General features: G+C 37.6%; 1 protein-coding gene across 10 annotated transcripts; it reads right to left on the reverse strand.

The window, feature by feature from the left end:
* Positions 1-1597: 1597 nt before the first annotated feature.
* On the reverse strand, positions 1598-76237 carry LOC127129568 (uncharacterized). Of its 10 annotated transcripts, none has more exons than XM_051058725.1 (48): positions 75850-76237; positions 74720-74860; positions 74387-74464; positions 73697-73806; positions 73467-73560; positions 72912-72955; positions 72427-72495; positions 71838-71896; positions 67579-67789; positions 66999-67067; positions 66763-66842; positions 63601-63750; positions 62600-62663; positions 61816-61917; positions 61471-61662; positions 50946-51073; positions 40627-40777; positions 39217-39312; positions 38962-39063; positions 37694-37752; positions 37488-37590; positions 36962-37147; positions 36757-36873; positions 36116-36396; positions 32818-34370; positions 31501-32717; positions 28205-28333; positions 27928-28083; positions 26329-26895; positions 26170-26241; positions 25670-26074; positions 25367-25550; positions 24523-25288; positions 21869-21985; positions 21462-21735; positions 19737-19850; positions 19586-19669; positions 6630-6680; positions 6367-6546; positions 5957-6285; positions 5512-5868; positions 5354-5417; positions 3644-3790; positions 3198-3302; positions 3003-3113; positions 2816-2920; positions 2590-2659; positions 1598-2462 (listed from the first exon to the last, which is right to left on the reverse strand). In XM_051058725.1, the coding sequence occupies exons 2-48, from the start codon at positions 74808-74810 to the stop codon at positions 1759-1761; spliced, it is 10497 nt and encodes a 3498-aa protein (XP_050914682.1). In that variant the 5' UTR covers positions 74811-74860; positions 75850-76237; the 3' UTR covers positions 1598-1758. The 10 variants fall into 10 exon arrangements, with proteins under 10 accessions (XP_050914682.1, XP_050914689.1, XP_050914698.1 ...); XM_051058732.1 differs by having other exon boundaries at positions 63647-63750; positions 66995-67067; XM_051058741.1 differs by lacking the exon at positions 75850-76237 and having other exon boundaries at positions 73697-74274; positions 74720-74832.
* Between the last annotated feature and the right edge of the window lie 67942 nt (positions 76238-144179).

Below are 144179 nucleotides of genomic sequence, written 5' to 3' on the forward strand. Positions count from 1 at the left end.
CACACATAAACACATCACATACATCACACACACACACATATCACATATCTCATACACACACACACACACATCACACATACGCACACACAAAGACACACACACACATATCACACACATATATCACACACATATATCACACACACACACACACACATCCCACACACATCACACACACACACACACATCCCACACACATCGCACACATACACATCACACATACATCACACACATATCACACACACACACACACATATCACACACATCACTCATACATCACATACACACACACACACATCACACATACATCACACACACACAGACAAACTCACACAAACACATATCACACACACACACACACACACAGACACATAAACACACACACACATACACACACATCACACACGCATCACACACACATCACACACACACACACATTCACACATCACACACACACGCACATCACACACACACACACACACATCACATCACACACACATTACACACATGCACACATCAGACATAAATCACACACACACACACACATCACACACACACATACATTTGTCTCCATATTTAAAATTATACATTGATGAAACCATATCATTCGAAATTGAGTGTTTATATTTTTTTCCTTTTCCTACTTTAGATCCATGAAGGTTAATGACAATACTATTTAAGATTGAGACCATGAAATAGATAATACAGACTTTTGAAAATTGCAGTTTGGAATGTTTTGCCTGTAGGGATTTCACAAAGATTGCATAATAGTCTAACAACAAGTACCAAATGCTTGGTAATGGAACTAGTGTGCTGAGATTATTATTCGAATGTAATCTAATGTATGGAGGGTTCAGATAAAATATTAAGTATGACAGTCAAACAAAACTAAATGAGATGAATAATGTTAAGATAAATGAAGCAAGGATATTTGAGCATACAAAAACATATGAATGGTCATCACACATGGTTGTTAGTTGCTAGCTTATTATATTATTGATTCATGTCTTTTTAGATTTTTATTAGTTGTTTACACATGGGGCTGTTCTTTGACCAATGTTATAAAAACATCATATCATAAAACAATAATAAATATTTTTTACGAATACATCCATCGCTAGCATTTACTATTTATTCGTTGTAAATATTTTTATTTGTTGTAGATATGTTTTACGAATACATCCATCTAGCATTTACTATTTATTCGCTATCTATTGTCATTTATTATTTATTGCCTCTACTTTTTTTTTATTATAAGTTATTTTAAATTTTTTATATTTATTAAGAGATATAATAATTATTGTCTGAAAAAAAATTAAGATATTTAAGATGATAATAAATATTTAAGAATATAATAAAAAACTAACATTAATAATTTATTAGTATTGTAAAACAATTTATATTGTGATACAAAATATTCAAATCGATTTATATAAGGGAGTATATTAATAGAATTACAATAAATAATTTAATGATGACACTACTTTGTCAATCTGTACTATAAAATGATACATTTTGGCCATTTTTTAGATAATATTAGAACTAGAACACAAATTATTATTGTCAATTCAAACAAAATTACTCTTGAAAAAAAAAACAATTGAATAACAATAATAGTCTATTAACAAACTTGTTTAACACCTGATATTTACAAAATCAAAATGGCAACAAGGAGGATATACATAAATGTACAAGGTACAAGGAAAAGAATACACAGTATGTTCTTTCCTAAAAAATGTCGAATTACTAACTAAAATTTCCCTACTTCATATTAGCTCGATGCAAGATCCGCCCACAGTCCCAAGCTCTGCCTTTCCCTTTTTCTATACCAGACAGCAAAATCTGTAATAAATTGGATGCATCATCCTCGCATGCTAGTTCTAAGTCTGTTTGAGGAAGGGGAAGATGAGTTGGATGTTGGTTCCAACGCACAGGTCTTGTTCTGCTGCTACTGCCTCTTTTTGAAGAATGCTGATTATGCATAAATGACGAGTCTGGTCTACTACCAACAATGTGAATAACCCCTTGAGCACAATCAGCATGTATTATACTCTCCAATCCAATCTCCCATTCAATCATCCACTCCAAATTAGCAGGAATGCCGCAAAATTCAGGCTTCCCCGAGTTTATCAAACTTGGACTGAAAACAGTCATTATACATCTCTCTGTTAAGACAACAAACTTACCCGCTTCTTTAAGGGCTTTGCAAGCCACTAACTTCTCGTCTTTGAACTTCAAGCCATCATCAGCCTCCATAAGGACTGATGTTCCAACTGCTTCATCCCATGAATAAGATCTCAAAGGAAGTTCATGGTAGACTGGCCGTGGAAGCCGTACCTTAAAGCAGTGTGATCTTAATTGATTGGGTTTGCTACGGTTTCTAATACTTTGCGCAGTTTTGCCAGTAACCTCTAGTATACTAGCTGCAGGTTTTGCCACAAGTCCTGTAATCCCTAAAGCAACTCCTATATTAAAGAAACATGAAAAAGAAAAGCACAATCAGTAAACAAGCAAAAACTAAGACCATCTCCGACAATAATTACCACCTCAAAATCATGAGGAGATCAAAACAATTCATTCACATTGATTCACCTGACAGGACACCTGGAAGACCATGCTTCTCAGCTCCTCTTATAGGAGACTGAAGAAGACCAGTGAGTCCCTGTAAATAACATAGGTGAGCAAAACAACTTAATATACATAGAAACAATTTGCATCATGCTGAAAAAATTGCAGGTGGTGAGGTGCACCGAGGGCGGCTACGTGAATCAATAAAAACACGTCTTTCGAAAGGTTTCACATGAAATCAATTACATACCTCCAAGACTTCATTAATTACGCCTTTACTATCAGAAGCTACGGATGTCTGTTGTTTTTCCATCCTTGAAGCTATTTGGTCATCATATGTAAACGCAACAATACCCTGGAAATAGAAAAGGCTAGCAAAGATTAAAAACAAAGTAAACTTATAGATCAAACTACAATTACATCAAAGCAAGAAACACCTTGCGTGCAACTTTACTGAATTGAGAAGCTGCATCACTGATAGCATAGAGAGTGTTACTGAAAAGACTGGTGGTGCCTTCAGCCATGCCCATAATAAGTCCAGTAGGGCTCTGCAAATTAAACGAATAACACTTAACTAAATTGTTCCATAAGTAGAGCAAAAATAATTGAAGGGCCAGCCTAAAGCTTTTTACCTGCATAATGTTATTGGCAGGCACAGACAAGAAATCTCTAATGCCGTGCCCCATGCTCCTTGCAAAACCCAAGGGATTACCAATGACACCAGCCGAACCAAACAACTACAGATTTAGATTTTAAAAAAACGTACATTGTGGTCATAGAGATGTTACACAGGGTTGTTTAAGGGCAATGCACTATGTGCAAAAATAATTAAAAAAGTAATGAAGATCAGTTTATTATGTTTGGTGCTATCCTGTTATACAGTATGTTGTGTATATAAAAGTGTGTCCATATAACCAATCAAATCTATCAAAATAAAATTTACATCAAAGATAACAAATTACTAAGAATCGAGATAGACAATGGATATAAGACAACTTCGGGTGTTGATATACTTAACATTTATAGCATGCCAAACGAGAAAACAGAAAAAAAATTGTGATGCAAATTAACTCGTTACCTTGTAAGTCTCATGAAGTAGTTGACGGTTGTAATGCCTAATTAGAATCTCTTGAATGGATTCCCAACTAGCCATGTGATGCGCAATAGTTAAATCCTTCAAATAAATATTTGCTCCCTCAACATCAGCAAGCGCCATGAGACCTCTCTGTAATTATATATAATCATTTGTTAAAAAAGAAACCACTTTTTTAGGGAGTTGGTTGTCCAATTATAAATCAGAAACTTTTAAAGCTTTAAACAATCACAATTAAATGGGTGTATAGAATTGACCTCTTCCACTGCACTCACGGAATTGGATAGAAAACGAACTCAGACAGATAAGCCCACTCCAATAGAGGGTGACACCGTGACACTTAAGTGGGCTTTAAGCATGATAAGCCCAAACATTGGAGAGTTTAAGAAAGAAAGAAAAAGAGATTCGTGGAGGGCAGTGTCATGTCGACAGTTGGTTATAAATTTTTCCTTAACAGTAGCTACGCAGAGCACTCAGGATGACTCCAAGCGACCGCTTTGCGATTACACTCATCTAGGCCATCCAAAATCATCTAAACTACTCTTCCAATACATTTTCGTATCATGAATAAAAATAAATCCCCCAAAACTCTCAATTCTTTCCAACTTACTCTTTTTCTTTTTTCAAATCTCTCCTCTTCATTCCCCTACAAACTCCCTAACACAACCTTATGAAACTGTAATCTCATTAGATCCGATGTGAAACTCTAAATAAACACCCTCAAGCCCAGCATTACTGAATTTGGTGCGTGGATATAAACGGTGGGTGGCCCGATAGATAGCAGGTGGCCCAACTGAATCAAGTTGTGATACCGTCTTAGAATTGTGGTTAGGCCTAACACAACCTTATAAAACCGCCTTGTAAGCCTTGTAAGGTGAGGATTCCCCCAGTTATAAACAAATGTTGAGGTCATATGTCATCCGATGTGGGACACTTGACACACCACTCGTTTAACATCTTACAATGATATTTTATATGCATTAATATGAAATTATACACATGTATACGAATTCTACGAAATTTGTAATATTTTATGATTAGTGTTACAATTCTAGGATTTACAATTTTACTTACCCTTCCCGATTTTGCATAAATTATTGATTTTAACTATCCTAATTGCGCTGAAATTTCTGCCGTGTTCATCTGCTTTTAGTTCAATACATGTGTCATTTAATGGGTTAGAAATAAAAATAATTGGGATGTAATTTTTCATGTTTATGTGTATATATGTAAATTAATACAACTCTTTGATTTGAAATTTGACTCTATAGTTAGTTCATCTGCTTTTAGTCCAATAGATGAGTCTTTTCATGGGTTTGAAATACAAATAATTGGGATGTAATCTTTCATGTTTAGATATGTTTATTTATAAATTAATACAACTCTTTGATTTAAAATTTGTCTCTGCGTGAATGTGACTCTATGGGAAGGGTTATTTCCTCACATGAAATAGTATCTCTAAAAAAAAATTGAAATATTTACAAGGACTTAAAACATATTGAAGTCATATTAATGTGCCAGGTGCCTAATGAAGTCATATTAATGTGCCAGGTGCCTAATGAAGTCATATTAATGTGCCAGGTGCGTAAAAGATTCTAGTTTGTATCCAACACACTACAATTCAACTTCAACTCTTGAATATTCATGAAATGTAACTAGAATCAACCATTCTAAGAAAAATGAAATACTGCTTACATGGATAAGGAATTCCTTTGATGTGAGTATTCTATTGCGAAGCATCCAAGGTGCACTGGAGAAACTGGAATTGTATAAATTATGTTAGTAAGTCTTTAAATACAATACATAATCAACCAAAACTGTAGTTAGAATAAACATAAGAATGAGCAGGTGACCTTAAAGTCAATTTGATTGGGGCCAACTCAAACATTTCAATATAAATTTTCTTCTGGGTTCTGGCTAACAGATAAATTTCCTGCCATGGGGCTCCAATTGGAATGATAGAAGGCAATGGTGCACCTTTCTTAGATTTTGTGTCAACTACGGGAGCAAATCCTAGAGGACTTTGGTCAGCATTCAATCTTAAATTTTCACTAGTTTGAACAAATGAGGATGAATCCTTTAGTAATGCCCCATAATATTGATTTGAAGATGGTCTGATTCCATACTGCAGCCCCGAAGAGATGTGTGTAAAGAACTCAAATAAGCTTAATATGACTTCTTGTTCAATCTCAAGACGGAAATCTGCCATCCTGCAAGCATAAGTACATAAACACCAAAAAACATCAGTAAACTATAAACACCAGTAAATAAAAAGATGTGGCCAACTTAGATAAAAACCTCAATTTTATGTACTCAAACGAAAGAAAGGATATGTCTTTCTTCTTCCACTTAGATATTTCTAGGGAGAAAACGGAGATAGAAGAGGTGCTGCAGGAATTCATTTGATTGGCTTTTTCGATTCTTGATCTTGTGACATCATCCCTAGATTTCATATAGTCAACTTGACAGGACCTATATCCACCATCAAAGGACAACAGAACTGGATATGGAGTAGAGCGCAACTGGTTATCAATCTGTATGAATGATATCTGCATGGAAAGCCTTTGGCGATCCAAATTTTGCATTAGGTTGATTTGTATATCTTGAATACAGGCAAAGAGCAACTCCTACAGAAATGAAAGTATTATTATTAATAAACATTAAGGAGACAGAAGAGTATCAAATCCGAAAGTTCACAGTTCAATTACTTGTGGGTATGAATTAATCAAGGAAATCCCAATATATGGAATAGAAATTGATATCTTCTCTTTATATTCTGCAGGTCTAACTTGACTATGATCATATAACCTTTTCTCTGTAGCATTTGGAGCACTTGATTTCTTCAGTTCACTAAAACTATGATAATTTGAATCAAGAACACTGAGGACCTGAAAGAAAGAAAAAGTTGTCAACGAAGGTAAGAGTTGTGATTTTTCAAGTCAGATATATGAACTGAAATTACTAGAGACACCTTCGTTGCTCCCTCTGCATGAACTGATACAAAGAAAGTCCTCTCTGGCTTCTGGAATCATCGTTTACACAAGCAGCATTAGATTAACATGGAATCCAGATTTGTACTCAAAACATAAACTCCTATTAATGTATTAAATAATAGACAGTAAATAGTAACATTTATAATTATTTTCCTTTTATATTGTATGACCCATTAAGCAAAACTCGTTAGGCTTAGAATTGTCTATACAAACAAATTAGTTATTGTATTGTAACATAACTTTGAAGTATATTTCTCCTTCCAGCATTCTATATACTATTGTTGCATATGGTTCTCTTACTCGTGTTGATGATTGTAGACACTTTGATCTTCATTCTTATTGGAAAAATAGATAAAAACTGTTATATTTTATTCGTCAGCCTTAGGCTGATTTATATAGTGAAGATACAATTATTACAATTGATTTTCTCCTTAATGGAGAATAAAGAAAAATAATGGTAATATTAAAGACAATAATAAAATCGGAAATAATATATTTTCCAACACCCCCCTCAAGTTGGTGCATAGATATCTATCGTGCCCAACTTGTCTATCAAATACTCAAAAATAGACCTTGTCAAACTTTTGATCAGGATATCCGCAGTTTGTTGACTTGAAGTCACGAAGGATAGACATATGATTCCTGCATCTAACTTCTCCTTTATGAAGTGTTGATCAATCTCGATATGCTTGGTTTGTCATGTTGAACTGGATTATGAGCTATGCTAATAGCAGCTTTACTATCAGAGTACAATTTCAATGGAAGTTCAATCTTAAGTTCTTCTATGACTCTAAGGATCCATAATCCTTCACAAATACCTTGAGACATAGCTCTAAACTCGGCCTCTGCACTACTCTTTGCTACAACTCCTTGTTTCTTGCTCCTCCATGTCACAAGATTACCCCAAACATAAGTACAATATCCAGAGGTTGATCTTCTATCTGTGACTGAACCTGCTCAATCGGCATCGATGAAAATAGACACATTTCTTTCATTAGTCTTCTTAAAAAATAATCCTTTTCCAGGATTTCCCTTCAAATATCTCAGTATCCTATAGACTGCCTCGAGATGTTCCTCGAAAGGAGAATGCATAAACTGACTCACTACACTAACTGAGAAAGCAATATCAGGTCGGATGTGTGACAAATAAATCAGTTTCCCAACCAATTTATGATATCTTCCACTATCAACAGAAACATTACCTTCTCCCCAAAGTTTAGCATTAGGATCCATAGGGGTATCTGCAGGACGACATCCACCCATTCTTGTTTCTTTCAACAAGTCTAGAATGTATTTCTGCTGTGAAACCACAATACCATTTTTTGACCGAGCAAGCTCTATACCAAGAAAATATCTCATGAATCCCAGGTCCTTGATTTCAAAGTCTAGTTTCAATTTCTCTTTTACTTTTGCAATTTCCACTGTATCGTTTCCAGTAAGGACAATATCATCAACATAAACAATCAGAACAACAACTTTCCCATCATGGGAGAACTTTGTGAACAAGGTGTGGTCAGCCTGTCCTTGGATGTACCCTTGTTTCTTCATGGACTGAGTGAATTTTTCAAACCAAACTCTAGGGGATTGCTTTAATCCATATAAAGACTTATTTAGTTTGCACACATTTGATCCAAGGATTCTCATTGTTTTCTACAAGAGAAAATGTAAGCTCGGATTCACAAGGTTCCTCTTACTCATAACAGGAGTAGGATCAGATAAAGAATCATGGTCATTTTCTGTTGGTGCAGGTGTAAAAATCTCATAATTTTGTGATACTGACAAAGATAAGTTATTTAAAAAACTCATGTCCTCAATTTGGATGGCATTCTGTTAATCAAATACGCAGTCGTTAAAACAGCTTCGCCCCACAAATAATTTGGTACTTTATTTGAAAAAAATAGAGCTCTAGCAACCTCTAGTAAATGTTTATTTTTCCTTTCGGCCACTCCATTTTGTTGAAGAGTATTAGGACATGAACTTTGATGTTCAATCCCATTTTTTAGAAAAAAATCATCCTGGATAGTGTTAAAATATTCTTTGCCATTATCACTTCTAAAGACTTGGATATTTGTTTCAAATTGGTTCTGCACTATTGAAAAAAAATTCTTTATAGTCTGACAAACATTTGATTTCCCATTTAACAAGTACACCCAACATACTCTTGTATGGTCATCTATAAATATGATAAACCATTTTTTAAGAGAGTGTGTACTTGTACGATTAGGACCCCAAACATCACTGTGAATAATAGAAAAAGGTTTTGATGATTTATAAGGTTGTATTGAAAATTGGGAACAATAATGCTTTGCAAACTCACATGTTTCACATTTAAACGAAGAAAAGTTCTTATTGTGAAATATCTTAGGAAACAAGTGTTTTAAATAACGAAAATTAGGATGACCTAATCTTAAATGCCATACCATAATGTTTTCATCTTTATTTCAACACAGAAAAAGACTCAAAGCAGGAACTTATTGTTTTTGAAGGTAATTGTGATGCAGATCCAATGTCAAAGTAGTAGAGTCCTCCACTCTCCTTAGCATTGTCAATCATCTTCCCCGAGTTCAAATCAAGAAAGACAGAGTGAGATCGAAAAAAATTAGTTTGACAATTTATATCTTGGGTTAATTTACTGACGGGCATTAAATTAAAAGATAAATTTGGAACATGAAGTACATTTTTAAGAGTTAACATTGGAGACAACACAACTGACCATTTACCTGCAATGGCTAAAAAAGAGTCATCTACGATTTTTATTTTTTGATTACCTGTACATGGACTATATGAAGAGAACAAAGTAGATTCACCTGTCATGTGATCGGAGGCACCTGAATCTACTATCCAAGTATGACTGGGACTGACACTAAGAAATGCAGAATTACCTTTTGTTGTTATAGAGCAAGAAGGGGTTGGAGACTCGAGGAGTTTGTATCGTCTGTCTAGTTGGTCCGTAGTGAGTGGAAACTGAGACGGAGGAGGTTGTTGCCCTTGATCAGAACTACTAGCCTGAAATGCACGACCACTTTTCCTCTTCCAATTAGGAGGTTTGCCATTGAGCTTCCAACAAATTTCACATGTATGTCATTCGCGCTTGCAGTGATCACATCAAAGAACTTTGTCTGACCTTCTTCCCTCGTCAAGGTTCCTAGTAGACAGAGCTGAGCCTTCAGATTCAGAGTTTCGTGGTGGCTTGCCCATCATAATTCTTTGTCGTGCATCTTCCCTTCTTATTTCTACAAAAATTTCACAAAGAGTTGGCAATTGTACTTTTCTTAAAACTAGGTCTTTATTGAATCCAACGAGAAACATGAATATCTGATCATTTTCTTGCCTCTTGAGAAACAAAACATTGTCTTTTGTACACCTCCAATTGTCATCATAACAGAGATCTAACTCTTGCCGCAGTGTCAACAGCTCATTGTAATAAGAGTATGTTTCCTTAACAGCTTCCCACACATCATTTGCGGAAGGTAAGCTTACTTATTCCAGTTTCTATAGAGCTTACCAGCCACGTAATAATCAAGGAGTTTTCCGACTTCCATTGTTTGTAACGAGAGTCTCCTGTTGCCGGTTCAACTACTGCTCTTGTTAAGAAATCAAGTTTTTCTTTGCTATCCAATACCAACCGAACAGTTTGAGCTCATTCGTTATAGTTATTCCCATTCATTTTAGGGATATTGACCTTGAGGGAGTATGCGAAATCCTCTTGATCATTACCGCTTATGTCAGCTGACAGATGTGTTAACTAATGATTTACCAACCAAACAGTTCAACCAACTTATTTGCAAGTTTGAAAAGATTGATATCTGTTGGAAAATAATTTATTTCCCTGTTTGATTGATTTTATTTATTTTCTTTTATTCTCCCCATTAAGGAGAGAATTAAGTGTATTGGTTGTATTCTCACTATATAAACCAGCATTTGACTGAGGAATAAAACATAACTGTATTTTAACTATTATCTCCAATATATCAAGAGCATTAGGTTACGGTTTAGTTTAAAGTTTTCCATAACTAGTGGGGTTTGGGGCGTAGCCCTGGAAAAAAATTATGTTTGACCCGCTTTCTTACCCGACCTACTTCACATACCCGTTTACCCTTCTATGGCAAATAACAACAACAGGTGGCATTCCCCAGCACAGGCCTTCACCGCATCCAACAATGGCGAACAAGCGCAACATGAGTCGAGCTTCAGTCGTGAAAACGGTGATGGCCGCGGAAATGACAGTGGCCGCGGAGATGGCATACAAAATGATCAAGGGGATTCCTCTTACTCCCTCAAGGTCAATTTTCCTAAAATGAATGGGAATAACTATAATGCATGGGATCAAACCATTCGTTGGTATTGGATATCAAAGGGAAGCTTGACTTCTTAACAGGAGCAGTAGTTGAATCGGCGATAGGAGACCCTCGTTAGAAACAATGGAAGTTTGAAAACTCATTGATTATTGCAGGCCGGTAAGCTCCATGAAAATTGGAATAGGTAAGCCTTACATGTTTTTACCTTCTGCAAAGGATGTCTGGGAAGCTGTAAGGAAAGATACTCTGATATTCAAAACTCCTCCCAAAGTTTTGATTTAAAATCAAAGCTATGGCATGTGAAACAAGGTGATAGGAATGTAACTGCTTATTACAATGAGTTGTTGCCTTTGTGGCAAGAGTTGGATCTTTGTTATGATGACAATTGGAGGTGTACAGAAGACAGTGTTTTATTTCTCAAGAGACAAGAAAATGATCGTGTATTCAGATTTCTCACTGGGCTCAATAAAGACCTTGATGAGGTAAGAGATAATTTTATTAAAAATACCATTACCAACTCTTCATGAAATTTTGCAGAAATAAGAAGGGAGGAGGCACGACAAGGAATTATGATTGGCAAGACACTGCAAAGCTTTGAATCTGAAGGCTCAGCTCTGACTACTAGGAACCTTGACAAGGGATAAAGAGGAAATCAGATGTTTGTCAGACTGTAAAGAATTTTTTTCCAATTGTGCAGAACCAATATCAAACAAATATCCAAGTCTTTAGATATGATAATGGCAAAGTATATTGTAACCCTATCCTAGATATTTTTTTCTAAAAAATGAAAATGTACATCAAAGTTCATGTCCTAATACTCCTCAACAAAATGGAGTGGCCGAAAGGAAAAATAGACATCTACTGGAGGATGCTAGAGCTCTATTTTTTTCGAATAAAATACTAAATTATTTGTGGGACGAAACTGTTTTAACAGCTACGTATTTAATTAACAAAATGCCCTGTAAAATTCTCAATTTTCAAACTTTAATTAATGTCCTCAAAGAATGTTTTCCTATGTTTCAAATAGAAGACAAGAGTTTTTTAAATAATTTATCTTTGCTTGTACCACAAAATTCTGAGACTTTTACATCTGCACCAACAAAAAATGATCATGATTCTTTATCTAATCCTACTCCTATTATGAGTAAGGAATCTTGTGAATCCGAAGCTACATTTTCCCTGTCGAAAACAATAAGAATCCTAAAAACGATGATATCTAATTAAAGTGCCACAAAATTATGAGTCACTTCAAGAAAAAAGATTTGAATTAGGAAACAGGACTTGGAAAAGAAAGGTTTCTATGAAAAAACAGTATAAAGGAAAGGACGAGTCCACATCTCAACACTGCCAAAATCTGAACCGGGAAATGATCAACCTCCTAACAAAAGGAAAGGTAAGTCTATCTCTATTTGTGAGAGTTGTATTTTATATCCTGATATAGATGATCCTGTTGTCATTAGAAAACCTGTTAGATCTTGCACCAAACACCCCATGTTCAATTTTATATCATATTCAAATTTGTCTTTCATCCATGTCTGTCTTCACCTTAAAATTGTCTAGTATGGGAATTTCAAAAAGTAGAAAGATTGCTCTAGAAATTCCAAAGTGGAGGAAAGTTGTACTTGAAGAGATGAAAGCTCTTGAAAAGAACAAAACTCGGAATGTTACGTCACTATCATATAGCAAGAAGACAGGTGAATGCAAATGAGTGTTTACTGTAAAGTATAATTCAGATGGGTCAATTGAAAGGTACAAGGCTCGTTTTGTGGCAAAAGACTTTACCCAGACCTATGGTTTAGACTACTCAGAGACATTGGCTCCTGATTCAAAATTGAACCCTGTAGGATTCTTTTACCTCTTGTTGCTAACTTGGATTGGCCCCTACATCAGTTAGATGTTAAGAATGTCTTTCTTAATGGCGATCTAGAAGAAGTATATATGGACATTCCTCTTGGCTTTGAAAACAAATTTGGATCAAATGTATGCATATTAAATAAATCTTTGTATGGATTAAAGCATCCCTCAGAGTTTGGTTTGAAAAATTCACTCAGTTCATGAAAAAACAATGGCACATCCAAGGACATGCTGACCACACCCTATTCACAAAGTTCTCCGACAATGAGAAAGTTCTGCCCTAATTGTTTATGTTGGTTGATGATATTGTCCTTACTAGAGACGATACAGTGGAAATGGCAAGGATAAAAGAGACTTTGAAATCAAAGACTTAGGATTTATGAGATATTTTTTAGGTATGGCCGGTCAAAGAATGATATTGTTGTTTCACAACAAAAATACATTCTAGACTTATTGAAAGAAACAGGAATGAGTGGATGTCGTCATACAAATACGCCTATGGATCCTAATGTCTATGGATCCTAATGTTAAATTTTGAGGATAAGGTAATGTTCATGTTGATACTAGAAGATATTTGAGATTGGTTGGAAAATAAATTTATTTGTCACACACCCGACCTGATATTGCTTTCTCAGTTAGTGTAGTGAGTCAATTTATGCATTCTCCTTTCAAGAAACATCTCGAGGAAGTATGTAGGATAATGAGATATTTGAAGGGAAATCCGAAAAAAAATGATTATTTTTTAAAAAAAACTAGTGAAAAAAATGTGTTTATCTTCACTGATGTTGATTGGACAGGTTCAACCACAAATAGAAGATCAACCTCTGGATATTGTACCTATGTTTGGGGTAATCTTGTGACATGGAGGAGCAAGAAACAAGGAGTTGTAGCATGGAGTAGTGCAAAAGTCGAGTTTAGAGCTATGTCTCGAGGTATTTGTGAAGGAATATGGATCCTTAGAGTCCTAGAAGAACTTTAGATGAAAATTGAGCTTTAAATTGTACTTTGATAGCTACTAAACATAGCTCATAATCCAGTTCAACATGACAGAACCAAACATATTGAGATTGATCGACACTTCATAAAGGAAAAGTTAGATGTTGCTATCATATATCTGCCTTTCATGACTTCAAGTCAGCAAACTGCAGATATCCTGACCAAAAATTTGACAAGACCTACTTTGAGCTTTTGATAGACAAGATGCACCAACTTTAGGGAGGTGTTGGAAAATAATTTACTGTCTTGTTTGATTGTTTCCATTTATTTTCTTTTATTGTCAATTAAAAAGAGAATTAAGTATATTGCATGTATTTTTACTATATAAACCAGTCTTTTGATGAGAAATAAAACATAACAGCATTAGGGAGAATGTTGTATCCGTAAATAGTAACATTTATAGTTATTTATAAAATGTGGTGCGTTAAACAAAACCCATTAGAATTAGAAACTTATCTATTTAAACAAATTAAATATTGTATTGTAATATAACGATGAAATATATTATAAACTTTTTTTCTCCTTCTACAATTAATTACGTGCCAAAAGAATCAGCTTCGCAAATCTTATCTATCATTTGTTAATTGCAATTAAATTCTGTTTTTACCCTTTCAAAACTAACAGAATTTATTTGTAGAGTCACTTTAGTTGTATTTTTGAGTTGTATCATTTTATTCTCTCAATGTATAAATACTCTTGTAATATTCCCAATTCTAATTAATGCAAAAATTACTATTCATCCAAAATTACTCTATTCTCTCTAATTCTCTCTCAACTTCATCTTCCCCAATTTTCTATCTTCCACCATTGTCAAACCTTCAATTTGAGTTTTATGTTCTATCATTTGGCATCAAGAGCCTTGGTTATCGATCCTAATCCGCTGCAACAATGACAACTGTTTCCAATGCTCGAATTCCTATCAATCTCCCGATTCTTGATTCGAAGAACTATGATAAATGGGCGAAACAAATGAGGGTCTTGTTTGGTTATCAAGAGGTGCTTGAGATCGTCGTCAATGGAGTTACACAATTAGGGGCAGAGGCTACCGACATTCAAAGAGCTACACACAAAGAAGAGAAGAAGAAGGATTACAAAGCCCTATTCTTGATTCATTCGTGTGTTGATAACGACAATTTCGAGAAGGTTAGCGATTGTGAATCGGCGAAGCAAGCGTGGGAAATCTTGAAGAAAGCATATGCCGGTGTCGTCAAAGCGAAGGTTGTAAGGTTACAAACTTACAAACGACAATTCGAGTTAACACAAATGGAAGACAAAGAAACGATCAACGACTACATTACGCGCATTACCCGATTAGTTAATCAAATCAAATCTTGTGGGGAAACGATTCTTGAGCAGAATGTTGTATCGAAAGTATTGCGTTCGTTAACGTCGCGTTTCGACAACATAGTTGTGGCTATTGAAGAATCAAAGGATCTAACAACTTTGAGCAAGGATGAATTGCAAAGTTCGTTAGAGGCACATGAACAAATGATGGATAAGAGAGGCGTCGACAAAGCCAAAGTGGAGATTGCTTTGCAAGCGCGTTTCAATGAAAAGAATAAGAGGTCGAAAGGAAAATTTGCGGCGAGAGGTAAATCAAATTTTCAGAATATTGGTTCAAACGATTCGCAAAATTCAAAGCATTCGACGAGTGAAAAGGGTGAAAGTAGCTCCAAGGATAGTGGTCATAGCAAAGGTTTTAAGAAGCGTGATGTGAGTAAGGTGCAATGCTACAAGTGTAGAAAGTTTGGACACTTTGCAAATTCGTGTCATGGTAAATCGAATGAGAATCACAATAATGAAGTCAAGGTTGCTAGGGAAGAGGTAGATGATGAGGACACACTTCTAGTAATGATCACGGAGGAGAGTTATGGCATTACGGATGTTCCGGACAGCAACTACAGTAGTAACAGTTTGCGGGACAGCAGTTGTACCGTTCCGAAAAATAGCGAGAAAGTGCATTCGGATCGAAGTGCATTGATTACCGTTCGTGATGGAGTCCAAGGGAGAGATGAGTGGTACTTGGATTCCGGTTGTTCAACACATATGACGGGTCGAAAAGATTGGTTTGTGCAAATCAATCAAGCGGCAAAAACTAAAGTCAAATTTATCGACGACACCACTTTAAGCGCCGAAGGGGTAGGAGATGTTTTGATCGGAAAAAGGAATGGTGGACATTCAAGGATCAAAGATGTCTTGTATATACCGGAAATTAAGTGTAATCTTTTAAGCATTGGCCAATTACTTGAAAGAGGATACAAAACTCGCTTGGAGGACAAGATTTTACGCGTTTTGGATTCAAATGATATGTTGATTCTAAAAGCGCCGATGGTTGTCAATAGAACCTTTAAGGTTGAGTTAAATGGAGCATCGTTGTCTAGCTACCGCGGCAAGTAGAGATGAGTGGTTATGGCATTACCGTCTTGGTCACCTTAATTTTAGGGATCTAAGAAAGTTGCAACAAAGTGAAATGGTAACGGGGCTGTCAGACATTAGTATTCCAACTGAATTGTGTGAGGAATGTGTGAAGGCTAAACAGCACAAGAATGTTTTTAGCAAAGATGCGGGTCAAAGAACCAAAGGCTTACTTGAGGTGGTATGTTCCGACGTTTGTGGACCGATGCAAGTAGAGACTTATGTTGGCAATCGATATTTTGTTACGTTCATTGACGATTTTAATAGGAAGCTTTGGACATATCTTATCAAGAGAAAAGATGAGGTATTTGGAGTTTTCAAGAATTTCAAATCCATGGTGGAGCGCCAAAGCGGTCGGAAGCTCAAAATTCTCAAAACGGATGGTGAAGGTGAGTATACCTCTAGTGAGTTTGGAAAGTTTTGTGACCTTGAGGGAATTGTACGTGAGGTGGTGCCTCCTATACACCTCAACAAAACAGGGCTGCCGAGAGGAAAAATCGTACAATAATGAACATGGTGCGTAGTATGCTTTGTGGGAAAAATTTGCCTAAGGAATTGTGGGTGAGGCCGTGTCTACAGCCACCTATTTGTTGAATAGGTGTCCCACTAAGAAGCTGGAGAAACTCACACTGGAAGAGGCTTGGAGTGGCTTCAAACCGAATTTGAATCATTTACACGTTTTTGGATCGATTGCATATCGTCATGTACCGGACCAACTTCGGAAGAAATTGGTTGATAAGGGTGAGAAGCTGATATTTGTAGGATATCACTCTACTGGAGGGTACAAGTTGTTCGATGGAAAAAATCGGAAGATCGTCATAACCCAGGATGTGACTTTCGATGAAGTCAAAAGTGCAGAAAATGCAGGAGTAACCGATTACCCTAATAGCAGTAATCGATTACTCACAGAAAAACAGCAGCAACAGTTTTTTGAAATCACTGATCCGGAGGCTTCCGACACCGCTGTACCAGCACCTACAGTAGCGCAAAATGATGTTGTTAATAATGATAGACCAGTGAGGCAAAGAGCCTTGCCTCATAGACTCCGAGATTACGAAAGGTTCCAAGATAACGAAGTGAATAACGATGGTGATTTTGTTCATTTCGCGCTTATGGCCGAATCCGAACCGGTAAATGAGGAAGAAGCCTTAAGTGATCCTAAGTGGATATGTGCAATGAAAGAGGAGCTGGAATCTATTGAGAAAAACGGTACTTGGGAGTTGGTCGATTTACCACTTGGAAAGAAACCGATAGGTGTGCGATGGGTCTATAAGGTTAAAGCAAATCCCAAAGGTGAAGTAATCAAGCACAAAGCTCGATTAGTGGCGAAGGGGTTCTTGCAACGAGAAGGTATAGACTATGAGGAGGTATTCGCACCGGTGGCTAGATTAGAGACTATTCGTTTGGTTGTTGGTATTGCGCATAGCAACAATTGGATGGTTTACCAAATGGATTTCAAATCTGCATTTTTGAATGGTCCTCTTGTTGAGGAAGTCTATGTGGGGCAGCCACCCGGTTTCGTGATAAAAAATCAAGAGATGAAGTATTACAAGCTACACAAGACGTTGTATGGTTTGGAACAAGCTCCAAGAGCTTGGAACAAACGTATTGACGGCTTTCTTATTGACATTGGTTTCAAACGATGTGTATCCAAACATGGAGTTTATGTGATATCGGATACAAATGATGGTATGATTATACTTTGCTTGTATGTTGATGATCTCTTGATTAAGGGCAGCCATGACAAGAGTGTTTCAAGGTTCAAAAGTGAGCTCATGAGAGAGTTTGAGATGACGGACCTTGGTGTCATGAATTACTTCCTTGGCATATAGTTTCACAAGTCAAAAGTGGGGCTGCTTATGCACCAAAGGAGGTATGCTCTAGATATTTTGAAAAAGTGTGATATGGAGCATTGTAATGCTTCTATTACACCTTGTGAGGTTAGAGTGCAGCTGTCCAAAAGTGATGAGGAGGATGATGCCGATCCAACGCTTTACCGGAGCTTGATTGGATCGTTACGGTATTTGTGCAATACGCGATCGGATTTGACTTTTAGTGTCGGTATTGCGAGTAGATTCATGGAGAGACCGAAAGTGTCTCACTTGACGGCAGTCAAGAGGATCCTTAGATATGTGAAAGGTACTCTTGGTTGCGGAATTCTCTTTCCCGCATCGGACACGGGGCATAAGTGCAATTTACTTGGCTACACCGATTCTAATTGGTGCGGAGATAAAGATGACCGAAAATCTACGGCGGGGTACATCTTTATGTTTGATAGTACACCAATCTCTTGGTATTCGAAAAAGGAACCGATTGTAGCACTCTCTTCTTGTGAGACAGAGTACATTGCGGCGTCGTTAGGTGCGTGCCAAGCTATGTGGCTTATGAATCTATTGAAGGAATTGGGATGTGGTGATGATGCTGCCACCACACTGTTTGTAGACAATGTTTCCGCAATAAATCTTGCGAAGAATCCGATTGCACACGGAAGGAGCAAGCATATTGAGATGCGGTTTCATTATTTGAGAGAATTGGTCGGTGATGGAAAGCTTAGATTGAGCTATTGCCGAAGCGAAGATCAAGTCGCGGATTTGTTGACAAAGGGTGTGACAAATGATGTGTTCAAGAGGCTAAAGAAGTGCTTGAGCATGGTGGACTTGGAGCAACTAAAGTGAGGTGGTGTGTTAATTGCAATTAAATTCTGTTTTTATCCTTTCAAAACTAACAAAATTTATTTTTAGAGTCACTTTAGTTGTATTTTTGAGTTGTATCATTTTATTCTCTCAATGTATAAATACTCTTGTAATATTCCCAATTCCAATTAATGCCAAAATTACTATTCATCCAAAATTACTCTATTCTCTCTAATTCTCTCTCAATTTCATCTTCCCCAATTTTCTATCTTCCACCATTATCAAACCTTTAATTTGAGTTTTATGTTCTAACATCATTACTCGAAGAATATTTCCTATTGCTTGTATTTATTTAATTTACTTTACATTTTAGTAAGACTGTAAGTTAGATGGGTGCTGTATTAGGGTCTTCATATTTAGTGTATAGGATTATGGTAAAATGCATATTGTATTGTATCGTATATCATAATGTAAATAGGAATATCTTCTATATTTATTTTGTATTTATTGCCTTGAGCCCGTTTAAAGTATGCAAATCTTATTGTGTATATCATCACTACATGCTGAGAGTATTCTACTCAAGTATTTTCATATTAATCCTTAAGTATTTTCATAACCTTTATCCATGCCTAGTACCCAGTATTTTCAAAAATATAAAAAACATGTAACATGTCAAGTATGTAATATGCAACACGTGTAAACAGTTTTTAATATCTTGGAAAATGAAAAATGTTGTACCTCAGAGGTTGATGGCAAGTAGACTGGCATATATTCTTTAGCATCATCAAGAGCATACGAGCCCAGAACTCGCTCTCCAGGTACCTTCCATGTTGACAAACAGTGTTAGCTCAAGTCATATGCGGGTTTTCATTGTAGTAAATTTTTTTACCTCCACAACAAGACGATGAGGACGGCAGGGTTCGTCCCAGGTGTAAGGGATAGAAGCGTAGGAGTGAATGACTGAGTCAAAAATTTCACACCTCTGCTGATATACTCGCAATATCTAGAAAGTAGCAAGAAAAACAAAATAAAATTCAATTACAAAATGATTAAGATTAGAAAGTGATGCCAGTGCTCTATTATTGTACAGCTTCCGCTCCCGTATAAGGTAAGCAAAGCAAGCACACTCATAACTCATCACTAAAGCAGAATAAAGTGACATCTGTCAAACAACAATAAATGTTCGATCAAGGAAATAGATGGAAAGATATTTCGATTGACTTTATAAATTACAAAAACAAAGTATAATAAATGTGTATTAACAGTTCAACTTTTACTAATGTATTAATTATTCATACGAACTTCTGTATTTAGCAGCGCATCAATTTTATAATGGTTTGGCCACTGGTTCACTTTGGTCTCCATCTATCAATAAGTATTGGATTATTCACCATCCAGTTTACTCTCATTACTATGCTTCTACAAGTCTTCTCTGTACAGCCTAAATCACCCTAGTCAATATTCTACCACCACCTCTAATCTCTACTGCTGGAATTCTGCATCGACTAGAAATATGGTCCGGGTAGTCTTATAAGGCCCTATTATTAGGATACATTAACTTAATCTTAAATAGATAGGAAGATCATGAATCAAATAGATTGAGTCAATCCTAAAAAGATTTTATAAGATATTCTAACAGTCGTGCAATTAGGGATGGCAATTTGATCCATCCCCAATGGGCACCTGCAAATTTACCCATAATGGATAGGATAAAAATCCGCAAAAATGGATACGGGCATGGACTCGGGTAATTACCCACAAAAATAAACGGGTATGGGTGCGGGTATGGGCACCTTGGTACCCATATCCGTACACTATATATTTATGTATTTTTATTTATATTATATATTTTAATTTATATTATTATATAAAAATGCATGTCTATCAATTATAAAACGTATATCAATGTTAAACCATTACATATTTAATATAAGTGTTCGTTTATTTCAACAATAAATTGTTTGAAAACTTTTTAATATTTTTAAAAACTTAAAATTATATGATATTTTATAATTGATCTATTTAATTTTAATAGGAATGCATGTCACGGGTATGGACACTTACATACCCATAGGGTACGGATACGGGTGCTAATTTTGACTCCCAAACGGGTATGGACTCGGACACGGGGATTTTTTCAAATTGCGGCTGCCCAAACCCTACCGGTTGCCATCCCTACGTGCAATGTTTTCCAATTTTTAACTTTACATTATATTTTGGATGTCATTTACTACTAAACTTGCATTCCATAATCCATATACTCATTTTATTTCTACTTGGGAAAAAACTATAAATTCCTAAGGCATGTTGCCAAATAAAATATAAAACAAAAAACAAAAGAAAAAACTGTAAATTTAAAATTAGAAACTGAAATTTATATTCTAATGTAAAATGCATTTTGATGAAAATATAGAGAAAGCTGGAAAAAAATTTATATTCTAAGTAAAATGCATTTTGATGAAAATATAGAGAAAGCTGGAAAATAATATGCTTTAAGATTAACACATAAATAAATAAATGAAACCATCCAAATAAAATCAGCAACCCTTCAAGGAGCAGAAGCCTTTAGAATCAAAATTAATGCAGTAATGCAACTGAGAAACTACAGACAGACCTCTTTTGAGAAATTGTCAATTCTGTATGGCATATATCCTGTATCATCATCAGACAAGAGAATCAAGTTGGTCCCTGAGTTTCCCTTGATGTTTCCAACTACCTTTTCATCTCCCATTGATATGTCAGCATTTTGCACTTCAACTCGTATCATGCTTGAAGTGCCAAAAACAAAATTTCTCATTTTCAGTTGTGTATCACACAGATGATCTGGCAAAAAGCTGCCAGACCACTGCCATCCCGTTTCGTTATAACAAATTGAAACAAGCAGCTCCCTGCATCACATATTTTAAAATAATTTAGTTCTATAAAAACAGGTGGAAAAATCTGAAAACAAGCCAGAGTGCAATCTTTTTGGTTAGTGGTGGCAACAGCAACTGTACTTGTCCGAGATAATGAAATGCATACCTGCTCGTATCAGTCCAATGAAGATGAGCATGTTCTCCTATTCCTAGATAAAATGTGACATCAGTGCCCTTCTGTTTATAAATTATTTCCTTGCTGCAGGCATTGCTGATCACATATCTGCAGCATATTTACCCATCATTCAGGAACTAGAAGAAATGAAAAAAGTACAAACACCCGTGTTTCTCTTAACAAACCCGTTATCCCAAAAGAAAGTAGGATGAGGCTAAATAATAGTTTTTAACTAGAGCCAATATCCTTATCCTTATATTAACACATTTTTATAAAGTGGGCTCAGACTATTTATGAAGGTTGACTTAAATATTAAATAGAGAATAGGGAAGCAAGCAAACTATTTTACTTGGTAACTGATTTGTTATCATAATTATTGTAATTGGGATTTTATTGTGCTTAGTTTTATTTCAGAATTTTTTCCACTTAACTCCTTACACGGGATAATTCGTTAGAGCCAATAGTTTGTAATGTATGTAATCTGAAACACAGGAAACACTTTCAAATTTATCTTTTTTATGTTATTGTTTGAAGTTGGTATCAGAGCTCTTATTTGAGAGGCCCCAATTCTGCATTAATACCCTAGCTGCCATAGAGCTATACTAGATCCTCAAGTAGACGAGTGTGCATCCTCAAGTAAACTAGATCTACTGCCGAATAATCAAGGAAAAGTTAGACACCGGTCTTTTAAGTTCTAACTTCTAATAACAACTTCCATTACATCTCTTCAAGGGGTCTCCACTGACAAATGTATAAACCAAAGAACTTCCCTCTAAGTGGCATCAAGATCTTATTTGCAAGTTGGGAATAATGTATATCCATTCCCCACCTTAAGGGTATTGTGCAATTAACAGACTTGTGGTTTCCTTTAAAGTTGGTTTGTTAAAGTAATTACTGCTATTAAGAGTCATACATTGTATGAAATAAAAGTCAAAAACAAAATAAGATAAAAAAGCATGAAGTCAGGGGGAAAGAAGGGAGAACCTAGGGAACGTAACCATTTCCCCGGACCGGGCAGGTTTTGGGTCCAACGGAGACCCTGGACGAGTCAAAAAAGAAAATCGTTCAATTTTCCTTTGCGTTCCAGTTTCTAGGGGTCGGAAGGCAGTGGGGAAAGGAGGAGGACGCAGGGCTAAAACGCAATGAAAAAAGGAAGTGAGTAAGAAAAGAAGGGAAGAAACTTGACAAAAAGAAACACTGACTTAGACTATGGGCGGAGCTCACTGGAAACCTACTTCCTCTTGGATCCTTTCCCACTGCCCTTTTCTTTCAAATAAAAAAAAATGAAAAAAGAGATTAAAAAAGAGAGATTGTGAGGGGGGTTGAAATAGGTGTATATATAATCTAATGTACTTGGCCTCCCTCCTCTCTTTCTCCGTGTCCCAGGAACTCCACCCTGTTTCTTCCCCTTTTTTTCTTCTCCTTGTATTCTCTTCCTTCTTTTTAGGTTAGTCCTAGAAGAGTTTTTGCAAGGAATGCAAAAGAAGAAAGACTAAAGATCTAGACACGAATCTCTATAAGTGGGGATGATCTTCACCATACAAGTCGGTTTTGCGATGGTTGAGTTAGGCCCAACCCAAATTATAAAATGGTAACAGAGTCTATCGATTTGGGTCAGACATCATTTATGATCCACATGGCAAGACCAATAGTGTTGGATGTGAGAGGATGTACCGGAAAAAAACAAGACCCACAGAATAAAGATATGGCCCAAGTAGAATTTAGAAAAAAAGGCACTCCTAACAATAAAGCCAGTTTTGTAACTATGGGATAGGCCTAATATGATATCAGAGCGTATCCAAGATCCATTTGACTGTCTGCTAAGAGGTTATCGTTATCGAGTCATGCTACAAATGTCTAGTCCCCAGGTTGGATGAGATAAGGCTTCAACGTAAAGCCGGTTTAGTAAGATTTGAATTAGGTCCAACCCATAATCTAAGAACTATAACTAGATAGATGTAGCGAAAGCCCATATATTTGTATCATTCTCCAATCTGAAATAGAGAAATAATTCAGATTTTTCTTCAATATCTTTCAAGTCATCTGATGTCAGGAAACACCCCAAAATTTTAACCTTTTAAAGAGAAGCTCATAAACATACATCAATGATAGGCATGGCAACGGGGCGGGGCATGGACGGTTTTTACCTCCCCCATACCCAAACCTAAATCCCAGAACAATCCCCGATCCCCGCTGGAGATGAAGAATCAAAACCCAAACCTGTCACAAACGACCCCCGAACAATCCTTGTTCCCCGCCCCGATCCCCGCCTGAGTTGAAGAATCCAAACCCAAACCCGTCCCTTACGGATTCGGGATGGATTCGGGTATCCCCGCCCCGTCACCATCCATGTAATAGAATCAACATAAGTTCATAAGCCAAGGCCATTTTAACTTTACAAGCCGGTTTAGTATGATTCGAATTAAGTCCAACCCAAAATCTAAGAACTATAATTAGATAGATGTAGCAAAAGCCCATATGTCTGTATCATTCTCCAATCTGAAATAGAGAATTAATTTTCAGATTTTTCTTCAATTTTTTTCAAGTCATCTGATGTCAAGGAAACATCCCGAAATTTTAACCTTTTAAAGAGAAACTCATAAACATACATCAATCATAACATAATCTATGAACGTCAATATTACCTAGGTTGGATGGAAATTGCATTTGTCCTCCCAACAAATGGTTCAGAAACTGAGATAGAGGTCACAGCCAGAATAAATGCAGAATTTGAAGTCAGTTGAGGGACACATATAGTACTTGAGCCACTTGGCTGTAGCAGAGAAAATGAGTTTGACCATAAAGAATATGGCATCTTCTCCCACACATCTTTTGGAAAACACCCACTTACTTTAACAGAAACATCATTTACTGGGGAACTAGGGCTTGGAGAATACATGCATGGCACAACCTTTTCATGCCCATTATTACAAGAACCTGAATATTTCCAGGTTGACTGGACCCTCGAGCTCGGTGTTCGCTTCAATATTCCAAAAGAACTACTTCGAACTGTGGAATTACTACTTCTTTGTTGCCTTCCCAAATTGCCACGGTAATTACCAAATAATGCAGAGTTACTTAAAAAACTAATAGAATCTGGAATACCATCATTTCTACATGAAATGGTATGACTATTCAGGTGACTCCTTGGCTCACAAGAAACGTCATTATGTAGGTCATGGCTGGAGGAAAGTAGAGAAAGTCCATCCTTTTTAGAAGAAATTTTTTCATTTACAGCAACATCGTAATATGAAGGAATGACAAATCCCCTTTCATCTGTTTCACTAGAGGCCTCTTTCACACACAATGGAAAACCCATGCAGTTATACAAGATAAAGGGAACAAAAATAATAAGTTCTCTGCTACCTGAATATGCATCCATCACCTTCTCCACCGTAACAGAAATATGTCCTACAAGTCAGAGCAAGAAAATACTTATAAGGGATGCACTCATAAGAAGACAAACAACCCACAAATGAAATTACTTGCCATTTGAATTATTTGGTTTGAATATCAGCGTTTCAGATATTGAAAACTTGGTTGCACTGAGCTTGGCCATTGTGCAGAAAGTTTCTAAACGAGGAAACTTAAAATCACAACATTTAAATCCATCAATGCAGATCTCTAGTCCTAGATCATGAGAAGGATCAATATGATAAATAGAAGTTTCCACCTGCAAAAGAAAACACCTAGTCTTTAGACCGTTACACCACCAGAGAGAACAGGAACATAAACTACCTAATCTGAAGTATATAATCATCCATATGGAATTTGAAAACAACCATCACAAACCTCTGAAACTCTCACAGTATGATTTAGCCCACCACTCTCACTAATCAATAAAATTTCCTTAGGAAGAAAGTTGTTAATTACTAATGGAGCACTAAGGATCAAGTGATGGATATAGTGCTTCTTTGCATCATTAACAGAGAGATTATTTTTCAGCCAGCCAGAAGAAGTCAAGCTGATACTCTTAACTGATAAACAGCACCGAAATGGACGACTACTTGGATGAGATGGATAGCAGATGAAAGATTTAAAATTTCCTACTTTGCTATTTACTGAGAGAAGATTTGAGAGTTTATGAGCTTCACTCCACAGATAAGAGTTCCCCATTGGCCGCCACCTTACACAACCAACTTCAGCCAAATGTAGTGGAAGTGGAAACTGTTGCCCAGGGTGTATAGGATCAAATATCTGAAGTAATAAAAGTATACATCATACAAGTATTATCACAAAAATAACAACGCTATATAGACTTGAACTGTGAAGTATTAGAAGGAACCATGTACCGTTGGTGACACACCAAATGGAATATCAAACCGCAGCTCAAGCGGTGCAGAAGTTGCATTCAGAAGAACAACCTATATGTCAAAGAGTTGGTTTATAAGAAAACAATGCGGGGTAAATGGAAACATCATCATAAAGGATAAAAGTCATTTTATACTTACAGTTGAGTATATTCGTATCAACTTGCTATAGCGTAACGCAGAAACATCTAAAACAACAGGAACAACAAAAGTTGGGGCAGTATTCATTCTACCATCATCACCATTTTCATTATATGACTTGGAGAAATTAGCATTAAAACACGTTAATCCAACTAAATCCATTGAAATTAGATCAGACAGCATAGATGTTCCTTCAAGCTGTACCGTAATATAACGATGAGCTAAGCCACTTGACCTTTGCTCATTTAGACTATCAGAAGAATGATAAGGTCTGTAATGCTGCTGTTCATCATTTTCATCCATGTATATTGTACTTGCAGAACCTGGTTGCACATATTTTGCATAACTCAAATCTGGGTGATAGATATCATTAGGATTGCTATACCCATTATATACATGATATAGAAGTGGTACAGAGGTTAAGTTTTGTATGACATAAGGAGCAGCACATTTTCTTGCACAAATGTATTCAGCACATGGTGGATGTAAGAATTTGTTTCCTTCATGATCTTTCAATCCCATCAGACCCAAGGCATCATCCAACATCTCTGCAGTCCGTGAAACACACTGAAAGAAACAAGGCAAATAAGTACAGTATAAATAGTGGGTGACTTTTCATGAGAGGCTCAATATGTACACAAAAGAAACCAAGGTTAAGGCTGAAAAAACTGGTACATAAAAAAACAAAGAAATGTCTGTTTTAGGGCACAAGATCAAGAGAAAGTTTTCAAATCTATGAATGGAAAAGATGATACTTAGAATGTGTCAACTAGATAGAAGGTAGGAGAGGTGGTTTGGGTGTGTTGTAAGGGGTTGGGAGGTTATACGAATGGGAGTTGGAACCCACCCCACTCCAACATACTAACATAACTATTGGAAAAAATAGGTAAAAGCTGTTGTGTTTTATTCCTCAGCCTTAAGTTGGTTTATATAGTGAAGATACAATTATTTCACTTGATTTTCTCCTTAATAGAGAATAAAGAAAAATAAAGGTAGTATTAAAGGCAATAATAAAACCGGAAATAATATATTTTCCAACAATAACTAACAAAAGAAATAAAGTTTTTTCCTAATATCATACACAAAACGGATTTTAAGGTGTGCGAAACTCTTGCTAAACTCGTTTCAGACTGATCTCTATTCAATTTGGGAGAGCTGGATTTTTTTCCCAATATACAACCTCACACAATACTATTGAGCCTGGTGTGTAAAATAATATGGTGGATGATTCAAATAGATAGCATCAGATACAATCTTAAAATTTGGGTGGTAACTCAACTCTACAAAACCGACTTGTTAAGAAAGGTATGCTACTCTTTATAAACTCTTTTCAAACCTTGTTTCTTTTCAATGTGGGGCTTGGGTTTTTCTTAGTATACAATTATAAGTGTTAAATTATAATGGAAAAGAAGTTATCCATTACATTGTAACGCACATCAAAATGATAGACCACAAAATACGACAACCAGACCTAGTCACTTCTACAGCTGTCCATATACTAGAAACAGATTATTTAGAAGCATCATATCAAAAAACATTTTTCTATAAACAAGACAAATTGACAAAGAAACTCTGTTCTGAAAACAAAAAATTACATACCTCTACCAATGACTCTGTAATATTAATGTTCAGCTGAGTTGTTGATTCGAGAATGATATCAGTTGAAAGGGACCTGTTCGGAAGAACACTGATTTCTTGATCCCTGGTCAAAGTGAAAAGAAACTGCCAAGGCTCAACAAATGGCTCCCAAGACACCTTCAATTTATTATCATACAAACACATAAGCAACAGTTAACTGTTAATGCAAAATGAATAAAACAACAATAATGGCTTGTATCACAGGTAAAACAACAAAAATAACATAATCTCAATACACCTTTTCAATGTTCTTGTAGTTTACTTGAAGATCGCATGTGAAAGAACATTCTAGGTGCTTTCCACTTGCAGATGCATGGAAGAGGATGCTTCTCACAACAACTTCCAACTGAGGCCCATTATAGCTCCACTACAAGACATAAAAAAGGCTTACAATGTGAGACAAGAAAAAACAAAATGTGAGGAATCAAAAAAATTATGTTCTTTATCAACGTCCCATCAGTGGCTAAACTAGTTTCCTATATTGATAAAGTTTATTCAGACAACAGCCTAAGAACCGATTCACACCATGGCTTTGCAATGTATTGGCCATTATGTAATCCTCCAAACTTTGGAAGAACTCATGCTAAGATTAGTTTCAATATTAATTAGTTATTATTATAATTTGTTTACTACTTTCCCTACTTGTTTAGGATTAGAAGTTTTGTATACAATAAATAAAGGTTAGTCTTTAGTCTTTTATATCAAGTTACTACCAATTATACATCATTAGACTAAAAGCATATCATTCTTATTTTATTTTAAATCCATTACTTCAAAATGGTACCAGAGCGGTACCATCGTCTCGTCTCAACGACTCAACTGCTGAGTTTCTGAAAGTTTTGCTAAAAGTTGTGTACTTGTGTTTAGAATCCTTTTGTTGGACCCTGTTTCCTTTTCTTTGTTTCAAAATTTTCCCTTGTTTTGGGGATTCAAGCGCAATCGCGTGTTGACCCAGTTCTTTAGCAGTGCTGTATGTCATCTTCCGCTGCTTGAAAATTGTCAAACAAGTTCATCGCCAATTACACAGGGTTCTACCACTGTTTAGCATAATTGGCCGGCGTATTTTAGACCGGCAACCTCTGTAGAAGGTGTGACTCCAAAAGGTCAAGTAAACCCTTGAACATCCGAGTCTTCCAGCTTGCCACCGGCAAAAAGCATTTTTAGCGTGTTCAGTGCTAGCAATAGCATCACCATCTGAAGCTCTGTTTGTGGTGCAGCATCTGTGGTTCAACTCGTCATGCTTCCTCAGTACATTATAGGGATCATCTGTATGATACAGTCATTCAATCCGTACTATGTACCCGCCTCTGAGTCATCTATACTATTTGAGTTACAATTTATGAGTTCTCTGTTTATGGTGCTTCAACGTTAGCTTGGCTTTTGACACCTCCGTTTGCTCCCTTTCGTGATCCTTTTGGGGCTAATGTTGTTTTGGCTACATACAATTATTTCAAGAACCAATATATCGTACCAATTAGGTTCGCCATTGTAATGCTATTGACACCATCATTGCCGTCTAGCATCACTTGTTGTTTGTTTTTCTCAGAATTTGGGTTGGACCTAATTCATCCCTACAAAATGACTTATAGGGAGAGGATTGCCCCCACTTAAAAACACAACACAAATCATATCTCTAAGTAATGTGGCACTAAATTCACCCCTTCAAACCCAACACAATGAAGGTGTTGGAGGCTGCAATGAAGGCAAGCCAAATGCCCATTTAAGACGACTAGGGACGGACCGCAATTAAGAGGGAAATTCCAACACACTCTCATGCTCGGGCCTCAATGAGCCCAGAGCTTAGACGATGCGGGAAGGCCAACAATGGATCTAGGATAGGCTCTAATACCATCTCAGAATGGGTTGGACCTAACTCATCCCTACAAAGCCGGCTTGTAGGGTAATAATTACCCCCACTTATAAACACAACACATGTCATATCTCTAAGTAATGTGGGACTAAATCCACCCCCTTCAAATCCAACACAATGAAGGTGTTGGAGGCTGCAATGAAGACAAGCCAAATGCTAAGGCGACTAGGGACGGACCACATTTAACGCGAAAATTCCAACAGTTTTGAATTTGTACCATTTGGTTTAGGCATCAGCTAGTGTTATAGTGCAGCCTATTTGGCTTAGCTAATCGTTATTCATGAGAATCTACTGTGAGTAGTTGCTCGAAAAAGAGTTCTGGGGCACAAAGTTAATTGGCTGTTATTTGTTTTTCCTGTTGGTTTATCCCAAAAATATCTTTTTAGGTCTGATAATGCCGTGTTATATTTTCTCTTTCTAATGGTATATTTGTAACAATTGCAAAGCATAGTAAGCTTTAGCTTTAGGAGAAGCGTAATAATGATATAAGAAACTATGGTCTTTTAATATCTTTAGATTATGTTAAGAGTATACATTTATCTCTATTTGTTAACATTGATATAGTTTCCTATAATGACAAAGAAATCTCCAGAACAGACAGTCAAACGTGTGACCCACACCCAGAAAGTTGTCCCAACAGAATCATCAGGAAGGAAAACAGAGTCGGATGAGACAAATTGCAGTAAGAATCGGCAACCATAGGGTGTCCTGTCGGCCCCGCGCGCCGGATCAAGTTTGCAATGACGGCGTGTGGCAGTGCGTGTCGGTGATTTTGGCGGCATAGTTTTTGCATATAGGTCGGCGGCCTCTGGCTTTTATGGTAGGACACATTTTATTATTGATGGCAGTAAATAATTCTACGACAGCAGCGGCAGAAGTCCGGTGACTGTTTTAGGGCCTGGCAATAGTGTCTCTTGGACACCCAATAATCGAACAGAAAAGTAAATTAGGGTTATCCTTGACGGCAGTAAAATCCAAAGATAAATTAGGATTTCTAACCTGCTCTGCATACAAAGTTGAAAGAATAATTACTTTGTATTTTACAATGAGGTTTTACCAATTTATATACGAGAGAATCTCTCAAGAAAGTACTCCCTTCGTCTCATTAAAAGTGTTTTATTTGTACTTTTTCTCTGTCTCAAAATAATTGTCCATTTACGATACCAATGCAACATTTTTTTCCACTATTATACCCTTATTTATTAACTTTCACTTTATTCAACTACTTTATTATCAACAATTAATAATGATATTTTAGTAAATGATACTAAATTTATCATTAACATCAACACATCTAATCATTTTCTTAAGAACCGCACATAGTTCAAATAAGACACTTTTTATGAGACGGAGGGAGTATCAAATTTATTACACCATATAACACTATAATCATATTTCTTCCTATTTAATTTAAAATACACAACTTCAATACTAACCAACTATTCCAACTTAACAATACAAACAAAACCTCTCTTAAACCAATGATATTAAACATCTTAGGATTCCTTGGACCCAATCGGAACATCTTGATACTTGATCATGTATAAGAAAAATATATTTGAAAATAATAAACCAAAAGAAAAAATAAATTCTAACGAATAAGAAAATGAGACAACAAGAAAGATAAAGTCATATAAGTTGAACATCAGATATTACCAACATACCTTTCCATCTGTTAGTAGAACAGAAACCTTCCTCATTTGAAATTTGAAAGAAATGCTTCCGGTTGAATATTGAGAAGATTCCGATTTGGGAACATCGAATTTTAAAGCACCCCATAAATAAAATGCAGGATGCGAAAGCCATACATCTGAATGGTCACATATAAGCTCGACTTTGACTGATGTGTTGCCTGTATGACTTTTACAGACGACAGCGTCCACATGAACCTGGATTATATCAAGAAGTGGCAAAGATGTGTGACTTCCATTCACAACAAATATTATTACACTGCTCAGTCTTTCCATATTAGACTTGAGTTGGATATCCCTGCTTCTTATAACTAATTCAAAACCATTCACGCTGACAGAAACGGTAAGAAACTCTGCATCCTTTTCTTCAACAAAATCAGAGGACACACTTAGAGTTGTCAGGTTTCGACTTTCAGCATGATGAAGTTCCACACTCGGTTCTTCACTAGTCCAGATGGGGATGTGAAATGTGATACAAACTTTTTCCGACCTAATAATCAATAAGACAGCATTCTCAGTCTCCTGGGTAGTAAAAGGTATTGAGGTGCTTCCGGAACCAAGGAAACTAGATTCATCTTTTACTTCTGATTCTTTAATAGAAGTACCAGTATCTACAGACAAATGCTCAGATACTGCATCCATAGGAGTTTTCTCCAGAGGTAAATAGAGATGGTTGAGGAAATTAACAATCTCAGTCCACTCAGACAAATGAAGCCATATATCAAGAGAGGAAAGACAAAGACTGAGCTCATTTATATTGTCAATAGACATGGAAAAACAGATGCAAAGTACAAACATGGAAGAAGAAGTTGAGGCACATTTTGCCAAGACAGAACCGTGTGAAGAGTAAATCACCAATCTAGAGAACCTCAAATCCAACGATACCAAAGAATCATCAACTAAGGACGCAGAACAAGTAAACTTAAAATCACCTTTGCTTATTGATTCCACAAAACCTTCGTGTCTATGACAGAAGCTTATCATCAATGATTGAGTGCAACATTTCACATCTGTCAGTATAATGGTTGATGGTATCAAAGTTGACGAAGTTGCTCCAGTTTCCTTTAAGCTTCCCTTGGAATGAAGAAATTGCAGAACATCAGTTTTGAAACATTTGGATTGATCGACAACTGAAGAGAATTCCTCAATAACATCCCATAGAGCCATACATCCATCAAAAAAGTAGCCATCTATTATGAACGGAAGTTTCATGAGTGTACAATTACAAAATCCAACAAGATAAAAGTAAATGAGCAAGAAATACACTATCAAAATATGTAGAAATCAAACCTTCAGCAATGATATGACAACTGCTGATGTATGTCATTAAACATATGGATGAAGAGCTTTTGTTATTAGATTCACTTCCACAGGGAATTCTGGCCCAAACATCAGCACTTATGGGCACAATTAAAGAATTTGTTGCAAATTCTGTATTCCACTCATTTGTTGCTAAGCCAGGGATATTATTTATGCAAAAAAGGAATGACACATTCAAATCTCGACCAAATATATTTAGACAATCATTTCTTTGGGAGAGCTTATGAATAGGAACCAAACATTCCTTTGGGATGTTCTTTAATACATCATCAAAACCAGAATTCTCAATGAAACAACAATAAAGCTGTGGCAATTCAACCTTCAGAAATTGATGTTCATTACTTTCCACTGGTAAAACAAGATCGCAATCCAAGATTTCAATCTTGTATGTAATGTCTATTTCATTTTTTAGAGCTATATCACCTTGCTCATCAAAGGAAAACTGATCACCAGAATAACGACCCCAATCAGAGAGTGAAAAGTAACCAATGATGATAGAGAGATATTCAAAGGGCAGCATGCAGTACACATGCTGAATGCCAATGCATACTTCTAAATTAACAGTTGAAGACAAGTCACGAGCTTTCCTGACCCTTACGTTTAAAATAGGGGATAAACTATCAGTGGAAGGACCCCATAGATAATCCTGAAAACTGTGAGGTCCCCAAGATGACCTAAGTACCAATCCCTCAGAAGAAGATAATATGTCCACACTGTCTTCACAAAATAAAAGGGAAGATATACATGTAGGCACCATGATTGATCCAATAATGCATGATGAGTCATGAAAATGTGCTCTTATTTCATACAGCTGCAACTCAATCGAAAAATTATTGGAGATTCTTGCAATCCCAGATTCAAGAAATTTTCTGAAATTTGACTTGCATTTTGAGGAAGAGGTGTGGAAATATTTGGGACTAATTATTTTTCTATCCCTCAGAGCAAAATGGTTTCTCCACTCGGGAATGGGATACATGAGCGAGCTCTCTAGATTATGAAGAGGACCAGAATTGTAAATTGTAACAAATGGAAAGCAATCAAATGGAATGCATGCAGAATCAGCAGAACCAACTTCAAAATAATTTGAGAATCCAAACTTTTGCAACCCAAGGCTTGAGAAAGATTTTGAGATATCCACAGTATTACTCGTGGAAGATTTCTCAGAACCAGTAGTACATGCAGACAATCTACGAAAGAACCCAACAAGCAGTCCAACAATATGCGGGTAGCAGTGGATATCAGCATTACTTAGATAGATAAAACACTTGTGGCATGCTAAATCAGTTCTGGGAGATTCATAATGCATTGAAAAACATGCATCGGCTAACATAGCTTCATCGGAATATTGATCAAATCCAATACTTGTTCGTGGAACAGAATGTGCTGGCACGGCAGCATTAGCAGATGATAAATTCCCTGTTAAAAGCACAGAGCAGACGTCTTTTTCTTCTTCAACTTCATTAGTACGGATCCCCAAAGACTTCATGCTGATAAACAACTCCTGAAATTCAGCGGAAGCGAACCTGCAAAAAGTAAACCAAAATGCAAAGACTTTATTCAGTGGACATTGTAAGAATATAAAATAATATATAATGATATCTTTAATTCGTCCTAACTCAACCCTACAAAACTAGTTTGTAAGGTGAGGGTGAGAGATGCCTCCCACATATAATTACATTTTCAGATAATTTCATCCAAAGTGGGACTCTCATCACACTACACTACGCCCAAACTGGACATCAGAGTGGACTGAGTGGGCCAATAGCTGGTGGCCCTTCAGAACTTGGACAGGCTCCGACACCATCTTAAGTTATTTTATATATTGGGTTTAACTCGTCCTTTTAAAATTGGCTTGTCAGGTGAGAGTTGTCAATCTTTATAAGCTGTTTTTAAACCTTATCTTTTTCAATGTTTGGGTTCCCCTTTATACCAGCCCCCTCACACAGGCAGCACTGTTGAACTTGGTGCATAAAAAATCTGGTGGGTGGCCCAAATGAATAACTTTTTCATGTCTTATTTCTTTTCAATTTGGGATTTAAGTTTTCCAAATAGACATCAATAAATTCCACTATCCCATGAGAAATCATAATTTATTTTTTAGGGGAGCGGCTAAGGGGCAAACCAATATTTATATGCATCCGAATTAGATAGTCATACCTAAACCAGTCCAAAGTCGCACTATTGTCAATTATGTTGTCAATATAAGCACGTTGTGGAACAAAAGCAATGTGGCACTCATGGTTGTTAAGATCTCGATCTAGATTTTAAAATCTTACGATTTTGCGATCTCACTCGCCCCCAACGATCCCGATCTTAAGTAGAATCACGTGTTGTAGCCAAATTGTGAAAAAATTGTAAAACCATTGATTTTGTGCGATCTTGGCAAGTTCCGGCCACGATCCATCGTTTTCCGGCCAGGCTTCCGCTTTCCGCCCACCACCATTACAAACCGAGAAGGTTGACAAGATGTCAAGGTGCAACAATTACGGTTTGGCGGATGCTGTTTTCCCATGAATACACTTGCCTACCAAAATATCATTTAAAAAAACTTCAAATATATAGTATAATTTTCGCTTTAGTAATATCTTACGATTTTTGTTACAATCTTATGTTTTACGAACTTGCTACCCTCTCTCGATCTTAGAAAATAATTGGGTAGGATCTTCTGATCTTAGTTACGATCTTATGTTTTACGATTTTACTATCCCCTCCCAATCTTATGCAAGATCCCGATCTTGACAACCTACTAGCTGTGCTCCACAAGCAGCGATGGAGTGCAGAATAGAGTTGCAGCAGCTTTTGCGGTTGAATTGAAGCATTTCAGCATTTTTTTTCTATATTTCCACTAAAGGAAAGACCTCTTCAAAATTATTCTCTAGCCATATACAGAGACGCAGATAAACCCTAGTCTCCAAAATCACTAAATAACGTCAATTTGCCAACAACTACTACATCAGGCTGCATAGTTAAGACTTGAAAAGAAATAAGTGCTAATCCTATAAATCACACAACAGTACAAAGGAAAAGCATGGAACTTAATATAGCTTTCAGCAGAAATGTATTACTTAAGCAAAAACCAACACCTCAATGGCATCTACTAGAACAGTCTAGCAAAATATAATATACACAGCAAACCAACTGCGACTTTATATAATTATTACAACATAAAATGTAAGGGGAATATGAAGGGTGATTGTTCAAAATACATATTTTCCATCATTATAGAAATAGTCCAACAGAGGCAGAAAAGGGGAAATTTTGAACATACCGTACATAAATTTCTTGCAAAGAAACTGTGAGCAATGAGCTGTTATCTCCTCCATTTTCAAGATCAACTTCTAGATCGACTGAACCCAGTCTTGAAATAATGGATATACCAAAAGTAGAACATGTTGGCACATCCGAAACAATATTTGAAGGATAAACACAGTTCAAAATTTCAGATTCATCCCTTACAAGTTGTGAGTTCAGATGAGTGATAAAGTCAATGAATGTGCCATATATTGAAGGAGAGAAGTGTACTTTCATTGATTCTATGAGCACATAAACCTGGAATCAAGAAGTATTGGGATTCAAAAGAGAGAAGACAGAAAAAGAAAATACCATGTGTAGGAGATGTGGGAGAGTGGCGGACTTTAAATCCAACCTCAATGTAACTGTTAAGAGTCCCACATCGAATAATATATGGTCTGAACATGAGTTTATAAGTGGGGGCAGCCCTCACTCTACCAACCGGTTTTGTAGGGTTGAGTTAGGCCCAACCACACTTCTTAACAATAACAAATGAAAATTTACAAGAACTTAGGGATTGAAAGATCACAACTAGGAATCTACTCATAAGAAACAAAATCATATCAAGGCAATAAAGAAAGAATAAATACAATAAAAAACATATAATCTGCTAATCACCTCTAACTGCTTCAAAATGGATTCATCAGGGATAACACATAAAGCCATGAAAAATGAAGCACTAAATTTCTCGAGAATAGAATGCTTTTGTGACCGGTCATTATTAAGAATGGCGATCTGTAATAACAAACAACCCCAAGGTTACAAATATCAGGAGAGTTTACAAACATAAACCAGACAATGTTATATGGATTAAAAACCAGACCTCAAAATCATTGAGTTTAACATCTAAGTAATTATATAGATCTTGAAGCCGGATGCCTAAACAATCCTTAGATGTGGATATTGTATTTGAAAAGTTTTTTAGGAAGTAGGGTTGATCTCCAACTTCTAAAAGGAAAGACTCGGGACCAATTTTAGACTTGAAACACAAAGACCTTGACTTAATTACCTGCGAGGAAAACTACATTGATTAGAAGAATAAAAAACAAAAATAAATAAATAAATAAATAAAACAGAATTGAGGTTTAAGAAAGGATAGGCTAAACCACCTAAAACAAGCAGTAATTGCAAACAATAAATTGCACTAAACTACTTCATGAACAGTTTAACTCTGTTTTAACAAAAAATTACACTACGCAAATCAAAGTTCCCCTAAGCTAAATAAAACACTCAATACTGCCCAAAGGTTGCACCAAAGGCAGGTAACTGTTTAAAATGTCAGGAAAAGGCATAACATTTTATTTCACAAAAGATTAATATACACGGGGTTGAATATATAGGGGAACTACCATATTGCTACATTCTGATGCTGTAACTCTCCAAGGAAAAATAACAGAAATGTCAAAAACAGAAACATCCCACATTACTCTTTCATGGTTCACACCAACATATCTGTAAAACAGATGAAATCGATTAATTACCAGTTACCACTACTATTCAAGAAATGCTATGACATGATATTGATGTTTGTAGCTAATCCCAAAGAATAGCTTACTCTGCTTTGGATAAGAGTCGAGTTGTGTCATTTTCAATTCCGTTCAATGACAACAGCACCTGCATTTCGACAGATATAACAGCTTGACACAATTAGATAGTATCTAAAATATCTCTACTCATCTCTTTGAATTAGATCCTACATTTATTTGTTGTTATCATGATTTGTTTCCCTCTTTATTTTCAAATTAGAACTCTAGTTCTTGTATAAGTTAGGGTTAGTGCTTAATCTTAATCATTATTCAAATTTCTATTCTACCTCTTCCCTCTTTATCTAAATAAAAACCCTATATCTTCCAACAAAATTTGCATTGCATTGTAGCAAATATTTCATGAAAGAACCACACACATAGAAGACGATTGTCTTTTTACTCATGAAAGATTCAGCAAAGGCTTATATACAGTGGACACAACCAAAGAACAAAAAACTAACAACCTCGCGAAGGCACTCAAGGAAGAAGACTGATAATCTTTGTTACAAGTTAAGCATGATTAACATTATATTGTCCAAATTGTGGGACAATGAAGACTCCGTAGAGAGATGGGTGTAATATGAAATTCCACATGTGACTAATAATGTGCAGTACATCTTTAAGTCCTCTCATCAGAGAAAGGATGTGTGTTTGTGCCCTATTCTATAATCTTTTTCCCTGTTAAAGTTCTCTGTTAATCTAGCTTAATAGTCTAGCTTATCTATTGTTTGTTATTGCATCGGGTCTTTGTTAACCAAACCCACAAATTAGTTTGTTCAGTTTCAGAGAATACAAAATACAGTTTCAAAAACTCAACTTCCACTTTTTTTCTTCCATTTCTCACTTCATAAAACGTAACACCTCTGCACTACTCTGTTCAACATTATATTGGTTTGCAAATTTCATAAATAAAAATAGAGTATTGTATTAGCCACATTGGATACAGTTTTCCCAGACATCTCTATGTTACAAAGGTAATAATACACAACAATCACATTAAAATAGGGAAATGCTAACAAGTGCCCCAGGAGCATTCGTTAAGATTTTTAAAAAGATATGTTTTGTTTGAAAATACAGGTATTCAATGCATCAAAAATTAAAACAATTGACTTTTCTAAAGAATAAAAGGTATGTTTTTTTTAAAAGACTTGTATTCAATGCAATGTTTTCTTTATTTGGAATTGGAATCTTTAAAGAGTGTTCTTGGGGCCCTCGTTAGCATGACGCATTAAAATAATATAAATCCTCACATAAAAATTATAAAAGCGAGGAGCCGGGGAAAAACAGTGGTGCATACCCTCTCGTTATGAAATTTGACTGATGTAACAAAACCATAAAACTCCAACAGATTTAATAAAGTATTTGCATCAAATGTCACTTGAAGTTGTTGAAGCATTCCCTGTAGCAAAAGATTGGGAGAAAAAAATGTAACATACTACAAAAGCCAACAAAATACTTCAGCTTTAAGCTTGCATACCTACACAAGCATATCAATGCCAGCCACTCACAAAGCACATCAACTTGGTATCACATTGAAACACAGTGACGATACCTTAACAGACATGCCCATATCTTGGTTAGATGAAAATTTTACTTGAAGGTCACATGAATGATCCACAAAATCCAGTACATTATTTTCAATATTGGGCTGCAGAGATCAAAAAATATCACCATTAGTATCAATAGCCATTAAAAATTGGAATGAAAAAACTTCCGGTCATAAATTACCATGTAACTTGCATCTATCAAAGCAAATATTACAAATTTCAGTACCATCATGGTGATGGGAGTTAAGACAATAATAATGTACCTTTTTGCATTTTACAGGACTAAAACAGGTAGAACAGGGCACAAAAACAGATTAATATCGCACTACTTCTAAAGAAGAAAGATAAAACAAAAAAGAGATGGATAGAATCAATCATTTCACATCAATACTCCCCTGCATCAGCAATCAATATTAGAGCTTCACCGGATGACAACAAGTGCCTCATACAGTTAGTTAGTCATTAGAGCTGCCACTTGCAACTAACCTAACTGTCTTTGGGTAGAACAACAACTACTCAAACAGACTCAGCAGAATAGAATAGAAATCTAACATGATATCCAGATTATCCACGACCTTGTCTAGCCTACTTCCCAGCCACTAGGCTGTTCAGTGGTTTTCGGCCAGAAAACTGAATCGAAGTGAACTTAAAATTCAGTACACTCGAGCTGAACTGCTTTCAACTGTGCACTAAACTGCTTGTACATGCCAAAACCAAACAAAAATGTTGGACATTGTATACCAAACTGAGGTGCCCAATCTCCGCAATATCTTATTTTAACTTTTATGCTTGTTCAATCCTTTTTCAGGAATACACTTTTGGTCTTTTACCCACTCTACTACAATGTGTCGCCCTGCTCTTCATCCCTATTTGAAATCAGTTCTAGTTTAGACCTCAATATTTTTCTTTCTGTTGGTCGCAGTACAGTATCCACATTTTATTTCATTCATTGAATTTGAATTGATACAATTATTAATACTTTAATACATTTTCTTATTAATACTTTAATACATTTTCTGTTGGTCACAGTACAGTATCCACATTTTTTTAATAAGAGAATGAAATTTGAATTTCTGAAGATAAAATCTACCTTAAATCACCTACTAACAAACAAAATATTAAAAACATTTTAAAAATATATAAATATATAAAAATTCAACTTCGACAATTTGACTATTTGTGAAGGAATACAAAAAAAAACTTTTAACACACTATGGTAATAAATGTTGTGCAGCACAATTATAACAAAAGAAAATAGTAAGTGGACAAAAGGTGAGAAGGTTATGGTGGATAAAAACCATCAAGAAAAACATTCACCAGGAAGTTGGACAAGTCTATATTATGAAAAAGATGACGAAAATTGCAAATGGATTTCTCTAATTAATTCAATGCTACAGAAAATACAAGATACAAACCCGACTAATTTGTAAAAAGATCTCCCTGCTGCTGGGCTCAAACATTTTCCCAGACTTGAATTTGGAGATAATAATTCCATGTTCTTTGTAGAACTTAGACTCAATAACTCCGCCTTCAAAAATTATTTCTGCAATTCCTTTACAGTGCTTCCTAGAAGACGAAGAATAAAAAAAATTATATATATTTGACAAGTAGATGGTACTAGTCATTACAATCAATTAGCGTATTTTACACATGCAATCATTACAATGGGCAAGGGTTAATGAATGCAAGATTTACTGATATCTTAAGTAATAAGAATACAACCTTCGCTTCTTTAAAAAAATCTAATTACTACCTCGGTCCCACAATGTATGTCATTTTAGCCACACAAAAAACATGTGTCCCAATTTATATATCGATTTATAACATCAATGCAAATCGCAGAGAGCCAAAAATCCGACATATGGTGCTCCCACATCCTACGTATGGGGCTGTGGTGCCACCATCTTGCACAAACTTGGCCATGGTGGAGAGCCAAAAATCCGCCACTGATATCTGCCATGGCCGATATTTAATAACACTGAATATCAATGAAGTATTAATGTGGTTTTCTCTATTATACCCCTTAGTACTTATTACTCTCTTTCCAATTCTTTTAATTTCTCTTTCTCAAACAATTAATGAAGCACAATCTTGTGAAGTAACTTATAGTTTTTCTTTCCCATATATTTTGGAACAATTAGTGACATACATTTTGGACGGAGGGAGTAATTAACAAATTGATGGAATACAAAAGCCATAGAAAGAAAAATGGGAGAGAACTGAGACAATGAAACTACGGAAAAAATTATATTCATAAATTGCAACTGAGTGGAACCTCAAACAGATTCTGCTAGTGTTACATGTTGTCGGAACCAGTTGTACATGTATTAATTAGCTGTATATTTTATATTTAAATAAGATTAAAATCCCATAAATAGGACTTGATTAGTTGAATAATGTGTATGTATTTATAGAAATTATTGTCCCTTAATTATAGAATTGACTGAGGGCAATGATGAGTATTTATTAGAAATTTCTTTTTCTAATTACATTGTATTCTATTTAAGAGCACATGCTCCTCTATCAATAAGTGAAAAATTGTCTTTGACATGGCATCAGAGCTCCAAAATCCATCGGAGCCTGTTAAAAATTGTGGCCTGCATTGCCATTTTTCTCCACTGTGCGGCCTGCATTGCCGATTTGTTTTTACAGTCTATATTGCCATTTTCCCCAACAAAACTCAGAATGTTTGAACCAATTAATACCCCTGCCCCAAACACTGGCTCTGTTGAACTGCAGAATGTTCAACCTAGCCTTCGTCTCAATGGAAAAAACTACCTCAAATGGTCTCATTTTGTACAAACCTTTTTAAAGGGGAAGGGCAAACTGAATCATCTTACTGGGAAGGATACCCCAAAAACTACAGATAGCAAATTTGCTGCATGGGATGAAGATGTTGTTGTAATATCATGGCTATGGAATTCCATGCTACCTGAGATCAGTGATGCGTGCATATTCATGAAGACTGCCAAAGAGGTATGGAACAGCTGTAAAGAAAACTATTCCAAGGTTGGTGATGTTGCACAAATTTACGAAATTAATATGAAGATTGCGACTACCAAACAAGGAGACCGATCCATTAGTGAGTATGCCCAAACTCTACAAAATCTATGGTTGGAGTTGGATCATTATGAACATTTTGAAGCAAAATGCACGGCAGATGCTACCTTACTCAAAATTATAAGGAGAAAGACAAAATCTATTCGTTCTTGATAGATCTGAACAACGAGTTTGATCCAATAAGGATGCAAGTACTCGGAAAAGAGTTATCCTCACTAAATGAAACCATGGCTGCCTTTCGAACAGAAGAATCGTGAAGAGGAGTGATGATGGAGCATCAATAAACAGAAAGTTATGCCTTAGTAGCCCAAAACTGAGAGAAGAACATCGACCAATGGAAGAACGACCAACCTGGAAGAGCCCCCAAAATGGAGATTGAAAGAGGGGATAACAAGAACTCTCTATGGTGTACCTTCTGGAAGAAGCCAAAGCACACCGAAGAAAAATGCTGGAAACTTCATGGAAAACCGCCAAATCAGAACTGAAATTGGAACACCAACGGAATTCAACGAGGAGGACCAGCACATGCCCGCTTGGTCCAATCAGGCGTTGTCGAGGAAAGTCATTCCAAACCTACTGCAGACTTCAATTCAGACAAAATTACAAAACTAAGGGAATTAGAAAATTTTACCCTGTACCCCTACAATTGTACCCACACCCCTACATCTAAAATTTTTTGACCAAAATACCCTCATTCCATTTCAAAATTTTTTTACCATTTTTGTTCAAGAGTTCCGGAGAAGAGAAATTTTTGGCTTTTTTGCATTGTAAACCGGAACACTCAGAGTAAGTCTTCTGGTTCATGAAATGTATACCGGAACACTTCTCTAAAGAGTTCCGGTTTGTTGCCTTTAGGGGCACTGAACCGGAAGTCTTTTAGAAAGTCTTCCGGTTTGGAGTGTTGTATACCGGAAGTCTTTCTTAAAGACTTCCGGTTTGGATGATGTATACCGGAACTCTTTAAGAAAGTGTTCCGGAAGTCATTTTGTTTTTTTACTAACCGTAACTCTTCTATGAAGTGTTCCGGTACGTAATTTATTTATTTTTATTTTTTTAAAATTTTAATTATTTTTTTATACATTTTTTTTTTGCAGTGGTTCGAAGACGAGGTGCAGATGGTAGGATTCCAGTCCGCACGTTAGGCCGGGGTGCATCTTCATCTGCAGCTGAGCCGGCTGGATATCCAGGAGGGCCGTACGATATGTCTCTTTTGGTGAAGTACGAGCATCATGTTGCTCGACATTTATGGTTCGGTGAGGTAAGTAAACGGGCTATATTTGAAAATGAATAATAGTTGAATATTTTATATTTTGTTTTCTAATATGTGTTTTAATTGTTTTTAGGAAAGAGGTCCAAAGAAAGAGTTGTAGGTTGCTGGACATGGACTGAAGTTGACTTCTAGGGTTCCATTGACTCTTCCACCACAGATGGAGAGTTGGGCATCTAGATCCGGTTTATCTTCACTGCAGAGAACCAGTTTGAACAAGATAGACACAAATCTTGTCTCTGCATTTGTGGAAAGATGGCATCTAGAGACATCTTAATTTCACATGCCGTTTGGTGAAATCAGCATTACTTTAGATGATGTCGCATGTCTACTTCACTTGCCCATCAGGGGTATCTTCTGGAGTCCTCAGGATGTGACTGAAGAGGTAGCTGTTGAACTTGCTGTTGACTACCTAGGAGCGTCACGGGGTCAGGCACAGTCACATGTTCGTAGCTGCAGGGTGTCGTATTACAAGTTGGAGTGGTTATACGATTTATTCGTACAGCATAGAGCTGCTTCCAGCTGGACATATGCGACTAGAGCATATCTATTCTGAAATTTTCAACTGAATGGTAAAAATGAAATGGTAAATTGGTTAAAACCAATTAAGGGTAGAATGGAAATTTTTAAAATTTTGTAGGGGTATGAGGCTAACTGTAGGGGTACAAGGTAAAATTTTCAGGGAATTACTAGACTCTTCAGTCAAGCCCACAAACACAGGTAGTTCTTTTGTGGCATTATCAGGTATTTCTCATGCCTATGCTCTTAGCGTTATACAAAACACAGGTAGGCTCTTACTAAACTCTAAGAGTTATACGAATCACATGACCCATTCGTCTATTGAGTTTATCTCTTACAAACTTTGTCCAAGTAATAAAAAAATTGTCACTGCAGGAGGCACTTTTATTATTTGCTGGAAAGGGAGATATTCCCCTAAGTCATACTTTAATTTTGAGAGATGTCTTGCATGTGTCCAAATTATCTGCCAATTTGTTATCCATTTACAAACTTACAACAGATTTACAATGCGTAGTGACATTCACTCCTACACTTTGCAAATTTCAGGATCAGGAAACGGAGGACAATGGGCTCTACCTTCTTATGGAAGCACGTGGGACAAGTAGCATTAAGAGTCAACTTCCACTGTCTTTGTTGTTAGAGTCTATTCCTTCCCTCCATAAAGAAATCTGGTTGCGTCACTTTCGGTTGGGTCGTCCTTCAATCAGCACTCTCAAAAATATGTTTCCCACCTTGTTTCAAGGTATAAACTTGCTAAACCCAAATGAGTTAGTTTTCCTAATAATAAAAGAATGTCTACTCTTTTTTCCTTAGTCCATAGTTATGTTTGGGGGCCATCCAATATTCCAAATATATCAGGGGCCCGCTGGTTTGTCATTTTTATTGATGATTTTACTAGAGTGTCATGGGTGTATCTCTTGAAACAAAAAAGTGAAGTCACACAAATATTTAAATTGTTTTTTCAAATGATAAGAATCCAATTTGAGACTACCATCAAACGGTTTCATTCTAATAATGCCAAAGATTATTTTAATCAAACATTGTCTTTCTTTTTCAATGAACATGGTATTATTCATGAATCATCATGTTTCCACACACCCCACAACAAAATGGGAGGGCTGAAAGAAAAATTGGACATATTCTGAATGTTTTCCGAGCATCTTTATTCCACACAAATGTTCCAAAACAATATTTTGGAGGAGGCTGCCCTTACTGCAGCCTGCTTGATTAACCGCTTACCCTCTCAAATTCTTCAGAATAACAGCCTCATTCAACTACTCTCCAAATTCTACCCAAACTTCAAACAACCTTGTTCCTAGGATCTTTGGTTGTGTGTCATTTGTCCATGTTCATTCTCCACATCAAGGAAAACTTGACCCTCGAGCTAAATGTGTATTTCTTGGTTACTCCCCTATCAAAAAAGGTTACAAGTGTTATCAACCTACAACTAAAAAGAATTGTGTCTATTGATGTCACTTTTGTCGAAACTGAATCCTTTTTTTTCCAAACCTTATCTTTAGGGGGGAAGCAATGCATTGAAGATAAGGATGATTTGTTCAAAGCAATGTTTTAAAAAGCGGACCGAAGATCGAACCGGTGAAACTTGCGGTTTAAGGTTTAATTGATTCAACCGGTTATTACAATAATATCGAATCGTTTATTAAATAAACTAATAATATGAAACTAAATTTTATAGATATGTCACACATAATCATACATTCACAACTTAATAAAATAAATTTTCAAAAATCTATTACAAAGTTAATACAACAATATCGATAATACATATAATAACATAACATAGTTCTACACTTCATTTCAACTTTCATTTAAGAATAATTTGACCAAATTAAAGAATTACAATAAAATAAGTTAAGCTAATTCAAACCAATATTAAAATAATAGAATATAATAACTAAAACAAAGTTCAAATAATTATGAATATCTAAATTAAATAAGATAGAATACTAAAAATAATAATACATTATACTTCATTAAACAACAAAAAAATGAATTTGAGTTGAAATACGACAAACAAGTCTTAATTGACAACAAACAATATTGACTTGAACGACAATCAATATTATCTTGGATATCACTATGTTTAAAAGAGACGGCGTAATGATGATAGAGTGTGGTCCAAAGAAAAACTATAATGGAGTGACAAAATTTAAAAGTTTGTAGGGTTGTAAAAAGATATGGAATTTTTTTTTGTGATTGGGGAATGTATAGTTTTGATTTTGACAAATTAAAATTTAAAAAAATGGTTTCTTTGATGCTTTTTTTTTAACCGGGCGGTTTTTCAAAACCGGCTCCAATTCTTTGGTTCGAATGGTTCGGGACGGTTCAACCCGATTTTTTCGATTTTGACCCAATAACGATTTTGAAAGATTGATCCAACCGGATTCATCTCTGCTTCCCGGTCCAACCGGTTGAACCGGCCAGTTCGGTCCGATTTTTAAAACATTGGTTCAAAGACCTTTCTTTTATGCCCAAGACCACTTCATTACAGACTCCTAATACTACTCGTCCACTACAAGTTTACACAAGAAGGGCAGCACCTAATATTCAAAGTACGCAAGTCCTTGAATCTGACCCAATTCCTGAAACTGTAATTGATGAGACTGTTTTAGAGGAGCAATATATGCCCCCCTGAAACTAAAGTTGATGGGATTGTTTTAAAGGAGCAGAATATATCCATGAATGCTGGAGATCTTCCAATTGGAGATCTTCCAATTGCAATAAGGAAGGATGTTAGCGCATGTACAAAAAGACCTAAGTATTCATTGTCTCACTTTATATCCTATGATAATTTGTCTAACAATCATAGAAGTTTTCTTGCTCATTTAAACACTACCATTATTCCAAAATCTATTACTGAAGCACCACATAGCAAAGAGTGGAGAGAAGCTATGAAAGTCGAAATGAATGCACTAGAGAAAAATGGAACTTGGAGGTTGGTAGAGCTTCCTAAAGACAAAAAACTTATTGGTTGTAAATGGGTATTCACCCTTAAATACAAGGCCGATGGAACACTAGAAAGGTATAAAGCAAGAATAGTAGCTAACGCGTACACGCAAACATATGGGATTGACTATCATGAGACTTTTTCTCCTGTTGCAAAAATGAGCACTGTCAGAATTTTGTCATCTTTGACAGCTAACTATGGATGGAATTTACAGCAATTCAATATCAAGAATGCTTTCCTACATGGCAACCTTGAAGAGGAAATTTACATGGAGGTGCCACCTGGGTTTAACTTTGAGAAAGGCAAAGTTTGTAAGCTAAGGAATGCCATTTCTGGACTGAAACAGTCCCCTAGGGCCTGGCTTGGCAGGTTTACCACTGTGATGAAAGATATGGGATATAAACAAAGCCAGAGAGATCATGCTTTGTTTACTAAGAAGTCATCCGTAAGGGGAGTTACTGCACTAATTGTTTATGTGGATGATATAATTGTAACAGAAAATCATCAAACAGAAATGGATAGCCTAAAAATGTGTTTACTGAAAGAGTTTGAAGTAAAAGAGTTAGGCAGATTAAAATATTTTTTGGGCCTTGAGGTGGCACATTCTCGTCATGGTATTATCATCTCTCAACAGAAATATATGCTAGATTTATTATCTGAAACTAGTAAATTGGGATGCAAACCAGTAAAAACTCCAATTGAACAAAATCACTGACTTAGTGAATTTGTTGAAGATGCAACTATGGACAGAGAATCCTATCCAAAGTTGGTTGGAAAGTTAATATATTTATCTCACACATGGTCAGACATAGTTTATGCAGTGGAAGTGGTAAATCAATTCACGCATAATCCCAAAGAAAATCATCTTAGAGTTGTTTACCGAATTTTGCAATACTTGAAGGGTACTCCTGGTAAAGGAATTCTATTTACAAGGGGTCAATGAATTACTTTGGAAGCCTATACAGATGCTGACTATGCTGGATTTGTAGATGACAGAAGATTCACATTCGGATATTGTACTTTTCTCTGAGGATATCGGATATTGTACTTTTCTCTGAGGAAATTTAGTGACTTGGAGGAACAAAAAACAAAACGTTGTTGCGAGCTCAAGCGCAGAAGCAGAATTTCGGACTATGGCGTTAGGTATTTGTGAACTCTTAGAGCTGAAAATAATTCAACATGACCTAAAGATTGAATGGAATGGACCCATGAAATCATATTGTGACAACAAGTCAGCAATGAACATTGCACATAATCCAGTGCAATATGATTGAACGAAGCATGTCGAAGTAGACAAATATTTTATCAAGGAAAAATTAGATAGTGGGACAATCTGTATACCATTTGTATCAACTGAAATCAACTGGCAGATGTTCTTACAAAAGGATTAAGTGGTTCTACATTTCAATCTATCATCGGCAAGTTATAGCTAACATCTACTCTCCAACTTTAGGGGGAGTGTCAGAACCAGTTGTACATGTGTTAATTAGCGGTATATTTTATATTTAAATAAGATTAAAATCCCATAAATAGGACTTGATTAGTTGAATAATGTGTATGTATTTATAAAAATTATTGTCCCTTAATTATAGAATTGACCGAAGGCAATGATGAGTATTTATTAGGAATTTCTTTTTCTAATTACATTGTATTCTATTTAATAGCACATGTTCCTCTATCAATAAGAAGTGAAAATTTGTCTTTGACACTTGTATAATTAAAGAGCTAATTAAGATCCCAAACTAAATTCTAACAATTCTTACTACATGCCAGCAGCTAGGTAGTAAGAACTAATGCATTTAATTAGGAATGTTAATGAGATCCCTGTGTTGGGGGAGTTTTTCATTATGGAGCATTGAAAATTATGGGACTTCTTCTTTTAAAGCAACACCTTTGTAAGAGACATACCACATATTCACCCAAAATCTTAAGGTGATAGGTGGGTGGGTTCTCTCACTTATAAATATTCAAGTCTCCATATTTTCAACCAATATGGAACTATTACCCACACTACTCACACTTACTACATTCTCAACACTCCCCCTCAAGTGAGTCCATAATGTTCCCCCTCAAGTTGAAATTCTTCTTACTTCCACAAACTCTTGTACCGCACGGAATGTTTCTTACTCACCACCCTTGCGGCGCCGTTGACTTTCGGTACAAGTAAGCCGGTCCCTTTCTCGAACCAAAGACTCTGATACCATGTATTGGGGGAGTTTTTCATTAGGGAGCATTGAATATTGTGGGACTTCTTCTTTTAGAGCAACACCTTTGTGAGAGACACGTCACATATTCACCCAAAACCTTAAGGTGATAGGTGGGTGGGTTCTCTCACTTATAAATACTCAAGTCACCACATTTTCAACCAATATTGGACTATATTACCCACACTACTCACTCTTGGTACATTCTCAACAATTCCCAACAATATGTGTGACGGAACGGAACCTGTTAGGTTGGTAGCTCAAAGATACTGCATTACACGCAAAACAGTATATTCGAGCAACTATTATCAAAGTGTTGCTCGTATCTGAGTTGGTTCTCTTATTGCATCTAGAGTCTAAATCCGAGTCTGCAGCATTAGTGTGTGCACTTTTTTGATGAATCGGCACTTGTATTATCAGTTGATATTCAGTAAGGCATGCTAAGAGTCAGTTGTTCACAGCTGTGCTAAAGCAACTGCAATTAATTATGGTTTTGAGTCAATAAATAGATCAAACCTATGTTGTATCATTCTCATCATTGATTGATAAAGAATCTCATGTTTTAGTTTTCTCCAACTATATATTTCTCTCAAATTAAGCTTCACCCTCCTTATATTCTGTTATCAATCTCTACTTTAGTTAGGAATGTTAAGGAGATTCCCAACAATATGTGTAACAAAATCTGTTAGGCTGGCAGCTGAATGACACACTACATTACACCCAAAACAGTATATTAGAGCAACTATTATCTAAATGTTGCTCGTATCTGAGTTAGTTCTTTTATTGCATCTAGACCATCAGTGTAGTTAAGATTGAATGTTGGATCTTAAGATCTTACGACCTTACGTGTTAAAGTTGCCTTTTAGTGCTACAATCTGAGAAAGAACTTTTTTCATGCACTTTGTGGTAAAGATCGAGTACTGGATCTTAAAATCTTACGATCTTCCGTGCTGAAGTTGTCTTTTATATGACTATAATGATATGAGAATATATAATATCTTAGATGATTAGACTTGTTTTTTAGATTTATGTTTTTTGAGCTACTTATTTTGAACAAAGTCTTCTGAACTTATTAAATTATGGAATGATGGTTATGAATTATTAATTAAATTGGTTGAATTTTGTCATTTATAGGTTATTTTGTCCATGTATTATAATTTTCATGTTTTTGTGTGTATATATGTCAAATTACCATTTTGCCTTCAGTAAGATCTTATGTGTACTACGATCCTAGTTTTACGATCCTTCACAGGCCGTCAAATCCTACTTAAGATCTCGTGCTTGACTACCTTGAGTATAGTGCATAACAGTATGCAGCATTAGTATGTGCACTTTTTTGATGAATCAGCAACTGTAGTACAGCTGATATTGAGTAAGACATGGTAAGAGTTAGCTGTTCACAGCTGTTAGCAACTGCCATTAGTTAGGGTTTTGAGTCAACAAAATAGATCAAACATGTGTTGTATTATTCACATCATTAATTGATAACGAAACTTTCATGTTTTAGTTATCTCCAACTATATATTTCTTATAGACTAAGTCTCAAACTCCTTATATTCTGTACCCAATCTCTCTCCAATTTTCTACTCATGAGAACCTAATAATGTACAAGCTACTACCTACTTAAATGAGAATACTTTAGAATATAAACTATACACTAATTATCATCAACAAAAAGATACCATAAAATGCCTGTAAACAGAGAGCAGAGCATACTTGCTAAATAGAGTTGCGGAAATCCGATGAATTTCAATCTTTGATTCAAATATGCACAACTCATGCTTTGTAACAACATCAAGGCTGGATGAAACCAGAGGATGAAATTCAGTTGCATCAGAAATATCCTATAAGAAAATGTCAATCATTAATTAAAAAGTGTCATATAATATTAAGCATAATATGGTTTTCAATATGTCAAACAGAAGTTTGCAGAATGCAATATAATCTTTGGTTATCTACTGAGCTGACGAACAGCATAGAAAATCAATTATTATACAAATAAACATTAGGACTTCTATTTTCTTTTAAATGCATCCAATATTTGAACTATTCATTTTACACTGATTTATAGTACACCCTTAACCAATTATCTTCACAAGTGATACACTTTGCAAGTAAACAAAAAAGGAAAGGAAAAGAAAGTTATATAAATTTATGGAGAGAAAAAAAAACATTTCCTGTTTGTATACAGTCAGTGAAAAACAGAAATGCTAGTATAATGGTGTGATTTTACAATGTTATGGTAGGGGTACTTCGATAAAACTCAGTGTGTGTTGGGCTTTGAGAAAACACTCTGTTTTTCACTTTTAATTACAAAATTGCTGCATTGGTTTCATTTTGTTTTATGTTTTCAAACATCAAAACAGGAAATAGTGAAAACTTTGAAAATAAGAAACCAAGTGGGAAAAAACTTGACAATTTTGTAATTGAAGTCAAAATGATGAGAATACATACTTTCAAACCAATCAAAATTGTTTTCTTTTATTTTTAAAAAGACTTGAGAATAAAAAAATAATATGATAAACTAAACTATCATTATGACAAGTGCACAAAATGAGAAAAAGAAAATGTAACGTGGAACAAAAATCTCATGTTTTTCCTTTCTACGTTATTTTTAGGCATTTTATAGAAATACAAATATGTTTATATGTTAGATAGGTTCTTACAACCCGTGTTGCGATCCTCGAGTTACAATCATTCATCCCACATCTCAATCTTGGATAGAATCACAAGGCTGACAACACTGACCCAAGTCTTCCTATTAGTAGTGAAAGCAGTTATAAAAACAACTAACAACAGAGCAAAGTGTACCGCAGTTACTAACACTAATGAAGTTTTGGAAGTATTCAACAAAATGCTGAAGCAGTACTTTCAGTTGAGAGGGTGCTGAAAGAAGAGAAGCTATCAGGCAACGTGGTGATTAGTCACCAAACATGGACTAGCATTGTCTAGTTTCAATTGTGAGAGTCCTATGCTCCAAATTTGACTTAAGCTATGTCTCAATGTTGTACTCAAATGTTTTCAACCATCCAGGATTTAAAACCCTTGCACGATATTGCAGAGTTTGAAATAAGAAGGAATCCATTTTTCCATGTTTTCCATACATACTCAATCCATATACCCAATGTTGTGAAACACAAGATTCTACTTAGGATTGAGAGAGGAACAAAAGAATATGACACGGATTGCAAGATTCTACATGAATTCCAAAATTATACCAATACATGTACATATGCATGGAAACTCATAACTAAGAAAAATAGTCACTAATCACAACCTCAAAATAAATTAAATTAAAAAAAATCAAAAGAAAAATTAAAATACAAATTGTTTTTGTATATATTCTTATCATTTAAGTTAGGCCTAACTCAAAACATACTAAACCGATTTATAAGGTGAGGGTTGTCTCAGTTTTATAAGCACTACATAGACCATATCACTAGACAATGTGGGACTAAATCAACCCTTTCACACCCAACGCACCGAAGTTGTTGAAAGTTAAGTTGTTGTGAAGGCAACCCAAATGTCGCAATAGGCAGCTAAGGACGAATTGCAATAAGGGCAGACTTTCCAACAAACTCTCAGACACCCAGGCTCAATGAGCATGAAGTGTGAGAATTTAACCTGCCACCCCTCAGCTTATACTTGGCACCCCCACATAGTTCATTAATTTCAAAATTGCCCCTGGACAAAATCGGATCATAATTGTTGAAATACAAGAGACTAAGAGACATTTGAATAAACCGTATGTTTTTTGAAAGCACTACAGAGACTTTATTATATAGAGAGAGATTACAACTAATTACATGATATAGTCGATGTGGGACTATTCGATATACAAATATTCTTAACACTATATTTACAAATATCAACATTCCCCCTCAAGCTTGAGCATATAAGTCAAATGCATCAAGCTTGTTGCATATATAATTAGTTATGGGACTTCGCAGGGATTTTGTAAACACGTCTGCCAATTGATTGTTAGAGTTGACAAAGTTTGTGACGATGTCACCTGATTCGATTTTCTCTCTGACAAAGTGACCGTCTATCTCAATGTGTTTAGTCCTCTCATGGAAGACTGGATTTGAAGCAATGTGCAATGCAGCTTGATTATCACAAATAAGTGTCACTGGTCTTTCTTCTTCAATTCGAAGTTCCTTGAGCAACTGTTTTAACCAAATAAGTTCACATGTTGCCATTGCCATGGCCCTATACTCTGTCTCGGCGCTTGATCTTGCAACTACGTTTTGTTTCTTACTTTTCCAGGATATAAGGTTTCCTCCAACAAGTACACAATACCTGAATATGTTCTTTATTTTCATAGGACTAGACCTTTTCCTGGAGCACATTTGATGTATCTCAGAATCCGGATAACAGCATTCATGTGTTCCTGACAAGGGAAGTTTAAGAACGGACTTACCATACTAACCGTAAAAGAAATGTCTGGACAAGTGACTTTGAGATAATTCAACTTTCCAACCAATCTTTTATACCTTCCCGAGTCAGGTAGAGGCTCTCCCTGATTGGGTAGTAGTTTGACACTTGGATCCATAGAAGTGTCAGCTGGTTTAGCATTTAACAAACTTGTTTCTTCCAAAATATCCATAGCATATTTCCGTTAAGAAATCACCAAACCATCTTTAGATTGGGCTACCTCAATACCCAAGAAATAGCGAAGTATCCAAGTTCTTTTGTCTGAAATTGATTAGAGAGATGTTGCTTTAACTGGAGTATACCCTGTTGATCACTACCAGTTATGACAATATCATCTACATACACAATAAGATAAATACTGAGTGACGATAAAAAACATAATGGTCAGCTTCACTACGGACCATACCAAACTGTTGTACTATAGTGTTGAATCTGCCGAACCAAACTCTCGGAGATTGCTTAAGACCATAAAAGACTTGTGTAACCTACACACCATATTCGATGACTCCCCCTGAGGAGCAAATCCAGGTGGTTGGTCCATATATACTTCCTCTTCAAGATCACCATGTAAAAAAACATTTTTAATGTCAAGTTGATGAAGAGACCAATGTCGAATGACTGCAATGGCTAGAAGTCTAACAGATGTCATCTTGGCTACAGGCGAGAAGGTATCACTATAATCCAATCCAAAAATTTGAGTGTATCCTTTGGCTATCAAGCGAGCTTCCAATCGATCAATCTTACCATATGGACCAACCTTCATTGTATAAGCCAACGACAACCTACTAAAGATTTCCCATGGGGTAGAGGAACAAGTTCCCAGGTACCACTGCTTTGAAGAGCACAAAATTCATCAATCATTGCTTGCCGCCATCCAGGGTGAGATAATGCTTCACCTGGAGTTTTAGGAATAGAAACAGAAGACAAAGAAGACAAACAAGTATGCTGCAAAGGGGGATGACGATGATAACATAAATCAATATAATGTGGAGAAGGATTTCGTATTTGACGTATACCTTTTCGAAGGACAATCGGAAGATCGGACTCAGGTTGCAGGATTAGATTTGGTGATGGCGAAGACGTCGGAGGAGAGTTTTCAATGACCTTAGGGATAGGTATGAACTCAGGGACAGAGACGGCCTCAGGGACAGGGACGACAGACGTTGGGTGACGACCCTGATATGTTTGAAGTGGTTGAGAAGTGGGAGGAGTCAGGAGCCCTAGACTGATGGGGGATAATGGTAGGCAGGACTTAATAACTACCGGAAAAGGTGTGGGAGTAATTTCTTGAATAGGTTCTGGAGTTACGTGGCTGAACTCGAAATATGAAACCGACTCGAAGAAGGTAACATCGGCCGATACTAGGTATCGTTGTAGAGTATGTGAATAACAACGATAACCTTTTAGGGATCGACGATAACCAAGAAAGACACACTTTAGTGATCGAACTAATAGTATATCAAGATCAGGAGAGAGATTGTGTACAAAACATGTGGACTCGAAGATTCGGGGAGGAATTGGGTGAAGTGGGGAATTGGGAAAAAGGATTGAATGAGGAATTTTATTGTTAAGGACGGATGAGGGCATGCGATTTATAAGATAACATGTCGTTAGCACAGCATCCCCCCAAAACCGAAGTGGAACATTACCATGGAGAAGTAGGGTCCGAGTGGTTTCTACAAGATGCCCATTTTTGCGTTCGGCTACTCCGTTTTGTTGAGGTGTGTGAGGGCAAGATGTTTGATGGAGAATACCATTGCGTGACATAAAATTCTAAAATTGTTGGGATAAATATTCACAGGCATTGTCACTTTTTAAGGTACGGATAGACACACCGATTAAGTTCTTGATTCTTGATAGAATTGTTCAAAAATAGAAAATAATTCAGATCTATTCTTCATTAAAAATAACCATGTGCAACGTGAATAATCATCAATAAAGGTGACAAAATACCTATACTCAGGAGTAGAGACAATACGCGAGGGACCCTAAACATCGGTATGAACTAAAGCAAAAGGGGACGAAGCTTGTTTATTGACTCGATTGGGAAACTGACCACGAGTGTGTTTCCCTAGCTGACACGACTCACAATATAAATTAGATACCTTCGATAAATTGGGCACCAACTTATGTAATTTGGAAAGATTGGGATGACCTAATTGAGCATGGATAGTGAGTGGAGAATCTTTGGCTGAGCATGTCTGAGATGACACTGAGAGGTAATAAAGGCCTTGAGACTCATATATGACACCAATCGTCCGTCCCAAACTCCGATCCTGCAGGGTAACATTATTATTAGTTAGTGAAGGTGACACTACAATCAAGAGAACGAGTTAAACGACTGACTGAAAGTAAATTAAATGGACAATTAGGTACATAGAGGACAAAAGTAACAGAGAGAGAAGGTAGAATTTGAACAGTACCAATCCCTTCAGATCGGGTTTGAGAACCATTGGCAGAAGTTATAGTAGATAAGAAATCGAACGTAGGGAGGGAAGAGAATTTTTTTTATTATCGATAACATGATCAGACGCACCAGAATCAAGGATCCAAGATCCAAGAGAAGATGATTGAGAGAGACAAGCAGATGATTTACCAGTATGTGCTACCGAAGCAGTAGAATCTAAGTTCTGATAATTCTGATACCACCTGAGGAAATCATCGTAGTTTGGCGTAAAGTTATGAGGAGTAGCCATAAGTATCAGATCTGAAACAGTTGCCCTATGGAGAGTGGAGCGGTAGGAAAAGTGTCGGGATCGGCCGTCGGACGTGTTGTCACGTGAAGAGGCATCTGCCGGTGAAAAGTGGGGAACAGCTGGATCGGAAAAGGCGCTTCTGCACGGTAGGTTACCGGAGAATTTTGAAAAGTGAGAAGCAAACCGGAGTGATGACACGGTTTGCAAAAAAAATTATCACCGGAAGACAGTGGATCAACGGGGTAAAACCCGGCGAAAAAAGAACTGCCTCTTAACAGGCTCTATATACCATGTTGAAATACAAGAGACTAAGAGACATTTGAATAAACCGTGTGTGTTTTGAAAGCATTACGGAGACTTCATTATATATAAAGAAATTACAACTAATTACATGATATAGTCGATGTGGGACTATTCGATATACAAATATTCTTAACACTATATTTACAAATTTCAACAATAATGACCAAACAAAATTTTCGGTATCATTTAAAATTTCCAATAGTTCATTCAAAATTGTCATTATAAACTTGCACCGGTTATTTTAAAATTTTCAATATCTTTGAAATATTTTAAAACTTACATCGAAAATGTTAAAATATGCGGTAAAAAAACATAATTTTTATAAGTTTCTTCCGTAAATTTCGAAATTTTCGATAAAACCTATGGTATTTGTACCATGAAATTTAAAGATGTCAGTATAAATGTATGAGTTTTTATCAGAAATTTCAACATTGTCGGTATTCACTCATACACTTATACCGGAAATTTTGAAAATGTCTGTAGTAGAAATATATTAAATAATACCGAAAATTTTAAAAATGCCAGTAGGTAATTGATTTTTTTAATTCTTTTCATTTTTTAGTGAATATCAGGGGAAAGGATGGAACTATTGCTTCTAGGATCACAGATAGAGAGGCAACGATGGCCCGTGCTAAGGCAGTTGAACTAGAGTCTTCGTAGCAACTGACGGGAAGAATAGCTCCAACCGGTTCTCACCGAAAACAGATGGCTGCACAGTTCTTATGCGAACTCCATAGCACCGATGTCGGGCGGTTAGAGGTGACGAGCAGCTCAGAGATGATGCAAATGAGCAGGTTGATGAGGTTGTTCATGTTGAAGAGGTGTAGGGACAGGTTGCTATTGACCCAGCTGAGGTGGTCGAGACAGATGCGACCCATGTTAATGCTGAGTGGCTGAGACAGATGTTGTCCATATTGCTGCTGAGGCCGACACAAGTGACGTCGAGGCTACTCCTAATGGTGATACAGAGATTACAGCTTTTGCTTCAACGGAGTCATCTGTGCACACTGACGGAGAGTTCCCTGGAGGGCCAAGTGACCTCAATGCTTACCGATTACGTCAACCATATGGCATACCGATTATGACAAGGAGACGTACAAATATTTTTTGTTTATAACTTTAATTTATTTATTATTCATACTTGATGCGTTGAAATTAACTGATAAATTTTATAACTTTGTTAATTACAGGACTGCCCCACGCTGAAGGTGACATCCCACGGGTCAAAGATGAAGAGTTTCTTTAAGGTTCCTATGTCTGAGCAGGTCAGGCGGATTATTGATGTTTTCGGTCGCATATCAATGGCCAATTGTTCACTCACCATGCTTGACGCTTCACTTCTGACTGTCTTTGTTAAGCGATGGCACAAGAAGACATCTTCCTTTTATCTCCCATTTCGGAAGACGACTATCACTTTAGATGATGTCTCCTCCCTGTACCATCTCCCCATTCCCAGTAGATTCTTCACCATTCTAACTTCAGGCATTAATAGGTGGTTTTTAAATACTCCTTCCAAAATAAATGACTCATTTGAAATAAAAGAGTGTTCCAAAATAAACGACTCGTTTCAATTTTCAATGCATCTTTTCGAATTTTACCCTCTAATTAATATTACTTTATCATTCCCAATAATTGATAAGGATACTTTACTAAAAATATCATTTTTTCTCTTTCATTTATTCTTTTTTCTTAATTTGTGTGAAATGGTTAACTGGATCACTCATTGTGCGACGGAGAGAGTAAGATCATCAGTTATGCATGTGCCATTTGAGATAGCATTGTGAGGGCTCAGCACGATGCGTAGTGTGAGGATGTTTACCAGGAGTGGTACCTTACTGTATCACACCATCGCATCATCCCACCTCTTGAGCATACAGATGATAAGTCTTCCGATGCTGGAGGACCTGTCGATGATGTGTCGTCGCCTCCACTTGGTGTTGATGACCAGCAGGGCCTACAGATGATTGTTTGTTATTATGGATAATTTCATGGGTTTGGTAAATCCGAATGGTTAGGTTTTTTCCGGATTATCGCAAGTAGTTCACATAGCCCATGGAGGACCGATTTAGATATTTGATTTTACTTTTGTATTATTTGTATATTTTGTGACTCACTATTTAGCACGATTCTTTTTATTACATAATATTTTGTCGGTTACATCTTTGGAAGATGAACATAACTCAACTCATTACAACTAATAAACTAACAATAAGAAACACGAAAACCTAGACAGTATCAGATGATTCAGGATGTTTCAACATCTTGATTATGTCGTCGACCGATCTTGAAATTGTCGCATCAAACTCGATCGGTTCTTTAGTTAGCCTACGGTAAAATGATCTCCACATAACCTTCAAATCTCCATCGATCTTAAACTCAATAAGGTCGTATTTCACCTTACCATCCGTATCAATCCAGTCTGCACTAAACTCGATCTTATCCACCTTTCTATTCTCGATGTCGAACAACAAATTATTCAACTTTTGTGACTCAGACTATTTAGCACCGTACTTTTTATTACATAATATTTTGTCGATTACATGTTTGGAAGATGAACGTAACTTAACACATTACAACTCATAAATTATTAAGAAACACAAAAACCTAGACACTACCCGATGATTCGGGACGTTTCAACATCTTGATTATGTCGTCAACAGATCTTGAAATTGTCGCACTAAGCTCGATCAGTCCTTTAGTTAGCCTACGGTGAAATGTTCTTCACATAACCCTTAAATCTTCATCGATCTCAACAACGTCGTATTTCACCTTTTCATCAGTATCAATTCAGTCTGCACGAAAATCGATCTTACCCATCTTTTTATTCTCGATGTCGGGCAACAAATCATTCAATTTGGATCTCAGGACGACGAGACATGCGGTGTCATTCGGAAGCCGAAAATCTACGGAGGTTCACCCCATTGAAGTACATTTCTGGCTTAAACAAAAACGGAAGAAGAGGCATTGAAAGATGTTTTTCTTAACAACACATAATCCCTATTGAAACAACTTTGGATTCATTCTGGACCACACAAAAATGTCGGTGCAATCGCAGCCGCACAAAACTGTCGACAAAATCGTAACTGTTGGAGATTTGCATTATCGGAAATTTCGTATGGTTAAAAAATTTGGTATCACACGGTATTTCTTAAAAATACCGATAATGTTTCAAAAATACCGAAAATTTAAAAAAACACGATATAACTTTGTACCGGCAATTTTGAATGAACTACTCGAAATTTTAAATGATACCGGAAATTCCGAATGAACTACTGGAAATTTTGTTTTGTCATTATGATCCAATTTTGTTCAGGGACAGTTTTGAAATTAATGAAATATGTGAGAATGAGAGGTATAAGATGGGGGTGGTGGGTTAAATTTTCCTGAAGTGTGGACAATACAAAAAGTCAACAACAGATCTAGGAATGCTCTCTGATTTCATCTTTGAATTTAAATTGTACCCAACACAATCTTTACAAAACCAATTTGTAAAGTGATGGTTGTCCAAGCTTTATAAACACCGCTTAGGCCATATCTCTAGACAAAGTGGAACTAAATCACACCCAACACAATGAAGGTATTGGAAACCTAACTGCCGCAATTAGGCATTTAGGATCGCACCGCAATGAAAGTGAAATTTGCAACATATATTGTTAGGCCCGCTATTGATGATAGTCCCGTTATTAATGCAGATGAGTGGAAATAACATATTCCCTTATAAAAAGGGAAGTAACGCAACGCAAAGGGGAAGGGCATGACAATTCTGGAGTGGGAAACAAATTTGGGACTGAGCCATGAGATAGTTTCTCATTTCAGTAAAGGTATTCTCTTATGAAAGTATTATTTCCATTTAGCTTTTTCCATTTTGGCAAGGAGGTCAGACGCTTTTCAAAAGGCCATCGCGGCACAGTTTGCGTTGGCGGCTGCTATTTGGCCATTCGTAGGTCGGGGGAGCGGAGCGGCTTCCCGGCCCAGAGCAGGTTAAAACCCGCTATCTGTTTAACCCTAAAAACCCCAATCAACACTTAAAAAAAAAAATCCCCCCTCTCTTGTGCTCGCCCGTTGTTCTCATTCTCTCGTGCTCCCTCGGCACCACCATCTCTTCCTCCCAACACTGCCGCCTACAGTGGTCTTGTGTTCTCAGGTTGGTTGTACCCTATATTCCTCTAATCTTCATCCTATTTTCTTCGGGGGGGTTTTATTGTTCAGTTATACTCTATTATTTTCCTCTTTTTTCTGGTTGAGTTATACCCTATTTTCTTCTTTTTCTTTTTTACAATGGCACAAGTGGTGGTAGAAGATGTTGAAGAAGATGAAGAATTGGAAGAAGATAATAGGGTGGAGGATGAAGACGAATATGTTAAAGAAGACGACTTTTTAATAATGATCTATGATTTTTATGTTTGTTTAAATTTTGACATAGTACTCTAAGTTTAAATTTTAAGATTGAATTTTAAGATGTGATGTTATGAATTTGCTAAGAGTTGTTGAATTTTATTTGATTAAGAGTTTTTGATTAACCCTTATGCTTTGGTATTTGATTTTATGAATTTTTTATGGATATCGTGTTATCTGTTTAGTTTTACATAAATATATGTTTAGTTATTATTCATATAAATTGTGCAAAAAATAGTCAAAAAGTGGTTATCCCGCTATTGCATTCTGCTCCACTACCGAATAGAGTCAAACATCATTTTTACTACCGAAGGAAGGCAACTGCAGGGAAGAAAACAACACAAAGCAAGCACAGAGAATAGGCCAACCCTTGAGATGATGAAGTAGCTTAACAAATAATTGAAAACATGTACCTTAACATCAAATGATACAACCCCCGAAAATTGACTAGAATCATCAGTACCACCAGCACCAAGCATGCCACGAGATAGCCAATTCAACCATCCCCGTGATTTAACATTGTGCTCATCACTTCCTGGCTTTTCTGTAGTAATATCAGGGAGAATCCTTCCATTGTTATGAGTAGAATACCTAGAGAGACACTCCTGTATGAACATAAAAGCAAGATCTTTACAGACCAAACAACTAAATTATACACCTCAAAATGCATTGATTCGGCATTAAGCTACCCAAACACATGATATAGCATCAAATGTTCACAAACTGAGGTATTCATCCATGACCTGTAACAATCTTACCTGCATCTCAAATTCTGCAGATGATCGATAATTCAAAATATCATCTAGATCCGATTCTTTCTCCATTTGCTCCAAATCTCTAAGAACTTCATCATCAACTGGCTAGAAAACACAAATGTAAACATCAACAGGACAGTATGAAATTAACGCCATTACAAAACATGGCAGAGAATGAAGAAAGTAAATCTAAATTATGATTATTGATTGATTAAACAAATAGTACAACTCATCGTATATAACCAAATATGCAACCTTATACCAGAACTTTGAAATCTATCAGAGTAAGTAGAAACTAACACAAGCTATTTTTATCATGGTAGAAGATAGAAAATAAAGAAAAGTGAATTTGCAGTTATTGTTGAATTTTCTGAAAATCTAAGTGTTTGCTTGGAAGGATATAACAGTATAAAATTTGATATTGCATGCAATGCACAAATATATGTATGGGAGTGAGTGCATTATATAAATACAATACAAGGTTGCCGCTTGTCAGACAGTAATATAATACTACGGGAAGAAAAAATGAGACATGAGTTCAAATTCAAGTATCCGAACTACACATTGACACTAAATTATCTACACAAATAAATAAATTTATTTCACATTTCAGTTATCCTAATTGCCGTAATTACAAGATTTGATTAAACTAAGCATAGAATCAAACATTATTACAGTGTAATCACTAACTACTTTTTTTTGCAAACATAAATGCGAATATATGAAAATATTATAAATATAGATCCAAACATATTGAGTTTAAAGGAACAACAAACAGATAAACTACCTGCTCTTGTTGAAGAAAATCCAATTTAATCTTGTACAAGTTCATATATTTCCGACGGTAACTCCTACAACCAGGAATCATAAATAATTACCGACAACGTAGATGAATGTCAACAAAAGACTGCACAAGGACACAACTAAAAAAATAATGAGATGCTATCTAAAATGAAATTTCAAACAAAATGTAGCACATAACACACGTAGGTTTTAGTCAGCTGTCATCTTCAGTTATAGACTTTGTTCTATCATAGGTCGGACACTTTGTTCTGCATAGCTAATTCACAATTCAATTTGCATGACAGAATATTGAATATGGAATATCATAAGCACATATTCCAATTGTAGGTTCATACAAGTTTAAAGATTAATTTAGTTATAAGATAAATTGACCATGTTACTGCCCCTCTCTGTATTAGCTGGGTGAAAACAATTGTGACACCTGGGTCTCTAACATCAAACTGACTTGTTGGACAATAATATGCAAACTGCCACACCACCAAAATGATTTGGCAATTGGCAGCGGCCCAACATAAAGAGTGGCAACTCTCACCATAAAAGTCGGTTTTGTAAAGATGAGTTATGCTTAATATAAAAACCTAAACAGTATCAAACCGATTCCGGCCACCCACCATTTATAGTCGATAGTGTTGGGCGTGAGGGGATGAATTGAAAAATCAAAAAACAGTCCCATGTAGAATAGAGAAAATCCTTAATTAAAATTTTAAAAGAGTGGGACCCTTCACCTTAAAAACGGACTTTGTAATGATGAGTTGGGGCCAATATAAGAACCTAATAATTTAGAATTAGGAGTCTTGTATCCTTGCAAATAAGGGTTTGTGTTTAGTCTTTTGTATCAAGTTTGAAAAAATTAATTAGCATGTTGCAATCAATAATATTACACCATTATCATACTCAAAGTACTCCCTCTGTCTCATTATAAGTGTCTTATTTGAATTATGTGTTGTTCTTATTCAAAGTAAAATCAGCTTTACATCAACTTACAATCGATCACCAAAATATTTCCATGAAGTTTTCTTTAGTTTCTTACGAACATCTGAAAGGACTGCTTCTTGTGCATAGTGCCACCACGTTATTTCCCAACCTTTGTTTTTTGTTGGTAAAGGACAATGCCAGGGGCGAAAACGCCCATACCTATATTAAAAAATTGAAGTACAGTTTCAACATCAATGCATCAATGTCACTTAATAATATAATGTCAGGGACAAAAGCAGCCATACCTACATGATATAACTATAAAAATATCTCAAACAATACTATTTTTTAATATTAAAGCAACAATACTTCACTGAGTATAAGATTTGGGCATAAATCAACAAGATAGAACAATATTTATCACACTAATCCAAGAAAGAAAATTTTCCTTTAACAATTACAAATGGAAACACATTATGTTAGATAATCAATGAATTGCAAAAAAACAGAGTTCAAATAATAGTATATTTACACAACCCTTATGTTATACTGCTATCTATAACAAATGAGCCCAAAACCTTTTTGCTTTAAGTTCAGCTAAAATACTAGAATGAATGGTGCAAATCATCCCTCGTCAGCAACACAGTACTCTCAACTCGGGTAGTTTTGTTCCACCTCATTACTGTATCAGACTGCTGTTAACTATCTAGAACTTTCTTTTGGCAGTTAAATCATCAGTTATATGTTGTAACTTATCGGAACAGAATTAGTTGTAACTACAATGCAATACATACGAACTATTGTGAAAGAAATTTATCAAAGTAGAATAACAATTCATTAGAACTTTCTCTTCGAGTTTTTTCTCGTCCAAAATTCCATCAAACATGAAGATGATATCGAGAAACAAGATCCACCGATGACCTTAAAAAATCGCCAACCTGTAATTTGTTGCAAATTGTCCATTCAAGGCTCTCGCCTCTTATAGGATCCTCCAATGTATAGTCTTAGAATTTGGATTGGACCTAATTCACTTATACAAAACCGGTTTGTAAGTGAGAATCGTCCCACTTATAAATATATGTTGGAGTCTTCTCTCATTCAATATGGAACTCTTGACACGCACCTTTCACAATCAGGACTGGACATCGGGAACATGACCTAAGTTGAAACTTGATAGCACGTGGCCTAACAAATCTTGGATAAGCCTCAATACTATTTTTTATATTGGGCCTAACCCATTCTTACAAAATTGGCTTGTAAGGTAAGGGATTTCACCTTTTATAAACTCTAATTAGGCCTTCTCTCTTTTCTATGTGGAACCTAAGTTTTTTCCAATACCGCCCAACGCCCTGCACTATTGGACTAGGTGTGCGGATATAAATGGCGGGTGGCCTGATTGGTTGGCTCTGATACTATATTAGAATTTGGATTGGGCCTTACTTAACCTTATAAAACTGCCTTATAAAGGGAGGATTGTCCACTTATAAACATATATTTAGGCCTTCTTTCATTCAATGTGGGGACTCTTAACAAAGAATCGCCAATTGCAACCTATGGGAAATTGTCAATTTAGGGCTCTGACATCTTACATGATCCTCCAATGTATAGATCAGTGGTTGTTGCTATACAATACACTGCCCTTACCAGACTTGGGCTGAGTTATTCAAAGAACAAAGTGTGTTAACTTATTACCTGCCTAGTGGAATCTCATTGGATGGAAATCAAGTGTATTATATCTTAAATGGACTCTTCAAAGTGGCCCTCATTTCTACTCAACAATTTTGCATCAGTTTCTTCCCATTAGGGCCTTTTGGGATGCAAATTGAGTTGTCGATAACAATGACCGGAAGTCCGTTTGAGGTGGAACCACTCTAACATGGTTTTATGGAGGTTCTAGAGCAAACAGTAGTAGTCCAATCAAGCACAGAAGCTGAATACAGTTTTTCCCAAGCACCTGCAGATGTAACACCGACACCTCTAAAAAAAATGTGTCAATGTCTGTGCCAGTGTCCAAAACCAACACTTGCGATGACATTTGATTTATTCATTTTTTAAAATTATTATCAGTGTCGGTGTTATGTTTCCGGTGTTCGGGCTTCATAGCCTGCAGATCTGTTGCGGCTTGAAACACTGCCCTCTGAAGTTACATTGTGCTGAATCAAACCTACAGTTTACTGTTACAGGTTACAAATACAATGTTGTCTCCCTAGCCCACTACCCAATACTTTATGCCCACACAAAGCGCATAGAGTTGACTTGGATCTTTTCTTTGATCGAGAAAAGGGGCTTGGCAAGAAGCTTAACTCCAAAACCTGCTTGTCCAAGACCAGTATATGCTTATCTGTGGAATGATCCTCTACTTCAAGAAAAAGCTAAATGTTAAAGCTACCATTAACCTTGAGCTTGTGGAGGTTGTAATTGAGAATTTTATACTCGGGTTATTTATATTGGCATTAAAAGCTACTTTAAATTGGCATTAAAAGCATTAGTATTGAGTCTTTTGTATCAAGTCAATAATCATTACAATAATATTATTCTCTCATATTTTAGACATAATCACAAATTCAAAATGAACCAATATCTTTGGAATAAAGGGTAATTGCATTCAATATAATAAGAATAAATGAGAAGTCAAAGTAACAGACTAGGCTAGGTTCTTAACACCAGATGAAACTTCTCCATTGAAGAGTTTTTTTTCAGCATAAAAACTAAATTGTTGCAAGTGAAGAATGTAAGAGAAGAGTCCAGTAAATGCCATTGCAAAAGTTGTTTCCTACCTTGATCTTTCATTGTACGTTTCAATATTATTTTGCTTCTACAACAACTACTATTTTATGCATCCAGCAAAATTACTAACCAAAGACACATCTTTTAGATTATGTTTGGATTGATGGAATATGATGGAATGGAGCAGAAAGGAATAAGGCTATGTTCCATCATTTGGATTGGTAAAAAGAGGATGGAATGGAGCAAAACATGATGAAATGCATTTCATCCAATTAGATCACTTACCCTCATTTTTGTACCTTCCAAATTGGGCGGAATAACAATTTTGTTCGATTCCATCCTAAAATATCCAAACAATGGAATGGGATATCTATTCCGCTCCGTTACACTCATTTCCACTTTGTTCCATTCTGCTCGGCTCCATTTGTTTAAAAATATCCAAACGTAGCCTTAAGGTACTAGTATAATACTTTAGTACTAACATGCTTCTGGAAATAAACTTACTTTTCTCTTAATCTGCAAGTGCAAACATAATCCCACACAATAAACATTTGTTGTAACTGAACCTCGTCGACAGATATAACCTGATAAGCAGAGGCAGAATCAGAAAGAAACATAAGCAATGTAGGTAGGACATCAGAAAGAAAAGAAGAAGGAAAAAGAGGCAGCAATACACTGCTTAAACTAGTAAATTCTATAAATAAATTAAACTAAATTTAAACAAAAAAAAAAGTACCAACCAAACCACTCAGCTCAGCTGCAACAGAATATTGTGCAGCATTTTCATCAAGTTTTTGCGATCTGTTAGCCTACAAGTGAAATTAAAGACAAAGCTTAAGTACAAAGAAAAGCTTTTTGCAGATTTTAATAGTCAGTGAAAAGAATACACCAGAAGGATATGCATAAAATCAATAACTGAACCTCAAGAGCAGGAAAGAAATAAAGGGAATACAATGTACACAAAAAAGCGGTTCGGTATCTGGTATCTGCATATTATATTATCACAATAAAAGAAAAACTCCAATCGAAAAATCACAACTATCTTCTTTTATAGAGGAAAAAATTATTATAATTAAAAAGAGGATATGGTATCCTCACAAGGAGATACTTAAAAGAAAACACCTAGAACCTATAAAATTAAGTCATGCAACAGAGCATGCTGATCTCTCTCCACATCTGACAACAAAAACACCTTTAAAGAGCCTTGCGAACAAGATATTAAAAAATCATTTACTTCAGAAAATGGAGTGAATTGCGATTGTAACTAAAGAGATGAAATATTCATACGGAAAACACTGAACCCAATCAAAATATATGTACCGAAAGTATTAAGGTTAGATCGAATGGTGCCAATATGGAATTGTATTCTTTTCCTTCAGAGCCTAGGGCACTTGCTGAGTAGGAGTTACCCATAGTGTTCATAACTATTGAATCCATTGTTGAACTATGAAACATACTTGAATACATTTCCAGTCCTTTCACCTCCACAATTTTATTTACTTGGGCCACACTCGCCCTTCCATTTGAAGTACTGAAATTTAAAGAACGTAAACTAATCAAATATCATCCGTCAACATGTAAACTAACATCTCAAAAGTCAACATATTTTTGCCTCCTTGAAGAAAATTCCAAACAATCACTCGCACTAATATTAAATTTTAGACTTACAATTGCCTTCAGAATAGAAAAATAATTGAAGCAGAGTAAGGATATTATAACAGAACGCCATTAAACCTTAAATTATATAATAAAATTTACAAATGGAACTTGAAAGTTTGGTGGAGGAAAATTTGTAAACAGCCACAAATAGGCAAAACACAATTATAAATATTACAAGCAAAGTGGTGCAGGTAAAAATGTAATATAAACAAGGCTTATGTATGCAAAAAAGGCCCCTACAAATAAGAGTCATTTGATTTTAGTCCCTGAAAAAAAATTCTTTCAAATATTCCTTGCAATTCAAAGCACTTTTAATTTGGTCCCTATTAATGTATATTCTAGAGTGCCATGTCATCATAACTAACGTGTAGTTAGTTAGTGTGTGTGGTGTAGGTTAGTCTAGTAGAGGCACAGGTTAGGATACTTATATATAACCTATTCACTGTATCAGAAATATATAACAAATAGAATCAATACAATAACAGAATTCAGATATACTATCTCTCTCTTTTCTCTTCTTCCTTTCTTTCACTCTAATATGGTATCATAGAGCTTCGGTTCTATCCATGGCTAGTATTCCGGCAGCGTCTTCAACAACAGCTCCGGCCACCGTGGCTACGACGGCATCCATGTTGTTTCAGCTAAAAATTGCTGAAAAACTTGATGAAAAGAATTTCTTGCTATGGTGTCAGCAAGTAGACCCGTTCGTCAATGCGAACAACCTCCAAAACTATCTTTATCTTCGCAACATACCTAACCAATTTCTCACTGACGATGATCGCACAGCCAATCGCGAGAACCCTGCGTATCGCACCTGGATCACGCAAGATCAATGGCTTCTGACGTGGCTCCAGTCCACACTATTGCCTTTGATTCTCTCACGCTTTCTTGGATGTGTTCACTCATACGAACTCTGGGAACGCATTCTTGCACATTTCAAAAGCTAACACGTGCGAAAGCAAGGCAGCTACGAGCGGAACTCAGATCTACAACGTTGGAAGATAAATCCGTTGACAATTATCTGGTTCGAATCAAAGCTCTTGTTGATGCGCTTGCCTCAGTTGGAGATCCAGTTCCAGATCAACAACACATTGATGTCATTCTTGAAGGTCTTCCTCAAGATTTCGCATTTGTTATCTCTGTGATTGAATGCAAATTCGACACTGTGCAACTTGAAGAAGTGGAAACTCTTCTTCTAGCACATGAAATGAGGTCCGACAAATACAAGAAACATTTGCAAATGGAGGTAGCTACTTCAGTGAATCTCACTCAAGCTAATCCTCAAACTGAAACAGAGGTTTCCAATGCCAAGAATACTGAACAAGCTGTTAATTCAACCTTTTTCTCAAGAGGAGGTCGTGCAGTTGGTCGTAGTGGAGGACGCAGCCGTGGAAGAGACAGGTTCAGCAACATGCAATGTCAGGTTTGCTTCAAGTATGGACACCTTGCTATCAACTGCTACCACAGGTTTAATCAGCAATTTCAACCTCATATACCTGCTGATTTTCAATCTATGAATCTGCAAAATTTCTACAATCCCTTTCAGCCTATTAGTGGACCTCAATTTGCTCAGCCTGTGCCTAACACCTGGCCTCGTCCAAGTTATCAACCAAGACTTACACCTTTACCTACTCCTCAATCACCATTCGCTCTTAATGCTATGATTGCTAACACTGACTTAGCTCCAAGCAGTTCTTGGTTTCCAGACTCAAGGGCTTCTTTCCATGTCACCAACGCTTCTCAAAACATACAGCAATCCACACCCTTTGAAGGTTCTGATCAGATCTTCATTGGTAATGGTCAAGGTTTGCACATTCACTCTTCAGGCTCATCATTCTTTCCATCTCAATCTCAACCTAATACATCTTTAGCTATTCATAATTTACTGCATGTTCCTTCCATCACAAAGAATCTCATCAGTGTAAGTAAGTTTTGCATTGATAACAATGTATTTTTTTAGTTTCATTCTGACATGTGTTATGTCAAATCTCAGGCTTCCAATGAAATTCTGCTCCAAGGTCGTGTAGGAAAAGATGGCCTATATCAATTTCCTCACCTTCAGCTCCTCAAGTCTCCTATAACAAACCAAACTGCTTGTCTTACCCTAGCCTCAAGTGCTCCTGTTTCCAGCTCCAGTCCCAGCACCAGTGATAGGGTTTCTCTTTCTAATCAAAATGTATCTGAAAATAATTCATGTAATTCTCATTTTACTTGGCATTTACGCCTTGGTCATCCCAATTCTAATACTATGAAACTTGTTTTAGCTCAATGTAATATTCTTTACTCTAATAAAGCTAACTCCATGTTCTGTTCAGCCTGCTATATGGGGAAAGCTCATAGATTGCATTCCCCTCAATCCCAAACATAGTATCATTTACAACTCCAGCTATTTTCTGTGACAATCAGAGTACTGTTGCTATGGCACATAACCCTGTTCTTCATGCAAGAACCAAACACATGGAGATTGACCTCTTCTTTGTGAGAGAAAAGGTCCTCAACAAGACTCTCGTTGTTTGCCATATTCCAAGTCTTGACCAAAAAGCCGACATCCTCACGAAGCCTCTCTCAAGTTCAAGATTTCTGGAGCTCAGAAGCAAGCTCAACCTGTCTGCCTCAAGTCTGACTTTGCAGCCACCTTGAGCTTATGGGGGAGTATTAGTGTATATTCTAGAGTGCCATGTCATCATAACTAACATGTAGTTAGTTAGTGTGGTGTAGGTTAGTCTAGTAGTGGCACAGGTTAGGATACTTATATATATCTTATTCACTGTAACAGAAATATATAACAAATAGAATCAATACAATAACAGAATTCAGATCTTCTCTCTCTCTCTTCTCTTCTTCCTTTCTTTCACTCTAATAGTCCCTCATCTAAATTTTTTTACTGAACAAATTTTCATGTCCTTAAATACAAATTAAACATTATTAATCAAATTAATTTACTTTTTAAAATTAAAATACTTTAATTGGATAGAAGAAAGAAAAACAAAAATCGGAGATTTAGGTCGAGGCTATCACCAACTTGGTTGAGAGCTTGAAGATAGGAGGTGAAGCTTGAGGTAGTGAGCTAGTATGTCGCAGAGTTTTAAGGAACTCTTGAATTAGCCTTGTGTACATCAATTTCTTCCTCACAATCACATTGGTTTTGGAAGAAGTCTCACTTAATTTGATTGACATCTCAACAACATTGGATTGTGTTTCGTGTAGGCAAGTGTAGTAGGGATATTGATTAGAGTTTCAAGAAGAAAGCTTGCAAGTTCCTGGAGAGAAACTTGACTATACTTTCCCTAAAAACCACTTGGTGTAAGATATAGATTAATCACTTTCTTTCTAAGAGAGTGGGGGAGTATAGTTATAGCTAACCTCCAATGAAAGCTCTACCTTCTTTTACCTCAACCTCTGTCTCCTCCTGTCTTCACGCTCTCGGCAGTTGGTGATAATAGACTTGACATAAATTCCCAAGTTTTGTTTTCATTTCTACTATCTTATTAAAATATTTTATTTTTATTTTTAAAAAATGACTAAATTGATTAAAAAGGTGTAATTTGTAATTAGGCATCGAAAAATGGTTAGACAACATAAATTTAGCCTACAATGTATATACCATGTAATCAAAATTTGTCCTTCATCAAAAAGTTCAAATGAGGAGCCAAATTACAAGAATTTTAAAATTGCAATGGTTATTTGAAAGAAAAACTTTTTACCGGAACTAAAATCAAATTGACCCTTATTTTGTATAATTGAGATTATAAAGAAACACTTGCTTGGTAAAAGTGAATAATAACCACCAACCAAAAACATGTGATTACCTATAGCTTAGCACTATAAATGAGTCAAAAACTTGGAAGATAATGATGCAAACATTAAGAGGAAATGTTCCAGAGAGTATTACTAGTGAGATAAAAGTAAGAGAGTATTACCCAACAAGATTTTGCTTCATGGTCAAGTTAGAAAACTTCAATCCAAACGAAATATGCCCCTAGAAAAATTGAAATAGAAATAAATGAATGTCGAACAAATTTAGTCCATTACTAGAAAATCTTAAAGACCTCTTGATTTTATTGTAAGAAACATAACCATGTCTTTTAAAAAAACGTATAAAACTAAGACAAATTCAAGATAGTTTAATCAAAATTGCACATAGGATCGAGAAGTGGAGTCAAGATTGTAAATCATGGAATTGTAACAAGGGATTGTGAGATTGTACCAATTCAAAAAATCGATACACACAAAATAGAGTTTTATGCATAATCAAAAAGGGGAAATAAAATCGTAAAATGTGGAATCATAACATGAATTATCAAAATTCATAAAACTAAAATTGAGTTATATGAATTTTAATATTTTATATATTTGTTGTATCGATATTATTTCCATATTTTAAGTTATTATCATATATATTCTATTAAAGCAAGTAGATAGTATTTTTAATTTGGGTGGTATTTCCATCAATATTATTTGGTTAATAGTATAACCGTGTTTACGACTGACTACCATAGATAAACTTACCAGGTCATTTTGCACATCACTGTACAAAACATGAAAATTCCGTATGTCTACTTGAATGCTGTCAATAATCTGAAAGTAAATGGATAAGTATTAGTGGTTATTGGTATCCTAAATCCTGATGAAGTATCAAGAATGCCAAGTTTTTTATAGAAAAAAGGCAGTAAGAAACAAGAGACTAAGATGAGAAGACGGTAGAATATTCCATACTCCACAAGAAGACAACTAGAAGAGAAAACAATAAAGAACCATGAGAAAACAATAAAAAAAAAAAAAAGATAAGTTTTGTATCTAATCACCATTATCCAATCATAAAAAGTTTAAAATATAATATCTAAAGGCCAGCTTCTGTCAATCAACTTGCTTGTAGTTGTAGGAGTTAATCCTCGACACTAATGAATAACTACATTGGACTGAAATGAAGAAACCGGCATCCACAGAAACTGACAGTAACATCAGTCTAAATTAACCATGGCATGGCAAATTACCTTGGCAGTGACATGAGAAATAAAAGATTGCCCAGCAAGACCACCTGCAGAAAGTAAAGCAATTAATAAAACCAAATGTAAACAAATACTTTAATGAAACGGCACCTCAGTGAAACCTTAATAATAGGTTGACCCAGTATAAGTATTAGTCCATAACAGCAGGTTGAAATCTCAAATATAATATTTTCAAAGGTTATGTTATTTTCATAAATTCATTAGAAAGCAGAGATAAAAGAGATTTAAAAAAAAAAGTAAGAAACCATTGAGGTTAATATATCCTTTAGTATACGTAGAAAGTACAGTAAAGGGAAAAAGAAATTAAAGTGTGAGTGCACGTGCGTGTATTTCCAAATAACCGTTCGTATAAGGGGAGGAAACAAAACAAACACATTAAAAAATAAGTTACAAAGCTTTCCAGTCCCAGTATAACCCTTATTTGGAGTTAGATAAGGAAAATGTCCAGGGCCCCATGTTTCAAGGCACTTGTTTTCAAAGAAATGACTAAAAGTATGTGAACACAAAGTTCAATGATGGCATTGAAGTTAACAGGCTTACCACTCACACGTCTGGATAATTTCCCCAACTCTGCTGCTGCTAGCTTGGCCTTTTTGCCAGCAAATTCTCTTTTTTCAACAGCATCAGCACTCCACTATCACAACAACAAAGAATTGCTAATAATGTGAATAATATGTGTAGATAACAATGAATTGCTCTAATTGCTCTAATGTTTTCATTAATTCTTCTCCTGACACGTGTACGCGTGTGCATGTGCGTATTAAAAGTACCTCTTGATCATTTCGCTTTGAAGCAGAAATAAATACATCTTCTAAAATAATTATAATGGGGTCCCAAGGCTTTTTCCATGGAATTTTGATGCTTAACCTCCCAACTCGACCTAGCAAAGAGTTTCAAGCTTTGTTAAAACAGAGAAAATAGGAGCTCCCATGCACAAAGCCCCTTCCATCCATGCTCTAGAAAGCAATCACTTCATCAGAAAAAACAAATACAAACAGTAAAAAAAAAATTAGTTCAAAGAACTATAATTTGGAAGAAAGTATAATTAGCCGAGAATTTTTTTTTTGGAGGAATAAGTAGCCGAGATTTCAATCCTGTAGTATATCTAGCTGGAGACCACTGCTTGACTTTTCAAGGTCTTTCCATATCTGCATAAATATTGTGAAAAAGGATTTGTCTTTGGCCTCTATGTAATGCTCGTGTCATCATCATATTTCCAAGGGGTTGCGCTTTCAGATATGCAGTGGTACTACTGACTTCCGCTTTAAGTTGTAAACTTGTAATTTTCTCTTTCAATTGTTTTCTTGTGCGGGGCATTATCCTCCTGTCTTTGTAAATCTCAATTCTCCTAATAAATATTTTTTTTATATACGACCAAGGTCTACGACCATTAAATAGAGTGGGGTACACTAATCAAATGATGCCATTATTATGTCAGTAGGAGAATGAGATAGCTATACCTTGCTTAAGTGCGAATGGAAGCTGGAGATAATCAAATGCTTCGAGTATCAGCTCCACATTCTCCAATAGTACTTCCTCTAAAAATACAATACACATTCAACTCCCAAGTCAGTTCACAAACAATCTTCATTGTACAAATATTTACATGTTTTAATATTTAATTTTCTTCTCCTCCTTATGATTATCAAGATTAGTAACAGCACAATAACATAGCAAATGGAAGAACGGCTGAGCTATACATCAACAATCTTCTACGTGTTTTCAGAACAAATTTATAAATTATAACACTAGGCAAGATAACTACTAAGTAACAGTACTTGCATGTCAAATACCAAGTCTAATCTTCAGCTGTCGTTTCTGGATGTCCTTGAAATATCGACCCAGGTAACCCAAAAGCAACTGATGAACCAGACCTTCAAACATTGCTGGAGAGTTTTCTTCACCGCCACAACATCAATAGTTTCATAGTTCCACTAAAATCAATTACAAGCAGGTTAGTGAAAATAAATGAATATGAAAACAGAGAAAACACATAGACTCCACATATAAGCACCAAACTTTCTTCCCACATAAAAAACCCAAAAGGGAGGACATCGCAAAAGTGGAAAATTTAAAGGTAAAAATATATAACATTTTTAAAATAATTAAATCCTTAATCAGTTTTACATATTACTAGAATTGTTCAATTCATGACTGTCTCTCATTCTTCGACTAAGTAAACCACTTCATGAGTTAATTTTCTTCAAGAAGAGTGTTGAGAACACTCACTTTTTTATCGAGTAAAATCTATGTGGGTCCTACACTCTTGGTAGGAATGGATCTCTCCTAGAGTAGTGGGGCTCATATAGATTTCATTCACTAATAGAGTGAATGTTGGAAAGAGAGTGTTCCAAGCACTCCTCGTTTCCTCAAAATAAAAAAGTCTTACTCAGGATTGACTTCTCATTATCTCATAGTTTTCCTTAAAATTTCCATGCCTAAAAAATAAGTTAAATATCTTCCAATCACCTCTTAATCCAATCATACACATTCAGTTACCCATTTCAAGTAACCAATAATGCCATCATAAAAGACCACCTATACAGCAATTTTCCTGTTCTAATTAAAACTCACTATATCTTCAGTTACGCAAAATCAATGCAAAAATTATTAACTGAAAAAGAGCAGCACAATTTCACACACAAATACAAACTCAATAGTCGAAACATTATTTTACAATCGCAATCAATCATCACAACAATAGAGCGCAATCAGCAGTCCACTACCACATCAGTAACACCAGTTCAGATGAAGTAAAAAGCAACAAAATCAGCTTAACTCTAACCTCAAACTCTATTCAGATTTTAGCGTAACGGGAACGAAAAAAACGAAGAACTGCGTTCATCGTTCATCGTGCAATGGCATAATAGTTCGTGCAACTGCAATCGTACGAAACAGTAACAGAGCGTCGTCAGAAAATTACCTGAAGAAGTCGGAGTGATAGAGGAGGCGGTCGGAGGAAGGTGAATCCTCCGGCACGGTAGCGTGAAATCGGCGGCAACGGTTACAGATGACGTAGGTGTCGTCGATTGGCGGTGAATGATGAGTTTTAGGGTTTCGAATTGAATAAGAACTTGTGTATCTTATTTACTGCTTCTTCGGTAAGGATCGTGGTTGATGGCGGAACGGAGCAGAGAGAGAATAGAGGGGAGCGTTGTAGAACAGAATACAATGCAAAGTATTTTTTTTATTATTAATTAAAGATTCTTAACGTTTTTTTTGTGAAACAAATTAAGATTCTTTTGAAAGAAAAGAAAAACAAGATTCCTGTCCTTTGATTGGTATGAGAGTTAAAGAAGAGAGAAATAAGAGAGAGTTAAAGAGGAGAGGTAGTCAATTTATTATTTTTGGTTAGTATAGAAATAGATATGTGAGAAATAAAATTGGTGGACCTCATATTTTTTTATTTTCCTTTACTTTAACCAAAAACATATAAAAGGAGAAATCTGACGCAATAATTTATTTTCCCTTACTTTTCCTCTAATATTTTTATTTTTGCCACCTTTTAATTTTTCAAAATGTACATGTTAAAAAGTATGGAACAAGTGGTACTTCTACGTTGGTAGATGTGATTAGAGGTTTTAGTGATTTTTTTATTGTGAGACGATAGGTGAAGATCTAGAGAGGATGAATAGATCACAAGTTAAAATTTAAATCAAGATTGATTTTGAAAAAAATTATAGCACAGAATTAAGTTTCAAATTTTCCCCCGATCAAACAATCGTCTAACCGAACCTACTATTGAAAAGTTCGAATATGCGTGGAGGTGTCAATCCAATGATAATAATCCACAAGTCAAACAACAACGAATCACAACTAGTTGAATACAATACAATAGGAAAAGTCTATCTCCAATAAAAATACATACAAAAAATTAAGTCAAACAATTTGTCGAACACTCAGTGTACGATCAACAATATTTGGAATTTTATGTGGTGTTTGTTGTTCTGGATATTCAATCACAACCAAATGGTTTATGATCTACACACCAACACAAATTTTAAAACGCATTCAAAATTATGATCCAAACAATATTTATCAAACTGTTAATGCAATCGACAATTTGCGAACCAAAAAATAAAAAAGATAGATAGAGTACACAAGGATTTATTTAGGCAGTTCCTCAATCGACCTCGATATAGGTACATTTTCCCTCAATTTGAATTCGAATTGAGATATTATATCATATCTTGCTTGCAAAATGTGTGTATACAAGAGATTAAGAAATCGAACCATACAAACCATAGGTTTGATGTTGACTATATCCCCTACAAAACCTTTGATCAAAGATTGATTAAGTAACCAACAATGTCGCTTCAATTCACCGTCACACACTACTTCTTTGAACGAAACCCCTTATTATTCAAAGCTTTCACTCGGCCGAATTAATCTCAAGCGCACACTTGTTGAAACCCAAGATTTATCAATACGATTTATCGTCACACGCTACTCCCTTGCAAGGCACCCCCTTGTCCTAAGGCTTTCACTCAATCAGATATGAATTACACAATCTTGTCCAAAATCTTCAATCCTAAAAGATCTTTAAGGAAAATTCCAACTCAATTTTCTTATTTGAATCCCTCAAAGTTCTCAACCCAATATACATTTAACACAAACCTAATTGGACGTTATCAACCCTAATCTAAATGGCACCTAATCAAAAAATGATTATGTGTAATTTGATTGTGTGTATGCATAGATGGAATTGAAGATGATGAGAATGCTTTGAAATCATGGATTCATGTGGGTTTTATTGTAAGAGTGAAAGTGATTCTTTAAGTGATGAAAGCTCAAGTTCAAGTGTAGAATCGGCCCGGATTTGCCTTATGGTAAATGGGAAGAAGAAGAAAAATGTAAGTCTTTCTAAGCTTTAATCTATTAGCGAATTATCTTATTCTCAATTACAAAAAGTTTTTGACAATCTTCATAGAGAAGCATTAAATGCAACAAAAACCTGTTTCTTGTTATGCCAACTTACTAAGGAATTTGAAAACATGTGGCAAGTTCCACTAGTACTCTTCTTATCCAATTTGCAACTAGAAAAATCGGAATCGATATAACCAACCAAATTACAATCACTTCCCTTGGAATACCAAAGCTCATACTTAGAAGTACCGTGAATATACCTAAGAATGTGTTTTACGGTTTTTAGATGTGATTCCTTAAGAGCCGATTGATAACGAGCTAAACATAATGACCGACCTAGATGTCATAAGATATAGAAGATATAGAAGTATCGTGAACATACCTAAGAATACACTTACACACGCTAAACATAACGACCGACCTGGATGCAGTAAGATATAGAAGAGAACCAACAATACATTTATACTTCTTCGTATCAACATCCTTACCATTTTAATTATTCTCTAAGTTTCCATTTGTAGGCATCGGAGTGTCAATCGACTTTGCGTTTTTCATGCCAAATCTCTTTAGCAAGTCATTATAATATTTGGTTTGACAAATGGATGTCCCTTCGTTGAGTTGCTTGATTTGAAGACCTAGGAAGTAATTCAACTCCCCCATGAGGCTCGTCTCAAAACCACTCTATATAAGCTTAGAAAACTCCTTGACAAGTTGCATATTAGTGGATCCAAAAATGATATCATCGACATAAACTTGAATACTTTAGAACAAGTATCAAATATCAACAGTATAGCATACATGTGAAGATATTTTAGATGAGGTCACTACGATCATTTTGAATGAAACACACAATGGTTATCACTTTAAATTTTTCAAAAGTGAGCACTCATACCATATATCATACACACATTAAATCATATACTTTTGAAAAAATAAACAGGTAAAAGAAAGAATTCCCATACAAAGCGAAAGTTGAAAAGATATTACCTCACCGTATGAACGACGGAGGATGCACATGCATTCCACAAGAAACTTTTAAATTAAAGTTGGAATAAATGCAAGAAGTGCCACAAACCTTTATACAACAACAATATTACCACTTTTCTTTGTGTCAAAGTACTTGAAAGCTTGATTAATAATGTATCCAAGAATATTTTTAATTTGATGATCATTGGAGATTTTCTAAGTCAAAAGAAGATCGCCCACTGCATCTGAACTTTAAACCTTATCCTTTTCACTTTCTTCTTTCTCATGGTCCACTGCTTTAGGTTGATCAATTCCTTTTTTAGTTTCTTTGAGAATGTCTTGTGAAGATATACATATATCATGAAAAGAAACATGTATCCCAACATTTTTTGGACAACCATTAATAATAATCAACACACATTTACCAATTAAAGAACACTAGATGTTGATTCCTTTAGATCACACGACCCTTCTTACTTGCCACAAAGTCAACGAAATAGGGAGGTGTAACACGTCACATGTCTTGAGCATCCACAAATAAGATCTCACACTCTCTTCATAAATCCAAGACATTTATCCTATAAAATGAACAACGAGTGTTAGGTACCCAATCTTCATTGATCCTTGGGGGTGAGTGAAAATAAGGTTGCATTTGGGCAATCGTTGAAAGGATCCTTTAGGAACAAAAAGTTTCCTAAACTTTCATTTTTCAATAGTATGACCCTTCTTACAATAATAATGATAAAATAAATTATGATGAGATGTGATTTTTCCATTTGAATCCTTTTAAACATTTTTATGCCTTTTATATGAATGGTTCAAAGACCTTTCCAACTTTGATGAATCAATAGCAAATGCAATCTTTGGTTGTAAGGCTTTATCTAATTTGACTTGAAGAGCATTTATCTCTTCTTGCCAATAATGAAAAAATTCACAACCAAATCTTGAAGGTTAGAAAGATTACATTTTTCTTCTTTTTCCATCTACCGTAAGGAAATTTTGGGTTGATTCTACACTCAATCTTGAGCTTTCACTGCTTGAAGAATCACTTTCACTCTTACAAGCAAAATGGGTTTTTCTAGACTTATTAGATTCTTGTGATGGCCTTTCTATTTGTCTTTCTTAATCATAGGACATTTCGGTCTATAGTGACCAACTTCACCACAATTATAACAAGAGCTTCTAAATTTACCTTTCATATTCTCATCATCTTTTAAGTACTTGGATACCCTTCTAAATTTGGCTAAGTTATTTTCAGAGTGCTTGACTCCATTCTTCCTTGTATACCTTTGGTATCTATTGACAAATAACCCAAAATCATCATCATCAGAATTTTTGTCATCCATTTCTTCACAATCACTTTGCTTATTCTTTGGGGATTTTGATCTTGAAGTCTTTAGAGAAATAAACGTCCTTACTTCCTACTTGTCTTTATCTTTCTCCTTATCCACCTTCTTTTCATACTTTTTTTCATGTTTTTCCAAAAAAGTGAATTCTTGCTCGTGTTCTTCTAACTTGCCAAACAAAGTAGTGAGATAAAGTACTTTAAGATCATTCACATCTTTGATTATGGTGACTGTAAGACCCCAATTTTGTCCCTAAGATCCCTCATGGCATTATATCATAACATATCATTGCCTCAAGGATCATTGTGCACCTTGCCTCCTTCCCTGTGGGTGGGTTATCTTTTGAGTGTGATTTCTTGATCACCAAGCATGTTTATCATATGTATATCATTGCTTTTCATTTGTTTACTAACCAAAAATACAAAAATATGTCATTTAACCTTGTTACTTGCAGATGAAGCAATTACAGGTCAAGGCAGTCATTGAGCTATAGATGGTGGCCATTCTAAAGAATTTGGGCACCATGATCATTCACAAGAGTTCATATGAGTTGTGATATCATTTGGAATCAATATCTCAAGTGGTAGAGGCTTGAATTTCATCTGAGCATAGCCAGGTCAACTGAAACCCTAGAAAAGTCAACACAAGTCAACTGTGCATTCAATCATGGATTTGAAGGTGGGAGATGGTTAGAGAGACCTCATTCATGTCCATACAAGTCTCATTTGACATTTCAAACATCAACAATGGAGAATTTGAGGTCAAATGAAAAGTTTCCAAAAATAGTAAGTGACCTGTAATTTGGAATTGCCAAAAATGGAAAGGTTTTATCCTCAAGATTACATCATCAAGAAAGCTTCAAGTGAAATTTTGTCCAACATGAAAGTTGAAGATCTTGCTCTGAACTTTCCAAAAAGTCCAAGAACATGAATTTATCATTTGTGGTTAAGAAGATATGGATCAAACATGGCAAGATGTACATGAACTTCAAACATGCATAACTTCTCAACCAAATGGCCAAATGAAGTGGTTCTTTTTACTAAATTCTTGTCATGACCTCTAATTTCATAATCTTGCATTACATTGCATCATTTCTCATTTCATGATCATTTGCAAAAATCTTGATTTTTGGAGGGAATTTTCACAATTTAAAATTGGTAATTCATTTGAATATTTTACAATTGCCAATGGTTTTAAAATGCATTTTTAAGTGAAAATCATTTAAATTCGTGCATTGTTCATGCACCATGGTCATGCATAAGGGTGAAATGCAATTTTGGCCAAAACACCTCATTTTGCTAATTCACTTAACCAATTAATTAATCATGTTTAGAGGGTGATTAGTAGAGGGTATTTAAACCAAAACCTAACAGAATTCTGTAAGCACAAATCACAAATCTCAGATCTAAAAATTTTTCTCAAATTTTCTCTCAAATTTTTCTCTCATTTCTTCATAGCAATTGCATAATTCTTGCTTGATTCTTCATCTAACATCCTCATAGAGTAAGCTGCGAGCAAGATCCAGGTGAATCCGTGCCATTTGAAGCAGCTTGAGCTTGAAGAACATCAATGGTGGATTCTTCAATCTGTTGATTCGTGACCAATTGGACATCAAAGATTCTTCCATTCACTCATACAAGCTTGCTAAAGGAAGATTTGATCACTACAAGGCCTGGAATTCACGAATTTGAAAGCTGCTCTTCAAGAGGTGTTGAAATCGATCCTCTCTTTTCTTAATTTTGTTATGTGATTGTTATAGATCTCGTTTGTGTGATGATTCTGAGCTTTATTTCACTTGATTCCATGCTATATCCACTGAGTTTCGATGATTTGAAGTTTTCATGTTGATTCTTACTTGGCTCGATGCATGCATGTTATACTGTTTTTGGATGTAATTGTTGTTGATTCTTGTTGCTTGATGTTGGATCTTCATAATGCTATGCCTAATTCATGTTTCTGGAGACTTTGAAAATTTTCTGGAAAATTGTTGATGAAGATCATGAAGATCTTCATCGTGTTCTTGTTTGCTGCGTTTTACCTGCGAATTCTCCCACGGCCTTCATGCTAGTTCTTGCGGATTTTCCCGCGTGTTCATCCGCGTTACCTGCGGATTATGGATGTGCATGCGCTTAGGGCTTGGTCCAAAACGACCGTGTTTAGCCTTGGCGCGCTTGGATTTTCAAATCGTGCATGGCTTCGAATCCTGGCTCCATCATTTTCCAATTTGCTTCATGATATTATTTGTCTTATGTCCATTCATTCACATGCCTTGCTTTTATTTATTTTTTTTAATTTTTTTCATCACTTTATAAAATCCATAAATAATTGAAAACAACTCCAAAAAATATGAGGCTTTTTGTGTTAGGTCCTATTTCCTGTCTACTTTTTTATGGCTATTTTTCCAAAATTTGTGCTCGATTGGAATTTAAATTTGCCTAGGGTTTGTGTATGCATATGCTATCTTGTACCTTGCTTGCCATTTTCTTTGTGAAATAATGATGGTTGATCCAATGAATGTGAAATTTGGCATGCTTAAACTAGACATCTTTAGGGACCTTTTGGTGTTGAGTTTGCATTTTTAGCATTTATGGTTGTTGAGATATGATCTGGTTAATGTAGGTGTGACAATGTGTGTCACACCTTTGCTTGCTCAATTTGTTGATTTTCTTTGCCATGCCAAATAAATGCCAAATGATGTGATTTTTTGCATGACGTTTCTTCTGGATGTTAGGATTGCTCATGAATGTTTGTGGAATTTTTGGATCCATTTCTGATTTGTTTGAGATTTTTCTTGTTGGCTGGTCATGTTTGGACTTTTGATGAGTGTTGAACTTTAGTGATTTGGGAAATGCTTATGATTTATCATATGAACTTGAAATTTTGCACATTGTTTCTAGACACTTTGAAGTTTATTGTGGCTTTGGTTTGAGGCGTTTATCCTTTGTCAATTCTGTTTTAGGCTTGTACTAAGTTAGTGCATCAAATTGTGCCTCATTTGAGTTTGTTTGTGTTTACCTTGCCTTAAAGAATTTGATTGCCATGCTTATACTTGTCCAAATGCCTTGATTTTTGGTGTGTTGATCATTTGATGAGTGCTGTTTAGCCATGATTTTGCTTGAGATTTATTGAACAATTTTTGAATTAATGTGCATGTATTCCTTCTGTTGCTACAATGTGGTTTCAACTTGCCTATCTTGACATGTATTGATTATGAAATGAATTTGGTAATTGATATTGACATGAGACCTTTTGGAATAGTTTCTTATTTGATTGAAGTTGATTCATGACAATTTTCATGTTCTGTTTTGAATTATTTCTTCCCCTTTGACCCTAGGCCTTGTCCTAGTGGTTTGCCTCTCATGTTTGAAGCTTTGTTTCAGGTTGTACATGCAAGTTACACAATTGATGATGCCTCATCTTGAGAGCAATTTGATATTTGCTTTTGATTACTAATGTGTGTTTTGTAGGTTGATGTTGACTCTCTTGAGTTTGACTTGAGGCTTATGCCTTTGCCTATATTGGTTGACTGTTGCATTAATTGTTAGTTATTTGTCTGTATAAGTGTACTGATTTGTTTGATGTTTCAACAGGTACATTAGTTGCTTAAGTTCATTTTGAACTTGCTTTTGCTTGGTTGCTTAACCACTTAGGTATAATTTCTCTTCTTCATGTAGTCTGGAAGACCTGGCCTGTTATTTGGTCAGGCACCTGTCTGAAGTCCTCCTTAAGAGGCAGCGCTTGTGTTTGTTTATCTTTGTCCTAAGCAGGAAAAGTCCTCATATGAGGCAATTGGTAGATAAAAGAGTTGTGTAGTCCATCTCCTACTATTCAGTGTGTCATCCCTTTGCTCACATTACATGTTGATGCATTGTGGATCTTAACCCAAGATCTATAGAGTCATTCTCTTGTGGAGAGAGTTCCCACTTTCTGAACTCCCACACCTTCTATTATTCAAAGCTCTCCCAGGCCAGGGATAAGAGCTATGAGGCACACCCCTCATTTCCTTTTCATCTGCTTCACCTTAATTCTCAATGTTAAGGTTAAGAGCACAACTTACCCCATTCCAGTTGACTTTAAAGTCTAACCTTGCTTGAGCCTAATTGCTTATGTATAGTGTGTGCTAAATGACTTTGTTTGATTGATTGCTTGATCCATCTGTGCATACTTGCTTGTGTGCTTTGTGCATTTATCATCATTAATTGTTCATTATTGCATGATCATCATTTCATATCTCTGTGACATCTTTGATTGTCCATTGAGGGATCAGTTGTAAGTCCATTTATTGGCCATTGTTCCTATGATTTGGAAAGGATTGAGTGTAAGACCATTTATTGGCAACTTGTATCCTCTTTGCCTATTGCTTTTGTTTGTTTGTTGTATGTGAGGATGCAATTGTAAGTCCATGTTGCTGGCATTTGTACTCCTATGATCATCCTTTGGAGATTGGTGTAAATCCATTGATTGGTATCCGGTATCCGCTTTTTGTTTGTGAGATTGGTGTAAGTCCATTGATTGGCATCCGATATCATTGTTTTGTTTTAGGAGATTGGTGTAAATCCATTGATTGGTATCCGGTATCCGTGTTTGTTTTGTGAGATTGGTATAAGTCCATTGATTGGCATCCGGTATCATTGCCTTTGTTTGTGAGATTGGTGTAAGTCCATTGATTGGCATACGGTATCACCTTGCTTTACATTAGCTTACTTGCTTTGTTGCTTCATTCCAAAGAACACACTTGAATCATCTTCCATATGATTTCAAGAGGTGAACACCTAAGAAGTTTTACTTCCTCACCCTTCCATTTTTGTGTGTGTTTTCAAAACTCCCTTTTCACATTGTTAATTCAAAAACTTTGACATATATTGTGCAAACATTGTCATCTCTTTTCAATTTAGAAACCTAGGCTTTAGGCCTTTGATTTTTCAAACTCCATTTCATAACACTTCTTTGAATTGAATTCTAATCATACTTTGACCATCTTTTGTGAATAAATCCTAATTGGTTAATCCAACTCATTCAATTGTTTTGTGGCTTTGTCCATTCTTGTTAAGTTTTCCTACATTAGCCATAGGTTTGATTTATCCTAGTTGGTTGATGTTAATCTCACCTTCTTGTCCTTAGTGACTGAATTGTAAGACTTCCTTGCTTATTATAGGGTTAACCCCTCACTAGCAAGTTGAAGCTGTTCTCACATGGTGGACTCGTTGTTTGTATAAGGTTGAGTTTTCTCCCATGGATAACGAAAGACCTTAGGGCTTTTGTTTTAAAATGAACCCACTCATATTTTGGAAATCTTTTAGCCGAACTACGGCGTTTTGATCCTTACCTTTCATGGAAGGTACGTAGGCAACGGGTCCATCCGTTCAAACACAAAAATAATAAAATTGTATATTCTTTTCTCATCTTCCCAATCATGTTTGCGCAATATGTCATAAACAAATAAACTTTTTATACAACAAGTGTGAAAAGGGCTCCCTAGGAGTACCTAGGACGTTTTGGGTGCCTAACACCTTCCCATTGCGTAATTAACCCCTTACCCAGATTCTCTGATCTTTCATTGGTTTTCTATGTGTAAAACTTCTTAGGCTTTTGTTCGCTTTTTAGCCATTCCTTTGGATAAATAAAAGTGCGGTGGCGACTCGATTCTTTGTATGCTTTGCTTTTGGTTTAATCAATAAATCATAAAGTGACGAATACACCGCTACAGAAAAGTGGCGACTCTGCTGGGGAATACATTAGACCTTCCCTGGTGGTTTTGCCAACTTTTCACCCTTGTTGTATGATATTTGTTTATCTGTTATTTGACATATTTTTGTACAATTTGGGATAACTGTATTGATTGTAATGTTTGAATTGCTTGATATACAATCGCTGTTTGCTTTGGTGATCTCTGTGAGATGAGTTCTATACCCGAACTTGAGTGCACTATAGGATAAGAGAATGGCATAGTCTTGTTGACTGGTGTGGAGTATTCCTTAACCAGTTGACTTGCGAGTCCATTCACTTGGTGGAGGTCATGTTGGATTAATAATGTCACACAAGTTATTTGTGGTTAGGCATTATTCTTTCAATCATGTGCCTTAGAAGCCAAGGACCGTAGTTTACCAAGCCCATCTTGGCCTATTTTTAGGACGTAGTGCGGAGGTCGTTCAGATGTCAGATCTGATGCGATTGTTACGCGATACTACACTCATAAGAGTCTCTCTTGAGAATATTCTTGGAATACGAGTATTCGTTCCTCCGATAATATCCGAAAGATGGGACGATGATTATGGGAACCTCTGGTAGAACATGTCTGGCAGGTTTAAACCCTAGTACACTCCCTTTGGGTGGTTCTTAACCGAGACTCCATGCTCGTGACTCTCAGCAAACCCGTGATTCGTGGTTGAGTCGTTCAGACATCCTTAATATCAATGGAACTTGGGCGTTGATAAGGTGCAAACCATAATCCGCCAAAATGGATGATTGATATTAAGGATGATTGAGCCGGTTCATGTATCGTTAATATCAACGGAACTTGGGTGTTGATAAGGTGAAAACCATAATCCACAAAAATGGATGATTGATATTAGGGATACAATGAGCTTTCCCATGACCTTTGTCTGGTGTGACTTGCTTGATCCTTGAGTGTGATTGTTGCATTCATGCATTCATCTGCATCCATGTCATCAGAAAAATCAGAAAATTTTCAAGGAACTTAAAGGGTTTATTTGCAAAATTTTCAGACATGGAAAGACCGAAAAGGCATACAAAGAAGTACAGCTTTAGACAGCCCGATGTGAAAAAGTTAAGGAATCTGACATCTTATGTATTAGATCCCTTGGGTTTCAAAGCTCGCTATGGGAAGCTTTTGCCTTTATTGACTACTCAAGTTGATGAGGGTTTGATGAGTACTCTGGCTCAGTTTTATGATCCTCTGTATCACTGCTTCTCATTTCCGGATTTCCAGTTGTTGCCTACACTTGAGGAGTATGCTCATCTTATTGGGATCCCGATTCTGGATCAGGTGCCGTTCAGTGGCTTGGAGAGTATTCCGACTTCTCGAGAGATTGCAGACTTGTTGCACATAGATGAATCCTTGATTAAAGCTAATCTGACTACCAAAGGTGGAATTCAGGGTCTTCCTTCCGAGTTCCTCATTGCTCAAGCTACCGTGTATGGGAAGGCCAGGAGTGAAGATGCCTTTGAGGCTTTATTTGTGCTGCTCATCTATGGTTTGGTATTATTCCCCAACATCAACAAATTTGTGGATGTGAACGCCATTAGGATCTTCTCGGTTCTTAATCCCGTTCCGACTCTGTTGGGTGATGCCTATTTCTCTTTGCATCTGAGGAATGCGAAGGGTGGAGGAGTCATTGTGTGTTATTTGCCTCTGCTGTATAAGTGGTTTATTTCTCACTTGCCGCAGACGGTTGCCTTCAAGGAGAACAAGGGATGTCTACGGTGGTCTCAGAGACTTATGTCTCTCACTAATGATGATATCTCTTGGTATGATCGCGTGTATGATATTGTGCAGATCATTGATTATTGTGGTGAATTCCCTAATGTGCCTCTTCTTGGTACATGTGGTGGGATCAGCTACAATCCTATTCTAGCACGTCGTCAACTTGGGTTCCCCCTAAAGGATAAACCTCATAACATTCTGTTAGAAGGTGTATTCTTTCAGGAGGGTAAAGATCCCCAAGGCCTGAAAGCCAGATTTGTCCGCGCTTGGCGCAAGATTCAGAAGAAGGGTAGGAACGAATTGGGTCCGAAGAACTTCATTGCTTTGGAACCATATACTTCTTGGGTCAGACAGAGAGCTGCAGAGTATCTGATGTCGTATGATCATCCGAGACCTACACCGTTGGTTGTGGCTGGGCCTTCAACCCTCCCTAACCAAGATGTAGAGGAGTTGAGAGAAGAAGACCTTTCACGTGGCTGGATCCGTGAAAGAGAGGAGTTGCTTCATCAGCTTAAGGAGAAGGACGCTCTGATTGAGTTTCTCGAGCATCAGGTGATCGATGATCCGAATGATACTTGGACTTCTCTGCTTCCTCAGTCTTCCAAGTTCTGGAAGAGGAAGTACGATCGACTTGCAAAGGAGAAAGCGGATATGGAAGCAGCCTATGAGAGAGAGATCAAGAAGCTGTGTGCATCTCGTCTTCCCGCATCCCGAGCTTCTAGGGATCCATAGGATGTTTATTTTCCTTTTCCCTTGTAATAATAAAAAATGCTGTACTTCTTTGTTCCAAATATATTTGATGAGATATTTTCCATATGATATTAAATGCTTAAAAATTCAAAATTTGCAAATAGAACCCTAAAAGTTCCTTGAAAAGAAAATAAAGCATATGCACAAGCATTGCATGCATCATTTTGCATAAGCAGGTTGTTCTGGTCTTCTTGTTTGTGGCCTAACTCTGTGCTCTTCATTTATTTTGAAGACAAGCTGACTCACCGGTACTATACCAGAGCCAATTCTGCTAGAGTAATGGATCAACTAGAACAAGAGAACAGAGAACTGAAGGAAGAGGTCGCTCGTTTGAGTGCTCTGATGGAGCAGTTTCTGTCTGCTCAGAATCAACCTTCTCTTCCTCCTGCAACTCCTCCCCAGAGGACTGTCATATCAGAAGTCATCGCTCCGACTGTGCCAACTGCTAGTGCTCACTTTATGCCGAATGCCATGCCAGCCGGGTTTCCGTGGGGTATGCCTCCGGGTTTTATGCCAGATATTCCACCTCCAACTTTTGCTTCTATGCCGGCATCTAGCCCGGTCCTTGCTGCTGCTCCTCCTGTCGTGCATACCATTCCCAGGGTAGACGACACCATCTATCATTCTGAGCCTTCTGAAGGCCCAGATGTCAATGAGAAGATGGAAGCGATGAATGATCAATTCCTCGAGCTGCGTAAGGAATTGAAGACCCTCCGAGGGAAAGATCTGTTTGGCAAGTCTGCTGCTGAACTTTGCCTTGTTCCCGGTGTGAAGATTCCAATCAAATTCAAAGTGCCTGACTTTGAAAAATACAAGGGGAACACATGCCCTCTCGCTCACCTGGTCATGTATGCCAGGAAAATTTCTACGCAAACAGATAATGATCAGCTTCTGATTCATTACTTCTAAGATAGTTTGTCCGGTGCGGCTCTTCGGTGGTAGATGAGCCTTGATAGTGCAAACATCCGATCCTTCAACGATCTTGGCGAAGCCTTCGTCAAGCAGTACAAGTATAATGTTGATATGGCGCCTGACCGTGATCAACTCAGGGCCATGTCCCAGAAGGATAAAGAGACATTCAAGGAGTATGCCCAGAGGTGGCGAGAGCTGGCAGCTCAGATAACTCCTCCGCTAGAAGAGAAAGAAATGACTAAGATCTTTTTGAAGACTCTTAGCTCATTCTATTATGAGCGGATGGTTGCGAGCGCTCCCTCTGATTTCACCGAAATGGTGAACATGGGGATGCGTCTGGAGGAAGGAGTCCGTGAGGGACGTCTGTCAAAAGATGAAAGCTCTTCTAAACGGTATGGGGCGTTTAAGAAGAAAGATGGGGAGGCACATGATGTGCAATCCCATGCTAAACCAAGAAGACCCTTTGTCAAGAGGAAGCCGACGCGTCATCAGCACCAGGTGGCTCATATAGCACCTGTCTTCAGAGATAATGCTCAGTATCAGTAGCCTAATCAGCATCAGCAATAACCTCAGTATCAACAGCAGCACCGTCCACAGCAACAGGCTTACCAGCCTCGTGGCAGTACTAGTAACCAGGCTAATCTGAACTATGATAGGAAGAAGATCAGCTTCGATCCCATTCCTATGTCAGATGCTGAATTATATCCTTCCTTGTTGGAAAGGAAGCTGGTTACTCCCAGGGATCCTCCGGCTGTGCCTGTGAACCCGCAGTGATGGTACAAGCCAGATCAGCATTGTGTTTATCATTCCGGTGCTCTGGGACATAACATTGAAAATTGCTATCCGTTGAAAACTAAGGTGCAAGACCTTATGCGGTGCGGTATCCTGAGCTTTGAGGACTCAGGCCCCAATGTTACCAAGAACCCATTGCCCGAGCTTGGGAAATCAGTGAACATGGTCCAGGGGTGCCCTAGGAAGTATAAAGTCAAATATGTGAGTCATATTCGACAGTCATTGGTCGAGTTGCATCGCTTGCTGTGTCAATACAGTCATATGGAGCATGACCATGACAGATGCCGCATTTGCTCCGTCAACAGATTGGGTTGTCGCCAAGTGCGAAGAGAGCTTCAAGAGCTGTTGGATGAAGGTACTATAGAGATTCTTCAGAACCGTAATGTTGATGAAGATGAACCAGAAGTAAATGTTATTTCTCCTGTGTTCAAATTGCCTGAGCCTGTTGTCATTCGTTATGATGGCAGCAAGCCGAAGGTCTCTCCTTCTCTGATAATCAAGCCCGCAGGCCCTGTGCCTTATTCTTCGGATAGAGCAATTCCCTTCAGATACAATCCCGTTGCTGTGGAAGATGGGAAGGAAGTGTCGTTGCCTTCAACCTCTGTGGTTAATATTGCTGACGTAAGCGGGTTGACCCGTAGTGGTCGTGTGTTTTCTGCACCCCCGAAGCATCATGTTGTTTCTGATTCTGTTAAGCGTCCGGTTGGGACGGCTATAAATGTTCAGAACCCGACACTTGCTGTCGCCAAACCCTCCTCTGTACAAAAGACTCCTGCTTCTTCTGTTGGCCCGAGTGGCACTGTGAATGAAGAATGTGTTGAGATGCTGAGGCTCATCAAGAAGAGTGAGTACAATGTTGTAGACCAGCTTCTACAAACGCCGTCCAAAATCTCCGTGTTATCTTTGCTGCTGAATTCAGAACCCCATAGGGAGGTTCTGCAGAAAGTATTGGATTTGGCTTATGTTGATCATGATGTCACTATAGAACAGTTTGATAGTATCGTTGCAAACATCACTGCTTGCAACACTTTGAGTTTCTGTGACGTTGATCTCCCTGAGGAGGGAAGAGACCACAACATGGCTTTACACATCTCTATGAATTGCAAGACTGACGCCATGTCCAACGTGCTAGTTGACACTGGATCATCTCTTAATGTATTGCCAAAGACCACACTCTCTCGATTGTCATATCAGGGCCCTCCTATGAGGCAGAGTGGGGTTGTTGTGAAAGCTTTCGATGGGTCGCGTAAGACTGTGATTGGGGAAGTTGATCTCCCAATCAAGATTGGACCTAGTGATTTCCAAGTTACCTTCCAGGTTATGGATATCCACCCATCATATAGTTGTCTCCTTGGTAGACCATGGATTCATGAGGCTGGCTCTGTGACATCCACCCTACACCAAAAGCTGAAATTCGTGAAGAATAAGAAACTGGTTGTGGTAGGGGGAGAAAAGGCTCTCCTGGTTAGCCACCTGTCTTCTTTCTCGTATATTGATGCTGAGGATGAAGTTGGAACTCCGTTCCAAGCTTTATCTATTACTGAGCCGATTAAGAAGAAGTCTCCTTCATTTGCTTCCTACCGTGATGCAAAACTGGCCATTGAGTGTGGTGCATTCGCTGGTTTGAGGAAGATGATTAAGCTTGAAGACAATAAATCCCGGGCTGGCATTGGCTACTGTTCTGGGGCATTCAACGAGCAAGGTTTGTTCAAGAGTGGAGGTTTCATCCATGCTGATCAACCTGAAGAAGCTACTGCTATTCTGGAAGAGGATGCAGAGGATCTGAGCAACTTCATCATACCTGGTGGTGTCTGCCATAGTTGGGTCGCTGTAGATGTTCCTACAGTCATTCATAGATCAGAGTAATGGTTCACTTTGTTCAAAACCCTTCTCCCATGCCAAAAGGAGAAGTGATGACATTGTTGGCAGCATTTATACAATGATATTTTCATTCAATTAATGCATTGTTAAACATTTGTTTTTCCATTTGTTTTCACTTTTTGCTTTTTGCATGAAATCAGTGATCACAAAAAACCCTAAAAACAAGAATAAAAGCAACCTTTTCATCTGCATAATGATTTGCTTGTTTAAATTCTAAAGTTTTATTAACCAAAATCATTATGCATGTTGATTCTAAAACCCATTGAACATAATGATCCAACGCCATCTCCCAATTTTGAATTCCCTGTATTCGAGGCAGAGGAAGATGATGTTGAAGGGATTCCTGATGAGATTACCCGTCTCCTTGAGCACGAGAAGAAGATCATTCAGCCGCATCTCGAAGATCTGGAAACAGTCAACTTGGGGTCTGAGGATTGTGTTCGTATGGTGAAGATTGGGGCACTTCTTGAAGAGTCTGTCAAGAAGAAGGTGATCAGTTTGCTACGAGAATATTCCGATATCTTTGCTTGGTCGTATGAAGACATGCCGAGTTTAGATACAGATATTGTGCAACATTTCCTGCCTTTGAAGCCTGAGTGCGTGTGTAACACGGTGGGAGAACTGACTTTAGTTAAATGTTGCGGATAACAAGAGTCGCCACCGACTTTTATTTTATCCAAAAGGAAAGGACATAAAAGAACAGGAAAGACCTTAAAAAGATTTTGAGTTCGGGGGGTAGGTTATACAAAGGGAAGGCATTAACACCCTTTATATCCATGGTTATCCATGGGCTCTTAGTTACTTAGCTCACTTTGTTTGTTTGCAAGAGTGTAGTGTGTGATTAGAAAAAATTCTTGAAGTACTTTGTAATGACCCTCGTATGGGTGTATACAAAGCCTAGTTTAGAAATTGTGAGGTGTAAAAGTAATTTTGAAAAGTGTGAGCAAGTAACTATGAGATACCTACCCTAGATTAAGTCTTTCGTGTTCTCGTATATTCTTTCAATGGTAAGACTGTGTGAAAGAATTCTTTAACTTGAATTAATTTTTAATGATAGCAAATTGTGTGATCATCATCCAAATTGATTGTGCATTGCATTACATGATATATTTGTGTTCTTATTTTGTCCATCATCCCACTTTATTGTTGCATAAACATACATACAAATCTACATTGAAAATTCCCTTCAAATAACAATTCAAATGCATTTTATATCAGTATGTATCAATACATGAGCCTCTGCATCGATACATGTAGCATGTGATTAATCACAAAACAATTTCTGTTCAGTATGCATCGATGCATACGAGCCATGCATCAATACATGGAAGGGCAAAAACTCTATGCATCGATACACACGAATTCTGCATTGATACATGACCACTTGAGACAGCCTGTGCATCAATACATGCGCAATAGGCATCGATACATGACCACCTGAGACAGCCTGTGCATCAATACATAAGCATTAAGCATCGATACATATCAGTGTAAAAATCACATGCATCGATACACACGATTTATGCATCGATACATGAGTAATTAATTTCACCAAATATTCACACAACTTACAGTATGTATCGATACACACTCCTATGCATCAATACACAAAGTTGTTTTAAGTCATAACAGCAACTGTTTTTGCAGCAAATATAAGAACAGGTCTCAACAGCAGATGACGGAACGAATCAATTGAGGGAAAACAATTTGAACACAGATCAATAGCAGTGTTGGAGCAAATTGTTTTGTGAGCACATAGAAACCTGAAAGAGACTTCATCTTCTTCATCTTCTCAATCACTTCCCTTCAAGAACAATTACACATAACAATTCTTGTTCTTTGGATTAAAGAAGGATTGAGATAACGTTCAGTGGTACGATCAAGGATCTAGCTGTGGGTTGCAGTGGAACGATCGAGGATCTAGCTGAGTCGAAGATTGAAGGGGGTTTCTAGGAAAAACCTACTGGTTTGTCCTTCAAGAACTGGTGTGTTCTTGAGGGTTTGGGAGTCACATTTGCAGAACATATTCAGCCGCAGCGTTGCGTTTGGAGATCGGGGGATTTCGCAAGCAGGTCGTGGAACCGGTGAATTGTTTGCAACTTTGTGCAGGAAAATCTTGATCGAGCTCAGATCAAGTGAAGGTTTATACAAGAAGAGATTCTTGGAGTTTAGAAATTCTGTCTTTGTATCAAAACCTTGTATCAACGGATTCGGCAATAATTGATAATCAAAGTTCTCAATTTCATTTGAAATTGAGAGGGAGACGTACCCACACGCGAGGACGACGTGGGGAACTTCCTTAACAAATCTCTGCGTATCGTACTCTTACCTTAATCTTCTTTACGTTTCAAAACTGTTTTGCAATTTCTGTTAGTGTGTGGTGATTGATCATTTTTGTTGGACAGCAGTGATAATAAAACCTTTAGTCATACACCATTGCTGTTTATCATCAAACACACACACACACCAACTGTTTGACAAAACGGTTAACTTAATTGTGTTCATTGGAAATAGAATTTGAGGATAAGCGCATTCAATCTGTTAAAATTCTGTCTGTGTTATTTCTGTCATACTCATTAAAATCCAGCAACTGCACTTGCGTGTCCGGCTTTCTAGTAGCAGTTCAGAATAGACGGAAGTCGATTCGGGACTGATTTTTCCGCCATTTTTGAAAACTCTGATAAAACGTTAAATCCGTTAATTTTAAAGAGGTGATCTATTCACCCCCCCTCTCGATCACTAGCCACACCGTCTAACAGACTGTCCCTATTATTAAGGAATAGGTAGTCATTACCTTGGATGTGTTTAAGGGACGGGCGTAAGGTAATCGTATGGTCAATGAAGGCAACATAAGGGGTGTCTTTAGCAACTCGTAGGGACTATCATCATATTTACCGAAGGGACAAGATCATTATATCGTAGGCAACCTCGTAGGGACTTGATCTTTTAAGTTTATAGGGACTTGATAATTTTTCTGTTTGAAGGGACTTTGCTTAAGACCCCCCTATTTTCGAGGGACTTGACCATTTAAAGAAGGCAACCAAGAGGAATACCCTAGGAAGTACAGATGGCGATCAAAGATCGACTTACGTGTGTGAGTGTTATTTTTCAGATATTTGTCTTGAATTTAATTTTCTAAGTTCAATTATTTACAGTTAGTTTTTTGCACTCCCTAAATTACTAACCACGCAATAAATATTTACAAAAATAAAAGCAAGAAAAATAAATTCCTAAACTATTACATGGCTATGGGACAGATACATAATAATCAGGCGAGAAAGAATAAATTTACAACCTATACATTTGTTCCTAATATTATAAATAAAACAAAATTAAAATAAGGAAAATAATGAAGCAAAAATAGAATAGATAAAAGCAAATAATAATAAAATAATAAATAAACAATGGTAATAAAGCAATAATAAAATAACAATAATAATAAAGTGATAATAAAAAGGTTAGAATTTTAAAAGAAATTATTTTAGGTTAAACAAGTTAGATTTTTTTAGAAGTTATTAGAAAAATATGAGTTTAAAATAAATTAGTAATAATAAAAGAATTTAAAATACATTAATGTACAAATTATAAAATAAAAGAGTTATATGAAAAATATTAAGTTAGTTATTTACAAAATAAATAAAGATTATAGAAAATATCAAGTTATTAGATTAATAGGTTTATTATTATTATTCAATTAGAAAAATGGTCAATTAGATTTTATTTACAAAATATATAAGGATTTATTATTATAAGTAAGTAATAAAAAAGTTATTAAAATAGTTAGTATTTATTATTTATTTACAAAAAATATAAAGGTTATAGAAATATATTAAATAATTAATTTAGTAGGTTTTCACACCCTACATTACTAAATCACACAGTTAATATATGATCAATGGCAGGAATTTAAATGGCAGAAAAATAAATGGCAGAAAAATAAATGGCAGAAAAATAAAATGGCAGAAAATAAATGGCAGAAAATAAAACCCTAATTATTACAACGCTTTGGTGCAGTTACATAATAAAGATGGCGAAAAGTAAAACTGAAAATATTACAAGTTAAAACTTAAAAAATATTACAAGGGCGAAGCAGTTACAGTGTATGAATAACATAAATAAGAGCGAAAATAGGAAATAATAATAAGGTTTGTTAAGGTTTAAGAAAAGGTTTATGGTTTAGAGGAAACAAAACGGTTAAAGTTTTAGGTTTGAAATTTAGAGTTTATGGCGAAATTGTCAGGGTTTAGGAAAAATCAGGGTAGTTAGTTATGAAAAAAAAAGTGCAAATCTAAATATATGTATATATAAAAAAAAATGAATTGAAAAAAAACAACGGCGTTGCTAGCGCAAAATTGCGATCATCGCAACTGGATCGGATAACACAAATGTCACGCCTCATACACGTATATGTGAAAACGGCGTATTGACACGATCCGATCCGAAAACATAATCAAATTATAACATAAAATAGAAATATATATAAATATATATATATATATATATATATATATATATATATATATATATATATATATATATATATATATATATATATATATATATATATATATATATATATATATATATATATATATATATATATATATATATATATATATATATATATATATATATATATATATATATATATATATATATATATATATATATATATATATATATATATATATATATATATATATATATATATATATATATATATATATATATATATATATATATATTTAACACACTAGTTACATATATGAACAGGTATTTGAAACACAGTAACAAATATATCAACAAAATAGATAAAGTATATATCATATATAAACTATTACCAAACTGTGTGTACGATAGTATAGATCAGTCACTCTCAGTTTCTCTTTTTTGTTCTGTCTTTTGGCCTCTCTCTATCAGTCATGCTAGTAAATATATATAGGAACAAATTAGGTTAATGATAATGGGCCTAAGTTTATTTTGAAACCCAATATTAAATTAAAAACTGAATAAAGTTAAATAATTAAAATACTTAAAATTAAAATAAAAACTAATTAACCTATTTATTTATTCTAGACCCAATATAAAAATAAATAGACTCAAAAAAAAAAATCGGGCACCAAAATGCTCGAAAAAAATAAAATGAACACGTCAAAATAATCAGCGCGAAATAAATGATTCGGAAAAATACAGCGTTTGGTCGGATTTTGAAATAAAAATTATGACCGTTTAAACTGCTCAGACTGATCAACATATGACCAAAAATAGTCGTAAAAATATTTTTAGCATGTCAAATTAAACCACGTGAACCGCAGATTAATGTTACCGACATTTGCAAACTTAAACTTGACATTTTTCGTTGACTAATTTTAGGCACAGTTAAAAAGTTAATTTGACCAGTCTGTTTGTAAATTCCGAGAAATTATTCCGGCTAATATTAAGACAGAAAAAAAATGTTATGCTATGAAGATGATGCAAATGAATGTGAAACAAAAACTTGGTTAGAGTTAAAAATAGAGGGCAAATTTTGGGGTGCAACAGCTGCCCCTGTTCAATTTTCTGAAACCTGAGGAGTTAGATTGGCCTGTGTGCCATTCGTGACTTGGAAGGTTGAAGGGGATTGAACACAAAAGCCCAAAAATTTGCACTCGCCGGTGCGTAAAGTAACACTGATGACTGGTTGTATATGCTTAAGTGGGCTTGAAGATGCCACTTGGAAGAACTGGAGATGGGCTTATAGATGCCATCCATAATATCAGGAGGTGATAATATCTTGATGTTGATACTGGATATCAGTACTAGGTCTTCGTATAGGCCGTCTCTGAATCGTATCTAAGAACATACTTTTAATTTAAGTGTCAGACCCAAATCTTCGTGGCGATTTCTTTCTGAATTAAGTATCGGCACTAGACCTTCGTATAGATCATCTCTGAACTGTTTTGAATTGTTGAATAAACCAGTAGAAATAAATCTTCGCGATGATTATCTCTTCTGGAAATATCCTGGATTAGGGAATTGATCATTTGATGAGTGTTGTTTAGCCATGATTTTGCTTGAGATTTATTGAACAATTTTTGAATTAATGTGCATGTATTCCTTCTGTTGCTTCAATGTGGTTTCAACTTGCCTATCTTGACATGTATTGATTGTGAAATGAATTTGGTAATTGATATTGACATGAGACCTTTTGGAATAGTTTCTTATTTGATTGAAGTTGATTCATGACAATTTTCATGTTCTGTTTTGAATTATTTCTTCCCCTTTGACCCTAGGCCTTGTCCTAGTGGTTTGCCTCTCATGTTAGAAGCTTTGTTTCAGGTTGTACATGCAAGTTACACAATTGATGATGCCTCATCTTGAGAGCAATTTGATATTTGCTTTTGATTACTAATGTGTGTTTTGTAGGTTGATGTTGACTCTCTTGAGTTTGACTTAAGGCTTATGCCTTTGCCTATATTGGTTGACTGTTGCATTAATTGTTGGTTGTTTGTCTGTATAAGTGTACTGATTTGTTTGATGTTTCAACAGGTACATTAGTTGCTTAAGTTCATTTTGAACTTGCTTTTGCTTGGTTGCTTAACCACTTAGGTATAATTTCTCTTCTTCATGTAGTCTGGAAGATCTGGCCTGTTATTTGGTCAGGCACCTGTCTGAAGTCCTCCTTAAGAGGCAATGCTTGTGTTTGTTTATCTTTGTCCTAAGCAGGAAAAGTCCTCATATGAGGCAATTGGTAGATAAAAGAGTTGTGTAGTCCATCTCCTACTATTCAGTGTGTCATCCCTTTGCTCACATTACATGTTGATGCATTGTGGATCTTAATCCAAGATCTATATAGTCATTCTCTTGTGGAGAGAGTTCCCACTTTCTGAACTCCCACACCTTCTATTATTCAAAGCTCTCCCAGGCCAGGGATAAGAGCTATGAGGCACACCCCTCATTTCCTTTTCATCTGCTTCACCTTAATTCTCAATGTTAAGGTTAAGAGCACAACTTACCCCATTCCAGTTGACTTTAAAGTCTAACCTTGCTTGAGCCTAATTGCTTATGTATAGTGTGTGCTAAATGACTTTGTTTGATTGATTGCTTGATCCATCTGTGCATACTTGCTTGTGTGCTTTGTGCATTTATCATCATTAATTGTTCATTATTGCATGATCATCATTTCATATCTCTGTGACATCTTTGATTGTCCATTGAGGGATCAGTTGTAAGTCCATTTATTGGCCATTGTTCCTATGATTTGGAAAGGATTGAGTGTAAGACCATTTATTGGCAACTTGTATCCTCTTTGCCTATTGCTTTTGTTTGTTTGTTGTATGTGAGGATGCAATTGTAAGTCCATGTTGCTGGCATTTGTACTCCTATGATCATCCTTTGGAGATTGGTGTAAATCCATTGATTGGTATCCGGTATCCGCTTTTTGTTTGTGAGATTGGTGTAAGTCCATTGATTGGCATCCGATATCATTGTTTTGTTTTAGGAGATTGGTGTAAATCCATTGATTGGTATCCGGTATCCGTGTTTGTTTTGTGAGATTGGTATAAGTCCATTGATTGGCATCCGGTATCATTGCCTTTGTTTGTGAGATTGGTGTAAGTCCATTGATTGGCATACGGTATCACCTTGCTTTACATTAGCTTACTTGCTTTGTTACTTCATTCCAAAGAACACACTTGAATCATCTTCCATATGATTTCAAGAGGTGAACACCTAAGAAGTTTTACTTCCTCACCCTTCCATTTTTGTGTGTGTTTTCAAAACTCCCTTTTCACATTGTTAATTCAAAAACTTTGACATATATTGTGCAAACATTGTCATCTCTTTTCAAATTAGAAACCTAGGCTTTAGGCCTTTGATTTTTCAAACTCCATTTCATAACACTTCTTTGAATTGAATTCTAATCATACTTTGACCATCTTTTGTGAATAAATCCTAATTGGTTAATCCAACTCATTCAATTGTTTTGTGGCTTTGTCCATTCTTGTTAAGTTTTCCTACATTAGCCATAGGTTTGATTTATCCTAGTTGGTTGATGTTAATCTCACCTTCTTGTCCTTAGTGACTGAATTGTAAGACTTCCTTGCTTATTATAGGGTTAACCCCTCACTAGCAAGTTGAAGCTGTTCTCACATGGTGGACTCGTTGTTTGTATAAGGTTGAGTTTTCTCCCATGGATAACGAAAGACCTTAGGGCTTTTGTTTTAAAATGAACCCACTCATATTTTGGAAATCTTTTAGCCGAACTACGGCGTTTTGATCCTTACCTTTCATGGAAGGTACGTAGGCAACGGGTCCATCCGTTCAAACACAAAAATAATAAAATTGTATATTCTTTTCTCATCTTCCCAATCATGTTTGCGCAATATGTCATAAACAAATAAACTTTTTATACAACAAGTGTGAAAAGGGCACCCTAGGAGTACCTAGGACGTTTTGGGTGCCTAACACCTTCCCATTGCGTAATTAACCCCTTACCCAGATTCTCTGATCTTTCATTGGTTTTCTATGTGTAAAACTTCTTAGGCTTTTGTTCGCTTTTTAGCCATTCCTTTGGATAAATAAAAGTGCGGTGGCGACTCGATTCTTTGTATGCTTTGCTTTTGGTTTAATCAATAAATCATAAAGTGACGAATACACCGCTACAGAAAAGTGGCGACTCTGCTGGGGAATACATTAGACCTTCCCTGGTGGTTTTGCCAACTTTTCACCCTTGTTGTATGATATTTGTTTATCTGTTATTTGACATATTTTTGTACAATTTGGGATAACTGTATTGATTGTAATGTTTGAATTGCTTGATATACAATCGCTGTTTGCTTTGGTGATCTCTGTGAGATGAGTTCTATACCCGAACTCGAGTGCACTATAGGATAAGAGAATGGCATAGTCTTGTTGACTGGTGTGGAGTATTCCTTAACCAGTTGACTTGCGAGTCCATTCACTTGGTGGAGGTCATGTTGGATTAATAATGTCACACAAGTTATTTGTGGTTAGGCATTATTCTTTCAATCATGTGCCTTAGAAGCCAAGGACCGTAGTTTACCAAGCCCATCTTGGCCTATTTTTAGGACGTAGTGCGGAGGTCGTTCAGATGTCAGATCTGATGCGATTGTTACGCGATACTACACTCATAAGAGTCTCTCTTGAGAATATTCTTGGAATACGAGTATTCGTTCCTCCGATAATATCCGAAAGATGGGACGATGATTATGGGAACCTCTGGTAGAACATGTCTGGCAGGTTTAAACCCTAGTACACTCCCTTTGGGTGGTTCTTAACCGAGACTCCATGCTCGTGACTCTCAGCAAACCCGTGATTCGTGGTTGAGTCGTTCAGACATCCTTAATATCAATGGAACTTGGGCGTTGATAAAGTGCAAACCATAATCCGCCAAAATGGATGATTGATATTAAGGATGATTGAGCCGGTTCATGTATCGTTAATATCAACGGAACTTGGGTGTTGATAAGGTGAAAACCATAATCCACCAAAATGGATGATTGATATTAGGGATACAATGAGCTTTCCCATGACCTTTGTCTGGTGTGACTTGCTTGATCCTTGAGTGTGATTGTTGCATTCATGCATTCATCTGCATCCATGTCATCAGAAAAATCAGAAAATTTTCAAGGAACTTAAAGGGTTTATTTGCAAAATTTTCAGACATGGAAAGACCGAAAAGGCATACAAAGAAGTACAGCTTTAGACAGCCCGATGTGAAAAAGTTAAGGAATCTGACATCTTATGTATTAGATCCCTTGGGTTTCAAAGCTCGCTATGGCAAGCTTTTGCCTCTGTTGACTACTCAGGTTGATGAGGGTTTGATGAGTACTCTGGCTCAATTTTATGATCCTCTGTATCACTGCTTCTCATTTCCGGATTTCCAGTTGTTGCCTACACTTGAGGAGTATGCTCATCTTATTGGGATCCCGATTCTGGATCAGGTGTCGTTCAGTGGCTTGGAGAGTATTCCGACTTCTCGAGAGATTGTAGACTTGTTGCACATAGATGAATCCTTGATTAACGCTAATCTGACTACCAAAGGTGGAATTCAGGGTCTTCCTTCTGAGTTCCTCATTGCTCAAGCTACCGTGTATGGGAAGGCCAGGAGTGAAGATGCCTTTGAGGCTTTATTTGTGCTGCTCATCTATGGTTTGGTATTGTTCCCCAACATCAACAAATTTGTGGATGTGAACGCCATTAGGATCTTCTCGGTTCTTAATCCTGTTCTGACTCTGTTGGGTGATGCCTATTTCTCTTTGCATCTGAGGAATGCGAAGGGTGGAGGAGTCATTGTGTGTTATTTGCCTCTGCTGTATAAGTGGTTTATTTCTCACTTGCCGCAGACGGTTGCCTTCAAGGAGAACAAGGGATGTCTACGGTGGTCTCAGAGACTTATGTCTCTCACTAATGATGATATCTCTTGGTATGATCGCGTGTATGATACTGTGCAGATCATTGATTATTGTGGTGAATTCCCTAATGTGCCTCTTCTTGGTACATGTGGTGGGATCAACTACAATCCTATTCTAGCACGTCGTCAGCTTGGGTTCCCCCTAAAGGATAAACCTCATAACATTCTGTTAGAAGGTGTATTCTTTCAGGAGGGTAAAGATCCCCAAGGCCTGAAAGCCAGATTTGTCTGCGCTTGGCGCAAGATTCAGAAGAAGGGTAGGAACGAATTGGGTCCGAAGAACTGCATTGCTTTGGAACCATATACTTCTTAGATCAGACAGAGAGCTGCAGAGTATCTGATGCCGTATGATCATCCGAGACCTACACCGTTGGTTGTGGCTGGGCCTTCAACCCTCCCTAACCAAGATGTAGAGGAGTTGAGAGAAGAAGACCTTTCACGTGCCTGGATCCGTGAAAGAGAGGAGTTGCTTCATCAGCTTAAGGAGAAGGACGCTCTGATTGAGTTTCTCGAGCATCAGGTGATCGATGATCCGAATGATACTTGGACTTCTCTGCTTCCTCAGTCTTCCAAGTTCTGGAAGAGGAAGTACGATCGACTTGCAAAGGAGAAAGCGGATATGGAAGCAGCCTATGAGAGAGAGATCAAGAAGCTGTGTGCATCTCGTCTTCCCGCATCCCGAGCTTCTAGGGATCCATAGGATGTTTATTTTCCTTTTCCCTTGTAATAATAAAAAATGTTGTACTTCTTTGTCCCAAATATATTTGATGAGATATTTTCCATATGATATTAAATGCTTAAAAATTCAAAATTTGCAAATAGAACCCTAAAAGTTCCTTGAAAAGAAAATAAAGCATATGCACAAGCATTGCATGCATCATTTTGCATAAGCAGGTTGTTCTGGTCTTCTTGTTTGTGGCCTAACTCTGTGCTCTTCATTTATTTTGAAGACAAGCTGACTCACCGGTACTATACCAGAGCCAATTCTGCTAGAGTAATGGATCAACTAGAACAAGAGAACAGAGAACTGAAGGAAGAGGTCGCTCGTTTGAGTGCTCTGATGGAGCAATTTCTGTCTGCTCATAATCAACCTTCTCTTCCTCCTGCAACTCCTCCCCAGAGGACTGTCATATCAGAAGTCATCGCTCCGACTGTGCCAGCTGCTAGTGCTCACTTTATGCCGAATGCCATGCCAGCCGGGTTTCCGTGGGGTATGCCTCCGGGTTTTATGCCAGATATTCCACCTCTAACTTTTGCTTCTATGCCGGCATCTAGCTCGGTCCTTGCTGCTGCTCCTCCTGTCGTGCATACCATTCCCAGGGTAGACGACACCATCTATCATTCTGAGCCGTCTGAAGGCCCAGATGTCAATGAGAAGATGAAAGCGATGAATGATCAATTCCTCGAGCTGCGTAAGGAATTGAAGACCCTCCGAGGGAAAGATCTGTTTGGCAAGTCTGCTGCTGAACTTTGCCTTGTTCCCGGTGTGAAGATTCCAATCAAATTCAAAGTGCCTGACTTTGAAAAATACAAGGGGAACACCTGCCCTCTCGCTCACCTGGTCATGTATGCCAGGAAAATGTCTACGCAAACAGATAATGATCAGCTTCTGATTCATTACTTCCAAGATAGTTTGTCCGGTGCGGCTCTTCGCTGGTAGATGGGCCTTGATAGTGCAAACATCCGATCCTTCAACGATCTCGGCGAAGCCTTCGTCAAGCAGTACAAGTATAATGTTGATATGGCGCCTGACCGTGATCAACTCAGGGCCATGTCCCAGAAGGATAAAGAGACATTCAAGGAGTATGCCCAGAGGTGGCGAGAGCTGACAGCTCAGATAACTCCTCCGCTAGAAGAGAAAGAAATGACTAAGATCTTTTTGAAGACTCTTAGCTCATTCTATTATGAGCGGATGGTTGCGAGCGCTCCCTCTGATTTCACCGAAATGGTGAACATGGGGATGCGTCTGGAGGAAGGAGTCCGTGAGGGACGTCTGTCAAAAGATGAAAGCTCTTCTAAACGGTATGGGGCGTTTAAGAAGAAAGATGGGGAGGCACATGCTGTGCAATCCCATGCTAAACCAAGAAGACCCTCTGTCAAGAGGAAGCCGACGCGTCATCAGCACCAGGTGGCTCATATAGCACCTGTCTTCAGAGATAATGCTCAGTATCAGCAGCCTAATCAGCATCAGCAACAACCTCAGTATCAACAGCAGCACCGTCCACAACAACAGGCTTACCAGCCTCGTGGCAGTACTAGTAACCAGGCTAATCTGAACTATGATAGGAAGAAGATCAGCTTCGATCCCATTCCTATGTCATATGCTGAATTATATCCTTCCTTGTTGGAAAGGAAGCTGGTTACTCCCAGGGATCTTCCGGCTGTGCCTGTGAACCCGCAGTGGTGGTACAAGCCAGATCAGCATTGTGTTTATCATTCCGGTGCTCTGGGACATAACATTGAAAATTGCTATCCGTTGAAAACTAAGGTGCAAGACCTTATGCGGTGCAGTATCCTGAGCTTTGAGGACTCAGGCCCCAATGTTACCAAGAACCCATTGCCCGAGCATGGGAAATCAGTGAACATGGTCCAGGGTTGCCCTAGGAAGTATAAAGTCAAATATGTGAGTCATATTCGACAGTCATTGGTCGAGTTGCATCGCTTGCTATGTCAATACAGTCATATGGAGCATGACCATGACAAATTCCGCATTTGCTCCGTCAACAGATTGGGTTGTCGCCAAGTGCGAAGAGAGCTTCAAGAGCTGTTGGATGAAGGTACTATAGAGATTCTTCAGAACCGTAATGTTGATGAAGATGAACCAGAAGTAAATGTTATTTCTCCTGTGTTCAAATTGCCTGAGCCTGTTGTCATTCGTTATGATGGCAGCAAGCCGAAGGTCTCTCCTTCTCTGATAATCAAGCCCACAGGCCCTGTGCCTTATTCTTCGGATAGAGCAATTCCCTTCAGATACAATCCCGTTGCTGTGGAAGATGGGAAGGAAGTGTCGTTGCCTTCAACCTCTGTGGTTAATATTGCTGACGTAAGCGGGTTGACCCGTAGTGGTCGTGTGTTTTCTGCACCCCCGAAGCATCATGTTGTTTCTGATTCTGTTAAGCGTCCGGTTGGGACGGCTATAAATGTTCAGAACCCGGCACTTGCTGTCGCCAAACCCTCCTCTGTACAAAAGACTCCTGCTTCTTCTGTTGGCCCGAGTGGCACTGTGAATGAAGAATGTGTTGAGATGCTGAGGCTCATCAAGAAGAGTGAGTACAATGTTGTAGACCAGCTTCTACAAACGCCGTCCAAAATCTCCGTGTTATCTTTGCTGCTGAATTCAGAACCCCATAGGGAGGTTCTGCAGAAAGTATTGGATTTGGCTTATGTTGATCATGATGTCACTATAGAACAGTTTGATAGTATCGTTGCAAACATCACTGCTTGCAACACTTTGAGTTTCTGTGACGTTGATCTCCCTGAGGAGGGAAGAGACCACAACATGGCTTTACACATCTCTATGAATTGCAAGACTGACGCCATGTCCAACGTGCTAGTTGACACTGGATCATCTCTTAATGTATTGCCAAAGACCACACTCTCTCGATTGTCATATCAGGGCCCTCCTATGAGGCAGAGTGGGGTTGTTGTGAAAGCTTTCGATGGGTCGCGTAAGACTGTGATTGGGGAAGTTGATCTCCCAATCAAGATTGGACCTAGTGATTTCCAAGTTACCTTCCAGGTTATGGATATCCACCCATCATATAGTTGTCTCCTTGGTAGACCATGGATTCATGAGGCTGGCTCTGTGACATCCACCCTACACCAAAAGCTGAAATTCGTGAAGAATAAGAAACTGGTTGTGGTAGGGGGAGAAAAGGCTCTCCTGGTTAGCCACCTGTCTTCTTTCTCGTATATTGATGCTGAGGATGAAGTTGGAACTCCGTTCCAAGCTTTATCTATTACTGAGCCGATTAAGAAGAAGTCTCCTTCATTTGCTTCCTACCGTGATGCAAAACTGGCCATTGAGTGTGGTGCAGTCGCTGGTTTGAGGAAGATGATTAAGCTTGAAGACAATAAATCCCGGGCTGGCATTGGCTACTGTTCTGGGGCATTCAACGAGCAAGGTTTGTTCAAGAGTGGAGGTTTCATCCATGCTGATCAACCTGAAGAAGCTACTGCTATTCTGGAAGAGGATGCAGAGGATCTGAGCAACTTCATCATACCTGGTGGTGTCTGCCATAGTTGGGTCGCTGTAGATGTTCCTACAGTCATTCATAGATCAAAGTAATGGTTCACTTTGTTCAAAACCCTTCTCCCATGCCAAAAGGAGAAGTGATGACATTGTTGGCAGCATTTATACAATGATATTTTCATTCAATTAATGCATTGTTAAACATTTGTTTTTCCATTTGTTTTCACGTTTTGCTTTTTGCATGAAATCAGTGATCACAAAAAACCCTAAAAACAAGAATAAAAGCAACCTTTTCATCTGCATAATGATTTGCTTGTTTAAATTCTAAAGTTTTATTAACCAAAATCATTATGCATGTTGATTCTAAAACCCATTGAACATAATGATCCAACGCCATCTCCCAATTTTGAATTCCCTGTATTCGAGGCAGAGGAAGATGATGTTGAAGGGATTCCTGATGAGATTACCCGTCTCCTTGAGCACGAGAAGAAGATCATTCAGCCGCATCTCGAAGATCTGGAAACAGTCAACTTGGGGTCTGAGGATTGTGTTCGTATGGTGAAGATTGGGGCACTTCTTGAAGAGTCTGTCAAGAAGAAGGTGATCAGTTTGCTACGAGAATATTCCGATATCTTTGCTTGGTCGTATGAAGACATGCCGAGTTTAGATACAGATATTGTGCAACATTTCCTGCCTTTGAAGCCTGAGTGCGTGTGTAACACGGTGGGAGAACTGACTTTAGTTAAATGTTGCGGATAACAAGAGTCGCCACCGACTTTTATTTTATCCAAAAGGAAAGGACATAAAAGAACAGGAAAGACCTTAAAAAGATTTTGAGTTCGGGGGGTAGGTTATACAAAGGGAAGGTATTAACACCCTTTATATCCATGGTTATCCATGGGCTCTTAATTACTTAGCTCACTTTGTTTGTTTGCAAGAGAGTAGTGTGTGATTAGAAAAATTTCTTTAAGTACTTTGTAATGACCCTCGTATGGGTGTATACAAAGCCTAGTTTAGAAATTGTGAGGTGTAAAAGTAATTTTGAAAAGTGTGAGCAAGTAACTATGAGATACCTACCCTAGATTAAGTCTTTCGTGTTCTCGTATATTCTTTCAATGGTAAGACTGTCCCTATTATTAAGGAATAGGTAGTCATTACCTTGGATGTGTTTAAGGGACGGGCGTAGGGTAATCGTATGGTCAATGAAGGCAACATAAGGGGTGTCTTTAGCAACTCGTAGGGACTATCATCATATTTACCGAAGGGACAAGATCATTATATCGTAGGCAACCTCGTAGGGACTTGATCTTTTAAGTTTATAGGGACTTGATGATTTTTCTGTTTGAAGGGACTTTGCTTAAGACCCCCCTATTTTCGAGGGACTTGACCATTTAAAGAAGGCAACCAAGAGGAATACCCTAGGAAGTACAGATGGCGATCAAAGATCGACTTACGTGTGTGAGTGTTATTTTTCAGATATTTGTCTTGAATTTAATTTTCTAAGTTCAATTATTTACAGTTAGTTTTTTGCACTCCCTAAATTACTAACCACGCAATAAATATTTACAAAAATAAAAGCAAGAAAAATAAATTCCTAAACTATTACATGGCTATGGGACAGATACATAATAATCAGGCGAGAAAGAATAAATTTACAACCTATACATTTGTTCCTAATATTATAAATAAAACAAAATTAAAATAAGGAAAATAATGAAGCAAAAATAGAATAGATAAAAGAAAATAATAATAAAATAATAAATAAACAATGGTAATAAAGCAATAATAAAATAACAATAATAATAAAGTGATAATAAAAAGGTTAGAGTTTTAAAAGAAATTATTTTAGGTTAAACAAGTTAGATTTTTTTAGAAGTTATTAGAAAAATATGAGTTTAAAATAAATTAGTAATAATAAAAGAATTTAAAATACATTAATGTACAAATTATAAAATAAAAGAGTTATATGAAAAATATTAAGTTAGTTATTTACAAAATAAATAAAGATTATAGAAAATATCAAGTTATTAGATTAATAGGTTTATTATTATTATTCAATTAGAAAAATGGTCAATTAGATTTTATTTACAAAATATATAAGGATTTATTATTATAAGTAAGTAATAAAAAAGTTATTAAAATAGTTAGTATTTATTATTTATTTACAAAAAATATAAAGGTTATAGAAAAATATTAAATAATTAATTTAGTAGGTTTTCACACCCTACATTACTAAACCACACAGTTAATATATGATCAATGGCAGGAATTTAAATGGCAGAAAAATAAATGGCAGAAAAATAAATGACAGAAAAATAAAATGGCAGAAAATAAATAGCAGAAAATAAAACCCTAATTATTACAACGCTTTGGTGCAGTTACATAATAAAGATGGCGAAAAGTAAAACTGAAAATATTACAAGTTAAAACTTAAAATATTACAAGGGCGAAGCAGTTACAGTGTATGAATAACATAAATAAGAGCGAAAATAGGAAATAATAATAAGGTTTGTTAAGGTTTAAGAAAAGGTTTATGGTTTAGAGGAAACAACACGGTTAAAGTTTTAGGTTTGAAATTTAGAGTTTGTGGCGAAATTGTCAGGGTTTAGGAAAAATCAGGGTAGTTAGTTATGAAAAAAAAAGTGCAGATCTAAATATATGTATATATAAAAAAAAATATGAATTGAAAAAAAACAACGGCGTTGCTAGCGCAAAATTGCGATCATCGCAACTGGATCGGATAACACAAATGTCACGCCTCATACACGTATATGTGAAAACGGCGTATTGACACGATCCGATCCGAAAACATAATCAATTATAACATAAAATAGAAATATATATATATATATATATATATATATATATATATATATATATATATATATATATATATATATATATATATATATATATATATATATATATATATATTTAACACACTAGTTTCATATATGAACAGGTATTTGAAACACAGTAACAAATATATCAACAAAATAGATAAAGTATATATCATATATAAACTATTACCAAACTGTGTGTACGATAGTATAGATCAGCCACTCTCAGTTTCTCTTTTTTGTTCTGTCTTTTGGCCTCTCTCTATCAGTCATGCTAGTAAATATATATAGAAACAAATTAGGTTAATGATAATGGGCCTAAGTTTATTTTGAAACCCAATATTAAATTAAAAACTGAATAAAGTTAAATAATTAAAATAGTTAAAATTAAAATAAAAACTAATTAACCTGTTTATTTATTCTAGACCCAATATAAAAATAAATAGACTAAAAAAAAAAAAAAAGTCGGGCACCAAAATGCTCGAAAAAAATAAAATGAACACGTCAAAATAATCAGCGCGAAATAAATGATTCGGAAAAATACAGCGTTTGGTCGGATTTTGAAATAAAAATTATGACCGTTTTAACTGCTAAGACTGATCAACATATGACCAAAAATAGTCGTAAAAATATTTTTAGCATGTCAAATTAAACCACGTGAACCGCAGATTAATGTTACCGACATTTGCAAACTTAAACTTGACATTTTTTCGTTGACTAATTTTAGGCACAGTTAAAAAGTTAATTTGACCAGTCTGTTTGTAAATTCCGAGAAATTATTCCGGCTAATATTAAGACAGAAAAAAAATGTTATGCTATGAAGATGATGCAAATGAATGTGAAACAAAAAATTGGTTAGAGTTAAAAATAGAGGGCAAATTTTGGGGTGCAACAGTTGCCCCTGTTCAATTTTCTGAAACCTGAGGAGTTAGATTGGCCTGTGTGCCATTCGTGACTTGGAAGGTTGAAGGGGATTGAACACAAAAGCCCAAAAATTTGCACTCGCCGGTGCGTAAAGTAACACTGATGACTGGTTGTATATGCTTAAGTGGGCTTGAAGATGCCACTTGGAAGAACTGGAGATGGGCTTATAGATGCCATCCATAATATCAGGAGGTGATAATATCTTGATGTTGATACTGGATATCAGTACTAGGTCTTCGTATAGGCCGTCTCTGAATCGTATCTAAGAACATACTTTTAATTTAAGTGTCAGAACCAAATCTTCGTGGCGATTTCTTTCTGAATTAAGTATCGGCACTAGACCTTCGTATAGATCGTCTCTGAACTGTTTTGAATTGTTGAATAAACCAGTAGAAATAAATCTTCGCGATGATTATCTCTTCTGGAAATATCCTGGATTAGGGAATAGATCTTCGTATAGACCGTTTGCCTAATATCCAAGAACAAAAGAGTGTCAGGATGAAATCTCCTGAAAATATCCTGGACTAGGGAATAAATCTTCGTATAGACCGTTTGCCTACTATCCAAGAACAAAAGAATATCAGGATGAAATCTCCCGAAAACATCCTGGACTAGGGAATAGATCTTCGTATAGACCGTTTGCCTACTATCCAAGGACAAAAGAGTATCAGGATTAACTCTCCTGAAAACATCCTGGACTAGGGAATAGATCTTCGTATAGACCGTTTGCCTACTATCCAATGACACCTTGAGTAATGATTAAGTATCAGCACTAGATCTTCGTATAGATCGTTTCTGACCTGTTGTGAATTGTTGATAGTATTTTATCTGTATATAACCATATTGCAAGGAAAAGGTTAGTTTATGTAATATGTATGCATGCATGGCATGGTGCATCTAACTAAATGTATTATGCACTTATGGATATGCTATGGTATGATGTAAGTGATGTATGTATGAATCATGCGGCCTGAAGCGTCCAGATATCTTTGTATAACAACTGCTGGCTAGGGAAAATAAATCCTGATTCGTTGCTGAAGAGTATGAGGAACTCGTTCCCGTCTTGTTTGATAGTATAGTATTTGTCACTTCCTGTATTCGTTCGTCGTACTTCTATTGAAGGAATAAGTTCCTGAGTATCCCGACTGAGGATAAAAGAGATGGACATAAATTCAAGGGGAGACGTAATTCGAAGTATCTATAAAGATAGATTTGCTCTACTGGGGATTTGTAGTGGGGATGCACCGGCGAAGCTTCGTTGAACTACTACCCTCGTTCGTCCTTAGTAAATACTATTACTGCATTTTATGCATTTCTGGTAAACATCAATCGTATTCAAAAGCATACATACATTCAAACACAACCAATGGACGTTTTCGCTTATGTAAATAGAGTAAAAGTAAATCTGGATTCAAAGATGAAGTTTTATTTATATCACAAAGTGACCTATACGTAGGCAAGTTTGTACAAGGAGACAGAAATCCTAGTAAGAGGAATTCGTCGTAAATTTTTTATAAAACAAAGAAAACAGCTATGTGAAAAATGATCCTATTGAGTTTCAATTCTACTATTGCCATTATCTTCAAATATCTCATCTTCTGCTGTTGAGACAAAAACGATTGGATTGATCTTTATCTGTTTGAACTTGATTTAGGTAGCACCATCAGTTGAAGTTACATGAGTGATCCAAACGAGACATAGTCATACGCTTTAATCCCTAACTTTTGCCTGGATTGCCCTTTCAGGTTTTCAATCCACCGGGATACCCTTTTTTGCCCAAGCCGCCTTTTCAGGTTTTCGACTTGCCGGGTGTACATTTTTTTATATATATCCCTAATTTTTGCCCGAACCCTTTTGGTTTGCCGGGATGCCCTTATTTTTGCCTAGGCCAGTCAACCTAGCGGGTCTCTTTTTATGCGTAGTATTTTTAACTATGTCTGCGTTTACAGGCTGTGGAAAGTCTTCACCATCCATAGTAGTAAGCATCATGGCACCTCCTGAGAATACTCTTTTGACCACAAATGGTCCTTCATATGTAGGAGTCCACTTGCCCCTAGGATCACCCTGTGGTAGTATGATACGCTTGATTACCAAGTCACCAGCCTGATATACCTTTGGCTTAACCTTCTTATTGAAAGCTTTGATCATCCGTTTCTGGTACATCTGACCATGACAAACAGCTGCCAACCTCTTCTCATTAATCAAATTTATCTGGTCGAGTCGAGTCTGAATCCACTCATCTTCATCCAAGCCTGCATCCTTCATGATTCTTAAGGAAGGGATCTGAACTTCAATGGGCAGAACTGCTTCCATACCATAGATTAAAGAGAAAGGAGTTGCCCCTGTCAAAGTGCGCACTGAAGTGCGATAACCATGAAGAGCAAAGGGTAAAATCTCATGCCAGTCTTTGTATGTTACTGTCATCTTTTGTATGATCTTCTTAATATTCTTATTAGCAGCCTCCACGGCGCCATTCATCTTTGGCCGGTACGGAGAAGAGTTATGGTGTTTTATTTTGAACTGCGTGCAGAGTTCAGCAATCATCTTGTTGTTCTTCCGGAGAGAGCAGGTTTCTCAGATGTATATTTGATAAGATCCATCTTAGAAATCAATAAAGTGGTATGATTCAACATATACTGTCTTAGTCGGCGAGCAGCCTAAGCCAAAGCATAGCAAGCTTTCTCGAGCTGGGAGTATCTTGTTTCACAGTCGGTACCTTTTGCTAAGGTAGTATATTGCATGCTCTTTTCGACCAGACTCGTCATGTTGCCCCAACACACACCCTATTGAATTTTCTAACACGGTCAAATACATGATTAGAGGTCTTCCTTCAACTGGTGGCATCAGATTTATAGGTTCTTGGAGATACTTCTTGATTTTGTCAAAAGCTTCTTGACATTCATCATTCCATATCATCTCTTGATTTTTCCAGCGAAAACCTCTACATAGTCACGTAACATCCGACTCAATCTTTCTTTGACACTGTTTTCCAAGCCTGCTCCTATTTTGACTTCTTTCTTGTCTACTTCAGTACCCAGATTTACAACCTCAATCGATTCCTCATGCGGCTGTGTAACTTTCTCTTCTTGTTGTAATAACCTAGCAAGCTCTACATGTACTTCACAATCTTCATCCTTTCCATCTTCAGCTTGATAGATCGGATTCTCGAAATTATAATTGGCAATAGTAGAACTGTTATCAACAGGATCCAGAGTGGATGAGGATCTGCATTTTAGTGATGTGGGTGTGTGTAAGAACACATAGCTGATGAAAATAAAATAAAAGAAAAACAAAGAGCCCAATATTTACGAAAACGAAACGTCCATTGATTTTTATTGAATGAAGTATGCAAATGAAATGACATCCCGAAACAAGCATACCATTGTGCCCCGGGTAAGGCACAAGGCTTAAAAGTTTAATTACAAACTTAAAAATAACAACACAGTAATAGTATTTACTCCTGACTAAAGGAGATAGGAATAACGTCTTCAGTCTTCCAATTGTTGAGCCCATCACCCACAGTAGGAAAAATCCAGTTATCCAGATTGTAGTCTTCATTATAGTCACCCACAACATTGATTTGATCTTTCATGTTCCCTGGATTGGTGATACGAACAACACGAGCACGACGAACAACCTTCTGGGACTCTGCAGTGAAACCCAAACCAAACTTGTCAGACTTGTAAGGAATGTCGGGAAGCTGACCCCAAATAGTGCAACCACCTTCTTCAACCACAGCTCTAGCATCTTTGAGGGAAGCCATTGTAGGAGGTACTCTGGTAACCACAGGAACTCTTTTAACCACAGGAGGAGCTTCAGTAGCGGGAACGACCCAAGGAACTACTTCAAATGTCTGGCAAGGAGTCTCAACATATTCACCTTCCACTTCAACATACTTAAATGTATTCACATGACTGACCATATATTCTTCCTCTCCATAAACAGTTACGATCTTTCCCTTCACTGGATATCTCAACTTCTGATGTAGAGTGGAGGTCACAGCACCTGCCCCGTGGATCCAGGGGCGCCCAAGCAAACAAGAGTACACAGGACGAATATCCATTACATAGAAGGTAGAATCGAAGACTTGAGAGCCTACTTTGATCGGGAGATCTATTTCTCCATGCACCACTTTTCTTGAACCATCAAAGGCTCTCACCACTATATTACTTGATCTTAACACAGCATCTTCAGGACTGAGCTTGTTCAGAACCTCTTTGGGAAGTACATTCAATGAAGAGCCATTGTCTATCAACACATGAGACAAGGTAGTGCCCCTACATTCAATGGAGATATGTAAAGCTCTGTTATGGTTTCTTTTGGCAGGAGTCAAGTCAGCATCAGAAAAACCTAACCCATTATCATAAGTCAGATATGCAACACAATTTTCAAATTGATCCACAGAAATTTCATTTGGTACATGAGCAGTCCTTAAGAATTTGACCAAGGCTTTAACATGAGCCTCAGAACACAGCAACAAAGACAACATGGAAATTTTGGAGGGAGTATGCCCTAACTGGTCAACAATATCATAATCACTCTTACGAATGATCTTCAGCACTTCTTCCATCTGTTTAGAGAGATTTTCAACAGTCGGTGCTTCAGCTTGCACAGGTTCAACCACAGGACCTTTGCCTCGAGCATCAGTACTTGGCTCAGAAGTGGAGGTAGTAGTTGGAAGAACTGTATTTTTTGAGGTAGCTGGAGGAGAGAAAATTCTTCCACTTCTGGTGATCTTACTAGATCCAGCAATATTATCAACATCAAGGTTATCATCAGTAACAGGTGTATCAGTCAAAGGTTCCTGCTTAACACCATGGATATAAACATCAGAACCGTGATTCCAGGGTATAACTTTATCAGAAGTATAAGGAATAGGGCCAGGAGTGGTAATAATCATGGGAGGCACTCTAACTTCAGCAACAGTCTTCACCAGGCCTTCAGCAGTAATTTTGATAGGACCCTTGGAAGTGATCTTGACAGTCTGTTCAAGAGCCATTTCTGCTGAAATAAACAGCGAGAAGATAAGATACTTGTTCATAAGAAACCTGTGATGCAATAATATGGTATGTAGATGCTTATGCAATGTTTTCAAGGACCGTAGGATTTAAATTTGTTTAAACCACCAAAAAGTAAACTTTTATTAGTAATAAACTTGTTTGCCCCTTGGGCTTACAATAAAAATGAAATGAATACAAAAAATGGGGTTTTAAGTCTCCCATGGACGTTTCCTCTTTGTGTTGAGGTATGAGTTGAGATTCTGCTCCTCGTGAAGTTGTTTTGTTAGCTCCAGAATTCTTTCCTGACTTGCCTTGTAATGAGTCTCAAAAGTATCTCTTTGCTCCTTCAACTGGATCCAGGACCTCTGTAACTCTTCCATGTCAGTGGGCATGTCTGGATGAAGAATGATGTAAGAAGTATCTCCTTCAGCAACAGGCTCCATGGTAACTGGCAGGATAGCAGGATATGGCATCATAAGAGTCTGAGCACGAGATCGTACCCATCTGAGATATGGTTCCATAGGAATAGTGTACTTGGGTTCCAGAGTCTTGCTGTCAACCTTGTTCACTTTACCCCATGCTCGTATGAACCTTTGACGGTAACCTTGAAGATCATTGTCGTAGTCGAACACAATACCCTGAATAAGCATGTCATGAGGACCATCAGTCCGAGCGTAACCAAACTGACGTAGAGCTAAAGAAGGGTTGTAGGTAATGCCCCCTCTTATGCCAAGGAGTGGCACATTAGGGAACTCCCCACAACGGTCAATGATGGTAACATTCTCCATAGATCTAGAGCACCAATGAATATCTGAATGAGAAAGTGACATAATCCTCTTGGACCACCTGAACCCTTGTTCATTCTTCATCACTGATCGGGGAAGGTGAGAAATAAACCACCTAGATAGTAGAGGTATGCAACACATCAGAGTTCCTCGTGCCTTCGTAGTACGGGTATGAAGAGAGTGTAAGATGTCTCCAAGTAATGTAGGCACTGGATTGCGAGTCAGAAATATGTTGATGGCGTGTACGTCTATGAACTGGTCTGGATCGGGGAACAGTACTAAGCCATAAATCAATAGGGCTAAGATCTCCTCAAAAGCATCATAACTCATAGCCTTCAGGAATACTTGAGCTTTCTCCACCAATACCTTAGCAAGAATACCCTTAACTCCACTCCTTGTTTCTAGGACAATGTCTGATTTCTTTAAATGTAAGGTGTGAAAGAATTCTTTAACTTGAATTAACTTTTAATGATAGCAAATTGTGTGATCATCATCCAAATTAGTTGTGCATTGCATTACATGATATATTTGTGTTCTTACTTTGTCCTTCATCCCACTTCACTGTTGCATAAACATACATATAAATCTACATTGAAAATTCCCTTAAAATAACTATTAAAATGCATTTTATATCAGTATGTATCAATACATGAGCCTTTGCATCGATACATGTAATCTGTGATTAATCACAAAACAATTTCTGTTCAGTATGCATCGATGCATACGAGCCATGCATCAATACATGGAAGGCCAAAAACTCTATGTATCGATACACACGATTCCTGCATCGATACAGGACTACTTGATACTGCCTGTGCATCAATACATGAGCATTAAGCATCGATACATATCAGTGTAAAAATCACATGCATCGATACACACGACTTATGCATCGATACATGAGTAATTGATTTCACCAAATATTCACACAACTTACAGTATGTATCGATACACACTCCCATGCATCAATACACAAAGTTGTTTTAAGTCATAACAGCAACTGTTTTTGCAGAATATAAGAACAGGTTTCAAAAGCAGATGAAGGTGACGAATTCATTGAGGGAAAACAATTGAACACAGATCAAAAGCAGTGTTGGAGCAATTGTTTGTGAGCACATAGAAACCTGAAAGAGACTTCATCTTCTTCATCTTCTCAATCACTTTTCTTCAAGAACATTTACACATAACAATTCTTGTTCTTTGGATTAAAGAAGCATTGAGATAACGTTCAGTGGTACGATCAAGGATCTAGCTGTGGTTTGTAGTGGAACGATCGAGGATCTAGCTGAGTCGAAGATTGAAGGGGGTTTCTAGGAAAAACCTACTGGTTTGTCCTTCAAGAACTGGTGTGTTCTTGAGGGTTTGGGAGTCACATTTGCAGAACATATTCAGCCGCAGCGTTGCGTTTGGAGATCGGGGGATTTCGCAAGCAGGTCGTGTAACCGGTGAATTGTTTGCAACTTTGTGCAGGAAAATCTTGATCGAGCTCAGATCAAGTGAAGGTTATACAAGAAGAGGTTCTTAGAGTTTAGAATTCTGTCTTTGTATCAAAACCTTGTATCAACGGATTCGGCAATAATTGATAATCAAAGTTCTCAATTTCTTTTGAAATTGAGAGGGAGACGTACCCACACGCGAGGACGACGTGGGGAACTTCCTTACCAAATCTCTGCGTATCGTATTCTTACCTTACTCCTCTTTACGTTTTTCAAACTGTTTTCACAATATCAGTTAGTGTGTGGTGATTGCTTCTTTTTCAAGACAGCAGTGGCAAGAAAACTTTAATCAAACTCCATTGCTGTTCATTAACGATCACACACACACCAACTGTTTGATAAAACGGTTAGCTAGATTTTATTCATTGGAAATAGACTTTAAGGATAAGTGCATTCAATTAGTTAAAATTCTGGTGTGAATTGTTTCTGTCATTCTCATTAAAATCCAGCAATTACACTTGTGTGTCCGGCTTTCTAGTAGCGGTTCAGAATAGACGGAAGTCGATTCGGGACCGATTTTTCCGCCATTTTTGAAAACTCTGATAAAACGTTAAATCCGTTAACTTTTTAAAGAGGTGATCTATTCACCCCCCCTCTCGATCACTAGCCACACCGTCTAACAAGTGGTATCAGAGCGCCGGTTCGCTGGTGCTCTGTGGCTGCCTGTAACAGTATGGATTCTGAACCAAAGGGGGCGTATAATAGAGCGCCTATTTTCAACGGTGAAAATTATGGCTACTGGAAAGACTGCATGCGAGTTCATATAAATTCTGTGGATAGGTTAGTATGGGCTGCCATTGAAAACGGTCCGTTTCAAATTACAATGACTAATGCGGCTGGCGCCATAGTACCTAAACCAGAAGATGATTGGAATGAGAAAGATGAGAAAAAGTGGTCGTGTGATTGGAGAGCTCGAAACATGTTAATTTCAGCACTTGGTGTTGATGAGTATTATCGAGTATCCCATTGCACGACAGCTAAAGAAATGTGGGACGCTTTAGAAGTTGCCCATGAGGGTACTACTGAAGTAAAACAGTCCCGCATTAACACACTCAATCAAGAGTTTGAGCTCTTTCGCATGAAACAAGGAGAATCCATCTCCGACATGCAAAAGAGATTCACCCATCTAACTAACCGATTGAATGCTCTTGGAAAACCTATTTCCAATGAAATTGCTACTAATAAAATTCTCAGGTGTCTTAGCAGGGAGTGGCAACCTAAAGTTACAGCAATCAAGGAAGCCAACGATCTTACAAGACTTACGATTACAACACTGTTTGGAAAGCTGGAAGAACATCAGCAAGCTTTGGAAAGTCTTGAAAAATATGAGAATAAAAGTAAGAAGGAAAAGGAGAAGAAAAGAGACAAAGAGGGAGAGAAGAAGCCAATAGCTCTTGTGGCCTCTAGCTCTAAGTCCTCACGAAAAGAGCAAAGCGACAATGATTCAAGTAGTGACAAAGACTCGGATGATGAGGAAATGGGACTGTTTGTAAGAAGATACAATAGATTCATTCGAAAGAATGGAGTCAAACATTCCGACAAAAATCTCATGAAATTTCGAAGACAATCTATAAATTCGAAACAAGAAGAGAACAAGAAGAGTAGAGGAAGAGGATCATGCTTTAATTGTGGTAAATCCGGACACTTTAAAACGGACTGCCCTATGAAGTATAAGGACCAAAGAAAAGATTCACCAAAAGGGTACAGCAAACAAAGAAGAGCGTATATTGCATGGGAAAGTGATAGTGATTCATCAAGCACACAAAACTCAAGTGATGGTGATGAAGCTGCAAATCTGTGCCTTATGGCTCACACTAAAAATCTGTCCTACCACAAGAAGAAAAACAATGACAAAAAGGTAAAACAAGTCTACTACAATAATTTCTCCTCTATGTCTTTTTCGGAATTAAAAATAGCTTTTGAAAAACTGCATAACGAAGCTGTAGATGCTTTTAAACGACTAGCTCCCGACAAACATATCTTCTCCTTTTTGGAAGGAAAAGTAAACAAAGCTGAAATTGATTTAGAAGCATTGAAAACTAGTATTGCAGAAAATTCAAAAACTATTGACATTGACGGATGTAGTAGAGTTAGGTATTGTGACGCTTGTTATGTTTGGCAAAAAGAGGTAAACACTCTTAAGGTCAAATTAGAGAAAGCGCTACAACCTAAAATTACTTATGCCGTTGACCCCATGTTGTTTAAGAAGTCATTGAATCCTCCATATGCAAAATACTCTTTTATTCTAAAGGATTCAATGAACAAGAAACAACAAACACATCATCATGGTTTATGTCATTATTGTTGTCATGCTGGCCATACCATTGAGAAATGCAAATTTAGGAGATTTCTAGTCCCTAAAGGTATTTATCAATGGAAGCCAAAAGGCAACCATGTTAACACTTACCCTCTTGGACCCAATGAAAATTGGGGACCAACTTCTCTCTTTTGATGTTGTAGGATGAGTGCCTTGCCTCCGTAGATAGAAGATGGTTTCTTGACAGCGGCTGCTCAAGGCACATGACCGGTGACATATCGCTTTTTATAGACTTCAAGGCGAAGAAAAAGGGATATGTTACTTATGGAGACAACAACAAAGGAGCTATACTCGGCAAAGGTAGTGTAGGTAATCCCTCCACCACTACTATTTCAAATGTCCATTTAGTTGAGGGACTTAAACACAATTTGTTAAGCATAAGTCAACTATGCGACATGGGCTATAAAGTTTCGTTTACAAAAACTTGGTGCATAATTGAACATGCTGAACAAAACATTGTGTTTAAGGGTGTAAGAGTAAACAATATCTATATGCTTGACTTGTTTGATGTACCGTTAACAAATACTAAATGTCTAGTCACCTTGAATGATGATTCTTGGCTTTGGCATAGACGTTTAGCTCATGTTAACTTCGATTTGCTAAACAAGGTTGTATCTAAGGATCTAGTAGTCGGTCTACCAAAAATAAAATTTTCAAAAGACCACCTATGTGACGCGTGCCAAATGGGAAAGCAAACAAGGGTGTCTTTTAAATCAAAAAAATGTAATTTCAACTTCACGACCCCTTGAGCTTCTCCATATGGACCTCTTTGGACCTTCTAGGACAAAGAGCCTAGGTGGAAATTACTATGGCTTTGTAATAGTTGATGACTACTCTAGATTCACTTGGACTATATTCCTTCATAGCAAAGATGAAACTTTTTCTGCTTTTAAAAATTTTGCAAATCTGTCCCAAAACAAAATGAATTCCAAAATAGTTACAATTCGTAGCGATCATGGTGGTGAGTTTCAAAATTATCACTTTGAGAAGTTTTGTGACAAGTATGGCATTGAGCATAACTTTTCAGCCCCTCGCACTCCACAACAAAATGGCGTTGTGGAGCGTAAAAATCGTGTTTTAGAGGAGTTGGCAAGAACAATGCTTAATGAGGGTGGATTACCAAAATACTTTTGGGCCGATGCTGTTAGCACAGCCTGTTATGTTCTAAACAGAATCTCAATTCGCCCTATTTTAAACAAAACTCCTTATGAACTTTTGAAAGGAAGAAAACCAAACTTGTCACATCTTCACGTATTTGGTTGTAAATGTTTTGTTTTGAATAACGGTAAGGAAAACATTGGGAAGTTTGATGCAAAAGCGGATGAAGGTATTTTTCTTGGTTACTCAATGTCAAGTAAAGCATATAGAGTGTATAATAAGCGTTTACTTACTGTTGAAGAGTCGGTTCATGTTTCTTTTGATGAGTCTTATCCAAAAAATGTCGGAAAAGGTATTTCTTTTGATGACGCAGGTGTATCTACAAAAGACATACTCAAGGAAGCTGTTGAGGAAACTGATCAGTCCAAAACAGCTGCCCATGAGAAGGAGGAAGATACAAGTCATGAAGAAATTGAGGAAGAAAAGACAGCTGAAGTAAATGATCTTCCAACAGCTTGGAGATCCTCAAAAGACCATCCCATCGACAACATTTTGGGAGACATTTCAAAAGGAGTAATGACCCGGTCTAAGATAAGTAACTTTTGTTCTCACTTCGCGTTTGTTTCACAAGTAGAACCTAAAAATGCCAAAGAGGCCTTGATTGATGAATTTTGGCTAATGGCCATGCAAGAAGAGCTTAATCAATTTAAAAGAAATGACGTTTGGGAACTTGTCCCTCGTCCGCGAGATCATCATATCATAGGCACTAAGTGGGTTTTTAGAAACAAGCTTGATGAAAACGGAGTGATTACTAGGAACAAGGCACGCTTAGTAGCACAAGGATATAACCAAGAGGAGGGCATAGACTATGAGGAAACTTATGCTCCAGTTGCTCGCCTCGAAGCTATACGTCTTTTGCTTGCCTATGCGTGTTCTAAGGATTTTAAGCTTTACCAAATGGACGTAAAGAGTGCCTTTCTTAATGGTGTCATAAATGAAGAAGTATATGTGTCACAACCTCCCGGTTTTGAAAATGCTGAAAATCCAGATCATGTTTACAAATTAAAAAGAGCTTTGTATGGTCTTAAACAAGCCCCTCGGGTTTGGTATGAAAGGCTTAGCAAATTCCTAATTGATCATGGATATTCAAGAGGTAAAGTGGACAATACTCTCTTTATTAAACACAAAGGGAAGCACATTCTTTTAGTTCAAGTTTATGTCGACGATATCATATTTGGTTCAACTAACATACACTTGGTCGAAGAATTTTCTAAGGTTATGCAGGGTGAATTTGAGATGAGTCTAATGGGGGAGCTGAACTACTTCCTAGGACTGCAAATAAAGCAACTTGATGAGGGTACAGCAGTATGTCAAACAAAATACTGCAGAGAACTACTCAAGCGCTTTGGAATGAATGACTCAAAATCGATTGACACCCCAATGCCTACCAACGGAAATCTAGACAAGGATGAGCATGGTAAGTGTGTAGATGTCAAAAGGTTCAGAGGTATGATCAGATCTCTCTTGTATCTTTCTGCTTCTAGGCCTGACATCATGTTTAGTGTTTGTATGTGTGCACGCTATCAATCAAATCCTAAGGAATCGCACCTTAAAACGGTAAAGCGCATATTTAGATACCTTCACGGAACACCTAAATATGGGCTTTGGTATTCCAAAGGAAGTGATTGTAGCTTAGTAGGGTACTCCGATTCTGATTTTGCTGGCTGCAAATCAGATAGGAAAAGCACAAGTGGCACATGTCACCTGTTTTCAAACTCCTTGGTCAGTTGGCATAGCAAAAAGCAAGTTTCTGTGGCTTTGTCAACTGCAGAGGCAGAATACGTTGCAGCCGGTAGTTGTTGCGCTCAGATTTTATGGCTGAAGCAGCAACTACAAGACTTCAACATTCAACTCAAACGTATTCCTATCAAATGTGACAACACTAGTGCCATAAACCTTACTAAAAACCCTGTTTTACACTCACGCACTAAACACATAGAGATTAGACATCATTTCCTTCGTGATCATGTTGAAAAAGAAGACGTTGTCTTTGAGCACGTTGATTCCAAAAATCAGCTCGCTGATATTTTCACTAAACCATTGGCAACGGAACCTTTCTTCAACATTCGTCGCGAATTGGGAATCTTAGATCTTTCTCAATTGATGTCATAAGCATGTTATCTCTTAATTATATTATGCCTCACCATGGTTAATAAGAGCTGTTTTAGATTTCAATTATCCATCACACGAGTTCTCCAACAGAGGTAATATCAATCCTTTCTACAATTTTCTTATTGCTAAGTGATTGTGTATGTTACATCAAATGTTCTTACTCTAGTTGACACAAAATTCGATTGCATATACTCCTGTCCATATTGTGTGCACACTAATAAATTGACTTCTGAATCTCTGTTGAGCATAATCATCATGACAGTGCATAATGCATATTCATACTGCATTAAAATTCATTAAAAACTGGTTCAGCATCAGTATGCATCGACACAAACAAAGCCTGCATCGATCCCTATATTCAAAAAAATTCAATTTTTTAAAAACTGCTTCAGGATGTATCGATGCATCCATCGCATGTATCGATACACAGGGCAATTGTAAACACTTGGCATCGATGCATCCATCGCATGTATCGATACACATGACATTTTTGAATACTAGGCATCGACGCATGACTATCTGCATCGATACATACTGATGCAATCTGAATTAAATGCAATTTCTTTCTCTCTCATGCATCGACACATCAACCAATCATATCACCTCCTATCTCATTACTTCATCTCATCTGCCCTCAAAAACCCCAAAACCAGTGGCTAACCCTAATCCTCCTCATCTTCACTCTCTCTCACAAACTTGGTAAAACCCTAAATCTCACATCACCATGCCTCCACGCACTATTCCAGCCAGAGCCAAAGGAAAAGGAAAGGGAAAGGAAGCAGCCGGTACTTCTCAGCAACCACCAGATGTTCCTTCAAATGCCTTAGACATTCTTCATCCTGCCATTACTGCTGAATTTGAGGAATCCTTCAAAGCCAGGTTGGTAATGAAACCTCATATCTTTGATAAAACAGATGCTGTCCATCTGCACCTAAATGAAATAGTTGAACTGCTACATGCACAAAGACTTGGATCCTTTCTATCTACAAAAGATGAGTATCATGAGGATTTCATCCGGGCCTTCTATGCTGGTTTACAAACAGGTAGAGGCTATATGTTCCGGTGTTCTATCGGAGTCAGAACATATACCTTTGAGGCCGCTGATTGGGAAACGGTATTTCAAATGCCGCTTCCGTCGATGGCTGTCAAGTCCTGGCATGACCTGCATTTTGATCCTGAATTTGACCTGAGGGAATTTACAACTTCTATCCTAAAGATTGACAGACCGTTGAGTGAGGACGAACACGTCACGTCAGGTATGATCAAACAAACTCCGCGTATTCTTCACTGGATCATTACACACATTCTGCGTTCAACCAACAGTGGCCACTCTCGGTTGGATAGGCCTAGCATACATCTTCTCTACATTCTGCAAAATAAGATTCTCTTAAATTGGGCGAACTACTTTGTAAAACGTCTATTTTATGTGCGAGACAGCTCCAAAACTGTGGCTCTAGGGTATGCCTCTCAAATAATGAAAATTCTTAAGTTTTGGAAAGTTGCAATACCTATTGTGCCTCTCCTATCTCCATCGGCAGCTCAAGAGTTTGATTCTGCCACTCTATCGCATATGGGATATAGGTGGGACAAAGACCGCAAATGCTTCTATTTCTTCGAAAGAAAATCCAAAACCAGAATTTACAACTTTGATGTGCCTTCGGAACGCATCCATGTTGCTGAAGAACAGCCTGATGAAGAAATGCAGGATGCACCTGAAACAGATGTGCCTCAAGCTGAGGCCAATACTGGGTGGGGTGAGTGGGTGCCACGAAGGTGGTCTCCCACCAACTACGTACCTGAACCTACAACCCCTCCATTCTCCGGTGGTACTTCAGCCTCAACACCAAATGCGGACATCACTCACATGCTTCAACAGATGGAAATTGTCAACAAGGAACGCCATGAAGAAGCACGGTACTGGCATGTTCAACAATCTGAATGGCACAACGAGCATCGGGACTGGCATGATGAGCATACACGGATGTATCACAATCAACACGCTTGGCACCAAGACTTGGTTAAATGGCATCAGGTTTTCTACAACGAAATGTCCGGCTTTATGGATGGCTGTCGCATCGCGCGAAAAACCGGCGGGAAAAGAAAGAAACAACAGAGCCGCCACCGTGCGTTATTTATCCCAAAAGAGGGAAAGGAAACGCTCAGAGTAAACCTGGAAAAGAATATGGTCTCGCGACCAAAGAGGATGGGTTCGGGAGTCGGTTATGCGAAGGGAAGGTGTTAGGCGCCCTACGCATCCGTAGTACTCTACGGGATCCACGCACAGAAGGAAGGAAAATTGGTTGCTAAACACTGCTCAAACTCACACACACTGGCTGAAAAGAGACAAAAGAGACTGACTGAAACTGACTCGGCAGGATATCGTATCCTGGGCCTACTTAGTCTATCAGGCATAGACATCAGAGTCGAAGTAGTTCGGACTGGGGAAACGACACATGCTCGCTAGGATGTCGCATCCTATGCATACGTATCTTCTCGGACGAGAGAAGAATCAGAGCATTCGTAGCTCGGCTGACACGCACACAAACAAGACACACACAGGCAAACGTGGAGCCTGAATGCCAATCACTGGGCTTACATCAGCATCCGAACCAAACACACACAGGAAACCAACTGCCAATCGCTGGACTTATGTCGGACTCCAACCAGAACACACGCGAGGGTGGTTAAGACACAAAGGGTAAAAAAAGAAAAAGGGCGAACAAACAAACTAAAAGGGAGACTAGAGCTCGAGCCTAATAGTTGCCAAACACGCACAAAAAAGAAAAAAAAGGCGCCCGGAGAGATCAGCTCAATCTCCTGCCTACATACTTCATCTGGTATGAAGATCAGGGCGATGTAGTTCCCCTACGCAGGGACAAAGGTTCTAGCCTAACCAGATAACAGAGGGAGACACAACTCTAGGGAGACTACGACTCGAGCCTAGATGTTGTCATGCAAAATCAACCCTAAGTTAAGGTTTCTAGCTAAATGGCACGAGGGCCAACCTATCCTAGACAAGGCTTGCACAGGAAGCAAGAGTCTCGATTGCAACTAGGGCAAGAGAAAAGGGAGGTCTCAATCGCAACGAGGGCGAGAGAAAAGAATTAGTGTTAGTGGTTAGTCAAACTCGGCAAGACATCGCGTCTCGTGCCTACGTATCTCATCTGAACATGAGAATCAGAGTTGCCGTAGTTCGGCCGGCAGGGACAAAGGTCTCGATTGCAACTAGGGCAAGAGAAAGGAAAAGGCTCGATCGCAACGAGGGCGAGAGAAAGGATCGCAACGAGGGCGAGAGAAAGGATCGCAACGAGGGCGAAAGCAAGCAAGGATTAGTCTAAGCTAAACCTATCTTGCACAAGAGCAAGTCTAAGCTACACCTAAAGAGGCAAAGCAAACAGGCAATCACAATCACAAGAAGCACACTCTATATGCATACAAGAGGCTCACACAAGGGTTAGGCACTAGGGCCAACTGGAATAGGGTAAGTGTGCTCTTAACCTTGCCATTGAGAGGCTAAGGTGAAGCAGATGAAAGGATGAAGTGAGGTGAAACCTCACAGCTCTTATCCCTGGCCAGGGAGAGCTAATAGACAAATGAGCATGGGTCCAGAAAGTGGGAACCCTTCTATACTCGAAGACTCTGACACTGTACACTTTGTACAAGATCTTGGGTTTGTACCCCAATGCATCAACACACAGCAATGTGAGCAGAGGGATGACACAACAAGAGTAGTGGGGGATAGATTGCATATCCCTACCTTCCACCAATTGCCTTTTAGAAGGACTTTCAATATGTACAGGGACAAGGTTTAAACACACACAAGCATGGCCTCTTAAGGAGGACTTCAGACAGTTTGCCCGGCCAAATAACAGACCGGGTCTCCAGACTACATGAAGTAAAAGAGATTATACCTCAAGCAAGTTGCTAAATAGCAAAGCAAAGCAAGTTCAGAGAACTTAAGCAACTAAAGTACCTGAAAAAGTCAAAACAATCAGCAAACAGTTCAAAAGTTTAAATCACAAGGAATTGGTAAACAGTCAACACAGATGGTCAACTGTGCAAGGCATAAGACTCAAACACATGAGTCAAACCTACACAACAAAGGTTAGCTCATATGTAAACAAGCAAGCTCAAACAAATGAAAGTGATCTCAATGGCCACTTGATGTTCAACCTGAAACAGGAACTCAATTGTAAGCTCAAAAGAACACTAGGACTAGCCTAGGGTCAAAGATGAAAGAAAAAGTCAAAACAGCAAAGAAAAGTCAACCAAAACCAAAGTCAAACATTTGAGAAGCTATCACAATTGGGCCCACATTCAAATCATGCATTATGATCATTTCATGAACATTTGAAGTCAAAGTAAGGCAAATGAAAGCACAAAAAGGTCAACAGAATGACTTGCATCAAAAATCAACCCAAACAATCTCAAAAATCATCAGATAAATCACACTCAATCCTAACATCTAACATGGCAAGCATGTCAAATTTCATGGCATTTGGATGAGGGGAAGGCAGTCAACTAAAATCATGAAGTCAACATAATTTCAAGTAAGCACAATGAAAGTCAACAAACATGGGTCAACTTCAAAAAATCATATCAAATTGAAAACAGATGAGAAATGAATGAGATTAACACCAATGCAAAGCTCAAGATGTCTAGTTATCACATATGAAATTTCATGATCATGCAATATGGTGTGAGAATTTCCCAAATGATATGGCAATGTGTAGCACAAAAAGTCAACATTTGACTAGGCAGGGAAGAAAATTCTCAAATAAATGGAAAACAGCACAATTAATTCCAAGAAAATTCACACACGAACTAGACCTGTAAGGGAGGGATCATGCAAAATTTGGGGTCATTTGGATGCAAGGAAGCATGTCAAACAAAATTGGGAAAATGCACATTCATGTTGTGACACCAAATACAACCTCTAACTTCAAAACATCATATCACACAAACCACAAATGAGAAATCCACAAACTTTATACCAAAATGAAGATGAGTGAGTCTAGTTTCACCACAAAAAATTTCAAGCTCAAAGGATGCAACATGAGTATTTCACAAAAGAAAAGGCAAGAGGTATCAATTTTTGTCACATTTCACAAACCCTAGAGCCAATTAATATCCAGCCAAGCAAAAAATTAATAAAGGTCATGATAAAATAGAGGACATGCTTGTGAACATGATGGAAAAAAACTCATGATTTTTGGATTAAAATTGAGTGAATTGTGAATTATGGAAGATTGGTGAATATTTGTAACAAGACATGATCACATAACATGGTGTAATAGTCAACATGGGAGTCAGCGTGGCATAACTGTAAATAGCAACTCACTTAATCAAAACGCTCAGCATCAGATGGACACGTGAAATGTTCTTACTGGTCACTATGGGGATGCACGGTAACAAGCCAATCATGCGTACGTGAACTGGGGATTTCCTGGGAATTTTCTAGGGTTTAAGGAAGCAGCACACATGTATTCATTTTCAAACAGCAACATCCATCGACATGGACAATAAACATTACCAGCATCCACAATTAAGCCTGACTATGAAACAAACATCATTATGCAACATCACCTAACAACAAACCAAACAGAATCAAGGGAATTTTTCTGGAAATGCTAGGGTTTAACACAACAGGGTATGCATCATCCTCATCTAAATCATCAAGAACAAATATGCCCAGAAGTTAACAATATGCATTTCAACAGCTTCAACAAACCAAGCATACGCACAATCCACCAACCAAGTTCATTAATTCGAGCACATAAGAGAGAAATCAAACAAAACAAGTTTGGACATAAAAAAGAAAATCCAGATTTCTCCATCATAAGAGCACCATTTTAAATGAAACAAGTTGCATTCAAACCAGCATTCAAAGACCTACTTAACACATGGCATGGATTGGAGAATGAAGATAGTCGAAAACTTACTTGTTTTTGAAGCAAGTTGTAAACAGTGGTCCTTTGAGTGATTCAAGCTCAGACAGGTGGAGATTGTGCTTTGTAATGAAGGATGCTTAAGGTTGTTTGGCTCAATGGTGCTTGGAACTCTCCAAATCTCCCTTCACCATTGTTGAAGCTTGAGGAAAACAGAACAAGTAGGGGCTGCACAGGTGTTGATTGGTGGTTCACAATGCTTCACAAGGTTGTCCAGGTGATGGAAGAAGCAAGAACAACTCGGGCTCTTTGAAGATCTTGAGTAGAAAAGCCAAGTGAGCAAAAATGCAAGAGTGAGGGAATGAAGTTTTTTTTTCCGAGGCTGCTGTGATTCTCTTGGTCTCTAGGGTTGCTTTGTGGCAGAAAATCAGTTTATATGTGACTGTTTAAAGTTGGTTTAAGGAATGCTTAATCTTACTTAGCTCAAAATGACCAAATGCCCATTTTGCTAATCTTTGCACAAGTGAAAAAGGAGGTGTATGGCTGCACGATTTTGGGCTTGGCAAGGCTGCAAAAGACCAAACAATTTGCTGTTTTGCATCTGCTTATGAATTGCTGAACAAACTTTGCTTATTTCAAATAATTTGCCATATTTGCACTTTTGCACCTTGGTCCAAAATGGTGGTATAATGATGGCACGAGTATGAGTTTAAGCTCTAGACAAATCACAAATGATGTTTCCAAGCATTTCCAATTGGCCAAAGTGTAAAAAAAATCAAAGAATCAAAAAGTCAAAGTTTGGTCAAACTTGATTTTTAAATGGAAAAGGTCAAAAAATGCCATTTTGATTGGCAAGGTTTTGGAGGGTGAAATTTATATTTTTGGAAAGAGGAGGAAAAATGTGGTTTGTAGGAAAAAACCCCACCAAATTTGGCCTTATGGTTTGAGAGATATGGCTTGTTGAAGTTCACAAATTTTTGAATTTGAATTGATCACATCTTGACAACCACACATGGGATTTGAGAGTTCTTGGACTTTTTGAAAATGGGAGAACAAGATCTTCAACTTTCATGTTGGGCAAAAATTCATTTGAAGCTTGTATCATGATGTAAGTTGAGGATCAAGAAGTTTCTATTTTTGGCAGTTGAAATTACAGGTCCACTTTCTATTTTTGGAAATTTTCTGATTGGCTCCAAATTCTTCCATGATGTTGATTGCCATGACATATGAGGCCTATTGGGACATGAATAAGCTCCCTCAAACCATTTCCATCCATCAAAACCATAAAATCAACCACAGTTGACCAACTTTGACTTTCTAGGGTTTTTGACTGTCTATGCACTGACTGATGACTTTTGAACATCCAACCCTTGACTTAAACACTTCAAATAGACCTCCAAGTCATGTGAACTTGTTGGACAAACCCTAGGGCCTTTGCTCCTTGAGAAACACCTCTGCTTGATTGATGGACTGATCTCCTGGTCAGTTTGACCTAATTTTTGCTTGCTTGCTCTTGAGGCAACTGGGGACAATGCAAATGCTATGCAATGGATCATGATATGCTATGACCTAATATGAGATGGTATGTACAATGATAGGTGCAAATTTGAGGTGCTACAGCTGCCCCTATTCAATCAGCTGGGAACCCGAACGGATGATAGCAGTGGCTGTCAGACTTTCAGGGTAAACAGGGATTGAATACAAAAGAACCGTAGAAATTTGCACCGACTGGGATCCACCAATGGAAACGTCCACTGGGATTTATTACTGGGTATTTTTGTTTTTTTTTGTTTTCAAAAGGTACGGCCACATCCAGACATCGCAATGACGATGAATGGGAAAAGAAATCACAACTAGATGCCAACGGACAATCTAGGAAACACTCAACGTTCACCAAGGCCAACGGAAAGGTAAATCCACAGGGGGACAGGTACAACTAGACGTCATAGGACGAATAGGAAGACTCACGTTTATCGATACCAACGGAGAGGAGGAAAACTCAGCCAGACGTCATAGGACGAAAGGGAGACTCACGTTTATCGACACCAACGGAGAGGAGGAAAACTCAGCCAGACGTCATAGGACGAAAGGGAGACTCACGTTTATCGACACCAACGGAGAGGAGGAAAACTCCACTAGGGAAGGGAGGGGACGTTATGAACATCGAAAGAGGATGTTTACCGACATCAAAAGAAGACCAGACACTTACGCATGACTGGAAATCACCGAAGGATGGTGTTTACCGACACCAAAGAAGACCAGACACTTACGCATGACTGGAAATCACCGAAGGATGGTGTTTACCGACACCAAAGAAGACCAGACACTTACGCATGACTGGAAATCACCGAAGGATGGTGTTTACCGACACCAAAGAAGACCAGACACTTACGCATGACTGGAAATCACCGAAGGATGGTGTTTACCGACACCAAAGAAACAACACACGCGGGTGCTGACGGGATACTGACATCCACAAGATGACAGGGCAAGGCTGAACACTTGCAGGGGGTTTCGCTGGGGAACAAGGTCACGACAGCGAACAAACAGGAAGGAACACCAAGAATACCGAGTTGTAGGTATGAAACGGGTGACCGACCAAAGCGTGAATTGGTTTGTTTTCCAAAACATACAACATCCTGAAGAGGGCTAGAAAAAGCAGTCTTGTTAAAGGATGAACATTCGATTCCACAAGGAATACGAATCTTACTCTGCTGGTGATAACAATCGAAGGATTGACCAAAGAGTGCATGAGATATATTATCTATAGCCGTCAGAACGTAGATGATACACTCGCACGGAAGATTATCCATAACCGGGTTGTAGGTTGTTGGATGGATAAACGACCGAAAAGAAAAGCATCAGGGTACCAGGAATAGGTATGCAAAAGATGACCAATCAAAAGAGGACAAAGTTGCTAACTCGGAGCAAGTATCCAAAAAGAAGGTGAAGACCCAATGGGGACAATACTGCTTGATCAAGGCAAGTATCCAGAGGGGAAAGAATATCAATACTGCAAACTTGGTATTGATAACTGCAAAGAGGGGATTACATCTACCGGTTTGTAGGCAGAAAACCACGGAAAAGTAACCAGTCATCATCGGGATGAGCACAAAGGGTTAATTCCAACAAGGGGATGAAATGTGGGATTTTACAACTACCAGCTAGTGGGTAGAAAACCACAAAGATAGGACTTACAACTACCGGTTTGTAGGTAGAGGCCAACAAACAATATCCGCCAGGGGATGAAAGTGGGATTTTACAACTACCGGCTAGTGGGTAGAAAACCACAAAGATAGGACTTACAACTACCGGTTTGTAGGTAGAGGCCATCAAACAGTCTGCTGAAAGACAGAGTGAGAAAAAGGATTTACAACTACCGGGTAGCGGGTAGAAGACCGTAAAGAAAGGACTTACAGCTACCGGTTCGTAGGTAGAAGCCAAAAATCCCGCTGAGGGTGAACCATGCAACCCACAGGTAGACTAGGTTCCAACTGGGGATGCAGATATCGGTCTACTACAGAAACCCGTCCAATCCACTGGTAGGATGAACTCTGCTGGAGCGAATAATTCTACTCTACTAGGGACGACCCAACCAATCCATATGTAGGAGAATTACTGCTGGAGATGTATTTCACTGAAACCCGCTCCACTCGGGGAACTTGCTGAGAAAAAAAAACCCGCTTCCTTCTGCTGATGAGAACAACCATAGTGGTGAGAGTAACAACTCTGTTGAGGATGATAGCACGTCATTTCATACTGGAGATAAACCTCCACAACCTTGCTGGGGATGAGCACTCACGGCCATACTGGAGATTACCGCATCATAAACCCAATTGTTGAGGAACACACAAACAGTCTATTGATACACTCCGCTGGGGAACTCCCGGGGAAAATAACTGCCAGGCGCTCAGCGGGGGTTCTCAACTGGGGAAATCTGTAAGCACAGGCCTGCTGGGGATAAACAATCTTTAGATCTGCTGGGGAAATAAAGCACTGTCCCAAGACGTCTCTGTAGGGGAAATAACTCTGATAGCTTCAATACTGATTTGGGTTGAGGAACCGCCCTCTACTCTGAGAAACATTCTGCCCCTGCCCCTGCTGGGGATGTGATAACCTTCGGGCTTGCTGAGGAAACAACGATCGCGAATCTGTCAGGGAGATCACACTCTCAATCCTCTGGGGAGATGCAGCTTGTTTGAAAGGAACACCGGTCGACCCGTCGAACACTGGTATTCATCGTCCACCCACAGTGTCGACTCTCTATTCTTAAGAAACTTCCGGACTCATCTGGACTTTTCTGCTCCATCATCTTGTATTCCCTACTCGTCCGTACTTCACGGAGACTGAACTCCTGGGGTTTATACATACTTTCCAGTTATCAGACTTTGAAGAGTCTTCTTGATTAACTTTCCAGGATCGTCGTCGTGACTCTGTCGCGGTCTTCACACTGTTCAACTATCTCTTGCCCCTGATCAGGCTCCGCAGCAGAGATCGTTAGATAAAAGCGTGCCCCAGGTATGCCCCAGGTGTTCTGGTATTTTAACACTCAGGTCACTCAAACTTCCGAGTAATATTTCCAAATTTCAACCTCATAAGCATGCATCGGAAGGGACCTCTATGTTTCAAAATGCAAATATTCTTATCAAGATAAACGGATGTTTTCATAATCAAAACGGTAATGACACAAAAACAAAATTTATTTGAGCGAACACACGTCTTATTGACTGGAATAAAAGATGGCTCACAACCGAGCAACACACAAGAAGCAAACCCTGGAAAGAGGTGATTGCACACAAAAGGAAAAATCTATCCTAATGGCAATGTGAAACCATGATCTCATCGGGTTCCCACTCAGTTATACCTCATATGTCCTCAAGATTTTCCGCACTTTCTGTCTTCTGAACAAGACGCTTCCGATCGGTCTCTGTCGGAGTTTATCCAAGTCATCATGAGCACAAACGATCATGCTAGACGCAGTTGTTCGTTTCATTCCCTCTTTTGCCTGAACCGCCCTTTCGGGTTTCTGTCCACCGGGATACCCTTTTTTGCCCAAGTCGCCCTTGCGGGTTTTCAACTTGCCGGGTGTACAGTTCTTTTCTTTTATTTTTATCCCTAACTTTTGCCCGAACCTTCCTCTTTTTCTTGGTTCGCCGGGATGTCCCTTTTTTGCCTGGACTCTTTATTCTTTTTTTTTTTTTTTTTTTTTTTTTTTTTTTGTCCAGCGGGTTTCTTTCACGAAGTATTTTCTAACTGCGTCCGCACTCATAGTGGATGGAAAATCGTCGTCATCCGTGGTCGTCAACTACAAGGTTCTGTCAGGGGAAACCTTCTTGACCACGAATGGACACTCATAACTGCTCATCCATTTGCCCTATGATCGTCTTGAGGAGGAATGATCCTTTTCAACGCTACATCTTTCATACAGTACGCACGAGGTCACACTTCTCGGTCAACAACACGCTTCATTCCCTGGGTACAACTGTCCCATAACAAGTAACTGTCAGCCCTCTTCCTCAGTTGGACTCAACGTGTCATTCTGAGTCCTTATCCATTCAGGCTTCTCTGACTTCTCATACATCTGTGAGGAAGACACCGCCCCAAGTAGATGCACATCCCAAGGTTCGATACCCAGGATACAGACTTTATGTTCAGCCACCATTGTTGGTGCAACCAACTGTGATTCGGGAATCACTACCTTATTCACTTTACTTCCCCATCAGACATCGGAATCCGTTCGGATTCGGGGTCAGACCCCTCCTCCGGGATCGGTCACTCTCAATCTTTCGATTTGAGTACCTCGAGATGTCCTCATCAGGGACCTCAAACTTCCTTGGTTGATGACCTTCCATGGGTTGCCTTTAGCTTCTCAAACACTTACCTGATCAGATCCATTTTGGACTTCCACGAAGTGGTATGAATCAGCATACACTGTCTCCGTCGGCGAGCAGCCTATGCCAAAGTACATCAAGTTTTTTCGAACATTGAGTGTATTGTTTCACAGTTGATAAACTTTTTGCTTAGGCAAATTGCATACTCTTTTCGACAAGACTAGTCATGCTGACTCAGTACGCACCTCATAAACCCCTCGAGGGCTGCCGAGTACCAGATTAACAATCATCCCCCTGGGAAGCATCGGAATCAGAAGTTCCTGCCATTTATCTCTTTTTCAATGCCCCTTAGCAATCATTATTCCGCCTGACAATTTGATTTATTCTTCTCTTTCTTTTTTTTTTTTTTTTTTTTTTTTTTTTTTTTTTTTTTTAGCAGGATCGACCTCGATTCCTCTGATTCGCTCACAACAAGCCTCGGTAGCTTGATGGACAGCACTCCATAAGTGCACTGATTTAGACTCAAAAGTATGAGTTATCTCAAACGGTCAAACCACTTGCCCCAGGTCTACCGGATGCCCCTGCTCTCTTCGGGACTTTGTCATCATGTCCTCAACATGGGATTTGTTTTCACGATGAATCATATCATGAAACAAAGTCACCGTAGACTTTTGATACGTGGCACCGGCCTCTTGTGATTGAACGACATCACCTTAGAACGAGAAGGTGCCCCTTGTGTGATGGACCTGGCTTACTTCATATTATCTGGCAGCAATTCAATCTGGTCTTGGCCAAGAAGCCATCCATGAAGATAAACACTGAGACCTGAGCCATATAATCAACCAATACCTTATTGTGAAGTACCGGGAATTCATCCTTCAGATTAGCTCTGTTCGCATCTTGGTGGTCCATACACCTTCTCATCTTTCAGCACCAGTTTCCGCTTTACTAGAGGACAGTCTTCTCTTAAGGGTAGCTCGTGCCCCACAACATTGGTATTCCGCCCTGGTGTATCTTGATACAATCAGGCATACGTATCAACCTGCTCTTCTAACAGGGCTACCACTCTGTTCTCGACTTGTCTCTGAAGCGGCCTCAACCTTCACTTTCCCTTCTGACCTCGGCGGTTCCTGGGATGACAAACTTGACTCGCTCCTCGTGCGGTTGAATCCTCTTCTCCTCTTATTTCAACGACCTGGCTAATTCCAGCTGATCACAATCTTCTGCGCCTTCTTCTTCAGCATGATAGCTTGGATTATCGAAGTCATATGGAGGTGTAACCAAATTGTTATCGATGAGCTCAGGAGAATCATTTTTAAGGTTGGAACCAAATGAATCAAAAGGAAAGAGAATAAAAACATTGCCATTTTTATATTATATATTTTTTTTAAAAAAAAAACTGCAAAAAATGAAAAACAGGGAACACCGCTTTTTGATTGAAAAAACATCTATTCATTAATGATGCCGAAATGTTGCAAAATGAAACATGAGGTGGCCCTTACAATGGACCATTACGTGTCGGGCAACACGTATGGCTTTCATGCAAACAAAATTAAAACACAGAAATACTACACTTCCGGATGAGCGACAGTGATGCTTTCGGAGGCCCTCCAATCGCCTGGCACGCACGACTTTATCCACGCCTCAAGCTCGCGGTCGCTGTCAACATCTTCACCCACTGAACGGGCATGGCCAGGATCCAACATCCCTGCACTGACGAAGGTGTAAGGTGGGCGACATCCTCTATTTGATCTAGACGACTCTTGACCCGGCTGATAACCGACCCCAAACATGTCTGCTTTTATCACGATGTCGATAATCCTTCCCCAGCCTTGGGCCTCTTTGTTCTTCACCACTTCCAGAGCTTGTTTATAAGAAGAAATGGACAGCTTCTTCTCTTTCTCGGCGACAAGAGCGTTCTCCACCTAGACGGTTTCAACTGCCAGACTGGGTGCTTTACCTCTTTCATTGTCCATTTCTACTTTCTTCATCTTCTGGGTCGGGTCTTCCATCAATACACACCTTTCTGTAGTGATAGTCGCACAAGCATTATCAACAGCAGGGAAAGCTTCATCCCGTAGCAGAAGTTTTGGAACCATAGCCATTGAACCCTTTAGCTGACCCTCTTCAATCACTTCTATTCCTTTCTTGACCTTTTTCATCATTTTTACCTTTACTGGTCCCTGCCTGAGTACGGGGTTGACATCCTCATTCATTATCTGTGCCAAGCTGATAGCCTTGGAGTCCACCAGATCTTGGACAATATGCTTAAAAGCTCTGCAACCTTCAATGTTGTGTCCGGGTGCCTCAGAGTGGAACTCGCACTTGGCACTCTCATCATAGCTTGCATGCCTCCGCTGCTGTTCTATCGGAATCAAAATCCTCGGTCGGACTAATCCCCGATCCCTCAACCTTTGGAAAAGAAAGGCATAAGTCACAGGTAGTTCCTCAAACTGACGATCCCCATTCTTCTTCCTCACCCGGCTCTTAGCTCCCGGTGTCTTCTGTTGAGGTGGCAGTTGTTGCTGTCGAGCAGGTGGATTGATGACAGGAGTGGTTACAGTGGCGGCATAAGGATGATAACGATCTTTACTACGTTCTTTCTTTGCAGGCACACCAACCGGCTCAACCTTCTTCTTAAATGAACCAATGTCGGAGGGTTTCTTTGCTACAGTACCAGAAGGTTTGTTCACTTCGGAAGACGGAGCCTTCCCCTGGACTTTCTCCACTATCAGCCATTTCTCGATCCTTTCCAAACTCTCAGACATGGCTTTCTGCCCCAAGGCAAGTCCTTGCACAACACTGAACAACTCCCTCATCATCTCTTTCAGCTCAAAGATGTCGGCGTTGGGAAGATCCATCAGCTTGGATTTGTTGACCCCCAGCAGGTTATCTGAACAGATGAGCTACGCGCACTGGTTGAATACTGAGACCTACAAAACAGCAAATGAGTTAGTATGACTCACCCATGCAATGTCTGTCCGTACTAGGAATATTCAGTCCTCTTTTTATTTTATTTTATTGAGACAGATAAAATTTATCAACAACATTTTGACATCTGGATGTCTCTCGACCTGAGTTTTAATAAAAAAACAATGGACCCTGAGTACGGACAGACATGAGTTGAATGCAGATGAATGTGAAATGATATGATGCAAATGCATGAATGCAGGCCACTGTGCCGCCAAGTCAACTGTAGACCCTCTGCTTTTCTGAACCAGTCAATTTGCGGGACCAAGTCACCATAAATCCAACTTGGGGAGTTCCGAAATAAACGGAACCGGAGATTACATCACTAGCTTCACAGGAACAAACACTGATCGGGTGACAAACAGATCCTCTGAACAAACGCTCTCAATTCAACCCGGGGATCCGAAATAAACGGAACCCGCTGACAGATATCATGGACAGAACTCTGGCGTCCCAGAAATAAATGCCCATAATCCATAGTCACCGTCAGTACCAAGAGTCACCAACAAGTCACCAACCAATCAGCGACTGTACCTGTAATAAACAAACCCTCCCCACTCACGGGTGTCGTCTAGGTCAGGGTAAAGCTGAGAGAAACGCAACATAAATAACCTTTCGCAGGATACCATCATATACACACCCGAAGTATGTAACGATGATACCCCACCAGGGTCTGAACTGCTCGTGATATCAATGTTCCGCTAAGTGGCGCCATACCACCCGCTTCCCATGAACCACTCTATTCCTAATCATCCTAGATTGCACTCATGGTCTGGGTATTGGACCTTTTACCTCAACTGACTCCCCCCCCACACAGAGAAAACAGACAGCCAGCCAGTAATGAATAATGAATATGAATGCAAACATCAATGCACACAATCGATGCAAACAATAAATGTACATATATACAATGAATGCAATAAAATACAACAAGCAGAAAGCAACCAAAACCCTAATCCTAGAGAGCGCTAGGAGAGACTCGCTCAGGGAAGATGGACCAGCACAGGTCAACTTCTCTGTATCCCCAGCAGAGTCGCCAGCTGTCGCATCGCGCGAAAAACCGGCGGGAAAAGAAAGAAACAACAGAGCCGCCACCGTGCGTTATTTATCCCAAAAGAGGGAAAGGAAACGCTCAGAGTAAACCTGGAAAAGAATATGGTCTCGCGACCAAAGAGGATGGGTTCGGGAGTCGGTTATGCGAAGGGAAGGTGTTAGGCACCCTACGCATCCGTAGTACTCTACGGGATCCACGCACAGAAGGAAGGAAAATTGGTTGCTAAACACTGCTCAAACTCACACACACTGGCTGAAAAGAGACAAAAGAGACTGACTGAAACTGACTCGGCAGGATATCGTATCCTGGGCCTACTTAGTCTATCAGGCATAGACATCAGAGTCGAAGTAGTTCGGACTGGGGAAACGACACATGCTCGCTAGGATGTCGCATCCTATGCATACGTATCTTCTCGGACGAGAGAAGAATCAGAGCATTCGTAGCTCGGCTGACACGCACACAAACAAGACACACACAGGCAAACGTGGAGCCTGAATGCCAATCACTGGGCTTACATCAGCATCCGAACCAAACACACACAGGAAACCAACTGCCAATCGCTGGACTTATGTCGGACTCCAACCAGAACACACGCGAGGGTGGTTAAGACACAAAGGGTAAAAAAAGAAAAAGGGCGAACAAACAAACTAAAAGGGAGACTAGAGCTCGAGCCTAATAGTTGCCAAACACGCACAAAAAAGAAAAAAAAGGCGCCCGGAGAGATCAGCTCAATCTCCTGCCTACATACTTCATCTGGTATGAAGATCAGGGCGATGTAGTTCCCCTACGCAGGGACAAAGGTTCTAGCCTAACCAGATAACAGAGGGAGACACAACTCTAGGGAGACTACGACTCGAGCCTAGATGTTGTCATGCAAAATCAACCCTAAGTTAAGGTTTCTAGCTAAATGGCACGAGGGCCAACCTATCCTAGACAAGGCTTGCACAGGAAGCAAGAGTCTCGATTGCAACTAGGGCAAGAGAAAAGGGAGGTCTCAATCGCAACGAGGGCGAGAGAAAAGAATTAGTGTTAGTGGTTAGTCAAACTCGGCAAGACATCGCGTCTCGTGCCTACGTATCTCATCTGAACATGAGAATCAGAGTTGCCGTAGTTCGGCCGGCAGGGACAAAGGTCTCGATTGCAACTAGGGCAAGAGAAAGGAAAAGGCTCGATCGCAACGAGGGCGAGAGAAAGGATCGCAACGAGGGCGAGAGAAAGGATCGCAACGAGGGCGAAAGCAAGCAAGGATTAGTCTAAGCTAAACCTATCTTGCACAAGAGCAAGTCTAAGCTACACCTAAAGAGGCAAAGCAAACAGGCAATCACAATCACAAGAAGCACACTCTATATGCATACAAGAGGCTCACACAAGGGTTAGGCACTAGGGCCAACTGGAATAGGGTAAGTGTTCTCTTAACCTTGCCATTGAGAGGCTAAGGTGAAGCAGATGAAAGGATGAAGTGAGGTGAAACCTCACAGCTCTTATCCCTGGCCAGGGAGAGCTAATAGACAAATGAGCATGGGTCCAGAAAGTGGGAACCCTTCTATACTCGAAGACTCTGACACTGTACACTTTGTACAAGATCTTGGGTTTGTACCCCAATGCATCAACACACAGCAATGTGAGCAGAGGGATGACACAACAAGAGTAGTGGGGGATAGATTGCATATCCCTACCTTCCACCAATTGCCTTTTTGAAGGACTTTCAATATGTACATGGACAAGGTTTAAACACACACAAGCATGGCCTCTTAAGGAGGACTTCAGACAGTTTGCCCGGCCAAATAACAGACCGGGTCTCCAGACTACATGAAGTAAAAGAGATTATACCTCAAGCAAGTTGCTAAATAGCAAAGCAAAGCAAGTTCAGAGAACTTAAGCAACTAAAGTACCTGAAAAAGTCAAAACAATCAGCAAACAGTTCAAAAGTTTAAATCACAAGGAATTGGTAAACAGTCAACACAGATGGTCAACTGTGCAAGGCATAAGACTCAAACACATGAGTCAAACCTACACAACAAAGGTTAGCTCATATGTAAACAAGCAAGCTCAAACAAATGAAAGTGATCTCAATGGCCACTTGATGTTCAACCTGAAACAGGAACTCAATTGTAAGCTCAAAAGAACACTAGGACTAGCCTAGGGTCAAAGATGAAAGAAAAAGTCAAAACAGCAAAGAAAAGTCAACCAAAACCAAAGTCAAACATTTGAGAAGCTATCACAATTGGGCCCACATTCAAATCATGCATTATGATCATTTCATGAACATTTGAAGTCAAAGTAAGGCAAATGAAAGCACAAAAAGGTCAACAGAATGACTTGCATCAAAAATCAACCCAAACAATCTCAAAAATCATCAGATAAATCACACTCAATCCTAACATCTAACATGGCAAGCATGTCAAATTTCATGGCATTTGGATGAGGGGAAGGCAGTCAACTAAAATCATGAAGTCAACATAATTTCAAGTAAGCACAATGAAAGTCAACAAACATGGGTCAACTTCAAAAAATCATATCAAATTGAAAACAGATGAGAAATGAATGAGATTAACACCAATGCAAAGCTCAAGATGTCTAGTTATCACATATGAAATTTCATGATCATGCAATATGGTGTGAGAATTTCCCAAATGATATGGCAATGTGTAGCACAAAAAGTCAACATTTGACTAGGCAGGGAAGAAAATTCTCAAATAAATGGAAAACAGCACAATTAATTCCAAGAAAATTCACACACGAACTAGACCTGTAAGGGAGGGATCATGCAAAATTTGGGGTCATTTGGATGCAAGGAAGCATGTCAAACAAAATTGGGAAAATGCACATTCATGTTGTGACACCAAATACAACCTCTAACTTCAAAACATCATATCACACAAACCACAAATGAGAAATCCACAAACTTTATACCAAAATGAAGATGAGTGAGTCTAGTTTCACCACAAAAAATTTCAAGCTCAAAGGATGCAACATGAGTATTTCACAAAAGAAAAGGCAAGAGGTATCAATTTTTGTCACATTTCACAAACCCTAGAGCCAATTAATATCCAGCCAAGCAAAAAATTAATAAAATTCATGATAAAATAGAGGACATGCTTGTGAACATGATGGAAAAAAACTCATGATTTTTGGATTAAAATTGAGTGAATTGTGAATTATGGAAGATTGGTGAATATTTGTAACAAGACATGATCACATAACATGGTGTAATAGTCAACATGGGAGTCAGCGTGGCATAACTGTAAATAGCAACTCACTTAATCAAAACGCTCAGCATCAGATGGACACGTGAAATGTTCTTACTGGTCACTATGGGGATGCACGGTAACAAGCCAATCATGCGTACGTGAACTGGGGATTTCCTGGGAATTTTCTAGGGTTTAAGGAAGCAGCACACATGTATTCATTTTCAAACAGCAACATCCATCGACATGGACAATAAACATACCAGCATCCACAATTAAGCCTGACTATGAAACAAACATCATTATGCAACATCACCTAACAACAAACCAAACAGAATCAAGGGAATTTTTCTGGAAATGCTAGGGTTTAACACAACAGGGTATGCATCATCCTCATCTAAATCATCAAGAACAAATATGCCCAGAAGTTAACAATATGCATTTCAACAGCTTCAACAAACCAAGCATACGCACAATCCACCAACCAAGTTCATTAATTCGAGCACATAAGAGAGAAATCAAACAAAACAAGTTTGGACATAAAAAAGAAAATCCAGATTTCTCCATCATAAGAGCACCATTTTAAATGAAACAAGTTGCATTCAAACCAGCATTCAAAGACCTACTTAACACATGGCATGGATTGGAGAATGAAGATAGTCGAAAACTTACTTGTTTTTGAAGCAAGTTGTAAACAGTGGTCCTTTGAGTGATTCAAGCTCAGACAGGTGGAGATTGTGCTTTGTAATGAAGGATGCTTAAGGTTGTTTGGCTCAATGGTGCTTGGAACTCTCCAAATCTCCCTTCACCATTGTTGAAGCTTGAGGAAAACAGAACAAGTAGGGGCTGCACAGGTGTTGATTGGTGGTTCACAATGCTTCACAAGGTTGTCCAGGTGATGGAAGAAGCAAGAACAACTCGGGCTCTTTGAAGATCTTGAGTAGAAAAGCCAAGTGAGCAAAAATGCAAGAGTGAGGGAATGAAGTTTTTTCTTCCGAGGCTGCTGTGATTCTCTTGGTCTCTAGGGTTGCTTTGTGGCAGAAAATCAGTTTATATGTGACTGTTTAAAGTTGGTTTAAGGAATGCTTAATCTTACTTAGCTCAAAATGACCAAATGCCCATTTTGCTAATCTTTGCACAAGTGAAAAAGGAGGTGTATGGCTGCACGATTTTGGGCTTGGCAAGGCTGCAAAAGACCAAACAATTTGCTGTTTTGCATCTGCTTATGAATTGCTGAACAAACTTTGCTTATTTCAAATAATTTGCCATATTTGCACTTTTGCACCTTGGTCCAAAATGGTGGTATAATGATGGCACGAGTATGAGTTTAAGCTCTAGACAAATCACAAATGATGTTTCCAAGCATTTCCAATTGGCCAAAGTGTAAAAAAAATCAAAGAATCAAAAAGTCAAAGTTTGGTCAAACTTGATTTTTAAATGGAAAAGGTCAAAAAATGCCATTTTGATTGGCAAGGTTTTGGAGGGTGAAATTTATATTTTTGGAAAGAGGAGGAAAAATGTGGTTTGTAGGAAAAAACCCCACCAAATTTGGCCTTATGGTTTGAGAGATATGGCTTGTTGAAGTTCACAAATTTTGAATTTGAATTGATCACATCTTGACAACCACACATGGGATTTGAGAGTTCTTGGACTTTTTGAAAATGGGAGAACAAGATCTTCAACTTTCATGTTGGGCAAAAATTCATTTGAAGCTTGTATCATGATGTAAGTTGAGGATCAAGAAGTTTCTATTTTTGGCAGTTGAAATTACAGGTCCACTTTCTATTTCTGGAAATTTTCTGATTGGCTCCAAATTCTTCCATGATGTTGATTGCCATGACATATGAGGCCTATTGGGACATGAATAAGCTCCCTCAAACCATTTCCATCCATCAAAACCATAAAATCAACCACAGTTGACCAACTTTGACTTTCTAGGGTTTTTGACTGTCTATGCACTGACTGATGACTTTTGAACATCCAACCCTTGACTTAAACACTTCAAATAGACCTCCAAGTCATGTGAACTTGTTGGACAAACCCTAGGGCCTTTGCTCCTTGAGAAACACCTCTGCTTGATTGATGGACTGATCTCCTGGTCAGTTTGACCTAATTTTTGCTTGCTTG

This window comes from Lathyrus oleraceus, chromosome 1, assembly GCF_024323335.1.
Source record: "Lathyrus oleraceus cultivar Zhongwan6 chromosome 1, CAAS_Psat_ZW6_1.0, whole genome shotgun sequence".
Lineage (NCBI taxonomy): Eukaryota > Viridiplantae > Streptophyta > Magnoliopsida > Fabales > Fabaceae > Lathyrus > Lathyrus oleraceus.

Coding starts and splice junctions, on each gene's coding strand:
- LOC127129568 (XM_051058725.1), bottom strand. CDS start 74,810: ATGTTTGAAGGTCTGGTTCATCAGTTGCTTTTGGGTTACCTGGGTCGA. Junction 26,896..27,927: donor TTACAGAGTCATTGGTAGAG/GTATGTAATTTT, acceptor TGTTTCTTTCAG/TGTGTTTCACGGACTGCAGA. Junction 26,242..26,328: donor TGATACGAATATACTCAACT/GTAAGTATAAAA, acceptor TTTGACATATAG/GTTGTTCTTCTGAATGCAAC.